The following is a 144179-nucleotide window of genomic DNA, read 5'->3' as shown; positions in this document are numbered from 1 at the left end:
GCTAATATTGTTTATTCTGAAGAAAGTTGATTGTGTGTTATATCTGCTTCCACTGCATTGTATACAATGTTTTTTTATTATTTACGTTTTCTTGATGTTGTTATTTGTTTTATTCTGAAGGAAATTTATTTTGTAATATCTATTTTGACTGTATTCTATTTCATTGTTGTTTATCCTAATTAACCCACTCTCTCTGTAATGCCTTTGGCTCTGAGGGTACAATAAATAAATAATTAAATAATGAAATCAAATCGGCTACCATGGTATTTTTTAATTTTTTCAGTATTGTTTTTATTCTTACAATTATCATTACCGTTTAACCACTCGTATATAAACATCAGTCGCCATCTCCTGCATGCGTTATGCATTTCCCGTTTCATTTCGTTGTACCTTTTTGTTTACTTCTTCCTTCCTTAGCATTCATTTTATTTTCGTCCAGGAAATAATTACCTGGAAAACTCTCTGTGCCCCCCCAATTCTTGGCCAATCTCCCTATGTGGGTATGTGCCATTTCATAAGGATAACAACAACAAGAACAGGTCTACTTTGGCTACGAAATCTGCCAGGTCTCTGCGGCGTAGCGGCTAAGTAACTGGCGGTGCTGCGCTAGCTTGCTCCATTTCTCCTTCTGCTTGTCTGTGCCTGCTCCTAGAGTGATTGCTCCTTAGGTTCTAGGGTGATTGGGTGCGGGACAAAGGTTTCCCCTTGTTTGGCCTCTCTTCCTCATTGCCAGCTTCCAATTATTCTCTTTTCCGCAGTGACGTTTCCAACATTCCAGTCGCTTTACTGCCTTGCGATGGAGGCGCTGTACGACTGAACAACCTGGAGGCAGCACATCCGGCTCTTGAATCGACATCGAAACACTTCATGCGCTTTACTGATGTCCGGCAGTTCGGCGGGGTGGTATTTTGTGCTGGTCACCGGATAAGGACTGGCTGAAGTGCACGTCCTTCGCCAACCACCCGGTGAGCGCATTCATTCCGCCTCATCTACTGTGTTCCAAGGGCTTAGTCAGAGGGTTCGACTCTCTTTTGAGCCCTATGGAAACGCTTGAGAACCTCTCGTCTGCAGGAGTGATTGCTGTCCCTTGATGCCGCAGAATGTTCGACGGAGTAAAATTCCTACAGAGTCCGTCATTGCGACATTTGCAGGAATATTCTGCCCGTCAGAGATTAAGGTGTGGCCATTGGTATTTCGAGTAGATGCCTTTAATTCTCGGCCCCTTCAGTGTGAAAACAACTGTAGATTTGGCCACGGCGGCAAAGCCTGCAAATTGTCTTACACTGCTGTGCGTGTGGGAAAGGTCATGGAAGAGAGGTATGTCCCGAACAGCAAGAAAAATGTTGTTTGTGTAGTAGTGATCATCCTGCTGATTCGCCTGACTGTCCTGCACGAGCACAAGAAGTTCAGGTGCACTAGCGTATGAAAAAACACAGATGCACGCGGAGAGAAGCTTTTGCCGCAGTCAAGGAGAGAACCTCTGGCGACTCTAGTGTGGCCGCCAAATGCCCACCCATAGTGGACGCCAGTTGGTCCCTGGCTATCAGAGCGACAGTTGATATAGCCGTGGCAAATACAAGGGATCGCATTATGAAAACCGTAACCACGTGCATTTCTCAGGTCATAGCTGTTCAATTTGCTGCAGGTGCCCACCACTCCGCTTTTGCCTTCTGTGGCTTCGGAAGCTGCTCCTCCTTCTGTGGTCATCAATTACGCTCCACAGGCCCAAAAACAATGTTATCAACAAAGGACTTGTGAGGTCTCTCTTCTGAACAGCGTTATGAACGCATCCTCTGTAGACTGTGTGGATACAGAGTCAGATATCCTTGCTCAGAAACGTAGTGGGTCTCCTTTGAATATTGCAGGTCCTTCTGGCCCCCACTCGAAGATAAAGAGAAATAAAGCTAGTAAAAATCCTAAGACCAGTAGTCCAGAAACGGCAGTCGCAACTGCGGCCCTCCCGCCAAGATAGGGTTCTTAAGTGTACTCCAGTGAAATTGCCATTCTATATTCAGTTGTTTCAATAATGATAATAATAATTTGTTTTGGGGGAAAGGAAATGGCGCAGTAACTGTTTCATACATCGGAGGACACCATGTTTGCCACAGGGCATATATTTCTTTCCAGTATACGGACAATGACTGTGAAATCCTCGCGGTTGACCTCAGTTTCCCAGGTCAACAGCCCTTTAAGGTAGCTAATGCATATTTCCCGTCAGGTGTCCATTAGACTCGGACCGTTGACTCACTCATGTCTAGTAACTGTTCTCAGGTTTTATTACTTGGTGACTTCAAGTCGCATCATGTGACGTGGGGATTTAAAACAAACAGCTTTGGTTCTAGATTATTTGATTGGGTTTCTGACAACAACTTAATCTGCAACAATTCCGGATTGCCTACGCTTGTTCGGAGTCGATGCCGCTCTGCCTTAGATTTAAATTTTTCCTCCCCAAGAGTCTCGGTTACGTCTTGGGCGCCTGTTGAACGTGCAACATACAGTGATCATCTGCCGATTAGTTTCTTGTTTGCGTGCCAATTTACTTTTTCTGAGAGTCATCAGCTCGCGTTAATAAATTACAGTTGCTTTAAAGACACGCTTAAGTCAGCTCTCAAAATCACTTCAGACAGATGAGCTGAGGCGAGTGCCGAATGCAAGGCTACACATCTATGTTCAGTACTGGAACATGCAATACAAAAGTCTGAATTTTTGGTCAAAGGAACCAAGGATGCAGTCGCAAACAATTGGTGGAATGCTGAGGGCATGCGCTGATATAGATAACGGAATTCAGCTTGGAAGAAACTTCTCATAAATCAATGCCAAAAAAAATTCTTTGGATTATAAGTATGTTGCTGCAACATTTAAGCGCACTGTTTCCCGCGCAAAGAAGGAGTACAATACAAATCTTTATAATTTCCTTTCGCAATCAGGAAATCAACGAGCTTAGTTTAATTTCATGAGGCACGAAAAGTGATTCCACCGGCTGACAACATTGAATCCCTCGTTCAGTCCCCTGCTGACATCGCCAAGGCCTTAGAGGACATTGCGTGTGGCCGAGAGCTTCGGCTTACATCTACTCTGCCTTCTCCAGCTGTAGTCACATGAATCTTAAGTGATTTCACTGAGGTGCCTATGCTTGAGCTGTCGCAAATTGTTCTGCGCTTATCCCCAGCGGCTCCTGGCCCTGATAAGGCCACTTCGTCTATGATCAAATTTTGTTCGATGAATCTCCTGAAGACCTATTGGCTCTAGTTAACCATTCCATTAAAGGTCTTTGGATACCCCATGAGTGGCGTCTTGGTGAAACAGTTCCATCGCTTAAACAGCAAAGGGAAGGTTTTATTTAACGCAACATACGCCCTATTTCATTAACATCGAACATACTGAAATTGGTGGAAAGTGTCCTCAGCCGTGTCGTGTCTTTCATTTCTGAAAATGTTCTTTTGAATCCGTGCCAAATTGGTTTCAGGCCGGGCTGTTCAATCTGGAATGTCATACTGACCTAGAGAGTCGTATTAAATTAGCACGCAACAAAAAACAGTTTGCTGCGCTTGCCACTTTGCATGTCAGTAATGCATACGACAGCGTTGAACACTCGACTCTGCTACTCAGATTATAGGAACTAAACTTCTCAAGCTATTTTGTAGCCTAGATTTCTGATTTCTTCGACAATAGAGAATTTTATTGGTGCCAAAATTGTGCTTCCTGTAGGAGATTTCACTAGACAAGAGGTTTACCGCAAGGATAAGTTCTCTCACCTGTTTTAACATTTTCTAAGCTCTATTTCATGCGTTCAAAATGTGAAAACTTGTGTGTACGCCGACAATATTGCATTTTTTGCATCAGCCGGGGATATTTACACTCTTTATGAAACCTTGCAAAATTATTTAAATTTTCTTGACAGCTGGCTAGAAAGAATTCATTTCTCTCTCAATGTGAAGAAATGCGCAGTGTATTCTGTCCCGGTAAATATCTGCCTGGTCTATAAAAATAACATAATTGCTCAAGTTAAGACGGTGAAGTATCTCGGAGTGACATACGACAATACTCTATCCTGGCGGCCACACATTGAGCAAGTTTCTGCAAATGGACTTCGGGCCATTGGCATCCTGCACAGGCTTCGCAGTGCTCAGTCAGGCATGAGAAGGCATACGCTTCTAATGATTCATAAACTGTGCGTCCGCCCAATTTTGGAGTTCGGCTGTCTTTTATTCCCAGGAGCTCCTGCATATAAACCTCGCCCTTTTCTGCTCTTGGAGTGTAAGGCGTTACGTCTTTGTCTGGGGCTTCCAAAATATGTCGCCAATGCTGTTCTGCACGTTGAGACGCGAATCCCATCTTTATCAGGTAAGTTACGTCTTTTAACAGTTCAAACATTTTTAAAATTGTGTGACTCTCCGCTGCACGCCTCCAGTATAATATTTCTTAGTCAACCTGCAGTCTTTTTTAGTGCCGCCTGGTCTCGTTTGCATATACCGAAGATATGTTTCGTGCAGTTCTTCCTTGATCCCTTAAGCATTCATTTCACAGATGTCCGCAATTATGTATAACAACTCATCTTAAGTCCAAATTGAATTCGATGACATTTTTCGATGGAATGCAAAGCTGCAGCCTTTTCCTCTTCTTCAGGGTTTGTTGCATGACCACCTAAAATCCTTCCGCTCTCATATTGTGATTGCTAGTGATTCCTGGCAGGATCACGAAAAGGCAACTGTGAGAATTTTTTCACCTTCACTGGGTTGGTCTTTTTCTCTCTGGCTTCCTGACTACACGCCAATTTATCTGGTAGAATTATTAGAAGTAATCTTAGCTTTCAGAAAATTAGAAACTACCGTTTCCCAGGTCGTGGTTATGAAGGACTCTCTGCCCATTTGTTCTTCACTATCCTCACCCACTGAGTCGAGGGCATTACGCCTCTTTAATTTCCTGATCGCGCTCCATCTAAATTCGGTAAGATTGCATTGGGCACCAGGTCATATGGGCTTTCACTTAAATGTGGTTGCATATTCCTTAGCAAGCGACTCTCCCTGCAGCCCAATTATTGCTGTCCTGCCAACCTGTGCATATAATGCTGCGGTGAGGTTTCGCAGCTACACAATATTTCAGGTGTTTGCTGCCTCAGCTCTTACATCATCCCCTGAATATCAGCATCTTCTTTATCATTGGAGTAGCAAAGACTGCCACTCCCGCAGGCTCGCAGTGTATTTCACGCGTTTTTGTTGCTTGGTTTTTTCCTTCTAAATTTCTGCCTTCACAGATCTGGCCTTGCGGTTTCCCCATTGCGCCATTTTTGTGACGAACCTGAGACAATAGATCACTTCCTGCTGTTCTGCAGCCGCTTCTCTATTTGAAGAAGCGTCCTTTGCAAATTCCGTTTCGTCAACTGGGTTTGCCCGTGTCCTCTGCGGGTGTTCATTCCATTGGCGCTTCTATGCTTGCACAAAGTGACAGGAGAGTGCGCTCTGCTGTGCAAAATTTTCTTAAAGAATCGCAACGACTCCCATTCTAATTTCTTTTTACGGCTCTCATTCAGTGCGAAAGTAAAACATTACAGGCATTATATACTTTTATACACATTAAGGCATTTTCTCGTCTTCGATCTCCTAGTTAACAGGACCCCTGTCTTTGCGTCTTCCTATCTATCAGCCCACATTCTATTACTCCTTTTTTCTGACAGAACGTTTCTGTATCCAGCAATTAACCGCCCGTGCCTTGGCCACTTCCCCGCAGTGGGTATGTGCCAGCATTGTTTGAGGCCAACAACAACAACAACACTTCTGTAAGCCATATCACAGACGCCATGTTGATCGATTTTGTGTCGTAGACACGATACCATCATGTGTGCGTCTTTCCAGGCAATGTGGACCGAGCTCAGGCATATCATGGCGCCATCGAGGTGACTGCTGATTCCAGCATTGATGGCGGAATGGTGTCGGGCGAACAGCCGGTTGCTGTCGTGAGGCTAGCTCGCGCACCGGCACGTTTGAGAGGCGCGCACAAGGGCTCCCACCAGTTTTCATTTTCCCCGTCAGGCACCTGGTCGTCTAGGCCCTGCGCTGCGACAGCACACCTGGAAGAGTGGGCGCTGTAGTCGGCTGCTGCCGTCACACACAAGGAGAGGGGCACACAAAGCCAGCAGGAGCTCCCACATGGACTTGTGCCCAGTTCTGCACAGCCGTCACACATCCTTGCAGCGACTCCTACGGTAACTTATTCTCGAATAGTTGCCTGTTGAATTCCTTCGTTGGCACTTTTAGGGATTCCTGAAAAATTATGTCGACGCGGTATTGAACTAAACTTAGTTGAAGAATACGCCTTACTGACGACGATTATCTGGACAGTCACTTACCGAATTATTACCTAGAGTTACATTCCAAGAGTAGTGGCTAAATCATGACAGCAGCCACAGGGCTAGAGCTTTAGTTTCAAGGTTTGAGCTCTCATTGTCCCTACAAGAATATGATCGCTTGCGAAAAGGCTTGCCAATGCACTGCGCAGTAGTTTTCGAGATACAACTTTGTCTGATTGACGAGGTAACAGCAATATTCACGGCGTATGAGGGGGACTTACAATGTTGTCTAGATGAGGCGACAGCTGAAACAAAATCAATTTCAAGTTAAACCAGGTCAAGTTTAAACCTCAAACACACTAAAAAAAATCTAGGCTTGTACTAAAACAAGCATTCGAAGTCGCAAGGAACACATAAATTATTTACCAAGAGAAATAACGTACCCAATATACGAGGAGCCTAAGGATCAGTTACGAGGCAAGAAGGCCAAAACATAGTATCCTGAACCGCAGCTTTGAACCACGTGATAAGAGGAAAGATAGAGCAGCAGTCATCTCTCGGGCTAAGAGGGTCGCTGGCTCGCGATAGACGCCTCCTGACGGGCGCTGTTCGCTGTGAAAAGTGTGATAAGTATATCATATCAATATCAGCATCGAAAGACACTGTTGACAGCGAGCCTAGAGATCAGAAAGGGGGAGCATGAAATACGAGTTCGGGTATCAGGTGTGAACAGGAAAATGCAAGAGGGCTCTCGTGCGAATTCCAGTACAACGTTAGACGTGCTTACCGGTCTATTGGTGTGGACATTATGATGTCTCATAAGTGAAGCGCTAGCGTCTTTGGGGGCCCCTATTGCTCAGAAATGGGTAATGTCCAGGGGTGGCCCGCTGCGGCATCGGCGGTTTTCAGCCGTGGTTACGAAGAGCTCAAAAGCGTGGCAACTATTTAATTCTAGGTAACGCAGTGTCTACTCTAAGTCCTTCCCACTAAAAGCACAAAATATGCTACTTTTTCTTAGTGTGGTCTATGCCTGCCCTTTTGGAGTGCGCCCTCTTTTGTAATGCATGGAATAGTAAGCCTCGCATCATTCAAGTGGATATCCAAGTATTTCATTATTGTTTATTATGATGTCTCAAAAGTAGGGCGCTTGCGTCATTGGGGGCCCCGATTTCTCAGAAAAGGGGAGTATTGTTATGAGACAGGTTGGCGGCATCAACCGCCGCCACCAGTTGTTGCGAGTCGGGTAGCGTGATGAGTTGTTTTTATGCAGGGTAGTGTTGTTTGGCCGGAAAAGGGATGAGGGGGTAGAGAAGCTGATGTTTGGGAACGATAAACATAAACAGGTTTACTGGCAATTAGGGAAACATATTTACATAATATATAAAAAGCAAACAGTCACACATTAAAATTTCATAGCGTCGAACGACTGAAAGACCCAGAGCGTTAGTTCCTACTCAGGATGCTTGTTAAATACACTGAGGCTCCGCCCTCTCCCCACACGAGGCACAGATCGGAAGAGTCACTGCACATAGCACGTGGAGCACCGTGGGAATGATGAGGAGGGTTTGGAGGTCCGCGGCTTTTTCGCCCCGAAACTGTACAGCCATCAAAACACACGCACTTGTCAGTCCCGGTTAATTTCCGGAAGGCGCCGTTTCCTTCTTTCCTTGTCGTCTGATCACCGTCGGTCGCGTCTTGCGAGGAAACAAAGACAATGTCATCTCGCCCCCTTCCGGAAGAGCGTGGGAAGGATTCCACAGGCAGGTTGCCAGCAAATCTTTTTTCGTGGGGTCTTGGTGGGGCCAAACGACCTGTAGAAATAGCCGCGACCGCGTGGTCATAGCGGTCGATGGAATCTTCCCTTTAATCGTCTTCGGATGGTGTGCATCCATACATAAGGGTACCCCCGCCGGCAGACTTTACGTCCGGAAGGTGACCTGAGCTGCTCCTACGCAGCTCGGCTTACTGGACGTGCGTGAATGGGCTCTCGTTTACCAGTCCTCCTGGCCACTTCACATCCTGGTGTCTGAACTGCAGCTCTGGGAATTTCTCTGCGATGCGAGGTGAAATGAACCACAAGCGCCAAGCCGCACACAACGAAAGCAAGCGCCGTCTGTAGCCAACTTGTCCCGCCAGACAATCACCGAATCAAAACTGATTATACTTCAGAGATCTCTCTAAAACTCTTCTGAAATTAAACCAAAGTTTTCTGGAGGAACACGAAGTGCAAGGTTCAGGTGTCCAGACCTCTACAAAGTGGAGTCTTCATGCGTGGCACTTCAAGACAAACGGAAAATTATAATTGGTCTGGAATTGGTCGGTAGGGTGGAAAGAACCTTGGACGTCACCCGGGCAGGGACGAATCCGCGGAGAGGTCAGACAGAAACCAATTTTTCCTCAACCTGTTCTCAATTTTTAACCCGCACAACTGCGATCTTCCTTTCCGTCCTGAATGACAGCAAACACAACGACACCTACCGAAAGTGCGCAAACTTACGCTACGACTGCTGCCGTAAATGCGCAAAACTTATACGTACTTAATCCAACTTAAAACTTACTGCAACTTAAAACATGCTGCACAATTTAATACAAGGTAACATTACCTTGAGAGCCAATTAAGCTGACTAAATTACCGCTCAAAAATGCACTGTTGCTTCAGAGCTCATACCCCTTTTCTGACCACACAAGACCTAGCTCAAACAAACCTCTGACTTCAAATAAACATTATTTCACAGTAAGAATAATATTAGGCATTGATTCCTGAAATCATTTTGAAATCCATGATGACTCAAGGAAAGTACTTTCAATTCGTCAGCGGCGCCCTGCTCGATCGCAGAGCGACAGTGGCTTTAGCAGCCGCAACACTTCAAAATTCAAATGTCTTAAGTGCGCGCTGATCCCTGGGAACTCCTGACGCCACGCGAAAACGATTCGTTCCGTATTTCGGCCGCGCCTCTCCAACGCTTGAGCAGCACTTGAAAAGTTGAATGCGGGGGGGACTAACGAGCATGAAAGGCACGCTTGAGTGTGCTCCTCTCTGGATGCAGGAATACTCTTGGTTTCCTTTTTTCCAGGCGTGCGTTCTGCTGCATTCTTTCGCGCGGTAGCAGCGCGTGCTTCTTTGGGGCCCACTGCGAGTTTCACTTGTGCAAAACCATCTGCTGTGACGACACAATGGGGCAGGTAGCTATTGCTTTGTTCGAATCCGTCTTGTCAGTCTGGCTTTCGTGCGGCGCCTAGCGCATCTGGAGTGCAGCGGTGACATTCTCGGATAATTACAATTTTGGCCTTACTTCGCCCTTAGATTATTTTGAGCCTATTCAGTGTCCTTTGTCTTCGGTCTCTCTTATGGCTTGGCTCTCTTTGCACGCGGCCGCTCTCCAGAAATTGCCCTAGCTGTTTTGTGTTGTGCACCTCTCATTCTTGCGGTGTGCTTACTCTTCACATCTGTTCTTTGACTCATCACCGAGCCGCATTTTCCAATTGATTTTAAAATCTCGCCTCGTGCTTTCGATGAGTTTCCGCTGTTCGTAGCCCCAAAATTGTTCCGACTGCACTTTAGTTTCCGCTGAGCCTAGCACCTTGCTCTCCCGAGGCCCGCTATCTAACCCTGCAACCCTAACCCTCTAGCCCCCAACTCTACCTGAACCGCTCTCTTTGGTTAACCTTCCGTTCTTCCCTTGGGTTCCAGCTGCGCACTCAGGTGACGCGCGGCCACTCTCATTACAGTAAAGCGCGTCCAACACTTGGCTGCTATTGCTCCGCCGAATCGAAGGAGGGTATTCCTTGATTCTTTCACTGGGCCTGACTGTGAGTTCACTGCTCTCCTCTTGAGAGAAAACATCTGCTTCCGAATCGATAAATGCTGTCCCTGAAGCTGCGAAACTGATGTTCCTTTCTGGGCCTTATCCTTACCTCTCGTTACTCCCCTGAGCAATGGCTGTGTGCCTAGCTGACCAAGCAGGGTTCCGAGGCTCGTCGCTGACACACAGATTGGAGCGCTTCCCGCTTCCATATCTTCGGACTTCAGAGTCCGCCTCTAAATCGACAAATGCTGCCGAACTGATGTTCCTATCTGGGCTTAATACTTCCCTGCCGTTAATCCCCTGACCAACGGCTGTGTCCCCAGCTGGCCAAGCAGGGTTCCTAGGCTGGTCGTTGACACACAGGTGGGAGCGCTTTCCGCTTCCATCACTTAATTCGGACTTTAGAGTCCGCCTCTAAATCTACAAATGCTGCCCCTGCAGCTGCCGAACTAGCGTTCTTTTCTGGGCGTAATTGTGCTCTGTCGTTACTCCCCTAAGCAACAGCTGCGTGCCTAGCAGACCAAGCGGGGTTCCTAGGCTGGTCGCTGAAACACTGATGAGAGCGCTGCCCACTTCCATCACTTCATACTTTGGAGTTCGACTTCCCACGAATGCCAAAATACTTGCACAGAGCGCTCTTCGCTGTCTCATACTTGTCGGCCTTTTCGTCGGACAGGCGCGCTAATACGCTGCCGACATCAAATGGGAGGATGGCCAACAACAACGTTGACCAGTAGACCTGGTCGATCTCCTCCTTAGCGCAAATACGCTCGTATTTTACGAGGAAATTTCTTACATTTTTTTCTCCCTGAAAATTTCTCAAATGGGCTCTCGCTCTTTGCCAATCCTGCAACTGAACTCTCTTTTCTCTCTCTCTCTCTCTCTCTGTCTCTCTGTAGTTATTTCTCCAGTTTCTCTAATTCAGCTTATCTTTCGCGGCGCTACGCCTCCAATTCTCTCTCGTGCAATTCCCCTGCTTCGCGAGGTTTCGCGTTTCCTGTTCCTTATCTTCGCGGTGCCTTGGCTCTAGAATCAATTCCCATGTGTTGTCTGCCTCCTCGGGTGTTACCACCTCCGCGTGCATATTGTCCAATATCGCTTCTCTTGTTTTAGTGGGGCTACTGGAATGCCCAAATCTTCAAGAATTTCGGGGATGTACTCTACCTTAAACTTATGAATCGCGGATCACACCTTGTTCCGCTAATCCCAACTAAATGACGAATTTTCATCACCCAGAAAACCAAAATCCCTCACCTAACATCGGGCTTTGCTAGTGCGATCTGGCGAAATAAGTGGCAAACATCGGGGACTCACCCTATCGAGTATGGCTGATGCGGTCAGTCCCGTAGCTTCCATCCAAGTGTTGTCGCCGGTGGCTTTATCGTCAAAGCACAGAGCGTTGGTTCCTACTCAGAACGCTCTTAAAATACACTAAGGCTCCGCCCTCTCACCACAAGAGGCACAGATCGAGAGAGTCACCGCACATAGCATGCGGAACCCCGTGGGAATGGTGAGGAGGGGTTGGAGGTCCGCTGCTGATCGCCCGAAGCTATACATCCATCCAAACACAGGCACTTGTCAGTCACGGTTAATCTTGGGAAGGTGCCATTTCCTTCTTCCCCTGTCGTCTGACCACCGTCGTTCGCGTCTTGCAAGGAAACAAAGGCAGGGTCATCTCGTCCCCCTGAAGAGCATAGGAATGATTCCGCAGGCAGGCTCCCGGCACATCTTTTTTCTTGGGGTCTTCGTGGGGTCAAACGGCCTCTTGAAATGGCCGCTACAGCGCGATCATCCCAGTCGATGGAATCTTCGATGTAATCAACTCCGGCTGGTGTGCATCCCATTCAAAACAGTATCCAGGGGTCCCCCGCTGCGAGTACCTGCGGTTTTTCGCCCTTGTTACGAAGAACACAAAAGGCGCGGCAACTATTTAACCCTGGTTGAAGCAAGTGACTCAGAGTGAGAACACAAAATATTCTATTTGTGCGTACTGCGGTGTATACCTGTTTTTTTCTTTGGAGTGCGCCTTTCTATAGTGATCCATGGGATAGTAAACCTAGCATCGTGCAAGTTTATATCCAAGTATTTCCAAGTATTTCGTTTATCAGCTCTCTTTCTATTTTATGCTGTTAGTCCCATCTATTATCAGTAGCTTTTAGTCCCAACTCTGTTTTAGTTTCACTTCTTTACCCAGTTTTCCTCCTTTCCTTCTGTACTCTACGCTGGCGTTTTCTAGCCAGCTGTCCATAAGTGGTTATTCAAAAACCAACACGGTATCACAACAAGCGCCATCGATGATACTATCAGCCGCAGAACTCAGACATAGCGGTTATTCCTTGCAGGTCCACCTGTTAGTACTCTAGGTCTTTTCAGACATCATGTCGACGGTGAATCCGGCGTTTAAAAAAAGGGGGGGAAAGATCAGCCTGTGTCACAAAGAGATGCCATGTGGCTATCGGGCCATCGGCTCGTCGGGGTGAGTGCGGGTCGTCTGAAAGTGAGTAAGCTGCTGCATCGAGCGTGGCGGCTGCACCGCATAGTTCTGTGAACGAGCGTCGGTCGCCGAATTCAAACACAAACGCGTGATAACTGGGTGGCTCCTCACGGCTGCGAGATCGAGGGACACCAGCGAAACGAAAATCCCCGGCCCCAACCGGGACACGATAAGCTTGATAATATCGTATAGCACACGATGGTTTCTATATCGAGCGCTTAGATCCCAGTCGTTAGATTTTTTTTTGCAAAACGCAATAACCCTACATTGAAAATATATATAACCATTACCAACTACAGTTTCGACTGCAGGTTATTTATTCCGCATGTGTAAGAATGTTGGCGTTGATAGAAAAAGCTTTCGTCTGGGTGAACGTAGCACGGTTGCTAAAAGGCTACAGGTTTTAGCTACAAACTTCGAGCTGCAAACTGCCGTTGCGGTAAGCTAGACGTGTCCAGTGTGCGCGGTATTTTTAAGTGGAAGCGCTGGGCATGCCAGGATAACGAAACGCGGAGAAATTTTCCGATTGCTGCCAAAGCAAAAGAGGCGAACTTGAGCGCAGCTGCTGGATTTTGCACGCAAAGTTTATCTGCAGCTGCAGCCACATTCAAGGCAGATGGACACAAGCACGGCTACAGCAGGGCAGCATTTTTACCCAGATTTCCTTCCGTCCTGAATAGCGCAATCGTCGTTGCCTTCTATTTGCATGTGACTTGTGTGGTTGCCTTGCCTGCATCATTTAGCGTCACCCTTTATTCATTCTACAGCTCCAGCCATGATGCCTGCTGAAAGCTCCAGGCCCAGCACCGAGTATGGTGAAGTAGCCGGCTCGGAGGCGCAGAATGGCGCGAGTCGGTTTTGGTGGAGAGTGAACTGGTGGCCAAACTTGAGGTCGCCAAAGAGAAACCAGCGAACCGCCGGAGCGCAAGAAAGATGTGCTCCGGAGGATAAGGATGGAGAGTCGGGAACTGCCGAGAAGCACCTTTATTATTCGCACCCCATTCTGTTCAGCAATCTCTTTTGAAATTTACACGTCACGCAATATTCAGCACCAAATAATCGCTACGGCCTAACTTATTTGTCCTCGTGTGTTTTCTTTGTCTGCGTTCATTATTCCGATGCATTTCCATTAAGTTTGACTGTCATCACGCTTAGTGAGACAGACGTTAAAGTGTTAAACGTGACAATATTCTACCAGCAGAAGCTTAAGCCAAGCTGCACCGACTGCTTTCATTCATTCGGAGTTTATTTCAACTGCTCAACGCACGGTTGCAATTAAAAAAGTTTAACACAAGTGATGGGCCTCTGGGGCCTGAGATGACAATGTGCGGTGCTGCGTTTGAAGAAAACGCAGATAACCAGAGTGCCAACTGTTTTCCCTATTTAACGGTTAGGGAGGCTTAGTAGACAGTTATCGTATTGGAAATATTTCTCTGCTCGTATAACTTATAGGCTTCGTCGCGTAGGCAAGCGTTCAAGAAATCCATGTGCACAGTAAAGAACGCTTTCCAATGCTGAGGCGCGTTAACGGCTCTACGACTCTGCAAATGCGGTGTGAGGAGCTGACATAGGGCGCTCCCTGGCTCTGTTGTTGATTGATGATGTCGGCCTAAAATGGGCCCAGATAATAAAGGGTTTAGATAGCTGCAAATTTCCTATACTTGTTCAGTTTATCAGAAATAAAAGTGTGGGAAAACTGTGTTCAGGATGAGAGATTTTTTATTTCTCAGTTGACAGGCTCAATGTGCACTCCCATGTTAGTAATCTCCATAGCGTTGATCTTTACGGCGCCTGACCACTGTTGATCTCCATTTAGCACAGGTCAGACATTCTACTGATCACTGATTTCATTAAGTCGATTACTAATGAGAAACTCCTTGTCTGCATTGACGATATTTCTATCTTTAAGGCGACTTTATCAGCCACTTCCTCTTGTCCTCTCTTTTTGATTGATAACCTGTCAAGGAACCGAACTGAGAGAAACGAGATAACAAATTTGGCGTTATTCACAGCAGCGGCTTTGCCGTATTGCGGCTCTTATTGGAGTTGAAACTGTCTCACTGTAAGATGAAGTCAGAAAGAGATTGAAAAGCGTATACAGTCCAGTATCCGACTGTTTGATAGACTGACACCCTTCAAAGATTGTGGCATGCGTGATGAAAGAGCTTCATGTGATGTGCGTATTGAGATTTGAACTAGCAAATCACATCAATGGGGAAAATGCACCATGTAATCGAAGATCTCGGGAGTTGGGTGGCTGAGGCCAATACGGAATTTCACGACCCGCTTCAGGAGACAAGATTTTGCTTAAAACAGCATTCAACTGTTCTTTAACACGAAGCAGAGGTTTTTGGCTAGCAGGTTGCTGCTGTGTCCTGTGCTTAGATTTTATCATTCCTTGACAGCGATACAACGTTTAAGAGAGCTAAAGAGAATTTAAAACTTTACCCGTTGTTCATCCGTAAGCCATTCGTCAAGTGGAAAAGCATGCTTGGTATACATCTGCTTGTCACTACCCCTAGTAAGTTCGTTTCTTGTGGAGCAAAGAGCGGGGCTTTGCTGCCTCTTCCTGACGGTCACTGCCAGATATTTGTCAACGCGTGATCTGCTTTTGTGGGCATGCGCAAATATATGGCGATACTTTTTAGAATGGATAAGGCAACTATTCGCTCAGGTGGTGTGATGCATTAGTACTGTGTTTTCGAGACTGTAGGAAAGCGGTTCGAATCCAGTTCTTTAACAATATCTCTTCTTATTTTTTACCAAGCGTTCACTGATCGGAAATTGTCGTATCAATCACACGTGTGGATAAGTTCCCTTTTAGGTAGCGTTCGTAAGTGCATTTGAACCGAACTCGCCATGTAAACTAATCTCTCGAAATATATTTGTCGCCCGTCTTTTTTTTTTCTGCCCCCAGCGTTATTTGCGCGAACCAATTAATCCTCTGCGGATGTGCGTACTCTTTAAGGATGCATTTTCAAATATTTTTAACATAGGTTTGCCTTTTATAGAGCTTTCACCCCAGCCAGAAGGCGAAGGCGCTAATTGCTGCACTATACCTTTGCGCAAGCCAGCGCAGAACGAGAAATCGCGCGTCGGCGAATGTCAGGTAGGGACGCCGGTATTATATCTCAGCTTTTCCACTTTTCTCTTGGAGCTGTTGACGGAGAGCGGCAAGCTATTCAGCACTTGCTCTGTAATGAAATGCTGCTTCAGATGCTCGTCGTATAGAATATCGGTCGACACTGTCTGCAATGAAGCCATTGAAAAGAATTATCTATGCCTGTTTTAGCCGATGGAGGCTATACGTGATGTCTAACTCGGGCGGGAAAGAGTAAAACCACCTAGATTGTTCTAAAATTAATTTATGCAAGACGGCGAGTTGAGGCTAATACTCGAAAGACCATGTGACAGGAAGGTGTTCGGGACTGCGGAAAGTGTACCGTGCGTCATGAGGTACTGTCATCCAAACAAGAAAGTATACGCCACTACGGAAACGCTGGACTTTCCGAAGAGCATCAACTTAGTGTTACTGCTGTCGGACAAAACCAGAAATTATGTGGCGCGCGCATGTCATGTCCGCCCTGTTTGCCTCGTTCAATTTTTAGTGTACCGCGTTATTTCTGTCCAAAATGACAATAAAACATCGACTTGTTCGCTTGCCGCCTTCGAAACATGCATCAAGCATGAATACGACAAAAACAACGCTTACTTTGCTCGGATTCAGCTTCAGCCGTGCCATAGATGCCGAGTTCCTCCTTAATGCTGCCGTCTGTTAGCGCCGCCGCCAAGAGCTTGAGCCGTCGTCGTTTCCCAGCGGCTGGCAAACATATCGAAGCATTCCCAAGAAATTATCGGATTCTATGAAAGTGGTATCAAAATTAATTGTTGCGTTCAACGTCACAAAGTAACGCATATGATATGAGATGGTTGAGAGAGAACTGACGCCAATAATATTTTTAACTTTACCCAATGTTTCGGAACGAACGTGGTCCCTTCTTCAGGTGTGACTAAAGTGCGCCAGCAGCAGCAGCGGGTTGCTTCCTTCGTTCTCCCTTTGTTAGCACGTGGCGCAGTCTACTAACGTACGCGGAGGGAAGCGTTCCTGGAGTCCTATTCATCGCCTCCTTTGTGAGCCGGATGTGCCTTGATTCCACAAGTCGCCTCTTGAACAGGTTTCGTTCCACGGCCAAGACGCTCACCTCCTCTAAGGCTATCCGGTGGTCGGAGCACTCGCAGTGTTCGGCAAGAGGGTTTGATTCTGAACTCATTAGTCGGATGTCATTTTTGTGTTCCCTTTTTCTTTTTAGGAGGTTTTTGTTTCGCCGACGTATGAAGCCGGGCACTCAGAGCATGGGATTTTTGTAGACGACAGCGGGTTGTTTTTTTCTGGGGACGCGGTCTTTGAGTCGTGGTAAGAAGCGGCTTATTGTCGAAACAGGTTTGTGAGCCACGTGAATTCCGTGTTTTCCAAGAGTGCTTGCGAGTGCCTCGCTGGGTGTCCTCAAATATGGGAGCACAACGCGTGCGCGTTTCGTTGTTTCATTGTTGGCTGGTCTCCCTGTCCTCCGAGCTTGACGGCGACCAACGCGTTGAATAAAGCCACGTGTGCAGCCATTCTTCTATAGGTCGGAGAGAAGGGTGGCTTCTGCTGCTTTCTTCTCCGCTTCGGAGGAGCAGATTGACTGCTCTTCTCAGGAGAGAGGTGACGACGGATTCCTTGTGGTTTGTCGGATGGTCGTGGCTAGTGAATTGCTCGCGATCGATTTCTCTTTGAAAGGCACAAAGCGGTGTACAACGTTTACGAAGTATTTTACATCGATACATGAGTGGAAAGAAGCTCTTAGCTGCGAACGGAGGGCTCACAATAGTGGACCAAAAATTGTGTCGGGGTTTCAGGTATGAACAGGAAACTGCTACAGGCCGCTAGAACAAATTCTATTAACACGTTAGACGTATAAACAGGCTCATTGGTGGTTTCATAAGATGAGACGACGACTTTTACGTACAGCATTAAGGTTACTACGAGGTTCCGAGTTGCTCAAAAAGGTGGAGTATCTAACCAGGGGGCGCTGTTCGGAACTGTGCATAACTTCCGCGGTTAACAAGTACAGAAAGGCACGGTTACTGGTTCACTGTGGGTGAAGCAGTAACCGCTCTTTCAGGTTGTTCTCAACACATTCCTTTTACTCAGTAAGCACACAACTATATTTTTCCTTAAGGCAGTTCGTATATAGCTGTCATTTTCAAGCGCTTCTGTCTGCCCTCGTGCGTGGAATAGCAAGTCTCGCATTACTCAAGTTTTGATTCGCGCCTTACATTTATCTGCTATTTCTGTTATATTATGACTACGTTTTGTAGCAGCACTGCTGCAACTTTTCCTTCTAAATCAATTTGTTTCACTTCTTTACACGGTTGCCTTTTTTCCTTTGTTTAATTAGGCTGTGCTTTTACTTTCAGCCATCATTGCGGGAATAACCTTTAAACAACGCGGTTTAGAAACACCTACCAACGAGGATAAGACGAACAACTCACGCGTAGCTGTCACTTCCTGCAGGTGCACTTGTTATCCCCCCAGGATCTTTCAGACATCCTGTCGACGGTAAAGCCGGCGTTGAAAAGAGGCCAGGAAGTTCAGCCTGTGTCAACGATGTACCATGAGGCTATCGGCCCAACATCTGACCACAGTGTGAGCGGCTCCCAAGTTTGCCGTCTGCGGTGCACTGTCGTCGGACAGTGAGCTAGCTACTTTATCGACAGCTGCGGCTGCAGGTTCTCGTTGTGTGGACTATCAGTCGCTAAAGACTACGAGTGCGTCCTTGTTTGAATATTAACTCATGGCAGTTTGCGTGCAGCACTTAGCAGTGGTGTCTTCTTCCGACGCTGACGGCGAGATCGAAGGATGCCTGCGGAACGAAGATCTGGGCCTGCACAAGAACATGCATAACTTCGCGATATCGTCTACTACCTGAAGGCTTCTATTCGGTGTACTTGGCCCACATTCGCGCGCTTATTTGCAGCGAAACGTGATAACCCTACAAATTTACGTAACCGGTAAGACGCAGTGTTTATGTTCTGCTGCTCCCCCATTAGGTGCAGATAGACATGAGCGCCCCTCCAGTTCAACAGCTCTTGGGGTCATATTCCGCTCCTTCATGCATAGCGCAATCCTCCCAAGCTTGCAACTCGTGTCGTGTCACGCCAGTTGTTTTTTAGCGTGCTCCCTTTATCCATTTCTTCGTTGCAGTCAGGATGCCCGCCTCACGACCCGGTCTCAGCACCTAGTGTTGTAAAGGACTGGCACGGAGGCGTAGAATGATGTAGAGCCGACGTTGGTGAACAGGGAAGTGGTGCCAAACTTTTAGGCCGCCAAGAAGAACCCAGCAGACCGTCAAAGCGCAAGAGCGCTTCGGTTGCTGCTTCATAGGACAATGATGCCGGCTCGTAAACTTCCGGGCAGCGCCTTTATTCATCATCATCATCATCATCATCATCAGCCTTACTACACCCACTGCAGGGCAAAGGCCTCTCCCATGTCACTCCAATTAACCCTATCCTTTGCCAGCTGCATCCACCCTTTGCCTGCAAACTTGTTAATCTCATCCGCCCACCTAACCTTCTGCCGCCCCCTGCTCCGCTTACTTTCTCTTGGAATCCACTCCATTACCCTTAAGCACAGATGTGAGAGCTTCTGTTCCTTCCACCACAAACCTACAACCGGAAAAAAGAAGAAAAAAAAAACAGGCGATGCCCGACTGGTTCAAGGAAGGCAGGCAAGCGCGGTGCCGATTTCCTTAGAAGCACTTATATGCATGTCCATCCTTGGATTAGCGCCCTCCCAGAAGACATATGCAGTGGCCTTTACAGGCCAAGTGGCGCTCTAAAACAGTGGTTTTAGTAAGCCTCGGGAAGTCTGGCCTTTGCTGTTGCGGCTTGAACAGATGTGTCATGATATGGACCTCGTAGTTACGATCGGGGACAAAATTCTCTAGACGTACCAAAGGCGATAGAGGCGCATACATGCTATATCTGCCAATGCCCGCCTTGCTTCGTTACCATATGCGTGAGCGCGGAAGTAACTTTCTGTCAGAAATGTGGTTTTGAAACACCGACCAACACTTTGATTGACTCTCCTGGGCCCAGGAAACGTTTATTTTTAGTACACAAAACTGACAGTACATACTGATTGTACATTACTGCAACAAAAGCCCAGATTCACTGCCTTCACTTTTCTACCAATATGCGACCACAACCTTGCACACCTCCAAACGAAAAAAAAACACAGAAGAGCCAACTGTAAGAATCCCTCGCCATAATTTTAAAATATGAGCGCTGCACTGTAGTCTATGATTTTAAAACGAGAGGTGGGAGAAAGCGGTAAGATGCGGTAAGTGCAGTATTTTTGTATCTAAATGCTACACCATCTGCGTTGCCCTGAGAGAAATAAAAAGAACCATTTAAATTGATTTCTTCAACACTCTCAAAACACTAAATTACATAAATGCAACATTTAATTTGTAACCTAACAGCTTATACAAGGACAGGTGCAGCAGAATATTAGTAATTACGGTTCTCAAGGGTCCCGCACGTCTGTATAACAGATAATGAGACAGCTGACGTATGTGTTACTTGCGCTTTCAGTACAAAGTCAGTGAAATAAACATTCCCCACAAAAGTTCTTCGATATTAGAGCCCAAGAGACTGAGAGGTAGATAGCAGTATATGTGAGATATTTCAAACAAATACTAACTGCACGAGGTAAAGTTAATCTTGGACATATTGGCACGTAGTGGTGATGGCAGTAGAAGCAGCGTTCATGACTGCCAAAATGTCTTATAAAAGATAACTGTTTATTGGACTGTCTTGCGCCCAGAATGGACTGAATCACTCGGTGGCGGCGAAGCGACAAGAGTGCTCGGCGGTCGTCGAACCGAATGCCCGCCGCTGTCGCCGTACTCAATTTAAATATGATAGCGAACTTTCCAGATAAAACGCGCAAAGTTACTAGAACATTCCGGAACAACGTAGAATCAGCTCTGCCTGGCTGTGATCAATCTAGATAAATCTATCGCGTCTTGCGTCGCAAACAAAGCGATAAAGTGTTGTGGCGACAGATCTGAAGAACGAACAAACGCTGCAAATATTCGCGGCAATATAGACGCCATGCGGACCCCAACAACGATTCATGCAAGATATCTTACGCATCTTCCAAAAAATTCCTCCTCACCAGGCAAGAATAATCCGCATCTGAAAGCTGTGGGGACCTAGACAAGGTAATTCAAGCTCTAATTTTTTTACAAAAACACAAAAGCCAAAGAAGAAAGTATTATCTAAGCTTCCACATAAAAATATTTGCGTTTCATTATTGCTAACCCCTAGGAGAGGTGGCGCTCTTTAGGCTTATGGGAGTTTTTAAGTCCAGCGGTGCACAGGTTCTAAATAAATTATAACATTTTCCAACTTCTTCAGATAAGTAAGAAATTGTATATTTACAGAATTAACCCAATGGCTTTTCCTTTTTAGTTTGGTCCCCAAAATACGGTAAAACAAACAGAAAAAATTCTTGTTAAACACAAGAAGATATATCCTCTTGCGCACTTATGTTCATATATACCTGGAAACTGGCTGGTAACAGCACGCCTACCTCGGCAACTTTTTCCTCCTTTCTCCTGCTTTCAGTAGAACTGTTGGCAACCAACTCACGAGAATATGACAAATCTAGCGTGCAGCTACCCTATGCCGGAGGAGTCCGAGTAAAAAACCACGACTGCTCCCATAAAGGATAGCGAAAACAAGGAACAATTATGTTCCTTGTAACTCAAACGGTTAAACGTCTGACATGTAAAAATGCGGATAGTTAACGTGATAGCGTACAAAAGCTCGTGTCACAGAAAAGCCGGTGTCAGCGTTGTTAGCGCTGTAACACTGAAACCTCTAAAAGGTTTCCTCTAAAAAGAGCTAATGGAGATACAGGTAACAGAACCCATGTCTTTGAGATTGCGAGGCGGGCACGCGCAGAACACGCAACGAAGCCTTTTTTTCTTCATTGCATGAAAATAGTTGCGGAAAGAAAAATCTCAACATGCTTACGCCCCTAAACCCCAGGCTGCCATAACCCTGCACGACCACCTCCCAAAACATCAAAAGTCTGGGAGGCACACACATGCATCCAGATGCGGGAGCCAGCTAGGCGGCTCTTCCCGGGGAGCATATACTGCCCACACCAAAGCGCATTGCTCACGAAACAAATATTTCGACGCTACGAAGCCTTGTTTGTTCGAACTGAATAAGACTGCTCCTAATGAACGTGTTGGGGTTTTTGGGGTGTCTGTGTTGGGGTGTTGGGGTGTCTGTGTTTACTGAAGCGTGCATGTGTAATAACCTGGCAGCGCTGCAACACGCTGTCGCATTCCACCCTTAAAGGCTAAGGTTAAGCGTCCTCCAGTTTTTTAACCTTGCGCTTGGCACATGACAGCATCGGATGCTTGTGCACGAAATGATATGAACAAAACCAACAACCAAACTCATTCTTTTATTCCTTGCCATTCGCACTTAACCGTTCACAATAGAAGGTTGCAAAGAAAGACGAGGAAACATGAAAAAGTCTGAGGCCGCAGCAACAACGACGACGACGTCTGAACAGGCCACACAGGTTTCCCAAGCTCAGGTGCATGGGTGAGCCATCAAGGATCAAGATCTGAAGCTCCTCACCATCACGTCGTCTAAGCGTCGTCAGTGAGAGAAGAGACATAACCGCCTGCCTCCTCGATGACACCGCGACGCTGAAGTCGAAAGCGTACCGCACCAGGCCGCCACCAGAGACCATGCAGCGGCAGCGGCAGCCTTTGCGTCCATGCAGGAGTCGCCATTAAAACTTGCCTAAAGTACGTATGGAGTAGGGCAGGAACAACCCTGGCTCCAGTCGTCAACTCACCTGCCCTCATAATGTCCTCGGAAGCCGCTGCAGTTATGCCAAAACAGGCATCGTCACTGACCCAAGGCAATCTTAGGTGCAACGATCGTCCTGACATAGCAGCTGCGCAAGAGAGAGGGCAGGTACCCGAAACCACCAATAACGTCGCATACCAGCATCCGGCTTCGGGTGCTCCTGCTGAATCAACCGCACCTCAGAATTCTTTTCATAACCATCCAGGCCCAGCTGACAATGCCATCATACAACCTCCGGCAATTGTGCGTAACATGCCCGCAGAAGAGATGGTAGATGCAGAAGACCTATCCCGCGCATCAGGTCCCTGGTGTCCCGAGGCTGCTGAGTCTGCGGTGGGAGCGCTTCTGGTTCTAGTCGTTGGATTGACAGCTATGTTGACTGTCATTGCGGCAATTTTGACCACTCCACTGCCGCTGGGCGCGGATGCCACCGAAAAGACCTTAGAACAAACGGACTTAATCGAGTTAAACCAGCCTGTGACGACTGAGTATGAAGACGCCGCTTACAATATCGCAATCGACCTCGCAGGAGGCCAACGCTAACTGCCGCATGCACTGAACCTTGGGGGAGAGGTTAGATTTGTGGTCGTGATTCATTTCTTCTCGTCGATCAGATAGCGCCTTCTGTCATTGTGCAGCATGCGGCACCCTCGTCGGGCATGCATTCCTGGACCTGGCTGTGTCACGAGGACATCACGCAAGCGCACCGTCTCAAATGGATCGGATGAAGCATTTACAGTGCTCATGAAGATCAAGAACAGCAGCCATAAGACGCCGGGTTTGGAAGCTATTTAGCGGCTGGCCATTAGAGTACAGTTTCTTCTGAGCACTTGCTAGTCAGTAGTGTGACCATGCACGACCAAGGAATGCAGTCAAAAGGCGCCTAGACTATCAGTTCCAATGCGAATTTGTGCCCTGAACTGGCGAGCGAGCAGGACTGTTCAGGTTTTCATTTGGCATTAAAAAAGCGGATATTTCCCGCGAAAAATTGCACTGTCGCTAAAATGTGGATTACAAAAACGTGTGCAGCGCACATTATCTGTTCATGCACATACTGTACTATATTCCGGCAGCGAGGCAAAGATTTTAAACGCTGTAGTATGATCATATATGCATATCACGCATGTGCTAACAAGTATTGCATGTTAAGTGATCGCGAAGTCGAACCTCTCCGCAAATTTACAACGCTTTTTATCAGCGTTTGTTTGCGGGACAGAAGCAAGAACTGCCACCTGTGTCTTTACACGAGTGTTTAATATGTTCATCTTTCCAGCTCTTTATCATGATGGAATGGCTGCTGAAATGATTGTAGCCTGCTCCATCTGGGACGATTACAACAGCGTTGAGAACTCTAACGGCGGACACGTTTCCTGTTCTCTGTGTCTGACGGTTAAGAAAGCGCTTTTTGAATTACGATTTTCTTCAGATGTCGTCTGCATCTTTTAAAATGCGCCTTTTTCCTCTACAACCTCTTTAAGTGCTCTCGAGCAGGATCTCCTGTTTATAGTTGAAAAAAAGACCTGCGCAAAGAACAGGGGTAGTGCACAGCTCCTCGCTTCGCTAGGTGCGCAGACTCATGGTGGTTTGCACGGCAGGGCAACAGCCCGGTGTAGAAATGAATTATGCCGTAGAAAAGGGCGCTGGATTTGCATTGACCGGTGTTCTTGCACTTTGCCACCATAAAACTGCAGCCGTGGACATGAATGCAGTTTTTTTTAAACATTCACAACAGCGATTAGGATTCTCGGTAATGCGAATCAACAGGCTCATAGTGTTGCGTTCAGTCACCGATTGCAACCACGACGTAGAGAGGCGGGACTGGAATAATCAAGCACCAGCGAATGTACAGCCGGCCAAATCTTTAGCTCGCGTGCGCGACGGCCGCTTTTTCCGCGCTCCTGCAGCTCATGGCAGAACAAACTTTCGAAACTATCAAATCTAAGCACAGGCGCACTAAGCCCGTGCCTAACATCGAGCCTTCCGCAAATTTGCTTCGTCACAAAGCGCAGGAGCGCAGAATAAGCGGCCGTCGCGCACGCCAGCTAAAGATTTGGCAGGCTGTACTTGCAGGTAGCGATGGAAAGGCACAGAAAAACGGCGAGTTTCGTCAAAAAAAAATTTCAAGTTTTTTTGTGAGGAACGGAAGGTTGAAAAAAAAATCAACCGAGCGCTGTTATACCGGCCACCATCGAGAGAGCGATGAGCGCCTGCATAAAAAAAATAATACAAGTTGTAACGCCGTTAAACCGATAATGACGTGCGAACGCAATTAGTTTCGAATTAGCTTGACTGTAGCCTAAACATCGCCTTGTCTTGCCCATCGAATTCGCTTAACTTTTGCTTTGACAATGTCTTACATTGTCCTCCAAGAGAATTTCTTTTAAACAATCGTGCCACGAGACCGTTCCCTAATTACACCGCATCTAAGTCATTCCATCTCAAAGGTCAAAGATCTAGGCTTCAGTGAACCATGGGCTTTTTTCAGGATTGCTAGTGAAGTAGTGCTTTCGTACTAAAAACGGGGAAAATTGCGCTTCATTTAGTATTACGGTTCAGATGCGAAATCATTACAGGTTTCACGGTGAAGGCCTGCTCACTTGTCAGTTCATAAGACAGGCTTAGGCTAATGAGGCCCGAAGTACTGGTCTGTTGTATACACGCATTGTCCCTTCGGCTTATCGCTCTAACCGAGCTGGAGACAAGACGATGTCAGAAACGTCTCAGTTCTGTTCTGCATCAGTACGTGGCTACACGTGGTGAAATTTCTAAAACAACCTTTTCGAATCAGCTAATATTGCTTCGCTGCCCCTCAACTATCTGCATTAAAAATCTGCTTCCACGAAAAGAAAAAAGAGGAATGTTGTACTCACATCTGGGGCCGGGAATATTACGGCCAATCTTCCTTAAATTGTTTAAAAGGGTACTTCGCGGACTGGAAAGCGCGCTATCAAAAAAGAAAAAAAAACGTTTTCATGATAAAATACATTCCTGCGCTGCAAATTAAGTGAGCATTCGAGATTGAGGCCGCCAGTGCCATTGATGAGTTAACGGCTGCGGCTTGTTTGGCTTCGTCGTTGCCGCAGAGGATGCGAATATCTGACTTCTTCTGATGGAAGCAGGCTAGTACCCAAAACAAAATCTATATAAAACACAACTGCCGACCGAAGGCCATTTCTGTGAGAAATTTGTCCTCGAAAAATTCACCACTTTGGTTGAGAGAAGCTTACCACTGCGTCCGTAAAACGGTGGAACACGCTGTATAGGACGGATGCACTCAAGCCACAGTGGTCGCAATTTTGGCGTCCATGCAGCACGGCAAAAGGACGGGGCGTGTGTATTTGGTTACGGGCCTTAGTCATGCCTTCTTCTGGCTTTTTGCCCGTGTTTCAAACATTCCTGTGATGTTGAATGAACATTGTATTATAGTCGCGAATTAACTGATCTATGCGGCACTTGGCGGCGCAGTCAAGAAACAAAGATTAGAGGTCTAATAACAGACGTCCCTTTCCCGCCTTAAGGAGGCACGTTAGCAAAACGCTCATGGAGCCGCAAAAATAAAAAAAAATCGACGTGAAATTCAAATCTGCACCGTTCTGCAGTCCGTGTCGTCGCAGGAACAACTGAAGCATTTGAACATTGTGCTTGACTTATTCCGCGAAGCAAAGCTTAAGGCGATGCCTGAGAAGTGCAGAGTTTCACAGGCGCAGATTAAGTACTTAGGTCGCGTAGTGGGAGCCGGTACCCACGAGCCGGACCCCGAGAAGCTAGCCGCTATTCAGAACTTGGAACCGCCTGCCGCAAAAATACAGCTACGGAGCCTTCTGATGCTAAGCGGATACTACCGCGAGTACGTCCATGCCTACGCTGAGGTCGCCGCCCCACTGAGGCCCTTAACTAATCGAAGGGTACCAAATGCGATACCTTGGACTGTGGAAGCGCAGCAGGCTTTTGATAAGCTTGACTAGTTCCTCTTAGAAGCCGCCACGCTGAACAACCTTGATATCCGCAAGCCATAGTGGCTCTTCCCGAACGCGTCCGAAGTCGTGGTCGGAGCTTGTTAGGCGCAAATGGGAGGTACGGGGCGAGAGGAGCCTATCACCTTTGCCAGCCACCGGTTCACGCCAGCCTAAGCCCATTGGTCAACGACCGAGCGCTAGGCATTTGCCGTAATTTGGTCTCTCAAAAATGTCAATATTAGTTGTTTGGGGCACAGAGTGACGTGGTCTACTGTCACAATCACGTGGCTTGTTTTAAGATGAGCATGCCTCATGGAGCGAAATTGGCAAGGCGGCCGTTGGCCTTGCAGCGCCACAACGTGGTAGTAACGCACAGGAGAGGCGCCTGCAACGGCAATGTCGATGCATTGTCTCGCGTCCCCAACATCAGCAGGGGAAAACATCAAAATGATGGTTGTGTCATGAGCCCTCAGGGATATGTGAATGTTCACGTTCACCCGCCGCAATTTGTGATGACAACCGTTACATGTGGACGCAACTCTTTGCAAGGACACCGGCATGCTGACGCTAGTACTGTGACGAACATCATTTATGACAAGTTTATAACCATGTGTTCTTCGTGTGTCAGTTATGCAAATAATCTTCGTCTCGCGAGAGCTGGTTATTTCTTCCTGCGCGTGCGGACCTTAATTTGTGTTTGAATTCGCTGCGGCCTTTGGTTGGTTTTGTTTAAATGATCGGACTCCGAACTCATTTAACCTCTCATCTGGCGGGGGGGGATGTGTAAGGCTACGCCTCATTAAGGTCTCGTTACCCTTTTCATTACTTTTCCTTGAGGACACTGCACGCCTCCAGTCTACGCGGAGAGTTCTCATGGCTGCCAATACGCGCGATCCTCGCAAACATACACAAAAGTGCGGCGCATACCTAAGTCATTGTCAGCCTAGCAGCGTTGCTACGACGGCCGAAGAAACCCAGCACTGTTAACCGCGGGCCCACCGCCGGCGCCAAGAAAGAAGGCATGACGTAGTCGTTAGGGAGTGCCGCTTCATTAGGACTTGCGTTTCCATGCCAGCAAATCCGTATACAGCGTGTTCATGTATTATACTTTACTGGTTTTCAAACAAAATGTGAAACACCGTGCGCTAATGCCGCTTTTGAACGTTGGTAACGCGGCCAGGCGGTAAGCAAATTGCGGTGATAATTGTCGTTGTAAACTGAGTATTATGCTAAAATTCAATATTAACTGTTTATTGGCTGAAGTTAGTGTGTATATTTATAATGAGAAGATGGAGGCAGTTGCTTTTGAGCGCTATTCCATTTTGTACAGTTATAGTAACGCGCCTGTGTCCTGAGATGTGCAAGTCTAAAATTTCGTCCCTGTTTGCCTAATTACGCATGCGAGGCGGCGGCTCTCAGCGTGAAGTACCTCCCTTTTGCGACGCAGCTGTTGCACATGACACTCCACCTTGCAAAAGTGTGCAGCGAGCGGCATCGCTTCTTTCTACCGGCTGTAGAAGCGATCTCTGAAAGACATAGATCTCCGTTATCGTAAAGGGTATTACACAAGAGATCATATTCACACCATCAATGAAATGACAGAAAAATGCGCAGAAAATAACCAACCCCAATATGTAGCCTTCACTGATTACGAGAAAGCATTTGACTCAGTGGAAACTTCCGCATTCATACAGACAATGCGTAATCAGGGTGCAGAGGAAGCTGATGTCGATACTGGAAGATATATATAGAAAATGCACAGCTACCATAGTCCTCCATAAAGGCAGCAATAAAATTCCAATAAGGAAGAGACTCAGGCAGGGAGGCACGATCTCGCCAATTCTACTCACTTCCTGTTTACAGGACGGGTTTCGAGGGAGCAGTTGAGGATAAGAATTAATGGGGCCAGAAAACCTAAGTTATTTGCGATTCGCTGATAACATTTCCTTGCTAAGTCACTCAGGAGATGAGCTTCAAAGCATATTAAATGAGTTACACATGCAGAGAAGAACAATTGGCAGCGAGGTGCTGGATGTTGTAAACGAATACGTCTGGTTAGGGCAGATAGTGACAGCTGATCCGGATCATGAGAGGGAAATAACAGGAAAGATAAGAATGGGGTGGAGCGCATATGGCAAATTCTCGCAGATCATGAGTGTCAGTTCACCAATTTCCCTCAAGAGGAAAGTGTACAACAGCGTAATCTTACCGGTAGTCACTTACGGGGCAGAAACGTGGAGACTAACGAAAAGGGTTTACCTCAAGTTAGGGACAACAAAGCGAGCTATGGAAAGAAAAGCGATAGCTGTAACGTTAAGAGACCGGAAGCGGGCAAAGTAAGTGAGGGAACAAACGCGGGTTAATGGCATCCTCGTCGAAATCAAGAGGAAGAAATGGACTTGGGCAGGGAATGTAGTGCGAGGACAACATAACGGCTGGTCTTTAAGGGTATCGGAGTTGATTCTAAGAGCAGGCAAGCGTAGCAGGGAGCGGCAGAAGGTTAGGTGGGTGGATGAGATTATAAAGTTTGCAGGCATAGGATGGACGCAGCTAGCAAAACAGAGGGTTGATTGGAGAGGCATGAGAGAGACCCTTGCGCTGCGGTGGGCGTACTCAGGCTGATGATGATGATCATGCCGAACCATCCTACCACCTGCTTCTACCGTGCATTCCGCAATGATAGCTGTGAGATTATCGTTCATTGCTTCAACATTAAGGTCGTTGTCCTCAGTTAGAGCTGAATATTTGGGCCCGTATTCCGAGTTTGTGTCATAATAAAAAACGCCATAATATGCCGAAGCAGCTACACCTGATTGGTCGAAACGCCGGAAGGGGATGTTGTGGTTCGGATGCAGCGACAAGGGTCGAAGAAATCGGACGGTGACGTCAGGGGCCTAGCATACGCTCCTCTAGCAGTAGATGCTCAAAGACAGCCAACATGGCGGCACGCTCCGAAGCGGAGCCTCTCGCTTCGAAGTCAACTCATCAGTGTTCTCCGTTTTTCAGCACGTGAACTGGCTATAAACAGGGTACGGAATTTTCGCTTCGTCTTATCTTGCCTATAAAAAATCGAATGGATGATAAATTTGCCCTGTTTTTAATTTCGCGGGACGATTGAATAGATCTTAGGTTGTAGACATTGTTCCCTCCATTCCAACGGGACGGCGCCACTATCACCGGAGTTATCTTGTCTCCGTATGTTAAATGGTGTAACATAAAGCATAATCACCTGTAAAATGCTTGCGTTTACTGCGCGCAAACGTGCGTTTCCTCTTCTAGTACTCTCTACTATAGCTGTTGAAGCGTCGTGCATCATGATCGTGTAAGGTCTGCCAGCGTGAAACTGCTCATGTGCACAGATGGTCAGTCGCCAGCGACGCGCTGCTACACCGACGCGTTTGACATGCCAGAGGTGGTTTATCGGCGTCCCTTACGGTTCTCGATAGCCGCGGTGGTGTGGCTCTGTATTGAGCTCGCGAATTAGCTTGCAAGTTAGTTTTCAGGCGTCAGTGTGGGCATAAATACCATAAGTGCTAGCAAAATGCCATAAATGCTAGCAAAAAAACAAGAACTACATACCGAACTACAAACAAAACAAGAACTACATATATAACTACAATTGGGAACAATTGATTCCCTCTTTAGGGGAGAAAAGGGATAAAAAAGCAAGGCTGAAAGGCCATAAATGCTATCAAAAAACAACATATATAAATCAAATGAATTAAAATGTTTTCTTGCAATATTACATTCTAAAGGAACTTTTGGGGATTTGGCTCGCTGAAATCAAATAGTTTTTCAGTGCGATTTAGTAGAGACGGTATTTCGAACTGTACGTGTTGCCTACCGCAGACTCTCCTGTCTATAGAGATTTTTCTCCAATGTGTGCGGAAGCAGTACTCTGCAACGGGGATTGCTGTGCTGTAAACTTTCTGGTTCTGAACATGTTGCAAGAGCCTAAAACAGTATAATTGGTTAGCCTTTATCAGGAAATACTTTCTCAATAATGAATCTGTCGGTAAATATTGTGGTTGCCCGTGGTAGTTTTCAAACATGCACAGGACTCGTTTCTCTAGAGTAATCTGCTTATGAAAATTGCCATGAGTGGTTGGTCCCCAAATTATCGAGCAATAAGACATGCTGGAGTAGAAAAGCGTATAATATAGCGAGGTTCTAAGCCATTGTTGTACCAATAGCCCTAGATTATAAAGACTACCTACTGCCTTACTGAACTCGGCCTCCAGTTTCGATACGTGAAAATTCCATGACAAGGTGTCCTGAAACCACACACCCACAAAGTTTTGTACCTTAACCCGCTCTAGACTGACACCATGAAAATTAAATTCAATATTAGTGGTGATTGGTTTATTTATCGGTGCGAATATCATATACTTTGTCTTGATTGTATTCAGTTGTGAGAAGCACAGCAAGATTTTTTTACCTCAAATCTTTTATTTATTGGCGGCAGAAAAATTAAAAAAAACCTATCAGGCATCTCGGGGCTCTTGCAGTGCCTGCATAAAAGGAATGAAAAACGTAAATTGACCTCTGCACAACCGTCCGATAATAGCCCAACTTACGTTCAACGATGCTGCAGACGGCAATTCGTCACGGCGTGTTGGTTTCACCACGGCACGGAGCGGCATTGTGCAGCGAGTGTGTGCATGGCACAAATTTTGCTCTCCGTTCCCATTAACCCTCATAATAAGTGTAAAGCACCGTGTTATGCGAACAAAGTAGCTGCCTTTTATTTACCACTGGCGATCGAAGGCTGTAGCGGCCGCCTTCTGTCACTGAAAAGGCATGGGCATTGCGTACAACATTTTCTCCTTTAAGCACACCTGAGGCATTTAGTGCACAGAAAAGAGTGCCTGAACTCTTGCTTCTATTTGTCGAAGTCCATCGGGCAAATAAAGAAGCTTTCAAATCACCCCTTTAGAGTGGAATCCGATGACCGACTAAACTTGTGGCTGAATGTTTCTTCTCTGGAATTGGTCTGGTTTCATTTGGCGGCAAAGAGCAAAGACGCCTCTAGACGTTTCCCTGCGGCAACCACGTAGTGATATAATGCCGCTGCTCAGAGTCGCAACTGATGCGACATCCGCTTCCGGCGTTTTGACCAATCGGGAACATCCGCTGCGGCAGATTATGACGCTTTTTATTGTGAAACAAACTCGGAATACGGCCCTGTTCTGCAACAATATCTTGCAAATTCCTCTAATTTCCCTACAACCGCTATCTAATTAATTTCACTCCGCTTCAACAGTTTCTTCCTTTCCCTCTTCTTGTCTAAGATAATTCGAGAACTTACCGTACTGTGGTCGCTACAACGCCTCTTTTTGTTTGCGTCACGTTACCTTAAGACGTCATCACAAACCGTCCACTGGCCGGTGAGCAAACTGCCCAGCATGAAAATTGGTAGTTCTGTTATTAAGTGTGAGGTTGTTGGATTTTACAAGCCCGCCAGCGGCAGCGCCTGACATCGCAAGCCACTGGCGCATCGCATAATCGCAGCACCACTGTGCCACCAACAGTATGACGACTCTCATCGAACTATGAATGTATAGAAAATAGTTTAGCTCTACGCTTAAGGAGAAGCTTAATTGTGTTCTCCCGTTTTAGTGCGTTAGCAGGAACGCCAATACGCACATAAACTTGTGCGAAAGAACTTTACTGCATGTACAAACAATATATGCGTAAACAGTGCACCCATGGACAATAATGTTTTCGTATTCCAAATCGTAAGCCGTCTTACGACTGTGCGCTGAATTTTTTTGTAACATTAGCTGTTCAGTGAAGTAATACCGGTGTTGGAGGCCAGCAGAAAACAGCCGAATCATGAAAAATACCAGCCTGGTTAGCCAAATTCTGTCAGTTTACTTTTTAATCATTGCAGATAGGGACCTCGCAACAATTAGAGATTTGTAGCTGTCCATTTCTAACAGTCATAGCTTTTAAATCTTCAAAAACGCGATTACCCTTCGAAAAAGGGTCATGTTTTAGGCAAGGTGTAGGCAAGTGATAGTTAGTCAAGTTGTAGGCAGCAACTATTAGCCCTGGAGACCGTCCAGTTTTCTGGTGAATAAAGAAATGAATTGAGTTGAAAAAGCAACCCCGTAGTCGGCGTAACATGCCACTTGACAGGTGGTGTGCGTAGGTGTGTGACAGATGGAGTGTTTGCAGATAGCAGAAGGAGCCGCCAACTGCACGGCGAGAGCGGAGGAATCGACATTTGGAAATGGCTGCGAAGGGAACATCCGGGAGGGTGCTTAGCAGAGCAACACGCCACTTTCCAGCCCGTGGTAGGTAGTAGCGGCTACGGTTGCCACGGCTGAACAAATGCGCTCAAATTTTGCATTACCGACTATCGGCAGCGTCTATATATATATATTGCATTCCTGCCGCAATTAAAAAATCGCGCACTGGCCGTTCACGCAGCGGCGTCCATCAAATCGCGTCAACCGGGGGCGCAAGTCGCACGTGACTCCCACGATAACTTTGTGCTGTGCCTTCCTAACCATTGATTAGTGTAAATGGGCTGGCACTCTTGTTATCTGCGTTTTTGTCAGACGTAGCACCACGCATTGTCCTCTCAGACTCCAGAGGCACATCACTCATGCTAATCTCTTCTACTTGCTCCCGTGCATTGGGCATTGTAAAGTAACTACAAATGAAGGTAAGCAATCGGTGCAGCTTGGGGCAAGCTTCTTGCTGGTAGAATAGCGTCATGTTTAACACTTTAACGGCCACCACAACAAAGTGATGCCAATCAAACTTAATGAAAATGCATCGCACTAGTGAACGAAGACGAATAAAACAGAGCAGTACAGAGACGTTCGGGTCTAAAGATTACTTAGCAAGTCTATCTTACGTGATATGTGTACATCTTAAAGAAATTTCTGTGAATAATAGGGTGGGAATAATAAAGGATAAGATATGGATAATATGGATAAGATAGTTAACGTAGCCGAAGAGTTCTACACAGACCTGTACTGTAGCCAATATAATCAGAGCGTTAATGAGAAAGACAGCAGTGCACAGCAATGCGTCATCCCGCCAGTAACGAAAGATGAAGTAAAGAAAGCCTTAGAAGCAATGAAAAGGGGAAAAGCAGCTGGGGAGGATCAGGTAACAGCAGATCTGTTGAGGGATGGAGGGGACATCGTGCTAGAAAAACTAGCCACCCTGTATACGCAATGCCTTATGACCTCGACTGTACCAGAAGCTTGGAAGAATGCAAACATTATCTTAATTCTTAAGAAGGGAGACGCCAAGGACTTGAAAAATTACAGGCCGATCAGCTTACTATCCGTTGCCTACAAAGTATTTACTAAGGTAATCGCTAATAGAGTGAGGGCAACGTTAGACTTTAACCAACCAAATGATCAGGCAGGCTTTCGAAAAAGGATATTCCACAATAGTTCATATTCACGCTATCAATCAGGTGATAGAGAAATGCGCAGAATATAATCAACCTCTATATATAGCTTTCATTGATTACGAGAAAGCATTCGACTCAGTGGAAACCTCAGCAGTCATACAGGCATTGCGTAATCAGGGGGTAGAAGAGCCTTATGTCAAAATACTGGAAGATATATATAGCAACTGCACAGCTACTATAGTCCTCCATAAAGTCAGCAATAAAATTCCAATAAAGAAGGGCGTCAGGCAAGGAGACACGATCTCGCCAATGCTGTTCACTGCATGTTTACAGGAGGTATTTTGGGGCCTGAATTGGGAACAGTTGGGAATAAGAATAAATGGAGAATACCTAAATAATCTGCGATTTGCTGATGGCATTGCCTTGCTGAGTCACTCAGGAGGTGAACTGCAAATCATGATCAATGAGTTAGACAGGCAGAGCAGATCGATGGGTCTAAAATTAACATGCAGAAAACCAAGGTAATGTTCAACAGCCTAGCAAGGGAACAACAGTTCACAATCGGCAGCGAGAGCCTAGAAATTGTGACGGAATACGTTTACTTAAGGCAGGTAGTGACAGCTGATCCGGATCATGAGAGGGAGATAACTAGAAGGATAAGAATGGGGTGGAGCGCATATGGCAAATTCTCGCAGATCATGAGTGGCAGTTTACCAATTTCCCTCAAGAGGAAAGTGTACAACAGCATAATCTTACCGGTACTCACCTACGGGGCAGAAACGTGGAGGCTAACGAAATGAGTTCAGCTCAAGTTGAGGACAACGCAGCGAGCCATGGAAAGAAAAATGATAGGTGTAACGTCAAGAGATCGGAAGCGGGCAGAGTGGGTGAGGGAACAAACACGGGTTAATGACATCCTAGTCGAAATCAAGAGAAAGAAATGGGCTTGGGCAGGGCATGTAATGCGAAGGCAAGATATCCGCTGGTCCTTAAATTGCTACGATGCTAGTCTGCTAGTTTCTCGGCTGCAGAAACTTAATATAATCATGAGACAGATACATGAAATGAACCTCATGACTGCTAGATAGTGGTAGCAGTAATCAACGAAGGCGCGGATGGGACGAGGCATTACGAAATGCGTAAGGATAAAATTGTAAAATTTCCTAACAGTGGTCCTCTGCGCCGTCCGCTATGCCCCGAGTTGCTCCTACAAAGATTGGCATCCATACGGTACTGAGCTTTTAAAATGGTACCTTCATTTCGCTATCATTGCATGGACTTAATACCCCTTCACCTCTTTGGAAACACCTCTCCTCTAATGCCTCCCCGTCAACGAACCGCTTTGAATTTCGGTCAAGACCTCGCGACGCATGCGCCATCTCCTTTTAACGCGATAGCGTTAAAGGCCCCGTTCATCAGAAAATCTTGTGTGGGCGTTCTGAGAGCAAAATCATGGCCATGGCTCTGGCAGGTGGCCCCAAAAGAGCAACCAAGGAGGCAGGTGGATCACGTAGGTCACGTGACCTCGCGGTGTCATCACAACCTGCCCACCGGGTAGGGAACAAACTGCCCATCGTGACAACTGGCTGTTAAATTAATGATTGGTCGCCCGGTATGATCAACCTGGGCCGCACAAGCCCGGGCACATGCCATCGCAGGGCAGTTGCGCAGCGAACGCGGAGTTGTTCAGAAATTTTCTTCCGGCGGTGCCGCTTAGGTACTCAAAGTTCAAATGTGCTTGCAGCGAATGGCATCTTTTCGCTAGCTGGACGTTGTACATCTTTACTAACTTTAAAACTTTCCCGCATTCCTCTTTGATGAGCCTGCATTCCTCTTTCATGATCATTCATTCCAATTCAATCATCGCGTATTTTTATTCTTTTAATTCTTTATACATTACTATATCCAGCAGCATTCTCATTCCTAATTTCTGCCTCTAAGCACCTCCCCAACGAAGAGTACCCGTCAGCGCTGTTACAACGCCGGCTAAATTCTGTGTATTTTAATAAAGACCTTGCCTCTATCTCTATCTCTCATTGTCCTCGGCGAGCGGCGGAGAGCGTGGAAGAAGTGCTCACTGCGTAATGTGTACATGAACGGTGGTACTACATTTCGACCTTAGTACAAAATACATTTCAGGCACGCTTATTTCTCTCCGTATTTAGTGGCTCTTTATAGTATGCTGTGCACAGAAATCACCACGATAAAACGTTCAGTAGAATAATTCGTAAGCTCCTATCGTTAGTTGCGAAGCACAGAGGATCGAACTTTCTCGAACCTCGAGTCCTCAGTTCCCTTCTCCATGAACCCGCAAGATCACGAAGTTGTTTCACAGTAACGTGTACATTACAGTCACCTACATTGCACAGCGAGCGCATGCTCGCTGTGTAACGAATGTGCTCGCATGTACGAAGTAAAAGCAAATTTAAAATAAAATTACACAAGCACCTCCATCATCCTGCGCACAAAAAATTTCGTCTCAGCCGTCAAATATGCATGAAAGGCGCCTTTTAACTCCCGAACATTCCGACGAAAGGAGGCCTGTGTAAAGGTATTTTCTGGCAACTATGCAGTGTTTTCAAAATTCGGCAATATTCCTTTGTGTTCTTTTATCATTTTTGCTGTTTCCTCTGTTTCCTAACTATTTTGAAACGCATTCTAAAAAAATCTGCAAATGGTCATAGGATTTGAGGAGACAAACCTGCGTGAGCAGAGTAGTTTGTGCTGTAGATTTCTCCTTTACATTGATTTTTTTCAAGTGTGTTTTTGAATCTGGTTTCGCCGTCGCTTTTTCTTTCTCGCATAACTTAATACACGGCGTAGAACATTGAGACAGTAAGAGTGTTAGAAAGTCTTACAAGTAAACATGCAGTCCCGTTTCATGTAAGTAAAGACACACTACTAGTGAAGGAGTTGCCCACCCACACAAGCGGAATTATAGGTCATTGTCCCCCTGTCTCCCGTAGAACCTGAGCGTCCACCGGGGATATTGCAGATCAAGTGCAGAGTATGTAGCGCACATTGGAAGCAGAGCCAAGTGCATCACTGAGTGGGCACTTGTAAGGAGTTGGTAATGTTTGGCTACGCCACTGGTACACAAGAGCTGGGGTAAAGGCCGCCTAGACTCGAAGTCGCCTCAGACAGACCTCATTCACACCAATTAGAGAGGATGAACGGGGATATTTTTTTGGCTTTTCCATTCCGCAGATGCATGGGCTGCTGAAGGATGGAGGCTTCTCCACTAAAGAAAAAAAAACGATAGCACTATCCAGCAGAGTGCATGCGTGTGCGTGCGTTTTACCTTGTACATAGCTGTATATATTCTCTTCCTTATCCTTCCTCGCTATCCCCTCTACACATGTTTCGCCTCCCTTTCTTCTCCGCTCTCTCTTTTATTTCCGCCGGCCACAGCTCGGGCGCTAAAGATAGTAGCCAGCAGCTGCCGCGCCGACACCGATCTTTTCGTTCCGTTTTTGTTCATAATTAAAAAAAAAAACAATTCCGCGACCTGGCAGTTGAACTACGACCCGCTAAAAAAAGTCTCCAGGACTCTTGAGCGGCACACCCGAATCCGATAGCTCTATTCTTCGCCGGTGGCTCCAGACAAAACGTTTGGAGATTAAAATGAGACTTATGCCCTGTAGTCTGTTGCAGTCAAAGGAGGTGGCCGTTGGGAGACCTGGCACCTACATGCGCAGGTTAATTTTCGCTTGTCCTGGCCCGTTTTTTTTCTTGTTCTTCCTTTCTTCATTTTTCTTCCGGCAAGCTTGAGCACTAATGCGATGTCAACGGTTCCGCGTATTTCGCAATGGGCGCTCAATTACTTGAAGCAGGCGGTGATCCGCGGGAACTGTCGCCGGCATTTGTTTTCCAGGATAAACCTGCCTGTCGCTTTTAATGCATTCTTCACTTCCTGTCTGTATTAACGAATTACTCCGAACTTAAGGTTTTTTGCGAGTTTTATATTGTTCCTTCCGGACAGTCTCAATTCCCTGTATGTACTTTTAGGAGATTAACAAAGTTTACCCGTATGTGATCACACCACTTGAATTTAAATGAAGTCCTTTTCCCTCCCAGTTTCAGCATTAGTTCTTTACTCGATCTCATGATTAACGATGAAGTTTGTTTGAAGGTATAGAATTCCTTTTCTTCTCAGCGTTTTGCGGAACATTTTGCACACTCAAGCCTCATAGGAGGTACGAACACAAAGGAACATTCACTAATGGCTGTTCCAGAAACTATGGCGCGCGATTTGCGTAACCAGCCTTGCTGTAGTGTGATTGCATGACCTTTGAAATATTGTAAGCCAAGAGGGAACCTTCTTTCCACTGCACTGCAGCCACCTCGTTCTCGTGCTACCAAGACTGTGGCCGTCGGCTTCTTCCAAGTGCACAATCTGCATTGTTATACAGGGAACACTTTCAGCCACGAGATTATAGCGACACGCTCACGAGAATTACAGTCATGATAACAGAATTGTTACCCGCTTTACATTGCATCAAATTTACATTAAATTCCTCATCCCATCCTTCGTTTTAATTTTTAGGTGGTTTGCGTAGCACCAAGATATATAAATGACACATGCCATTAAATTGCATTCTTGCGAGTAAAACTTTATAACACCCTCAAACCTGTGCACAACCACAACCGTTCAGTTTTTTTCTCGAACCAAATTGCCAGCTCACAGATATGCCGCAGGCGTGCTATAAGATCATGCAGTGTAGAAGCTATATCTCCGAGTGAAACAACGCACATTTCGGATACGCGCACTTCTTTCTGGATCCCTAGGTGACGAAATGATCTGGAGTTTTGCTATTTTGTTTATGTATCTGATTTGTATATTAGCTGTGTCTTACCGGTATACTCTCCTATGCGATAGAAACGTGGAGGCTAACGAAAAGTGTTCCACTTCAGTTAAGGACAACGCAGCGAGCTATGGAAAGGAAAATGATAAGTGTGACGTTAAGACACAGGAAGATGGGGTCATGGAACAAAGATAGGTTAATGGCATCCCTAGCCGAAATCAAGATGAAGAAATGAGCTTGGCCAGGGCATGCGATGGAATGGGAAGGCAAGATAACCGATGTCGTTAAGAGTAGGACTTGATTCCAAGAGAGGGCAAGCGTAACAGGGGGGATGAGATAAAGAAGTTCCGCAGCTGGGGGCACAGGACAGGGGTTAATGGAGAGATATGGCAGAGGCATTTTCCCTGCAGTGGGAGTTTTAAGGCTGATGATGATGATGGCTATTATTAATTTTAGAGGGATGAACTCCGAAAACAACTCAGGCTATGAGAGACGCCGTAGTGGAGGGCTCCGGATAATTTGACCACCTGAGTTTCTTCAACGTGGACTGACATAGCACAGTACATGGTCCTTTAGCATTTCGGGTCCATCGATAGGCGACCGCCGCGGTCTGAATAGAGCCCGTGTCTTTCGGGTCAGCAGCCGAGCACCACAACCACTGAAGTATACCACGCCGGCAGATGATGGTTATGATGCCATCTCATGTTAATAGTACTAACATTTTACCTGAAGTCTTGAATCGTTAATTAAACTTCAGCAATGTGCACATGACTAACGACGAATGCATACAACTTTTCATATATGGAACCTATTTGAATAAGACATGTCTGAAACGCAAGCTGCGGCAAGGTGAGAGAACCACAGAAAGCGCCGATCACATTTATTTATATCTTATTATTCATGGTGGGTGCGCGCCCTGTCAACTGGCCGCCCAGTAGCGCAAGAAGCTACAAGAGCGCCGAAGCGATGCGCGTGCTTCCCCTAACTTCATCTAACTTGACATTATCCGTACGGTGGCAGGGGATGCTTGTGAACTGAGTAACCTGAGAAAAAATGAACAAAAGCAATGCTTAGTAGATATACATGTTCAGCAAAACAGAAGTAAGCAGTTTCCGGCTCAGACGAAGCATGGGAGCTCACTTTTCCATAAATATACTCCACCCCTCCCCCACATTGACCATGCTTTTCTCGTCGTTAGAAGCAGTAACTAAAGTTGTGCTTATGCCAATACTGCCCCTCAAAATGTCAGCCGCTGGCAGTCGTCAATACCTAGCAGGCGTTTCGTTACACATATTAGCGTCAAATCTTTGCATTCGTGTCTTACCCGGAGCGCTACAAGAAAAAAAAATGAAAATGATGGAAGAATGAGCCCTCAGCAGCATTGGTTGCGGCCGTTTGCCGGCCCAAGCATGGCGGAATATATTTATTTCATTCACCGAGTGCCGCACAACCCTATCTTTGTAAAGAGACAACTTTCCGTGATTGAACAGGAAGGTCATGCTAAAACCATGCGACCAACCCGCCTTTCATGGGCTCGACAAACCAAACCTGCGGTACTTGTTTGACACTAGGAACGTCAGAGAAATTTTGAAGCTCGATTACGGGTTAACAATGGCTTCCTAAAGAAACCAGAGGCTTGCTAAGAAATCTTTAATGCAGCAGTTTCGCAGCCAGAAAAAATTACCACTTAAGATAAATTCAGAAAATTGCTCGTTCACTGTCTTCAGGGACTTCGGCAGCAAACTATCGTTTTGACAACGTACGTGGCCGGCGAACGAAAACAAAACATTCACAAGCCAACTTTACGCACAAAAACGCACGACGAGTTTTCTAACCTGACCGTTGCGTTTTTTGTCCCTACTAGGTGCGTATGACACCAGTATCCCCATGAAAGGGATCACTGCGGGTATATTAATAAGCTGGCTCGGTAGTAAGCAGTGCTGGAGAAGCTATAGTACTTGAAGGGCCGGTCAAGTCAAAGGCAATAGTGGGGCACGTTGAGCACCTCACAATGAGGTTGCCAAGCTCATTAGTGTGTGCAGCCATCAGAGGTTTCTTGAAGAAGCATATGAACTCCTTTAGCACACCCAGTCAGTGCGTCTCCCGAACTCAAAGGGTGACCGACGCTCCCAGGCAAGCAAGAAGTTCGAATTACCTATGTACCAGGAGCACACGCAGTTGAAGCCATCGCACGCTCCTGCAACTTGCTTCTCGTAACCGTACTTTTTGTTGCATTCTTCATCGCAGTAGTCTTCTTCGCATCCTGGAAAGAGCAATTGGTGCATGAATGCCCCGCAAAGTTTCGCGAAAGCAAGAACTCTCGGTAGTGATTTGGAATGAATGTGACGATGTGGAAAATTTATTTCTCTCTCTCTCGATTTAAATGCACAGTAAGGAGGAGAGGGGATACTGGCCAAAAAGCTGCTAACAGCAGTTGAGGAAGCACCCAGCGACGACGGCAGAAAGAGCAACAGTGGTGCCCTTATGTTACTTTAACCGATCGCAACATATCTCAAGCAACTTTCAGTTAGTTCACTGTTTACTTCGGAACAACATGCTTAGTGTACGACAAGAAATAATGTTGCTTATTTACAGTACCCCTGAAATGCTTAAATGGCTTCTAAAATAAAGCAGGTGGATGAAGCTCGAAAGAAACATCACGGCGGGATGTTTCGTCAGTGCTTATGTTGTGCTGTGGTTTTGCGGTTGTTATTTCATAGTTTACAGAGTGCGGATAGTATTGCTCTACATTATAACACAATGATTCTTTGAAGTATGGCATAGAGCAAAGAGGTAGGATCATTGAGAATTCCTAATCCGGCGAGAATTAACGGAGGCGGATGCACAGTGCGCGATGAGACGTGTCGTTTGAACCTTAATATAAATAGAAAGCACCCAATTTGCATTATTGTTTAGGGGGGTTTAATATCACAAAGCGACTCCAGCTATGAGGGACGCCCAATTCGCATTAAAAGTCTATTGCCCTTTTATGCGCTGAGTCTTCATTCCGGTTTGTTTTCAGCTGGTGGCTATATTTTTACCGTTTTGTGAGTGGCCGTTGGGCCTCATTCAGTGTCCTCCGTGCTACGAGTTTGCGGACGTGACGTCACGGCTGCTCTCAGCAGCGCCCCACACAGGCTGGATGTGACTGCACAGTTGGCGTTTTGCCGTCTCGTGCCGTGCTTGGGAGTCTTGTTGCGAGCGCTCGCCAGAAATATGGTGCTTACACTGAGCCTAGCATGAACGCGCGATAACATCGTAATATGGACCAGTACATTAGGCAGGGTGTCATAAGGTCAAAGTGTGACATCAACGCGGCTTCTGCAGCTCAGACGATACGTCTCAACCGCACTCCTGCCAAGAGCGAACCACGGCTGCTCTCAAGAGGAAGTGCGCGCGGGCGCCCCTAGAGATTAGCTGTGAACGAGTCAGCGCTGTTTCTCTGGCGGACGCGAGATTACGATGATGCTGTTTCTACGAAAGCCTTGCTTTTATGGTTCCTCGTCAGTACACACGGTGGGGACTACGGAATGACCTACCATAAGAAGACAGATCTCGGTGGCTCCGCTCCCAAAACATATGCATCCAGAAATCCACAAAGGCAGACGGGAGGCTAGGGTCACTCATCTACACCGGCGTCTAGAGTCAGATCGCAAAGCAGTCTATGTAGACGTGGCGGCGTACACTGAACCGAGCATATTTGTTGCAGACGCCCTTGACCACAATTTTCAACTACTGACGAGTGCTTCACTCCGGGCTGAGGATCCTACCGTGGCGGAAGCCTCCACCATCGCGCTTGCCATAAGGCACTGTGATCTGGCGGACAAATCAGCTCACATAATAACTGACTCGAAGCGAGCCTGTCAATACTACTTCACAGGGAGAGTCCCAAAAATGACAGCGGCTCTACTCATACCGTCGGGCTTCTCACGTACACTTCACCGCCCCATAACATTACTTGGACCCCAGGCCATTCAGGTCTTGAAGGCAACGAGGCGGCAAACGATCTAGCTCGTGAGATAACAAACCGAGCGTATCCTTGCCCGTACCTCAAACCTCTACCATCAAACTATAGGGAACGGCTGGAGATGCTTAGATTAGATCATAGAATATATCCCCCTCTCCATATTAAACTCACCAAAGAAGACGCCACATTTTGGAGGCGAATACAAACGAATACCTTCCCTAACCTGCACTTGTACAGCTTCATTCACCCTTCCAAATACCGCCCCTTCTGTCCATGGCGCGGCGAAAAGCCTACGCTGTTTCACGTTTCCTGGAATTGTCCCAAAAACCACCTCATCTAAAAACATTACAGACATCATACGAGCAGTGGGAGGCAGCCCTGCCCTGACCAGCAATGGTCTGGAGGACCAGTGTCGCATCATCAGACTGGTCCAAGCATCCGCCCAAGCCACCGGAGTCCTGAACTGAGGAGTCCGCCTACTTGACTCGTAGAACACTTCAATGAAATAATAAATGTTTTATCTCTCTCTCTCTCTCACTGCGGAATGAAATCGAAACACCATGAAGCAGTATTCTTGGCGACGAGACGTACGATGTCGACGGCAGGCCCGCCGCCGCCGCCGCTGATACACCGGCATGAAGCGAAGAGACTTGTCGATACCAACGTTTTTAGAAACGGACAGTTGGAAAACTTGGTCTGGGGATGCGGCCCCAGTTCCGGAACTGCTTTAATCTCAAAGATACGCGAGCACCAATTCTAGGGTTGTGGCAGTACCACGTGCATTGCATCACGCCTGTTGGCTGCGTTTGGACACGTGGTCAGTTTGCTGCATAACTGGCCTACTCTGGCTGGCACCTAGCATTGTCTGTGCCGGGTACGGCGGCTTCTAGCTGTGCGTCGCTATAGATGTTCACTGCTTCGATTTCATCTATGTATTGATAAGCTTACGTGCGCTCTACACCTGCGGTACGAGAAGGCAAGGTGGTCGGGGTGGACCTTTTAGTCCGTGTAGATCTTGGCCGAAGCTGAAAGCTATTCTTTCCTTGGTTCCACGTAGTGAATTCGAAGAAACACGCGCCGCTTCCCCGCCGTAGTTTGGCCAGACAAAATTCTTGACGTGGGCAATATATATGCGGCTGTGAAATGTAGTCTGCAGGTGCGCTTCGTCGTGGGTGAAGTCGCAGTAACAGCACGAAATTCCGCGAATTGCAGGCCCCTTAGTGCTCACCTTGAAGCACCGACTGCAGCAGAAAAGCAACTTGCTAACAGATTTTCTCTTGGCTTCTTTGATCAGCTGTGTTATGAAATGAAAAATTTAGTTACTGACATTACCAAAAATAACTGAAATAACTACTGAATTCCGCTGCCACGGCCTACGTGGAAACTCCATTTCCTTCGTAAAATCACCTCGTTAAATACGAAATCTGACGTTTAGAAGCCACCAAAAGCGAATTTTGGGTGGCTAACGAAACTGTCCTGCCCCGGACAGCATGCAGATACGGTTAAAGAATCCTGAACAAGGAGCTTCTTAGCTCCCAAGACGGAGCACGGCACTTCCTCACTATATCGGCTCTTTGAAAGGTTGCACAGCTAGGAAGTCACAACGATACGAGCAGACGTTTGCCAACGCGTTTTTAGCGTGCCCGGCTAATGTTATGGTTTTAAATTCTACTAAATCGTCTTGTTGAATTAATACAAAAAATCAAGGCGAAACTAGGTTTGTATTCCTTAAATACGTTTTTGTACGCAAGCGAGCCACCGCTTGCTGGGGTCCTCAAATTAACAGACGGCGCGCCCATCCTAAAGCGACCGCAGCGCCATCGGCTACGTCGATCGCGTGGGTGCCGCGAGTCCGCGCCGCTCCCTGGCGCGCCGCGGCTGTCTTCAAACTGTCCTTACCTGAAAACGTGGCGCGCGCCGAGAAAATACGTTGAGAATTACTTACCTCGACAAACCGACATGGCGAGCGATAGCTCGCGTTCCTTTCTAGTTTGGACTTGAAGCTGCCGCTTGCAAGAAATCAAAATTGGGAAAAGCTGAGAAAACGCGGGTTTGTAGCATTTGTAAAGGCAGGACAACAAATAAATCTAATATCTGGTGGGATAGTTGTTCACGTGTTTATTTTCTCATTTATTAACTTTCTGAAAGCGCATCGAAGTGTTCTCACAGGTTAGTGTCAGCCGTCCTGCTTAGTCCCCGCAGCTCTTGAGGTTCAGTATCGGGGCATAACCGCTGCGCGTGTCCTGTACACGAGAAACGCGCGGATTGGATTCCAACTAAGTTTTTAATGTATAGTTGTTACCGAAAAGCGCGAAGTGGCGTCCTGTCTAATAAGAAACTGGACTTTCAGGAAAAGCGTGAAGATTCTGGTCATAGATGCAATATATCGAAAGGTAGCAGCTTAAGAGCACATCAGATAACTCGACGCCACCGTTGCAACTTGGGAGCCTCAAAGCCAAGTTCCCGATGTTATTCTCACCGGCATTTATGAGACTTGAATCTTCTTGAGACTTCAGAATTTCTTTCAGGTGGCGGCTTTCAGGCTGAACTCGAAAAGCGCGCGAGCTGTCGCACGCCATGTTGCTTTGCCGAGATAAGCGCCGCAAAGTGCTTTTTGTGCGTAGTATTAGTAGTAGTAAACATTTAATATGCACAGAAAGAAAGGTTCAGAGGTCTTGAGAGCTAATTGGAGTCATTAGGGACCCTGCAGTTGTCGCTGCCGCCCGGGCCTGAACCAGCTGGCGTTGGTCTTATAGGCCGAAGATGGACAAAGAGGCCTCCCACTGTTCCTTTGTTCTATGTGTTTGTAGGTGAGGTGGATTGTGCGCGATGCACCCCCATGTCACATGGTAGACTCTGGGCTCACCGGTCAACGATGGGCAGGTGGGGCGTTATCGTTCAGGGAGTATAATGTTGTATTTGTGTAGATTAGGGAAGGTGTTGGTCTGGACCTGCCTGCAGTGCCTAGCTTCCTGCGCTGTCAGTTGTTTGTGAGGTAGTGGTAGGAATCGACACATGAGGCGTTGGTATGGGAGCCTAGTGCTGTAGGCTGTGGGAATGGGTTGGATTAGCGAATGCTTGGGGGAGTTCGGGCTAAGGCCCACTCGGTTTGTGTAACTTCGAGCTAAAGCCACCCGCGAACTCATTGCCTTCCAAGCCTCAGTTTGCGGCGGCCAAAGTTATCTGATGTGAGACCGCAGCCACGAGCGAAAGGTGACGAAACGGGCCTGTCAAGTCAGCGCACTCTCCCCGCCAGTCAGACACAAGCGAAAGACAAGTAAATCGAGCTGCGCTCCGCCATTGTCATTCGCCGCAAAGATACCGAGACATTCTATCGGCAACAGCGGCCAAAACTTCGAGGCGTTCATGTCAGTCCAAGCAACACTGCTGAGCGTGTTAGGCGTGCTGACGCTGGTATTGCATTTCTAAGGGATACAGCACAGAGGCCCCAAACTACATTATGCGCTGCTGAGATTTGCGGAAAGTGGCATTTCTCTCCTACTCTTCTTTATTATAATTAAAAGCATATACGCCACAACTGCCCCTTTGTTTTATTATTTAAATAACTAGATCGGAAGTTGCGTACCCCTAGAGCCATCTGTTATTGCCTAGTCTCACGAGCCGCATCCAGGCGATGAGCAAAAGTTTCTAAAACCGAGAAGCTGAAAAACCCGATCAGCGACAGTGGTTCTCTCGTCCTCAGCTCATCGCGCTATGCTGTAGCGCGGTTTGTCGCCGCAAGTTATGACCACACGGGGTAGCGCTCAGTTCTGTCCGAATCACGGAAGTACCCCGCGCGAACGTATTATGAAGCAAAAGTGATCGCCTCTGCGCGACTTATGTGTGTGAACAAGGAAGCGGTTAAAGTGCGACAATTTTTTTTCGTCCGACAACGCCATTTAATGCAGTAGATCCTCGGCATTCTGCACAGTTGCACCAACTTCTGCACACATCACAGTACACAATTCCGCGATTCAGGCCTAGCATCTGCAAGCGTGACATGAAGAAGCCGATCAAAATGGACTGTACAAGAAGCAAAGGCCCATCAAACGCGCCCTCTCGTGCGGTCCTACCAGGGTGAAGGGTTGGGGGGAGCTAGGACGACGTCACATACAGTATTGATGGAGCTTGCATAGGCGGCCCCTAGGTGGGCTAGATTGGGAAATATTCATTCAATGAAATAAATACTTTCCGCTCATTTCTGTTTAAAAGCTGTTGTTTTCGTCAATCCCACTGCCGTAGCTATCACTTGGGCCAGAAATCTGGGGGAAAATGTTTTGTCCACTATCTCTTTAAATATATGTATCCACTACGATCACTTGATAAAGACACCAGCATAAGTGACACAGACGTATTTCCTAGATTTCATGCTGCCCGTGCGTGCAAACCGCTTGGTTAACGAACCTCGTTCAGCCAATCAAACTGCGCCCAGTGAATGCGTCGTTATGCTTTACGGCTTCTAGAAAAAGCCGTTGAAAAATAAACGTGCAAATGCTAACGCGCCTCAAGTAAAACAAAGTTATAGGAGTGCACCTAGTTAAGTTCTGTGTATGTTCGTCACACCTTTGCTTGCCTCCTGATAGGTTTACATGCTTATGTGGCATAAAACCTACACAACATACCTTTACGTTACAGTTTGGCATATAGGACAACCCCAGCCTTGATAGGATGGCACTAGGCACATAGGACGACACTACCTGACACCAGTTTCAACAGCGATCTCTGTGGGCATTAAACTTTTCACAGAGGCTGCAGGTAAAGTACCTGTGCCTCCTGAAAAATGAGGCCGTGAATGGTTCTCGCAAGCAAAACTGAAGGCACGGTGCAAGTGTAGCGCCCACGATGCGTCGCCAACGGAACTCAACGTAAATCTGTGCATAAACTTTTAGGAAGCCTTCTAACTTTATCAGTCTATAAGAGTGCGACACTTCGTATATGATGCAGCTGGCAGTTCACAAATGGGCTATATGCGCCACCGCAGGTACGCTGATGTCACAGGTACCATATGAAGACGTTCCTGCCCTTATCATCTATCGGGCCGAATCGAAACACCAACACGCATTTAACACGTAACTTGCTACTGAGCACCGAAAATTTTTCGCAGTAGGTCTACGAAAAATTGGAGGACGCTTAAGCTTTGCCTTTAAGAGTGAAACGCGACAGCGTAATGCAGCGCTGCCAGGGAGTCTACGGAATGCCATCTGCACAGCAGAGGCTTTACTCTACATTTCCAGTGGATGCCCTCTCACATAGGAGTCAACGGTAATGAGGTGGCAGACAGTCTCGCCCATAATGCTCTCTCAAGGATTCCATCCAAAAAAGTACCTCAAGATGGGAAAAGTCTCTGAAGGAAAACGGTGCTCGATCACTTAAGTACCCTGTGGAGTGCGTCCCACAAGCCATTTGTGACCAAGGGACTGAGAAGATCTCAGGCGACCCTTCTACATCGAATTCGCACGGCCTCTGCTCGCACTCCTGCATGGATGCATAAGACCGGCATAGCATCGTCTCCCCTCTGCTCTTTATGTGGTGTGTGCGGGGATATCGAACATTATATTATGTACTGCCCAGAGTACAACGCGGAAAGGCATGCGATGTTCGCTTCCTTCAAGAAGACAGGAACCCGTCACAGCACAGTGCAGGACATTGTCTACCCGAGTGGAAACCAGACATGCAGAAGGGAGGCTGCACGCCTTCTTTTAAGATTTCTGCAGAGCACGGAACTTGTTATTAAATGGTGACAGCAGGAACGGACTGTGGCCTACTGTGATTGAATGTGTGCGTAGATGGTGTCTTCCGGAGTGGACTACTTTATACTGTGAGTGAATGTGTGTATGGAGTGTGGCACTACAATGGCCTATGTTCTACTGTGACTGAATATGTGCATAGATGGTGACTTCTGGAGTGGACTGTGATGTGAACTGTGTGGATTGATTGTGTGCATAGATGGTGACTGCGGGAGAGAATGTGTGCTATTATAAGAGACTGCGCGCTTTGCGGGGTAGATGCGGCATTGTTAATATCGAAGGGACGCTGCGGTGGAGCAATTGCCGGCAGAGAAAGCAAGGCTAACCCCACCTGTAGCATTCAGCACCTCAACTCAACTCAACTGTCATCGCCTTGCCCGTTGGATAAATCACTGGGAGTCTCTAGGAGGCCTCTGCAAACCACACAGACGCTGCTCCCCGCTAACACTCGTAGACAGCTGCGGTTCCATCACAGCTGTTCAGGAACGAAGGACACTACTCCGAGCAGAAAGATCGCCTATGCGAGCGAGCGCCATCTGCCAGGCCAGCGCCGTGCATGGCGAAGTGGGGTTCAGTGGGTGAAATGCGGTGGCGCTACGACTGCACAGCAAGTACGGAGGAATTTTACCCGAAACGCATAGTACTCACTTAATTCTGACATCTGTAATTTACATGCTCATAAATACTCATGCAGGCCTCAGTACAGATTTCGAAGATTCGTTTCTAAGAAACCCGTGCATTCACCAGACGCGCCTTTATTATTGTTCAAACGTCGAACTGTCATGGCGGAGTGGAAGCGTCCCCGTCTCGAACGCCGAATGTCCTGGGTCGGTTCACGGTCAAGACCCTGGTTTTTTAATGCATTGAGTGTGCGTGGATTTTTAAGCAGCCCCCGAATATTTCCGACGCGCGGTGCGCACTACAACAACTGCGACGCCGGCGGCTTTTCGACCGGACGAGGTTTATATGCTGTCGTTTAATATATCGCTTGTTTTACACCGGAAAGTTTTTTTATGGAGCTCACCCACGCCGGATGTTCGGTCCCGTCGCAAGCGCGCCGAACTGCCACGTGCGAAAGAAAGAGGACGGACGGCGCAGTAACCGTCGACACATGGTTTCACTATAAATTAGGCTGTCACAGCATCGGCCAGGCCGGCGTGTCTCCACATCTGCGATTCGAGCGCATGCCTCAACCCCCCCCCCCCCCCCAACCCCTTCGTTTCGAAGAACTCCCACTTGGTCCCCCGCCCAGCAGCCCCGAGCTAAGTTTGAGTTCTTCACGAAAAAGGCAGCCTCGGCAGGCTGAAGAACACATCGCGCGTCGCTCTGCGGCTGCTGCTGACTCATTGGCGGCCGACACGCCGACGCCGCTGCCGGTCGGCTTCAAAGAGGACTTTCCTAGAACCTGCTGCACTGGAGGATGTGGGATGAGACCGAAGAGCGGTTGGCTACGGTAAGTGCGCCATTCAACTTGCGCACGCAAACAGCTCGCTTACCATGCCAACGCGGTGCTAGACCTAGCGATAGTGTAGTATTGTTGCAGCAGCTCTCCGTCGATGTAATAAAGACTCGACATCGTCGTTTAAACCAAACACACAAATTGGAAAACTATTAACGCGTTTAGTTAATTAGCTAACTTATAAACTCATTCTATTTCTATCTTGGCAGTCTCCGCAGGCCCAAAAATAGCCGTAGAGCTAGAACAATTCTAAAAGAAGTTACTTTTCTTCTAAATTTCAGATCCTCTAAAAAATTACATCTGCTAAGCTGTTGCTGAAAGTTGAATAACCCCCTCGTTTACTTGAGGCCGATGCTAACGGCTCGAGTCTTGTCGCGCCAGATATCGGGCTCAGTACACAAACCCGAAGTGACGGCGTTTATTTCAGCCAGTTTCAGTGGGACCCAGATCGCCGATAAACCAAGCATCGAGCAAGGAAACCACGTGCAGACGCTAGATGAGGAGGAGCATGTACGCCTAACGAAGAGTTTTCGGTTCCCAGCGCAGCACCAGTTCGAGAAGAGAGAAGGCGCTGGCACGACGCGGAAGCATGTACACCCTCCTTCCAAACGGGTCGGTGCAAGTTATCATATCCACCGCAGTCGGGCTGACCCAACCCGATTCGACAATCGTTAAGCCAGACAAACGGTTTTAAGCACGACGGGCGTCCTCGACCTGACATTGTCGGGCTCTTATAAACGACCAGACCTTGTCCTATCGTGTGAAGAAGGCAGTGGGTCCCCGCCGGATTTTGCAAGCCGCGGTCGTTATGCAGCGGTCGAAGAGCAGTGCGAACGCCACCTCGGGCACAGCTTTGCGTTGAAGTGTTCGTGTTTAGCCATAGCTTATCTGATGTAATTCTTTTTTACTGGGGGTCTCTAGTTTTGAAAAAAAAATAACTTTCTTTTGATTTCTTTTAGCTCTGAGGTTAAAACGGGGCTTACGGAGGACAACAAGACAGAGGAAGAATCATTTAATTAGTATATAATCATCTAAATGCCTTCATTAACATTTAATTGTTTCATTTTATAGGGCATGCTGACCATTTATTCTTCTTCTTTTTCTCCCCTCACCCCTTTCCCGCCACCCGTGCAGGGTAGCAAAGCGGCAATTCCTCTGGTTAACCTCCCTGCCTTTCCTCCTCCTCTTCCTCCTCCTCCTGAAGACACAATGAAGACACAATGCTGGTTTTGAGCCTTTATAGAACTTGCGTTGTTGGGACCGCGCACGGCTTCGTCTGGACATCCCGGTAGCTTTTCTTATGCGCAAGTAACCTCCTTCCCGGTGGCTGAGGTGCGCCGAGAACACGCTCTCCTCGACAGAACGCACATCTGCCAGAGCTCTCTGCGGCTAGCGTTGCATTGAACACAACCAGCATTCCGTTGAAAGCATTGAAGTGCACCGGCGTTATATGCATGCAGCGCAGACTTTCATGCTCTATGCATGCGATGCCGGTAGACGCTTTCCCTCTCCACTCGGTAAAGGTGTGTGACGTCACGGAGGGAGCACGCAGCGCACCTGGGATGCCTTCTTTCCTACTCTCCGCAAAGCGCCGACGGCCACGGAGATCACATTTTACACCTGCGCACTCCGCGGCGGCGCGCGCGCAGCGCTGCAACTACCCTCCTCCTCTCCGCGAAGGCACACGTATATGCTTGGATCGTCGCGCTCGGTGTTGGTGACTACCCTCCGCATTCCTCCTCTCCACAGCAGCCGGTACGTGCGACGCAAGCGATTAGAAATACGTGAGGCTCTTAGCAGTCAAATTGTGGAGCCAGAGTTCATAAGCTGAAACTCGCTGGAGGAGGATCGTGATAAAAGTAGAGCTATCGGTACAATAAAAAATTGCAGTCTTCGGGCGCCACACGCCAAAAACGTCGTCCTGGAAGGCGACATCACACCTTAACGCAGCGGCTACGACAGCCTCTGACGTAGATAGCTCCAAGCTGAGCTTCGCATCGCACCGCTGATGGCACCTGAGGCCTTGAATGGTGGCACCACGGTATCGCTGCTGGTTTCGCAGTGTTCCGAGGCGTCGAGGTTGGCCGCCTTGTCGCAAACAAATGCGAGCTGCCATTGAGCTTGCGATGAGGCCTCTAAAAGACTGTGTGGCGGCTGTAGAAAGTGGAAGTGGTAAAAAGAAAGGCTCACGCCATTTTCCGCGGCTAAGTGTGTGACGTGAACACAGTGCATTGGTTCGTCAAACCTTTTTACCACTTCAATGAGCACAAGCACATTTGATGCACTGTTGTCTGTCGGGACAAGTTAGAAAAATGTGTGTGAAGCCCTTCGGTGACTTTAGTTATCGAAAACCACGAGGTTAATATCCGGTTTGGCCACAGCTCCTCCGGATTACAGGTTTAATTTCTGTTAAGAGCAGGCATTCTGGTCTGTGCAAAATAAATACGCAAGCTATTCATAATCGAGCTGTCCCACGAAGACAACGGACTAGATGGAGATCAGGGTGGCCCTTTCGGAGGCTCATGAATAACTTGATGACAGCGCATCTAACTTTCAGTGGCTGATACATTGCGCTACTAGATCACGCTTTGGTAATCGCTTGGTAGAGTAAACTTGTCTATTTCAAAAACGTACTTAGCGCAAGTTTTCCTGAAGCGAAAGCCCCTATCATACTTGATTCGTAGCATTATTGTGCCATTCATTTTCCGCTATCTCAAATTAAGGATTATAATTGAGAATTAATAGAACATAATGAACAAAAAGTCGCTTGTTTACCTAAAGTTTTAACTAGAGTTTTTGTTCAGAAGCAGAACTGCAATTCAAAGAGGCTCAAACAACCTTGGAAGAGGTAATTTCGACAGAAAAAGTTTCCGGGATGTGTTCTACTTCTATACTACTTTTATAAATCTCAGCTCGCAACATAAAATTATTTGCGGAAACACATTTGGTACCCTTTGCACAATCACTCACTGATCTGATCATGCGTCATTTCTTAGTATAGAACTTGAGAAACATCTAAACTAGCGCAGTCATATCATATTTATTTCGCGAAAAAGGGCATATGGCTCTAGAGCACTAATTAAAGTTTGTCCATTTTTTAAGGTTCCCAAGCACGTTTCTCTTTATTACACGATTATTCATAGCCATATTCAACACTGCATTTCAGCTTCAGAAAATTCATACCCTTCCCATTTATCTTGCCAGCAAACCAATCAAAATCAAGCTCAACGCATTATAACCCATAGGTCATATTCAGAATATGCCCTACCTCTGCTCCGATCACACAACGTTTTATCACTTGCCAACTTAATTCTGTGCGCTATTTATTTCAATATATATAGGCTAAATCAGTTAAAAATGGTTTGGTTTATGTGGGTTTAACGTCCCAAAGCGACTTGAAGTTAAAGAATTTGTTCTATTTTCCCTTACTGCAAGAAACAAAATACCTTAGACCAAAGGCGCTCGCTTTGCTTACAATAAAAACTTCTTATTGCCTAAATCTTACTGCCTTCCAACCTTTGAAGAGTGCTGCTGACTTCATTTGTCTCCATCTCGTGTTTCAGATATTATGTTAGAAAATCTTATAAAATTACAGAGAAATTTTCTAAGCGGTAGTGAAGAAATGTTCCGACCACCACTGACAAAAAGAATAAAAAATGATTGCCCGCTCCGGATTCATGCAGTTTCTACAATGTTGCACAGGGGGTCTCAGATCCGTTGTAAATACTGGCGTAGAGTCTGAGATCCCCCGAGACCCCCTTCTGACCTTTCTCTTCATTTTTTCATTTACGCATACGTCAGTGTTTTAAAATAATTAAAACCCAACCGCGTGCTGTACCGCTACTCGATGATGTTGGCCGGAGTCCCTTCCAGCAGTCGCGGTCAATAACGAAATTCCTTTGAAGCATCGTGAGCCGTACTATGGTAGAGAGATGTTGGCCAGATAGTTCTTGCTAATTACAGAGTGAACAAAGGCAGGAAAAGTCTCTGGGTGCTTGCCAACATTCCAACAAGAGGACTTGTCTTCGTCTGCCCAGAAGAAGACACGTTTCTTGTTGAAATGTTGGAAAGCAGCCTGAAGTTTTCCCCGCCCTTGTTCACTTTGTGATGGCCCACACTATCTTATTCAGAAAACCTGTCATGCGAACTACGTTATCCAGGAGTTCGGGTCGCCCCGTACCTGCGTCGTCCACGGCTCTAACTTAGGCACTTGAATTCGGAACTCCTCGGCAGCTCATCTTTGAGACCTAAATCTCCAGCAGCAACTAATCTGTGCCTCAGATTTCGAACTCACTAAATACCAAGTCGATAAATTGCTTCTCGGCGTCAAAATTTGCACGAGCATACCAAGTTGTCCTTCTAAAAAAGGTAGGCTGCACGCTGTGGTTCTGCGTATTGTATTGCCGCCTGAACAATGCGACTCGGAAGGATGTTAATCCCGCCCCTAGAAATCGAGGATGCTACAGACCGACTTTTAGCGAGTAGTTTTTCTCGTCGACTTTAAAACCACCTATAAGTAAATAGAAATTGCTGAGAAAAACGCGCTTTGATCAGGCTTGATGTGATGGCTATGCCTTTCGATTTTGTTCTGCACCAGCGCATTTGGAAGAAGTTACGGGCCCTAAGCTGGCGGACCTGAAGTAGCAGGGTTGCGTCGTCAACCCCGACCTGAACGTTGCTTTTATTTATTTGTTCATTTGTATTTTACACTTGAGTTCATTCACAATAAATGGAAGGGACGACGCTAAAAGCAGCAATAAGGAAACTTGAGAAGCCCCTAGCCCCCTTCGCAATTTGGTGGCGTGGTGTCACAAGCAAGCGTTAGACGAGTTTAACACAGGACGTAAGCAAACTCAGAACAGTACATCTAACGGCTGTACATAGTACTAGATACACAGTCCGTGTTGACACTGGAAAGCTGAAACTCTGTCAACCCAGTCCCGCAGAAGACTGATGTCATCCTAAGCTTATGAGCAACCCATTGCCAATTACGCTGTCACAGAATATGTGTGTTTTGTGCCTCTTCTGGAGGCGCTTTGTGAATGAGTTCCCGAGAACCACCCAACCGTGACGAACCTGAAAAATGTCAAAGCACGATGCTAGTACAAAACAGCACAGGATTGGCTAAAAAGGTTATTGCCTGTCTCTCAAACACAGAAGCCAACTACTAGTCAGCAAAGAAAGAGTGCTTAGCAATCAGCCAAGCTATATTCATATCGAAGTTTCGCTCTTACATCTGTGACTTGCCGTCCAAGGTAGTTAAGGACTAGCAATTTTTTTTTAACTGGTAAATTTAGAGGCCGATTGGATAACATTGAAAAACTGGACCGTGAGAATACACAAATTCGACATCGCAGCCGTTTCCCTCTTCTTTGGTCGCCTACAACACAACGGTGCAGGAAAGAATATGATGTCATTAAAATCGTCTGTATGGCGCTGTATTTTTCATGGCGCTGTATTTGTAACCTTTCTTTTTATTTTCTCTCTTCTCGATCTTTTGCGCTCTTAATCGCCATCAGCAGTCGTCTGTGAAAATGAGAACTGTAAGCCGGCGAGCAATTCCGCTTGTTTGCCATCAGAGGAGAATGAAACGAGATGAAGAATAACGCTTAGAAAGCACGGTCTCTTGGATGCCGTGCATGTACTATACCTAAAGCGCGATTATACTCTTCTGTATGCCCATAAAATATCAACAGCGGATCGAGGCAAAAAGTTACTCTCTGCAGCTAATCAACACGGAATACCAGCCCGCTGAAAGAGTGTCGATGTGGACCCTTTTTTTTGCGGCTAAGGACCAAGTAATATCGCTTATGCTATTATTTTGACCCCAACATGATCTTTCGATCTCTTGACGAAGTGGAGCGTGAAGCTAGCATGCGAGAGCGACATACATACGCAGCGAGACTTGCTCGCTTGTAAGCGGATTATGTGGTCAGACCGAAGTCTTATAGTACGCTCTTTTTCAGACGTTAAAGTTTGCTTCGTTTTTGTTTTCATGCTGATGCTTTGCACTTGACCTTAAGGGTTGGGTGGAAATTTATTTCGGGGGGAGGGGGGGAAGTAGTGCCATAAATTTGGGCGTTCCTTCCTTCTTCATCCAGTGTCATTTCTTCATCGTCGCCATGGTACTGCCTTATTATTTTTCTCGTTTTCGCGAATGGGTATACTTGTACACACTAGCTCGATACCAACAGATTGATCTCAAATGGTAGTACTCACGCACACTGAGTCTAAGGAGGTCATCACGCTTCCCGTTCAGAATCTGGTAGCGCAAGCTGCTCATGATGCCCATAGGGTAGCATGCAGAACTAAGCTTTCAAGCTTGCTTCTCAATACTTTCGAAGATGCGGTGATTGCACTACCTCTCGAAGGCATTCCTGAAGGCACTTACACCTACTCCACGTTTTGCGACTTTGGAGATCGCAAACCAAAAGGGCAAAAAACGCTTCCGCAAACGTGGGGCATGTAACCTGAAGAGGAGTGACTCCTCGAAGAGCCTTGTGTGTAGAAACTGTAGTCCGTCAGGCACTTTCCTCATGACTTCAAACTCTCCCAACGTGCCTGAAAACAGGGAGTATACGGCCTTGATGTCCTGCAAGAAGCCAGCGCTTGACACCCTGAAAACTCTCAGTCATCAACATAGCGATAAACCTGCACTACATTGCTGGCTTGATGTGCCATTTCCAGTCTTCTGTAAGCTCTTGCTAGTATAAGGTCACTCAGCACGGGCGAAATGCAGGAGCCTATACAAACACTTTTTCACTGAACGTACACCTCTCCCTGAAATTAAATGAAGGTGGAGCGCAAGTAAAATCACAAGAACTCCAGAAAGCTCTCTGTGTTGACGTCGCATGCATTCTGAATACGAATGTCTCCTTGTTCTTCAATGCATTCCCTGACGACGTCACAGACGGTGGCGTGCGGAAAGGAACAATACATGTACTTAAGATCTATTGAAAAGCCGCTTCCTCCTTTTAGAGCATTGCTTTAGAGAAAATCTGCGACCTCACATGCACTACAAACTAGAAAAGGATAATCCACCTTAAGTTCGCCTAATGATCGCTGCAAAACTAGGCCGATAGAGTGGTGCAAAGTGCCGCTCTCGGAAACTATTACCCTGAAGGGGAAATTTGTTTTGTGTGCCTTAGCGGAGAAGAAAACCGCCAGGTTTAGCATGTCACAGTTCTTAACAGATACAACCAGCATGCATAACTGGAGTGCGTCACATCACTTCCTTGCGCCACACTTAATATTTTTATCGTCCACATCTTTCAAAACACGAGATTTTCCCGCAATAGCATCACGTGCTTTTTAATTGTAGTTGTCAGAGTCCTTCACAGCAAAACCGCTTTCTTTGTCCGACAAAACTAGCCTGGGATCCGCTCCTCCGAGGCAAGCAATCGTCTTACCAATGTTGACTTGAGGTTTCTTTTGCTCGGCCGCCTTCCAGACATCAACGCCTTCGCTGACGCATCGCCCAAGTCCCTCTACATCAACCTTAGCCATGCTGTCTATCATAAGTGACAGACGTTCAACTCTGTCTTGTTTGGGATGAAGGCTGAACTTGAATCCTAGGCCAAGGGCTTTCTGAGCCTTTTCCAGAACATGCGGGCTCCCCACAAAGGGGATGGATAGCGTGGCTCGGAGGCGCCGAGGTTTTCTGGGCAGTGTGGTCACCATCTTGCGCTACGGAAGGTCAGCGACTTGGGTAGAAGTCTGAGTGGCTTCACGTAAGCGTTTTCCACCTCACCCTGGAGGAGCTTCTCTAAAACAGGCCACATTTAGACAGCCCTTGAAATAGGTCACTTGATTACAGGCTTCACAGCGGAGAACCCTGCAGAGCCGGATGGCGTGCTTGCGGGGGGGGGGGAGGGAGGGGAGGGGGGAGTGTCTATCAGCCAGCTGAGCACCCTCGGATCAAACTCATTCTGTATCGAGCGGGCAAACAAGCGTGCCCGAAAGGTGGTCCAAATGAGGAGTGCGATGTAAGTGGACGAAAGTTGCATGACACACAGCGGAAAAGAAGCGCCCGATGTAACAGAAATTAAGTGCAAAAGGGACGACTGCTCGGCTAGTTGGTTCATGATACTGGAACCAAACAGCGCGAAAACACGGGACTACAGAAAGAAAGAACACAGACACAGTGCTGTGTGTCTTCTTTTTTCCTGTAGTCCCGTGTTTTCTTGCTGTTTCGTGAACAAACTAGCCCAACAATCGTCCCTTTTGCTCGTCACATGTGAATTACCGTTTTTGTATGGCTTTGAAAGCCTCAGTGAGAGCTTCTGTCTTTGAAGGTTCTGTTTGATACAACAAACATTTACTGGATATTGGAGGTAGTCAGTGAAATATCTCGCCAATGATCACTGTTAAAATGCGATTTGAAGCGAGCTTCAACGCGGATTCGAGAGCGGGCGCCTTCTGGATTCTGGATGCCGTTGTCTCAAACGTTCTCCTTCAGAAACTCAGTAGTGTTCAGAGTCATCTTCGGCCAACCTCCCGCAACTTGCCGCAGCGGCTTCCCGAATGCGCAGCTTCAGATCGTGACGCCGCTGTTCACGGCGACGTTCTCGTTCTTTTTGTGAACGCAGAAACTTTAATCGGGACAACCCTCCGGATGTCGCACTGACTAAGGCATCGGCATGAATGCGTTTTAGAATGAAAGGTAGCCCACATTGCCTCCGTGTGGTAGCTATAAAATAAAGATGTAAAAGACGCTGTATTATATGTGGAAAATAACAGTGCGCGGTACGCTTTCTAGCGGCACCGCTGAAAACTTCTGCGCTTCACTGTCTTCGAGCAGCTGATGCGTAAAGTTATTTTTGCCCAAAAATAATGCATGTCCAACCCTCCCTTTCATAATACCAAACCCTGTCATACGTTTAAAGCAATGAACGGTGCTCTTCGGTCTGACTGAGGAGACAGCAGATGGTCAGCATCGTGATGACTGTTGCACTACGATGCGGTTTATTGAAATCAGTAGAATCTCGAATTCAATTTTATATTGAGCACCGCTTAAAATCGAGATTGTAGTGCCGCTGTTTTCCTGCGTTGTGTTCTCTACGGCCCATTCATTCTATATTCTACTCGAACCACCCGGACCCGGAGTATACTCAATATTCTCCAGCCTTTTACCAGCTGAACAGCGGATGTACGATTAGCCACACCGTTTCTCAGCGAACAAACACGTCTACGTAAAAGGCGTGCGTGCAGTTTTCCCCACTATCGTCTCTTGAAATACGCAGTCTAGGCTCTCTAGCAGCACAGGTAATTGGCCCAATGTTGGAACCGTATTGGCAAAGGCCGGCCCTACAAAGGTCCAAGTTGGAACCATCCTGTTACAATATTGGGCCGATTGCCTGTGCTGCTTGGGATAGCTAGAGCTGAGGCAAAGTGCGCTTCTTAGCCGATAAGTTGTGGAAACTTTCGGTAGGGGTTAACGTGTTTCGCGCTATGTACTCTCATATTAAACAGATGTGCAAACTGGGGATCAAAACTCTTCGAGACACGGCGCTCTTTTTATGTAGCCAAATGATGGCAGTAGCGATGAAACGGTCATCAACGAAAGCGATATCTGAAGGAGCTAGGCCGGGCTTAAAGAAAAAATGCTCTTTCAGCATCGTACTCATCCGCTCTCCATCACTTGAGACATTTCGCTGAACACGATGGCTACGTTTCTGTACGACTGGATCTGAAAGGAGCAGAATTGATTTTCTGTACACGTGACGGCATTTATATACCATGAATGAGAAGAAGCTTTTAAAGTTTGATTAAATCTCGCTCCTTTGCAAGTTGGGTGGCATGACGTTTGTACTGGGCTAAGTATTGCGCTTGACCCTTGAAAGATAGGAAATAAAATTTATGAGGCAGTCTAGAGAAGAAATCGAATGCCTTGCCTCGGCAACGCGCATAGTTATTTTCAAAATTTTTCCGAGCATATTGTTACCGAGCTACTTTAAACTTGGCGAGGGATACAGGCTCGAACTGTTTTAGAAATTAAAGAAAAATTCAAGAAAAACGAGGGCGTTCAGTAGATTTTCTGTTCTCAGGTGCATAAACAAACAAGAATTTAGCCTGCGGTTAACTGCCGCGTGGCTCTCACTAGTTCATCATCGTCGTAGTCGGTCGAGTTATCTACCTTCGTGACAGAGGCCCGATGGCCATTACCATGAAATATTCCTGCTTTGCTGCTAACCTTCCATGTTAGTCGAGCTGCACTCTGCATCTGACTCTTAGTCAGACCCGGCTGCGTCTTCCCTTCATTTCTGCCCACCAAATCTCAATCTTGTGTTATTGCTGCCTTGCCTATGTTCGTTCGTTTGTTTAATTTAAGTTGAATTTCCTCAGTTTGGGTTTTCTTGTTAGTCCACGCTGCTTCCTTTTGGCAACCTAAAGCCAGAGCCTTTATAATTCTTCTCAGCTTGATTTATAGCTTTCTTATTAGCATCGGTGTTTTGACCCCCTCAGGAGTAACAGGTACTGGCGTTCCGAGTCACTGATTACTTTGAATAAATAGGGCTGTTTCGAGACATAATATACATCACACCCCGAAACTGTTGCAAAGTCAAAAGCGCTAAGCCCAACTCAAAGCTGTGCTTCCGGGGCTCACAGCTCGGCCCAGCAGTGTTTATTCGTTTCTCTGCGATCAGCCGTGCAAAAAAACAAAACGCGAACATCCGTCAAACATGGTGCATCGGACGACTGTTTCGCACGCCTTTATTGGTCTGGCACTGATCTACGCAACCTGGGTATGCAGTGCTCCTTATTGCCTAATATGATGGACTAGCGGCCAAACTTCGCGAGGACCAAATTTCACAAAGGCACGTTTTAAGAGCGTGAGCTCTTACTCCACACTTTTCGAGATTTCGTGGGGTCTGCTACGACCTTTGATCACAGCGCCATTTGCGACAGCCACTACTCATCACGTTTCGAGATTTCGTGAAGTCCCCTACCGATCGATGGATGGATGGATACGGCTGAACCCTTTAAATCGGGCGGTGGCTCAAGCCACCTAGCCATGACATGAAATTTTACTCTTCTCTTTATTTTAGCCACCAACCAGATAACCTTCGCTTGGTTATTTCTACCCGCTTAAAATCTACCTTCCTTTCACTATCCTTAAACCCCAATGCCTTGGATAAATCAGCCCAGCTGCTTTCCACTGTAGGGAGAAGCCCTTTACAGAAAAGTATCAAGTGTTCAGCCGTTTCCTCCTCCTCTCCGCACGCAACGTACAACGTGTCTATCTCGTGGTACCGGACTCTATATGTCCTCACCACCCTCAGATCAAAGCGCCTCCTGTGGCTGCAAGCACAAAACAGCGCATCTCGCATTGAGACTTGTAGCGCCATCTACAATAGCATTCTAGAAACAACCGCCTGCCGCATGCCAATGATGCCATCACGGTACGACATGATTGATAGAGGTAGAACTATGTTAGTATGACGTCAGGGGACAAAATGGCGGCATATTTTCGGTTTCTCGAATCCAAGGTTGCGGCCAATAAAATTGGTTGTGCCCACTCGTTCCTTCCCCCCCCCCCCCCCTCCCTCACCAAAAATATCCTGAAACAGGCAAGAAAACTGTCGCGTTACGGGGCCGCTATATATGTACACTGCTGCTGCTGCTAATAGGAAGAAAGAAAAGGGAAGTGCATGGGCCTGCCTACTGACTAAAGCCGAGCCACGCTCGCTGCCGCGTGCTGGAAGTAGGAGAGTTAAAGGATAGTACAGCAAAATTAGAAAGAAAAGGCGCGCGCTAATATGCAACAGTCCAATCCCGGAGGCAGTGCAATACTGGGCCGACCAGTGCCAGAGTGCTTCATGCGACCACTCCTCCATATTCAAGAAAGAAGTTTAATATCTTGGGTCCAAGGACCCGCAGCAGATATAAAATCAGGTATCCTGGACACCTGCGTACACATTCGTTCAGCTATATATACTCCGACAACAACGGGCGCCCATCCGTGGACATTTGCATACCGAATTTGGTAGGCAAATAAAACCCTAGGGGTTGCGGTATAGAAATAAAACCACAATTAAATAACAGGTTAACCTGGTATACATACAATTACTAATTGAAGGGTTACCATATCGCACCGCAAGCCGAATTCTAAGTCAACCTTGACCCCCCCCCGTCGAAGCAAATTCCGCTTGGGACGCATCGTGAGGGCGTACAACTTGACTATGGGTACACGTGCATCGTAATTTCTCTAATATATCGCGCTAGGCGGAGATCTTTCCGCTTGGCGGCGTTCGTCATGCGTTGCCGAGCATGGTGGCAATCCACCCCGTTTCAAATGGCATTTATTACATTCCGTTTCTCGCGACGAGCGGCGCGTTCTTCTTCGCTTTCATCTAGTAAACTAACGAGCTAACGCTCGTTACTTCAACGTCTTCGAGATGCTGGCGGCCTTTTTTGCTCAAAACCAGATCTTAACCGATTTTCGCACCCATAACAACGTTGAAAGGAATCAGTTAAACACTACTTCTACCCGAAAAGGCGCCTTCTAAGAGGACGGGCTTCCAATGAAAGCCTCTGAACGAAGCTCAAGTTTTGAACCTATGCACGGTGTTATGCACCTATGCACGGTGTTATGCGCTATCCTTGATAGCTTTAATATCCACGTTTGTAAATTAACAGAATGGCTTACCTTCAGATCAGTTTGAAAAGTACCTCTTTGTTGTCCGCCGTCGGAACGTATGTGCCTAACTGGCGTGTTACTGCCGTAATTTCGACAAACTCAGTGCACTCGAATTACGCCTTTGGTGCTGAATGTTTTCGCATCGGATTTGAAATTAAAACAAGGCGATAGCAGAGGCACGCAAATATTGCGCATAGGGATGGGAATGTGTGCGACAAAAGAGTTGTAGTAAACCGCGATAACAGCTTATGATTCCATAAATAGTTTATTGTAGCAACATGACACTTATTTACTGTTTCTGAAGGAAATATAGACGGCATCTAGCTTGAAAAAAATTCAACAAGCGAGAAATTCAAGCTTGCATATATTACTCAAAATGACAGTGATAATTTTTTTGAAGAACATCTTAGCCATGTATCTTGCTCGGGAAATAATTCCAAATGTTACCGCCGTGATGTAGAAAAAGTTAAACCCGAAAACGAAGTGCCTTAAATATCGGTTGTATGAAGTACAAGAAACCAATAATTTAAAAAAAGATGGTGTGCACTAGGCAACTGAAACCAACTGAGTGCTGTCGAGAGTAGAATGGCAAAGTCGCCAACTCTTTTCCTTTGCCCTGGGAACTTCACTAATTGCTGAAGACTGAATAGATAGTTTTTAATTATATCAGTTATAAAGCCTCAACGGGAAGTTGCAGATCGACTTGAAAACAACCGGCTAAAATTTCTGCTGAAAGATGCCATTTAGGCAGATTTTTTCACCGATATTAAAAGAAATCCCGCAAAATATAAAAGCTTCTATGCCACGGCTATGCTGATTCAGAGTGCCAAGAACTCTCAGAGAACAGAATCCACAATATTGCGAAACGCTGTACAAAACGAAGTTTTTCGTGTGCACTGTGGGAGAGATAATGCCAGCGTCTCTAACGTGGTAGTTTTCGTATTTAAAGTGCTTTCTTTTAAGGCCTCTAAATAAAAAGGCGTAATTTGTGCCTTGGTGGAAAAATATTTCTACCAGCTGTTCTTCAAAGCGATCCGAAAATTCTCAAATTATAATTCCGTGAAGTAAATGTTCCGAAAGTTGGCTAAACAATCTTCATTAGATATTTTGGTTTGCAGAAAGAAAAAGATACTACAAACTGTGCGACGGTGGGGGGGGGGGGGATTTTAACCAGCGTTTATTTGGTTTCCGACGGCTATAACACTGCGTCTTTTTAGCAACTTGGCAGTTTTAGCCGGGACACTCGGGCTATGCCGAGGTTTAGGATTTTCTTAGACATATTTGGGCTTGCTTAGCACTGTTCGTAGTTCTTCAGACTGCGTGAATAAAACTATGCCTTTTGTCCATTACTTATGCCTATGCTCATTGGAATTATGATGATGGTGATTATAGATTTTTATGGCGCAAGGGCCTCTATGGCCAAAGAGAGCCATGAGACAAGGCATTTTGGACTTCTCAAGTTGGGGTCAAAGGCCCATTTCCCCAGCATTTCAAGACAAATAAGCCGAACACCAGACCTGGGGAAAGCTTGTACCCATTGTATCACCGGTGTGTACCCGGTGACACTGTGGATCGAACCCCGCACTTCCCGCATTCGAGGTGGATGCTCACCCACTCGGCCACCGCAGCGGTATCATTCCAATTATCATCGAAGCATGAACACTCTAAGATGATGTCTCAAGAATGAAATCTTGGGATCTCTAAGGGGATGTCTTTTTTCTAAGAACAAATCTCTCTAGTCTTTGTTAGCACCCGCAAAAGTGCACACAGGTTGAGAAAGACGAAGCGCTCGAAAAAGAGACTGAAGTAATACAGCGTTGTTTTCAAGTATCATCAGGCTGCGGTGTTTTCCAGTTATAAATATTCTATTATGCTACGGTAAAACACAATTTAAAAAAGGGCTTCATTTGTCGCTAGTTATCGCGCAGCATTCAGACGGGACTGCTGACGCTAATGATTAAAATGAAATATATCTCGCTCTTGGGTAAAATAATGCTGACGATCACTCTTAAAATTCAGGAAGACTAACAGCGGAATGGCATAACTTTTTGTAGCCAGCCGTAAAATTTCCACTTATCGGATACGTAGACAGACGTAGCTGACGCCAGAACTTACTTCAGATGTCACCGGCAAAACTGCAAAGCGGACTCTAAGCTCAAAGTTGAAATTTAAGCTTCTGTTCTGTTCTCGCTCTAACAAGAAATAACAGATACCCAAGGTGCAGCCTACAGAAGCCAAATCTTTTTTTCTTAACATGTGCGACATGTTTACATTTTACGAGTTCCTCCCACCTGAGCTTGGAATTTGTGACTTTGGTTTCACTTGGCCATGCAAAAAAAACTTTTTAAAGTACTGAGCAACAATAACGTAAGGACAGGAATAACATTAACCGGCATAAATGAAGAAAGCCAACCATCATCGAAGCCAAGGAGCATAGAGGATGTTTCTGTGTATTTTAGTTCGTGGTGTTAATGAACGGTAGACTAAATGTGTAATTATTTTATCGCTTAAAGATAAATAACATTAAAGCAGAAGAATAAGCAACCACGTGCTGCCGGTGCGATTCGAGGCCACCGCTCGGTTCGGTAAGGTTCGCGATCAGATCCCAACGGCGGCATTTTGCTGTGTTTTCTCCTTGTTTCTAATCGATTATCTTTAAGCGATAAAGTAATTACACTATTAATCTCCCATTGATTAACACTACGAACTAAAATACAAAGAAAACATCCCTCCATCCTTGATGCTCTTTTGTTTGGGTGATTGCTTAAACAACAACAACAACAACAACAACAACAACAACAACAACAACAACAACAACAACAACAACAACAACAACAACAACAACAACAACAACAACAACAACAACAACAACAACAACAACAACAACAACAACAACAACAACAACAACAACAACAATAATAATAATAATCAGCCTGACTACACCTTTGGCTCATTAAGCGGTATAAGGCTCACGAATTTTTCTTTGGTTTTTCCTGGTAATGCAGGTCACTCCGTTATTCATAGCCAAAGCAGGAAAGGAATAAAAATACATTACGAAGTCTGGACGTATATCGTGGCTGGTGGCTATGATATGCTCTCCTGAAAAACCGCGTCACTGCGACTGCAGCTTTTCTTCCTCGCCAAACATCATAATCTGGGCAGCCCATTGATAACTGCGGCCGCAGAAAATGTCACGCTGCAAATGTTGGTTAGGCTGTCTTTACGTCGCCTAACCTACGACCGCTGTTAAGAGGCCATCTGCTGCAGTAGACTTTCTGACGGAAAGCCTGCGATTTTCTCTCCCGGTATTCTTTAATAGCAGTTATATGTGGTTATGTTGGATGTCCTAAAGAGTTCTTTGAAATCGTTCGGAACTTTATTCGACATATTGGTTCAGTACCCATCGAGAACGACTCCAAGCGCTAGGCTGGCGCATTCTAGCAGCTTTGTCTTTTCTTGAGACTACTTTTGTTGGTTTTAGCTCTCGCATATACACCGGGAAAAGGGTTTGGGTTTGGTATTATGCGGTTTAACGTCCCAAAGCGACTGAGGCTATCAGGGACGCCGTAGTGAAGGGTTCTGGAAATTTCGACCACCTGGAGTTATTTAATGTGCACTCACATCGCATAGTACATGGCCCACTAACATTTAGCCGCCATCAAAATGCGACCGCCGCGGCAGGGATTGAGCCAACGTCTTTCGCCTCAGCAGTGGAGCACCTTAACCAGTGAACCAGTGCAGCGGCAACTCGAAAAGGGGAATTGGTGTTACTTTTGATGTGTCGCCCAGCTGTCTAGCATATTTACGCAGGAAGCTTTGGCAACACTGCTGTATTGCGCTGTTTATAATTTCATGTCCAGAGTTTCTTTTATATTGATCAGTTTTTCTCTTCCGCTCAAGCGTTTCAGAAACGTAACGAAGGAAATTCTAAATGTGTCCGGGCATTGTTCAGAGATCATAATAGGAGACAATAGAACGTACCACTAGATTTTATGGCATCCAATAACTCTTGCGAGACAAAAACCGCACTGGCCACTCGCATTCCCCTCATTCTGGAAAGGCTCCTTCAGTATAGCTATCTAAAGACTCTAAAACTGTAACCAAAGGTGCTGCCATGCTCTGCTTCAACAATACCAATTGTTGGCGCAGCACTCGCCTATTGGAATTCAGCTTTCCACAGCATGTCACGCAACTCACAAACGACGGTTTTCTTCGTTCGATCCTTTTGGCAGTGCGCAAGTGGCTCCTCAAGAAAGTCAATATGGAGCTGGGTGAGTTAGGAGCATAGCGTTTTCATAAAAAAAACGACTAGTCAGGTTCTTCTCACTATCTGCATGCCACCTTGCATAACCTGGAAAATTGTAGCTTGCTAGCATGATCTTCCCGTCATGATTTCTTTTCTCAGTAATCTCACGATACTGTTGACGTGTACACTAAACGGAAGGCATTGCAAGGTTCTGGCCTAAACAGCTCACCACACGAAGTTTTCCGACGCAACACAGTGCTCATTAGCACCATTACATTCACATCTGTCTGCATTTTATTTTGCGCAGACTAACAAGTGGCATGCTGTTTTACTGCGAGAGGCGCAGCTCTCTTTAACACCAAATCAGCGAGGTCATTTAACGGAGCACTGTAAACAATGTTCATGCTCACTGCTCTCGGAAATGTCACTGTCATCGTCCGTGCCAGATGAGGGACAGGAAAAAATATTTGTCTTTTGACGGAAAGCTGAGCTAGTTGAGTAACATTCATTTTGAAAGGAAAACATAGCGTGAAAGGGGAGAATGGAGGAAGAGCGAGCGCTTGTGTTGTATACTTCCCGTTCTTCGCCCACCGTCTCGTTTGCGATGCATTTTTCCTTCAAAATGACCTTCCTTTACAATTCTTTTGGTCCTGACTCGCATGCTTTGTTCATTGCCGCCGTAAATTCTAGTGCTTAGATGAAGACAGCGCCACTAACGCCACTAATAAACCTTTCTTGCTCTCCTCGTATCCATGCGGAACCGGGAGCATCGAGTGAACTCACGCTCAAACTAAGTCAAAAGGCGTCGTGTCTATTTCTTCCGTCTACGTTCATTGACTGGCGACATTCATTCGCATCAAGTACAATCCCTGAAAACTCATTACGGCAGTGTGATACGCCCGATTTTTCAAGAGCTGATGACACTTATTGCACACGTGTGAATTCGCTTTTAAAAGATTTGGCACATCACGCTAAGCGCAAGATACCTGAAGTAAGTATGGCATTGACCCTGAGACCATTGGCTTCTGTAATAATGTTCCGCAGTAGCCCCGTGTCAATGAAATCACGTGTTGCTGCTGAAGTCAGCCCGCCAACAGAGTCTTTGCTTCGGCGTGCCAGCCTGAGATATCTCAGATGTCACCGCACAAGCTAACTGATCAGGACGCGCACGGCACCGGCGTGTTCTTGCCCAAGCACTGGCAGCAAACATACGCGAGTAGTGTTCTTCACCATCACATGCTTTCAGTGACGTAATCCCATCGCAGCTCTGCCGGCGCGGGTGATTTAGAGATGAGGACTATTTAGAGGTGCGATGGCGAGTTGGAAATTTGCGTCACAAAGCAAGAGCATCTTTTGTCTCCGCGAGAAAAAATGCTATTAAATCAGGCGTAAACTTGTCCTCCACGCCTACTGTTTGAACTTGCGTCTAGATTCGTACACGTGAATTGAAGTTGCCTAGTTTTTGAAAGCAGTTCACGTTACTGAAAATTGACATAAACCATTTCATCCCGCTATGTCAACGCGTACTGAATGGCTTCAAATTAAGATTCTTGACTTTATTGTCGTTGACAGTTCTCATGCTCTATTGATTTCATGCGTTAGAGACCACGTTGACCCTAGTGAGGTGCGATTCCGAACTCAGTCGCAACGTCCCCCAAAATTCGTTCAGCGCAAGTTCTGCTCGTGGGCTTTTGCATTGCGACGATTCCTAAATAAAAAACGGCCGACTTTAGCACCACACCCCAGGCACGTGATACCACACTGTTAAATGCCGTTCAACTGTCACTGAAGCTGAGGCTGCGGTGTTGGTTTGGTCTCATCACACAGGCGGAATTGCCAAAAGAATTTGAAATCGAAGCCAAGACAAGACATTTTCGTGTTTAGATATGGTACTTCGTGGCCGGAGATAAGTTACTCCTAACACTGCCACGTGGCGCTAGACTGACGCTCGCGGCTGCAGTCATAACGTCCTGTTCGTTGCAGGCGACCTGTGCCTTCTTAAATAAAACAGCGTGATTGAAGACTGAGCTTATTAATCTTATATATTAGGAAAATGTGGCATAATTTGAATAAATTGAAGCAATGAGCGTATACTATATGCATGTTTAAAATACAACAAGCAAATTAGTGCGTGTGCGTGTGTGTGTGTGTTATGGCGGCAACATCAAGGCGGAGTTCGCACCTCTCTAGCTACATGCTTTGACGGCGACAGTGGGTCCAGGTGGAGACGAGCAGGATATGACAACGGAGGGAAGCCAGAGTGGTAAGGAAAGGGCAAGGTAGCGTGACTGCGGCGCTTTCAAAGATGGCGCACAAAGAATGCGGCAACTAACTTTTTCAACGCGCCGCCGTGGGCTGTGCATGTGGCGTCTCGGGTTCACGGTGTCGTAAAGTTCTTACAGTGCTCTAGCACGGCAAGCCTCTTGGTGCTGGCGGTCGCACCCTGTGCGCCATCTTAAAGCGCAAAGGGTGCGCCCGCTTCGATGGGAAGGCACAACTGGCATTGTTTCTACTATCTGACGGTCGTCCTCTTCTTATGATTAAGAAAAATTAGCAGTGGCTTAGCTTGTCTATGCCAGGATATACGTAGCGTGAGCTACGCTGAACCGCTGAGCATCAATTGCCGCTGAGCTGCAATTTCGCTCTCCTTCTGCATGGCTATACCGCACTGGCAAACGCCCCGCTATATGTATGCCCCCATTGATACCTTGGCGCATGCGCACAAAATGAGAGGCGCTATCAAGCGGCTCCGGCGCAGCGTCAGACTTGGTTACTGCGCAACGAAGGCGCAGAGCTGTGCACGCACCGGCGCCAGTGCATCTACCGCGGCTATGGTGTCACTCCTCTGGAATGCGGAGACCGGCGAGGCGCGCGTGGTGGCGGGCGGCGGCTGAGGCGCGCCAGCTGTGCGCCGTGTGTCGCCACTGCTCCTCGTGCTTGCGCAGCACGGCTCTCCAGGAGCCACGCGAAAGTACTCAACTTCGGCCAGTGTAGTTCACGCTACAAAAAGGCGGTTTCAATGATCCACTGAGTACTTCGCCTATGCAACTGAGCATCGCTGCAGTCGTGGAAGCTGGAGGTTGGTTTGTCAATGTTACCCCACGTAACGTCAGCCAAGGATACAAGCTGCAGAAGTTACACAGAAGAGACTGTTTTAGGTTCAGTTGATTCTGCATTGAGCAGAAAGTGCGCAAGAAATAATGCTAATATATCGATCACTTGCTGAGATTAGCCGCTGCGAATAGATATTAAAGTGTTTTCTCCTACCGCCAAGGTTGTGCATTATTTAGAAAGAGTTAACAGTCTTTTGAGCCGCTAGGAACGCAATTGCTAACTGAAACGTTGCACGCGCCTTCAGTAGCGTAAAAGGAAATTCATAAATTCTAGAAACTAGCTTTACCAGAAATACAATACCCTTTGTCCTCTGAACGACTGCCTGTATTGACCCTTGGCTTACGCTCTGCTACCACGCAGAAGTACATTCTGAACCATTTATTCACGTCGCGTTGTCCAATTGATATCAGTGTCGGGTGCTCCCAAAGTACGCTTGAATGCCGCACTATGCCACAGCAGCTCAAAAAGCAAACTCAACTTTTAGGTACTGCTGCGTATCGATGGGTGACGCAAGGCATCTGTGTCATGTAGTAACGCTCATTTACCACAGAAGGCGGCTACCCTTCTTGCAGAAGTTGACTCCACGTGTTCCCATTTTCTGGCTGTTCAAGTTTTGCGGTAAATTGCACTCGTGCACTAAATGGCACCACCTTGAACCCAACCGTGCGACTACACATTCCTCTAAATTAGGGAGCCAACTTGAAGTTCAATTGGAGCCGTGTAGCTGTGAGTGATTCCCTGCATTATTTGGTTTCTTAGAGCCTTCACAGGTAATTATAAAGATATAGCAGATGAGCCAAAGAAAAACAGTTCGCTCACGCTCTTGCCAGCCGCATTTGCACAAGTACTTCTCGCACTCTGCCGTCAGGTTTTCCTTGCTGCCGTGGTACATGGAACAGGATGCTGCACACATATCCGGTGAGCAATCTGCGTACAGGCGTGGTCACTCTAAGTGCAGCGGCAGAATAATGCCAGCGGGGGTGCACTAGGATGCAACAAGCCGGAAAGCGAATAGATAATATTTTGGAAAATCATTATGCACCCTGTATTTCATTCAAAGAGAATATGGATATTTCAAATACCTCGCAAAGTACTAGCGAAATGCACACGCCTGTCGAGAAAGTGTGCTAAATCTCTGGAGCCACAGTAACGGCTGTACAATTTAACTTGTGGCTTGCAAACGAATTCTCTAGAGGCTGGATATTTGGCTTAGAGTGCTATTAACAAAAATATATCACGTACTGCAAGTTCTCGAATGTGATAGACGCTATATGAAAAGCTTTTAGCGTTCGAAAAAGAGCGATTAAGGGCACAGGACACAAGGGTATATGTTTTTACAGAATGTGGCTAGGCTCACGTAGGTGCATCACTCGTTCCTTAATACAGAAATCTGGTGAAATGGCGCGCGATGCTTCGCTGCGCTCACTGTAAGTTGTAACGGGCAGGAGGTAACTGTGCTGAGAATAAAGCTCCACAGCTGGATAACACAGTGCAAGACCAAGCGCCAAACATGTGAGGAGACGGCCGGGAACCCAATCCATTAGGTAGGCAGCGAAGTGTTCTGGCTGTCAGCACCTCCAGATTTGCTATGTGTTGAAAAGTGAGCGCACGTGATTTTTTGACTGTTGCAGCGAATATTGAGCGTCTGCCGCTCTGAAACGTCGGTACACGCTAAGGTGTAAGCCTTAAGAAATCACTACGCATTGTAATGGCGATTATAGTAACAGCGCTGGTGCACTCTGTCACAGCGCAATCTACCACCTAAAGCTGCGTCAACAATATCTTTTATTCCTCTTCGTCAATACCCTCTCTGATAACTGCTCGCTGTTTGAAAGAACAGGATGAAAGAAAATCAACACTTTGTGACATTGCTTGCAGAGGCGCGAAAAAGACGCCTCTGGAAGGCTCGCACTTGAAGGAAAAAGGACAAGCAAAGAACGCTCTGCTATGTAGCGTCCCTCAGTGTACATATGTAGCGTGATTTCTATCATTCATTTGTCAGTGACGAACCAAGAAGTCTACTGGCGCGTTGTTCCACGCCTTCTGACAAGCAGAGAACGAAAAAATGACATCAAAAAACGCTTGTGCACTTGAAATGGTTTAGTGAGGCGTACCACGCCGAAAACTACTATCTGAAAATCGGAAGCCGATAATAACAAGTAGCCAGTAGCAACAGGCATTTGCGTAAAAATATATAGACCCATTATCAGGATGTGCGAATATTTTCAATAGAATTAGTCAGAAGACGTCCCATTTACAGAATGTTGATGGCATGAACTTCGTTTCGCATTTAGCACAAATTTTCATGCATCATACATTGCTTCAAGCGCATAATGTGTGGGATACACAGGTATCCCCTCCTCGTCCCCCGCGTCAGCGGCGACCGTGACTTACACGGGCGCGCTGGCCGACAGGAATGTGGAGAGAAGGCTCCCCCGCGGCTCTGCTCATTACCGCCCCAGCACTGACTTGACGTCACGGCAGCGCGCTGCCTTCTGCGGAGAGGGTAGCACGTCTAAGCTTGACGGCAACGATTTGATTCCAGGGAGGCAATGCCCGAAGGGATAAAAGGGGGGAACGCGCGGCGGGAAGGGACTCTCGCTGCCGGACCTTACCTAAGTGCCCCACGGACCCCTTTCGCTGCACGCCGGCCCCCGAACACCAACTCCGGTCGACGTCAACGACTTGGTGAGTTACTGAACATCTATTTTACGGATAGAAGATTCTTCCGCAGTGTGCTTCACCTCGCGTTAGGATAATAAACTATTTCCTAGCGTGCCCTGCCGTTGCCTATTTTTTCCCGACCTGCCGTGGCTGCGACTCTGCGCCACGGGTTGTGGAAACGTGTTGCGTACTCGAATAACGCCTGCGTGTATCCTGCACGGAAGCTCGCCTTCCCGGCCAGCTGGACGCAGAGTGACCCCATATCTTGGCGCCCGAACGTGGGGCGAACTAAGCAATCGAGCAGTGACCTTTGTTGGACCGAACGACTACCGTCGCACTAGCAAAGGATGGCAGCTGACAGGAGTGACCTGTAGCCTTTGTTTATGCTGTCAGAGCCAGCGGCACATAACCAGGGCTCCCTACTTGACGCTCCGTTGGAAGGGTTTGAATTTTCGAATCTTGGGCGTACCACGCGGAATAGCCGAGGAACATCCCCTGACGCGTTGGTAGGACTTAGGCCTGGCATGGGGGGCTCCACATCGGGCGCCTCGCCGCTCTGCGGCGCGAACAATGAGGCACCTAGGCCTCATCATTCGACGCCATCAGCGGCTGCGCCCAACTCCGGGGGCGTTAGTCCGCCAACATCCGAGGTGCTCTTGCAGAACGCAATGCAGGTTATGCAGAGTCTAGCGGGTATTTTGCAAAACAATTTGCAAGCCCCGGCCCAGTCACCACGTGTTAGGATAGACTTGCCTACCTACACGGGGTACCACGACACTACGGGAGCAAACGAGTACCTCGACCGTCTGCTGCATTATCAGCAAGTGACAGGAATCGCAGACGCCGAAATGCTCGCGCGTGTTGTGCCTGTCTTTGACGGAGCAAGCGGCCCGCTGGTACCGACTAGCCGGCAACCGAGCGAGGACAATGGAGGAGTTTTGCGCAAGCTTCCGCAACGAATTCCTTCCCGCAAACTATGAGTGGCCTTTCAGGAGAGAGCTGGAGCTGCGAAGTCAGCACCCCGACGAGTCTCTGTTAGAGCACGTCTGAGCCATGGACGAACTTTATCGCCTCGCTGACCCTCGCGCCACGAACACGGAGAAAGTTGAGCGTGTCAGGAGACAAGCGCACCCGATTTTCACGGCTTACCTGAGAGGAGTCAGGTTCAGAGATTTGGATGAGCTGGCAGCTGAGGCGAAGCGCATTCAGGGAGACATCCTCTCTGCGCGAGCGTATCGGCCGCCCCCACCCGCATCGCTGTCACTTGAGCCGCGCTGCGCGTGGAATGGCAGCTCAGCGCGCAGTCCATCTAGAGCTGAAGCGTCAGCACAGTTTGCTGACGAGCGTGCCCCAAGGGGTTGGGAGTTGTCCGACCGCGCTTTGGACCCATTCAGCTACGCGTTGCGAACAGCACACGCTGCCGCAGAGCGGAACGAACCGAAGCGAGATCGCGAGGCCGACACGCGGCCCCCACCATCCGCGCCGCGAGTTCGAGATGACCGACCTGAACGGGGCGACCAGCGCCTAGCCCGCCGGGGCCCGGGCAACCGTTGCTACCGGTGCGAGCAGCCGGGGCACTTCGCCCGCGAGTGTGGCCGCCCTCTCTCCCGTGACCAAACACGGTCGGGAAACGGCCAAAGCCGCCGGCGATCGACCTTCGATCCCGCGCGGCGTACACAGAAAACCCTGGTTTGCTAGCGCCTTTAGCATGTCGCGTAGGAAGTTCTGTTGACCTGTCAGCGCCGTTCTTTGAGCTAACGATAGCTCGAAAGAAATTCACCGCGTTACTAGATACAGGAGCAAGCGCTCCTTTGTTCGGTGAAGAGGTGTTAAACCATCTCCGCGAGAACAAAATCTGGCTGAGAGAGTGCGATACCACTTTTCTCCTCGCGAGCGGCACAGCACAATAAAGCGGTGCAGCTAGGATAGTGGTTCGCTCGGAAAGACGCGTGCGGCGACAATGCCTCGTTCATCTGCCCTGTTTATCCGTTCCTGTAATTCTTGTACGAGACTTCCTAGCCAAGACAGGTATTGTGATAGACATCAGCAGCGGAGGCTACAGGGAGCGCACGTCAGGCGCCTTGAAGCCTTTCGCGAAAGCGCCCGCGGCGTCGCAGACCATTCAGACTCCGAAAGGTGTATCCAGACGACGGACCACGGACCTGTTCTGGCCTGCGGACTAGCGGTCACGTGGGGTTTCGCTTCCGGTCTGCGAGGTCCGCGCATGGTCCGCGGGCCGGATCGCGCGAGAAATGCGAGAGCATTTTTTCTGGCGGTGGACCACGGACTTTTTAGCCTATTCGCACACATCGAGTCTGGCAACTACACCACACTGGTCTCTCCCGGCTCGGTGCTCCCGGCAGTCGAGGCGACACCAGCGAAAGTAGTTTTGTTTCCACTGTTAACATGTCAATGTGGTCGGACGAGGCTCCGTTTTACTTTTTAGCCTTAGTACATCTTTACGGCTCGTTCATGATCGGGCATTCGGAGGCGAGAGCGAGCGAAAATAGTAGCAACGTCGGCGCTCGCGACGTACACAGATATGGTTAGAAAAGAACAATTGACGCTGTCGACGTGCCATAAGCGTATGCACTGTCATGTACGCTAAACGCAGGTATTTTTGGCACGCTACAGCACCTCTCACATTTCCCACTTTTAGTTCAGCGTATGCAAACACACACGGAAGGATACGCTCAGCCTTGTGGCGCCGTCTAGTTTTAGGACGGGTAACTATTTCTGTCAACAAACATACGCTCCGCTTAAGCCTAGAAGGGGCACAATCGTCACTCTAAATAAAAAATAAAGCAAATATTTCACTCATACGTCTTCATATAGGCGAGGTGAGACCAAGCGAGAAATGGGTGCGCCATTTATTGCCAGTGAACGCAACAAAAAAGGCAGTAACAACGAGGAATCCAGTCCGAAGCGAGTGGTCCAGCTTGGAAGCGCGCCGCCTTATTTGCCTCCGTGGGAATGCTACCTCCTCCTCACCGCGGCATAAATATGTCCCGTACCGATCGAGCTTTCCGCTGGGTATTTAGGCCGAATCACTGCCGCGGCCACGGATTCCGCTTGTTCTCGCCGCCGAATGTCGAAGCGTGAGACGAGCGACCACAGACGCTTGGCCCGCCTTGTATGCTCTTTTGGTCCGTCGTGTGGATGCTGTCGCCGGCCAGACCCGGCCGGGCCACGCACGGTCGACCCCACGTGACCGGTCCGCAGGCCAGTCCGTGGCCCGCCGTCTGGATACACCTTAACGCGGCGCGAGCGGGGGGAGACGGTGACAAATCTACCCCGCCAGCCCGAGATCCAGGAGGCGAGCGGACCATCGCCGCTGAGGGAGAGGGCAGGGAGAAGGTTGCCTCGGTAGGAAGCTGCTCTGCCGCGCAGGGAGGGTCAGCTCACTCCTTGTTGTCGGAAGTGAACAGCGTGACGGAGAGGGAGAAGGCACTGTTGTCATCGCTTCTCTACGAGTACAACGCGACATTCACTGACTGCCCGGGCCTCACAACCCTAGTCAGGAATCGAATAGATACGGGTGACGCACTGCCTTGGAAGTGCAATCCTAGACCAATTAGCTTGGCCAAGACAAAAGCACTGGACAGCGCCTTAGACGAACTTATCGACACTGGCGTTGTTGAGAGGTCCAAAAGCCCTTGGGGCTTCCCGGAAGTCCTGGTTCCAAAGAAAGACGATACATATCGACTTTGCGTGGACTACCGCAAGCTGAATGAGGTTACGAGGAAAGACGCGTACCCTCTACCAAACATTTCTTCCCTAGTGTCCAACCTAGGTGGGGCGAAGTACTTCACAACGCTGGATGCTAGCCGCGGATCCTTTCAGGTTGAAATGAATGAGCGGGACAAAGAGAAAACTGCGTTCACTTGTCACAGAGGCCTTTTGCAGTTCAAGAGAATGTCTTTTTGCTTGGCAGGAGCACCCGCTACCTATCAGCGCCTAATGTACCGTGTTCTGGGAGATGCGAAGTGGCAACATGCGCTCGCGTACCTAGACGGCATCGTGGTGTACTCGAAAACGTTCAAGGAACACCTGCGCCACTTGAGGGACGTCCTAGAGAGGCTGAGCTCCGCGGGAATCACTTTGAACCCGAAGAAGGCACAGATCGCCGCGACCCGAATAACACTGTTGGGGTTCACGATCGACAGAGGGCGCATTCTGCCGTGCGACGATAAGCTTGAGGCTTTGCTTAAGTTTCCATCGCCCACAGATATAGCCGGTCTCAGACTCTTCCTGGGAATGGCGAACTTTTATCGCCAGTTCATCCCAGATTGCGCAGCGCTGCAGGCGCCTTTGACAAAGCTTTTGAAGAAAGGCGAGCGCTGTAGTTGGGGTCACGAGCAAGAGGATGCACTGCGCAACCTCACCAAAGTGCTCGCTGACACGGCTGAGTTGCAGCTACCCGACCTAAACAGGGAGTTTGTGATTCAATCCGACGCAAGCGACCTGGGCTTAGGAGCAGTGTTGCTTCAGGAGCATGAAGGCGTTCTCCGTCAGGTAGCTTTCGCGAGCCGTTCGTTGACGCCGGCAGAGAAGAACTACTCGGTGACAGAGAAGGAATGTCTCGCGATAGTTTTTGCTCTGCGTAAGTTCGACTACTACATCGATGGGGTGGCCTTTGAGCTCGAGACGGATCACATGGCGCTCACCTGGCTGAGACGACTCAGCGAGCCGAGCGGCCGCCTAGCGCGTTGGTCCCTGTTGCTGCAGCGTTACGACTTCACCGTGCGCTACCGCAAAGGGAAAAAACAACGCTGTGGCTGACGCACTCTCGCGAGCGCCTGTCCAGTGCGAGGAAGGTCACGCGACCGACCGCCCGACAGCCTGAGAGAGTGAGGGACAGACCCGAGCCGTAGCCCATGTAAGGAACGCATACCAACCGTTGATCCAGGGCGAGAGCGTGAACCACGTGGACTACGCGAGTTCCGTGGGGATCGCGTTGAGCAGAATGGAGCTGCTCGAAGCTCAGCAGAAGGATCCGTTTTGTAGAAAGGTGTTCGACGGGCTCCGGGAGCCGGGCGGCAGGGCCGCCACGCACACGTAGACAGCTGGTTTTGCTGTCGGTGAGGAGCGCTCGGAAACCGCTAGTAGTGCTGTGAGCGCGATGGATTCGTATCTGCTGGATTCCGACGGCGTCCTGCTGAGGTATATCCCCTCCGAGAACGACACAAACGAGGCGTTCAAGGTGGTGATACCACGAGTATTGAGAGCAGCACATTTACGCTACTTTCACGACTCGTGCATCGCTGTGCATGCAAGCGGCCCCAAGACTTACACTAAGTTGTGTCGCTTTGCTACCTGGCTTGGTATGAAAAGGGACGTAATACGCTACGGCCGCTCGTGCCATGTGTCCCAAAATGTGAAGCCCCGAGTCAGACGACCACCCGGCCTCATGCACCCGATTAACAGCCAGACTCCCTGGCAAATCGCGGCGTGTGATATCATTGGACCGCATCCTATGACACCGAGTAGGAACAAGTTCTTGCTGGTGGCCACGGATCACTTCAGCAAGTGGGTTGAACTTTTCCCCCTTAGAAAGCTGACGGCACGAGTGATCATGGAGAAGCTGATGGACGTATTCACCAGGTTCGGTTTCCCAGAGCCGCTGATAACGGACAACACGTCCCACTTCACTGCGAAGGTGTTCGTTGATTCGTGCGCTGCACTCGGCATTAAGCACAAGAAAACGACCACCTATCTTGCTCAGTCGAACCCCACGGAACGAGTCAATCGCAACGTTAAGCACTTGCTTGTCGCGTACTCTGAGAGGCACAAAGATTGGGACTCCTATCTGCCGGAAATCGCGTTTGCTTTGCGTTCGACCGTTAACCGCTCGACTGGGTATGCGCCGCCTTCTCTCAATCTGGGTAGAGAGCTTCTAAATCCGATGGACCGGATTCTATCGGACAGCAGGAAGACGCCAGTCGCTTCGTCAGCACGAGCTGAGTACGCGACGCAGCTGCGCGCTAAGATGACGGAGGCCTTACGCAAGGCTCGCCGCAACCTGAGCACCGCTAGGGCGCAGCAGAAAGCACAGTACGACCGCTCGCACCGGGATGTTCACTACGATGTGGGCGATCTGGTGCTTCGACGCCAGCATGTTCTCAGCAACGCTAGCAAACAGTTTGAGGCCTCGTTGGCGCCGAAATGAATCGGGCCGTTCCGCGTGCGAGATAAACTTTCCTCGCTCGTTTATAGGCTCGAGAACTTGCGGTCGAAACCGACAGGCGGACCGGTGCACGTATGCGACCTGAAACGCTACGTTCAGCGAGATGAGCGGGTAGAGGACACAGCCCGACCCGCGCCGCAGTCGGATAACGAGCGCTGCGATCAGCCGGCGAACCCCGCGTCCCGCTATAACTTGCGCCCTAGACAGAAATAAAATCTGCCTGCGCAGCCTAGAGCGAGGGCGCGAGCCGGCAGGCAGTCTCGTTAGATGCATGAACGTACGGGCCGCTCATGCCGATCAGTGTCACGCAAGACTGACTTGCGTTAACCCGCATGATATCGTGAGGGTCGAACAGCCACGCAGCATGCGCTGCGGGAGCTGGCTGCATCTGTGTTGACCTTTTTCAGCGCAGATGGAAAAGAAGCAGGGCACATCAGAACGACACCGTTCCACTACCAACTACCAGCCACCATCCAGCTTCGGCAACGCGCTCCGCCCAAGGCTCGACGCTACACCCCGCCCGCGACCTGCACTCGCCACCCTGGCCACCCCTGCCGCCTGTCACATCGCATCGGAGCTGCCCACCCGCCGACTGTGCGCCACCGCCTGCGGGACCCCATTACTACCGCAACCCTGGGTCCTCGCCTGCTGACCAGGTATGCCAGGGCAGCCCAACCGCGGCCTCAACCATAAAGCGCCGCAGCCCTGGCCCCTGAAGCCACCTGACCCAGTACCTCGGGGGCGCAGCCATGGACCTGGCCTTCAAGCCATCGCAGCCGACGCCAGGGAGGCGGTCGACCGAATTCACCGGAACGGCACAGCCGCGTGCGCTCGGAAGGCCGTGACAGGGAGCAAGATGCCAAGCGTCATCGTGCGGGAGGCCAAGCCCTCGGAGCGAAGCAGCTGATCGGCGGGGGCGTGGCGCGGCCGTCAACCGATGCACCTGCGGGAGCTGAAGAACTTCGATCCCAAGATGGCGGAGAAGATCAAGTAATGTTGCCCCTGTTTCTGTGTTCGGGAGGCTTCTTAAGGAGGGGAGGATGTGGGATACACAGGTATCCCCTCCTCGTCCCCCGCGCCAGCGGCGACCGTGACTTACACGGGTGCGTTGGCCACCAGGAATGTGGAGAGAAGGCACCCCCGCGACTCTGCTCATTTCCGCCCCAGCACTGACGTGACGTCACGGCAGCGCGCTGCCTTCTGCGGAGAGGGTAGCACGCCTAAGCTTGACGGCAACGATTTGATGCCAGGGAGGCAATGCCCGAAGGGACAAAAGAGGGGACCGCGCGGCGGGAAGCGACTCTCGCTGCCGGACCTTACCTAAGTGCCCCACGGACCCCTTTCGCTGCCCGCCGGCCGCCGAACACCAACGCCGGTCGACGTCAACGACCTGGTGAGCTGCTGAACATCTATTTTACGGATAGAACATTCTTCCGCAGTGTGCTTTACCTCGCGTGAGGATAATAAACTATTTCCTAGCGTGCCCTGCCGTTGCCTATTTCGTCCGGTTCTGCCGTGGCTGCGACTCTGCGCCACGGGTTGGGGAAACGTGTTGCGTACTTGAATAACGCCTGCGTGTAGCTTGCACGGAAGCTCGCCTTCCCGGCCAGCTGGTCGCAGAGTGACCCCATAAATGTTAGCAGCCAGGATGTCTGGAGACACTGACACAGCGTGTGGTATAGTGTGGGGACGAAAGTTCGTTTTTTCTTTTCAATCTCGCTATTAAGCAATCCCGTTAGTACTAGTTTGTTTCGACAATAAAAAAATACATAAGGCTTTCACATCGAATCCGGTACTAGCCCATATCGATGACAACGCCACAACGATTCCACACTGGACCTCCAGTGGACACGACATTGGTGTTTTTCTTTTGCAGCGCCAGCACTCTACGAGTGAGCGCATGAGTACCTACGGATGTCGTGCCCTAACTGCAGCGGAAGAGAACTGCAAGATCAATGAACAACAGTGCCTCGACGTTGTCTGGACCATTAAGAAATTTTCCGCCTATATATACGGCCGCTAGTTCACCGTCGTCAGTGACCACCATGCCCTATGATGGTTGTCCTAGAAGAATTTGTCCGAGCCCCTCTGACGCTGCATTCTCCGCCTCCAGGAGAGTGATTTCTCAGTCAACTAAAAATCTGCAAAAAACACAAACACACCGATGCGCTATCTCGTTGCCTCCACTTCGATGCTACCTCCATGCGCGACTCCTTCTACTTCAACCCTCTAATCGACTAATTCAATGGCTACCCAAGAAATTGATTTGACGCCCGCTCCCAGTCTCAGCGATCTAGCATCAGCACAGCTGGCCGGCTCATGTCGTAGGACTCTCATCGATCGCCCCAGTGGCGCTACGCTGCCTCCAGATGCCCGCCTCCGTCGCCAACTTAACTGCTTCAAGCTGCTTGTCGCCTCCTCGGTCACTGTTGGGTAGCTGTCATTCCATTCCCCATTATCTTCGCCGCGAAGTTTTGCGGGCGTTTAACGACGGTCCCATGGCCGGCCATTTAAGCTTCCAGACAACTTATGACTGTAACAAGTCCTCTTTATTTTGGACTGGCCTCTCAACCTCTGTTGCAAAATATATTATATATTGCATCTCCGTACCCACTAGCACCCAGCACGTCCACCTGTAGTTAAACTGAGGAATAAGCGAACTTTATTGCCACTCTCAAGTATGGCGGCCACTTCTCCGAAGACGTAGATGAACAATGATGATGAATGTTTATAGATGAAGACGAAGGTCGCGCACTGTGCTTACAATATATAAAGCTTAATCACATGATACGTGATGACTCGCTCTGTTTTGTTCTTTTAGATGAGCACGGCACCGAGGCCCAAGCTGCTTGCGTCTGTGTGGATCTCGGTTCCGGCTCCTTTGTTTAAGTGGGTGATTACTGGAGGAGTTTGCAAACGGCATTGCGGTTCCTTGAAAGCTTCGACTTGTGGCGTTTTTTATCAGAACGGACTGTCTGCTTTTTCCAGGTTTGTCAGGGGCTTGGCAATGTGCGAAAAGTCTGGCGCTATGTCCCAGAAAGCTTCTGATGACTTTCTTATCGGCTGGCTGCCAGAAAAGTGCGACAGCGGCTGTTTTCTGCAGGTCTGGGCGCACTACACCCTTACTATCAACATGACCGAGAACCGTGAGCTCTTCTTAGACGAAGCGGCACTTCTCTGGCTTCGAAGTAAGTTGAGAACGCTTATATTATCGAATACGCACCGCAGCTTCTTTAGGGGGTCGTCAAACCGTGATGCAAATATCACGACGTCGTCTAAGTAAACGAGGCAGGTTTGCACTTGACACCTGCTAATACCGTTTCCATGACCAGATGAAAAGTTGTAGGAGCAGAGCAAAGTTCAAAAAGCGTCAGCCTGAAGTCAAAGAGTTCGTGTGGGGTGATGAAGGCGGTCTTCTCTTGATCTTTTTCGTAGACTTTCATCTGCCGGTAGCGGCTCTTGAAATCCATTGACGAGAAGTGCTTCGTTTTGCAGACTCCGTCCTGGGTGTCGTCGATGCATGGGAGGGGGCACACACCTTTCTTAGTTACCTTCCTCAGCTGACAGTACCCGATGGGGAAGGTAAGTGTACCATGTTTCTTCTTCATCAGAACAGCCTCTTTGACGGCTGGATGACGTCGTTCCGCAGCATATATTCGACTTGATTTTTGATAACTTCGCGTACTCGGGCTGACAGTAGCTAGGAACTTTGAAGGACATGGCGTGTTTTAATTGGTTACGATGCGGTGCTTCGGGGATGAGGTCCGTAGGAGCATAGACGAGGACGGAAACCAGTTTTTATAATGCTACGGGAGGCCCTTCAGCTCATCCTACCTGTGCCTGGAAAACGCTGGGTTCATATCGAAGGTAAGCTCTGGTGCTTAGGCTACTCGAGTGGCCAATGATGAGTCTGACGGAACAAACGCACTCCTCACCTCGGCAGTTTTCAGCCATAAAACAGCAGGTGTGCCTTCTTTGATGTGTCGATATTATTCGCTCAAGATGATAATCAGCACCACAGCTCTTGCATTATGGAAACTAGCGACGCCTCTTGCGACGCCGGGTTCGTGGTCTAGGAGCAGCTGCTTCTTTCCCTCAATGACGTCTCCGGCCTTCTTGGCATTATCGACTCCTACGACGACCATGATGCTTGACCCGGGGTGGGATGCTCGCTTGTTCCTCAAAGATCATCAGTCCAACGTTATTCTCTAGTGCTGCCTTCGAGCGTAGCGCTTCTTCCATTGAGCGCGTGATGAGCTTTGATCGAAGGCCGATGATTGCTTGGTGTTCAGTCAGCAAGTTCATGCTCAAGATTACGTCGTGGGAACACTGCGGCAGGACTACGACGATGACTGTAGTACGTATGTACGTTGTAGCAGGTGCGGGCCATCGTGCATCTGGCGCCAATTTGTGAACCATCCCATGAGGTCCTCACTTTATTCACCTTAGCGGCGAACTGTACACTGATCACGTCCTGCATGCTCGGTCAAAACTTTTTGAAAATTGGAAAAGTGTAAGACAATGTTATATAAATATTGAAGGTAATTTCTCATTCTTCTGATATTTACCAAAATATTTTTTCAAAGCGCTTCCATCGATCACATCGAAAAGCTGAGACTGCCATAATAAACCAATAGGGAACACTTCTGACGATACAAAGACCTGAATAGGACAAAATACAAGGAGGGTATGTTGATTGCTACAGCGAAATCTTGCGTTATATGAAAAAATTGTTTCATAAACGATTTGCCACTCAAAAATGCCTTTGTCCAGAATTGCTGGGCATGGACGATGTATTCTGCACCTGTATCAATCAAGGCAATAACTGTACAGCCATCGATAATGAGTTCAATGTCGGTGTTTCGTGTCCGTCAATAACAACTTGGTCTTGGAGTCGGGCCACCACTTCATCGGATACTGTGACGGCGGCTGGGGCTGGTCGCTGTCATTTCGTTGAGAGGCGTGGTGATCTCAACGTTGCATTGCTTCGTCGTAGAAATGGCCGTCGTGGACGCGGCATGGTCGAAGGTCTTCGTCACTGCAGAATCTTCATCGTTACATCGTAAAGCTGCCTAACCTGGAAAGGTTGCTCTTTTCAGTTTCGCATACGAATGCCTGGGAACCACCTCCACACGGCCGCTGCGTCGCTGCAAAGCGGCGATGCAACCGTGCAGATGACACTGACAGGGACCTCCATGAGCAGCTTGGCGTGTATTCTGGGACAATGCTGGTACTCGTCGACCTCGCGAGGTCACTGGACTGGATGTGGTAGCGGTGCATGGTAAGAGAAGCCTTCAGATGTCCATTCTTCGGTATCGCAGTGAAAACGCAGCGGACGGTTTTGTGGGTTGACCGGGAGTCGCACTTGTGGGGCTGGAGCATCATTCGTAAGTTGAAAGGTTGTGAGCTGGGGGTGGCATTCTAGTGCAGTAGGGCGGCGTCAGGGAGTGCTTGGGGTTTCTCGCTGGGGTTCAGGGCTGCGTAGTGCAGCGGCGTGCGGTGTGGCCGGTGCTGTAGCCAAGAGATCGTTGTTGCCGAGGTTCCTAATGTTGGAAGGGCTGCTCCTTGAGGCTCGTGATGAGATGGTAGCTGGCGACGGAGCTCGTCTCATAATATTGTTACGAATAACATTCCACAGGCTGTCTCCGTTTGCACGCGCGTCGTCTGAGTGGCTTGCCGACAATTTAAGCGGTCGATTATACCGACGGGTCCGGGCTTGAAGCATCTTCTCGACGGTGGGAGCTTTTTCCACAAATTTGACAACGGTTTTTGGAAAACTGTTCTGGATCTGCGAAGAGTTTCTCCTTTACGCCATACATCGGAAATGTGATCTTCTTTTGATCAGTCATTTCAACGTTGGCGCGCCGGAAAAGTTTTTCTATTTTCTCGGCGTATGCAAAGACGCTTTCATTTTGATTTTGGATGCATATCTGTAGAATCAATTCGAATCTTTCCTTGTCGAGTATATTCGCAAATATCCTCGAGTATACTTTCCGGAACTCTTCCCATGTTGGCATAGAATTCTCATTATTCTCAAACCACGTCCTTGCGGCACCACCAAGAGCTAAGAAGACGTGCCGCAGTTTGGACTGGTCATATTATCTTTTGAACGTTGCCACCCAATCAAACTGATCAAACCATTCTTCTACACCTTCATGAGATAAGCCGTGGAAACTTGGCGGCTCCCGGGCAGTTGGAATACGAGAGACGAGCACTGGGGGGGGGGGGGGGGGGGAGGGCGGACTCTATCTTTGTAAACATTGTGGGCTGACGATGCAGCACTTCCACCCGGTGTCACGTAGTTGTGATGGCAGTCCAGCAGTTGAGACGATAGAGAAGGCTTCTGAAAAGAAACTGTTTATTGGGTTGACCTGCGCTTAGAAAGAACTCAAGCACCTTAGCGGCGGCGATAGCAGTCAACGGGCTCGGCGGTCGTCGAACAACTCAGCGGCGGCGATAGCAGTCAACGAGCTCGGCGGTCGTCGAAGATCTTATTCTCTGCCTCACTCAATTCAAAGCCGACGAACTTTCAAGACAAGGCGCAGTAATATCATGCAACCATCTCGAACAGCATATAATGAATTGCACGTGGCTATAGCCATTCCCCACAAACCTGATAGCACCTTGCCACGAAGAAATTGATAAAGCAGCGTGACGATGGCTTTGCATCTAATTAAATAAACATTACAAAGCTATGTAACAGTATAAGCGTACTATTGTAGTTTCGTCACTGAACAAAATTCGGTATTATGACAGACAATAGGATAGTTTTGATGTCTCATTTTTTATTTCATTCTATTTTTTCCATGACTTAAAGATAACCACTTCTATAAGTTGCACTCAAGGTTACGTTGTTAAATTTTCTTTTTCGGGTTTGGCAATACAAACAAAACGCTGTATGGGCAGAGCTATGTTTTCTAAAGCGGCTGGATGTTCATAAAACTGCAGCTAATAGTGTGAATGTAAACGTCCTAAAAATTTTCCTCCTTTATGTAAAAGGTTAATAAGTCGAACTTCCTGTATTCCGTTTCATGAGCAGTGTGGGTAATATTTTTTTCAATTATAAACTCATATATGCAAACATAAACTCATTATTTTAGATTCAGGTGAAATCTTCTCATGAGCGGAATTCGTGAGCAAAGTTTGATGGGCATAGTGTGTTTTGTTACTGTAGTAAGGTACATTTAATTCGATAACTTGGCCTTAAATTTGACAGTAAACTACTAAATAAGGCAAAAAAATTCTGTTGGGAAAAACTAAAGTTCACAAGCATTATAAATCAACACTTATAAATCCGCATTCAAATATGCATTAGTTCTTTTACATAAAGCAGAATCCAAGATAACCTATTTAGCCTTCCATTCCCCATGGAACACTGCAAACCCGGTAGCTACAAGGCACACTGCATATATCGTACCTTGAGTTGGGCTTTTGTATCTACAGACTCGTGACGGAATTTCGGCATCAAAAGCGCAATTCATCGCACTACGATTACTTACGCTGCAATGCTACCTTAGCTAGGGACCCCGTACGCACATGTGCGTACCTAAATACATACATACTGAAAGTGGAATACTTACACGCCACACGCTTGCAGCTGCAGTATGCTTCACCTTTATCGTCCATCAGGCACTCGCTGGTCAGGTTAACCTGAGGATCTGAGAACATTTCCTCGCAATGCGCTCTGCAGCTGTCTTCTTGGCAAGGCGATGGTGCACTGCCAGATACCACAGAATAAATCTGATGATACAGACGGCGCCAAGGTACAGTCGTGCCTCGTTATTATGACCTCCGTTAATACGGAGAACTCGAATTACGGACATCCCTTCTAGGGAACGAACAATATCAATCCATTTTCTTCCAGTTAATATGAAAGCACACTGTTCAGACAAAGGGCCGGGTGAATATACGCACAAGCCATGAGGACCCAAAAGAGAGAAAGTGATTTAATGAAAGGAAAGGCGGAGAGGTGGGCCGGGAGTAAGGTTACACTGGCCTGCGTTCCACACTTGGGAAGGGGGAAAGGGACCTGAGGGTGCAAATGAATGGCAATGATGTCAAAATACTGTAAATTGCTTGTAGTGGTCTGGGTTAGAGGAAACTACGCACGCATTGGGTGGCACTCATCTCGGGAGACGAAATGCAGCATATGGTGCATGTCTTCTTCATGCATAAGTCCACACACACACACACTCTCTCACACACACACACACACACACACACACACACACACACACACACACACACACACACACACACACACACACACACACACACACACACACACACACACACACACACACACACACACACACACACACACACACACACGCACGCACGCACGCGCGCACGCACGCGCGCACACACGCACGCGCGCACACACACACACACACGCACGCACGCGCACACACACACACACACGCACACACACACACACACACACGCACGCACGCACGCACGCACACACACACACGCACACACACGTGCGCGCGCGGTTGCAGAGAAGGGTTCTGCACACTCTCGCATCCCGTCACAAACGGCTGTGCACTCATCACTTTCACATCGCGCACTGCTGCTAAAAAAGCTGAAAGTGCGCAGGCACATGTGCCGGCACAAACGCGTATGCACATGTGTGGTCTGCACTGTACAGTGTGTAGGTGCGCGCAGCGCACGCAAATGTCACAGACAGGAATATTAGCCTATTTCAACAAAAACCTGAAAACAGCCTTCACAGCAAACCAGCCGTCAGTTATGTTCGCCCTGGCGCATAGGATAGTTTCCTCAGAGGGAGGGCGTCCGTCAAACTGTCTGAGAGTATCTTAAGTACTTCCTCACATCAATGTAGTGAGGGCACTTGCTTATTAATGATGGATAGGCTGTGGATGGCTGCAGTTCAAGCAACTCGGGCTAGATTCAACCTCGAACTTGGGTAGGTAGCTTTTGATGTATCTTACACCAAGCTGCAACTCATGGAGCATTGTTCTTTGACGTCGCGTAGAATTTGTTGGTAGGTGATGTCGCGAACCAGCATCAAGCCGAGGGGTGCGGTCCTGCTGGTGGTTCACATCGTTACAGTGCAGTTGCATGGCAGCCTGCACTGAATTAGCCAGAAGGGCTGCTGCGTCACTTATGTAGAACGAGACTTCGATGGAAGCCCGATCAGCATGAGCCAGCTTAGCTTCCACATCAGCGCTCTTATTTACCGCTACACCAGAATGGTTGGATATCCACTGAAGCCTGATGTGGCCACGCTTGAACGGCTCAGCTCGAAAGAGTACTATTTGTTCTATCAGCTACTCGCTTGTGCTTTCTATCATGTACATTATTATGATCTGCAATGCGGGTCTTGAGTGGCAGAATATAGTCTAGCGGTTTGCGGTCTGCTGACCAATGTAGCGAATGGTATCTTGTATGCCTGGCAATTCGGTTGCCATGGATGATGTTTTATGCATTAGCCTGAAGTGGTGGCTGAAGGCGCTGCCAGACACAGTAACAGCTACAGCTTAAGAGGTGTTCGTCAATGATTCGTCGACAGAAACATGCTCTTAGTGACCATACGTGAGGAGATATATGACAACGGCCATTGCTTCGGTGCCACTATAGCGATGCGCGAATTTTTGGTATTCTTGGGATAATTACACGCAAACTGGGATTCGGAATTATCCATATTGGCACCTACGCAAGCTAGTGGGGCATGTAGTTTGTAGGCATCAAATTGCGCTGCGTCCTGATGGCTTTAGAATGGGCTGCGTCTCGACACGCACTACTAATATTAACCAGGTGGTGGTGGTAATGCCTGGTCAGTTGTCGCAAATGCGCACATAATGGCTCCTGTTTTAAATACATATGGGCTGGGATGGCGCGGGCCTTATAAAATGTGCCCCATGTCGAAGCCTTGCATACCCTTAAAGCACGAGCTTTTGCGCCTTCCAGTGTTCGCAGAGCAGTCAGTCTTATCCCCGAAAGTACAGGCCCACTGTAGCTCAGATAACTGACCACCCGCGCCTGGTTCAGGTGAAATAAAGATCGATCATACAGACCCCATGATTTTCGAGCTGTTCTATACCCATGTATTGTTGTTGATGCGTAAATATGGACAGTAATCACATCAAACGCTCGATTACTACAACCATGTGTTTCATTTCCTTTCGCTTGAGTTCCTCATGCCCGCGGAAGGCAGTGCGAAAGTTCAAATGCCTTAGTGACAGCGTTTTAATGCAATAAAAGTGTTAAGGCTGCCGTGCTGCAGAAAATTCGGTGTCGTCGTACTCGTCAACGTTGTGAGGGAAAGATACCCGGTGAAGCAACCTGGGGGAAGAGGGCAATTAGGTCACGTGAACTTCTGGCGTCATCACAACCTCTGAGCACCGGGGAAGGTAGCAGTTACATTAATAATTGGTCGCGAGAGGTTGCTCGTGAAGAGCAACCCGTGTTGCAGAAGCCCCACCGGTGGCAGGACCTGCCATTTCAGGGCAGTGGCGCAGCGCTTAACCGCTGCACTACTGAACCAAGATTGGTATGAGGCCTCCCAGAGAGAGAGAGAGAGGGTTTATTGACTGGTAAGCCAGAGAGGTTGGCCTGAAAAATAAATATCTGTCCTGCTACTCGGCACTGGCGAACGGGAAGAGGAGAAAAAATAGGGTCAGGATGGGGGATGATGATGATGGGAGGAGGCAGGTGAAAAAAATACATACAAAGGCTCACTTTCTAACTTCCAAATCGAGGCAAGGTCCGTGTCGCTTAAAATGCGTGAGAGCGCTCGCGTTGCCTGTACAATATTCAAACTATCTGGCCAAGCACCGAGGATCAAATCCTCCGAGAGGGGCCTTGTGTAAATAGACTTCAAAGCAGATGCGAGCATGAATCTTTCACGTGCATATGCTGGACACACCACAAAAACGTGTTCTAAAGTCTCTTGCACGCCACATGTGGTACAGTCTGGGGAGCCCGATTGTCCTATTAAGAGCAAGTATTTGATCGTGAAGGCGACGTTTAAACGTAATCTATGGATTGCGCATACAATAGGGGGTGGTATTCCGTGAGGAACAAAAAAGGTCATCGCCGGATCTAGCCGTTTAAGGCGTATGTGTCGAGTGTCTGGTAGGGCCCAGTACCTAGCCGTCGCACTCCTCATTGATTCCGAAAGGAGACAAGTGGTATCCGGTCTAGAGAACGGCGCAGCTGTACGCAGGCCACTGCTTAAGGCGCTCCTGCTTCAGCGTAGGCGGTCTCATTTCAATCGAGCCCGCAGTGTCCAGATATTCACTGGAACACTATACGGTGGCCTTTTTCTTGAGCAAATGACAGGAGACTAATGATATCAGGACCAAGAGCTTGATAGGCGTTGTGGCGTAGGAAGCATGCCAAAATTTTTAGCGCAGGTTTACAGTCAGTGAAAATTCATCACTCCTGAGGCGGTTCTCTGCAGATGTGGTGAATTGCTTCCCGAAGGCCCCCAAGCTCTGAAGCAGTTGAAGTAGTCTTGTGTCCTAAAATTAGTCTGTGGGTCGTCTGCTAAGCGGGGATTACGAAAGCTGCTGTTGATGTCTTTGGTAACACAGATCTATCCGCGTATACGTGTACACAGTTTTGGTAGTCTGACCAGATGTAGGAAACAGCAAGTTGTTTCAGTCCGCTAACCAGCATCACATATTTCTGGATTATGCCAGGGACATACAGGTATACTGAAGGCTGAACCATCACCCATGGTGGCTGCAAGGAATGATGCGGCAGGGCATTGCCTGATGGCAATTCGGATCGATAGAAGCGTAGTGCACTTGCAAAACTGCTGTCCGGTCGCTCATCAAAAATCTTCGTCAGCGGGTGAAAGCGGTGCCTTGCAAACGCGCGTAAATATACACGAAGTGGTTCGTGTGACAGGTACACGCACGAGATTCCTCAGCCGTGCCTCTGTTTGAGGCGAAACGTGGTAATCCGAGGCATATCTTGAGCGCCGGTGCTTGGACACTCTCTAATGTCCGCACGCAGGAAACACTCATGGTAGAGAGTACGGGAAGGCTATAACATATGTAGCCTATAAAGAGAGTATAGTAAATTCTTAGCAATGAGCGCTCCATTGGGTCCCCTTTAATGCCTGCTACGAAGCAAAGGACATGGCAAAAAAGAGCGAGTTCTTTCTTTAGCATATTTATATGCCTAGACCATGACAGATCGCGGTCAATGAAAATGCCCAAAAATCTCTGGCGGGAGGCGTATGGTATTGCAACCCTTTGAAGTGTTACCGGGTAGCGGCAGACAGACTTGCGCGTGAATGCGGCCACAGCACATTTTTCAGCTAAGTGCAAACCCTGACGTCGTAGGTGTCTTGAAGTAGATCACACGGCATGTTGCAATCTCGCGCGCATTTGCGGACGTGTCATACCCGAAGCCCAGATGCAGATACCATCAGCGTAGACACTGATGTCAATGTGAGTGGGAAGTTCACTCACCAGTTCATTCAATGCCACGTTAAATAAGGTTGGGCAGAGAACTCCTCACTGAGGAACTCCATGGCAAACTTAATGGCGAGTAGTCTCTCCAGCAGACGTAGACATGTAAACGGACTGGCAGTTGAGGTAGCTCACGATCCACGAGTACATCCGGCCGCCAACGCCTATGTCGTCAAGGGCATCAAGGATGGTATCATGAAATACATCATTGTAGGCCCCTTTGATGTCCAAGAAGACAGCAGCGACGAGTCGGCGACTACTGTTTTTCATGTTCAACTATCGATATTTGGTCGATTACGCTGTCGGTTGAAAAACATCCCCGCCGGAACCCGGTCATCATGTCCGGATAGAGAGCAGTCTGCTCTAAAAACTATTCGAGCCGTGCCAGCACCATTCGCTCCAGCACCTTAACGACGCAGCTTGCTGGTGCAGCTGGCCGGTATGAGGTAAGGTTGTAAGGAGGCTTTCCCGGCTTCAAAAGAACAACCAGGCGGCTGATCTTCCAGTGTTCTGGAACGCTTCCAGAAGCCCATGTAACATTGTAGTAACTGAGCAGCACAGTTCGGCCTTCCATGCCAAGGTGAGAGAGAGACGCGTACGAAATCCCGTCAGGACCAGGTGTAGATGCACGCCTACATGAGGAAAGAGCAGCTTCTACTTCAAGCATCGTGAATAGCATGTCGTAGTGGTCGTCTGGTGAAGGTGCCACAAAAGCCTCCAAACTGTTTGATGTTACCGGAGTTGTACGCACAACCATTTTGAAGAATTCTGGTACCTCTATATTATTACGGTGTTGGTAAATGAACAGGGCATCGAAATGACACCGTTCTTGTGGGTTGAACGCAAGCTACAGGCTACATGCCAAACACGCGACAGCGGTTTTCGAGGGTCCAACGATGAACAGAACTGCCTTCAAAGTTGTCTTCCTAATCTCGCGACGTGGCGCTTTATTTGTCGTTGAGCTCGGGGACAAAGGGCGAGATCATACGTGGATTTGGTTCTTCTGTATTTACTTTCGGCGCGCCGACGGACCGCGTGTAGTGTTTCGAGTTCCACATCAATAGTAGATACTGGCCTAGCCGCACATATATACCGCGTGGTCTCAGCGAGAGAGGACGTAATTAGGTCTTCTTTTTTAGACGGTGTTGCGGGGTCTACGCAAAAAGTCTCCATGGACGTCCTAAAGGCAGGCCAGTCTGTATATCGCATGTTAGACGAATGAGTAGGTGTGTACCACTTGACGCATACATACTTTGTAATGTGGTCACTCCCATGTGTTTCCTCGTCACTGCACCAGCTGTCGTAAGGCTGGAGACTTGCTGAAACAAACGCTAAACGCTAGATCCAAGCAGCTGCTGTACGACGTGCCACGCAGAAACGTAGGTGAACCATTGTTGATATTGACGAAATTGTGGGAGTGCATAAAGTCAAACGGGTTCCTGCCTCGGTTATTCATAACAGCACCGTCCTACTGAGGGTGATGAGCATTAAAATCGCCCACTATTATATGAGGAGCTCTGCAACTCTGGATAGCTTAATATAGGTACGAAGTATAAATGGCATCTCTAGGTGGAATGCAGGCATCGATTATCGAAAAGACTCTTCCTTTTAGCATGGCTGTCAAACAGATGTAATGGTTTGTGTTGTGTGGCTGTAGGACTCGGCGAATATGCGCAATGTCTTGGCATATGCAAACTAACACTTCGCGAGGCCACAGCAGCATGTACCCAAAAAGGCGAAAGGAGACGGCATGTTGGGCTCACATACAACAAGCACAGGGAAGCGGTACTTGTGGACGGGTGGCCGGAAGTCACTTAGAGGACCGCGTTGGCCTCGGGCATTCCATTGCACCACTACACTACGGTGCACGCGTGTTGTCACAGAGGAGGTGGGTTTTGGTTGTGCCATAATGAATTACTGCAATGCCGCCAAGAGCGGGTCAAGTGCATCCAAAAACTGCACAACCATCTTTGCTAATGCGGTGTTAATGCCTGAAAGCAGCACACGCATTGAACACACAAGCTTTTTTAGCATAATGCCCGCATCCTGACCTTCGGGCTTGCCAGCAGTGCTCAGATGGGGTGGCAACCACTCTTAGTCTTGCCGTGGCGATGTCCTTGGATGGCAGAGCAGGCCATTCAGCATCAGAGGAAGTTGATAACACAAACGCATCAGATTGAGCCACTGCGGTAACATGGAACACTGCCGCAGGAGTCTTATTATCGTTTTTAGGCCCATGCTGCTGTGTCGGTGAGCTGATACTTCACGCGACTTTGGTGCAGCTGGACTAGTATTGAGTAGGTCCGGACGACGCAACCAAGAACGATTTTTGCGGCGACGAATGCGCGTAGCCGCTTCTTGGTGGGTCGAATTGTCCTTCAGCATCTTTTTATTTGAGGCCTCCCAGATCTATGAATGTTAAGTAGAGAGTGGCCAGTTCCACATGTATAAGAATTAACTCAATAACTCTACCGCGTCATGCCCTAAGAGCGGAGCTTAAGTGTATTGACCCTTTAAGGTACACAAAACACATATGTCCCCGGATTTCAAAATGGTGTAACTAAAGCACTGCCGGGTGCATAACCATAAAGATTGTTCATATGACTCTTCTAAGCTGACTTTAATTAAAAATTAGGTCTCAGTCGGTAAAACTCGCGCCAGCCCTCCTTAAAACGAGGCAGTTTTGCCTTCGGAGAGCAGTGGCTTTCGCCCGATAATGCAAGTGTATTTTTGTTGCATTTCTTGTGTGTTATTAATTAAATGGTTGCATAAATAGGTTTGTTAGGGTTTTTAAGTAGCGAGAAAAAAAAAGCAGTAGTTGCCCCGGAGCATACTGGAATTTATTAGCAGAAATAGTGGCTTGGGACATATGTGTCCATATGTACCCTAAGGGGAGTTCGGTTCTGCTTTAAATTCGTGTACATGAGGGAAGCTGGCGCCCTTTCACCTTCTCAAATGTGATATAATAGAAATTATTGGTATTTTTTGCTTAGTGTCTGTCTGTGAGCTGTGCAATTACTCCATTTTCTAACTGCTGCTTTCTGTCTCACAGGAGGATGGCAGGCGCAAATTTTTTGTGAATGAGAGAAACTAGTCATTTTCGCCGACGACAGTGGTCATAAGGCCGCGTTAAAAATTCACGGTTAGGATTTGGATTTTTTGGAGGAAGATGTGGACAAGGTTGAATGACAGGTTATCATTGAACACCTAGAAAAGCAGGAGCCTTTGTATCACAAGAGTGAACTGCATCGAGTGAACTGGATTGACAGCTGCCAGCTGTACTGACATTCCCAGGATGAAAGCCGCAATGAAAATTATATGAAAAATGTCTCACAGAGCAAGGAAATTTAGAAATAAAGCAGAAGTGAAGCGCGGGCAAGTGAATTGCGTACTAGGCCAAAAAAAAGATGGCGTCACAAAACACTATTTTTCTTGGAAATGACGAATTTCGATGCGCTAGCTTCTGACGCACTCATAAAAGAACGTATCCAATATACACACCTAAACGGAATTCTTTTCGCTAAAACAAACGGACAGATGAAAACGTTGTAGGAGTAAACTTCTTTTTTTTTCCTCGACATGGGAATGAACAACACCCAGATTTGCTACCATAAGCTGCAAGCTAAAAATGCTAATGCACCTGCTTCCACCTCAATTGAATTTCAGCACGTCATGGTGCCTTCTGTTATCCCTAGTCTTCATAGATGGCAAAGAGGCACAAGTCTTGTGGAGACGTTGTGACTCGTCGCGGCGTTCACGCAGACCGTACGACAGCACGCCAAATGTACGATGGTTACTCTGGCAAGCGCTGCGCGAATTGCGTGAAGTGGTTGATTTATAACTTTCAGTTCAATTATTGCACAGTTTCTTGAGTGCACTTGGGCTTTGTGACACAAGAAACTGTTTCCCAGAGTTTCAAAGCGCGAAAAAGTAATGGCTATGGCCGGAGGAAGTTTGGCCCAGAATAACGGCCTGAGGGGCGAGCTGGTGCATGACGAAATGAAAGGAGGCGCAAACAAGGACACAAACAAGAAAGAAGGAGACACCACATGCGCACACTACCAACTGTTTATCGCGCGGAAAGGTAGCATATTAAAATATTAGGCTCAAGAATGTGACATCGCATTATCGCTCCGAACCCAACACGCGGAAAAAAAGCATCACCAGGAAAACGAACAAGAAAATTTAACCCCTGCATAAAAAAGTAACCGATTGTGATAAATTAATTAAAAACTAAAAGGAGGGGGCCATCTCTTAGCAAAAGTAGTGTCACGCAATCATAGCAATAGCAGAGTCAGACATGAGAAGCAAAAGCAGTCAGACAGTAAAAAACCAATAACAAATAACAAGTTTAGTCCCTTGAGGTACATAGAGACACATGTGTCCTAACCCATATCTTTTTTCATTTAATATCAGCTGGCTTATTCTCTGGTTTCTTGTTGGTTTGTAGGCAATAATAAACAAAAAATATTATTGTATTGATTTTCCCATTGCTTATTTTCTTGCGTACCTGAGAGGGTTATGGTGACGCGAATGCCTTAGTGACAGCATTTTTTTGTTCTGGGATTGCAAGAAGTGCTGGGTCGATGCTGGCTTTGATCTGCTCTGAAGAAGGGTATCTCAGCAGCTTCCGCGATGTTGAAAGACGCATTCAATTGCTCTCAGCCAACTCGGTACAGATCAGTAGTACCTGTTCGCGGGATGTGAGCAGTTGTAGTTGGTTTGTTTATTGAGTTTAACGCCCCAAAGCGACTAAGGCTATGAGGGGCGCCGTAGTGAAGGGCTCCGGAATAATTTCGACCACCTGGTGTTCATAAACGTTCACTGACATCGCACAGTACACGGGCCTCTGGAATTTCGCCTCCATCGAGATTCGACTGCTGCGGGTGGGATCGAACCCGCGTCTTTCGGGTCAGCAGCCGGGCGCCCTAACCACTGAGCCACCGCGGCGGCTTAGTTCTAGTTGGAGAGACGTCACCACGGTCATACTCACGACCTCATGCACATTTAGGCGCTTCTACCTGCGCTGCATTATCAAAAGACATTTTTTGCCAGATACCACACTCAGTGATTGTTATTAATATTTTTGTTTGTTTTCTTTCATGATTCTTTACTAGAGGCCGCTCGCTTTATGAAAAGATCCATGCAATAGCTTTAGAGTTCGCTTTCTCGAAAAGAGCTGGCGTCTATCCGTACATGTCACCAGGTAGCGTCATTGGCCAAGAAGGCCATTACGTAGACGTAAGCGCATTCGCCGAAAATAAAGAAGTGGATGAGAAGAAATTGAGCCGCTGCCCATTGGGTCGCGATCCACGTGCGCTACACCCACACCACTCAGGAGCACTCATTCAGTGCGTTAGTTTAGATATCTTGTGCGACCAACTCACACCACAGAGTAGAAAAGAAACAGTTCATTTGTTTCAGCAATTAGCGTCACCAAATAAACATAGCCTATGCGCACTGAACAACAGCAAGCGACATTAGTGACGTGTAATGCTATCGGATTGAACGCTTAAGCCGTCGTCCAAGTTTCGCTCGACAATCAAAGTGTACAACGAGGCACGACTGTACATCAAAAGAAAACAGTGCAAGGCAAAGAAAAGCAAAAAAGACGCCTGCCGTTACACTCACTATATTATTGTTATAGATTTCAAGTAACGCATTTATTGTACTTCATGTTATAAAGCTACCATATGCAAGCATATATTTGCCGAGCAAGCGTACAATTTCCGCGTACAAGGTTCATCCCTCAAGGGCGTCTACGGGTGAGATTATTTTGAACTGATGCATGTGCTCTACCTGTCAGATACGACTGCTTTGTTCTCTTCTAGCGCAGCGCAGATCGCGTCTTTAGTTGATATGAAGCGGATAATGTTCCTGCTAAGATAGAAGTGGGCAGCACACTTACAACATGAGTTATCTAAATGTTTTATCAGGACCAACAACGACTTCACGAAGGCTGACGTATCAAGTGCTGCGTGAAAAGAGCAGCACATCAGCATTTTTTCCGGTTTTCCCCACGTAGCATTTTTTTCCACGGGTCTCGCAGCACACGGCCACTTAGAGCTCGACTTACCCAGGAACACGGGGCAGACATTCCTGCGACCACTCATGTGGGCGCGCGGCCGCGCGCGTGTGCGTGCGTGCTTGCGTTCGTGTGTGTGTGCGTGCGTGCGTGCGTGTGTGTGTGTGGGTGTGTGTGTGTTTGATACTTCAACGTTTTCCTGGTTGGTGTGGCCTGTTTGGCGCATAACTGGGCTAGCATTTTCACCACCATACTAGCGGTGAAGGGTGATTCTGCCTTTCTGCGTTCGGCTACTGTAGTTTGGAGGTGGCAGGTGCAAATTCTCCACCAATTTCTTCAAAAACTCTAGAAGGGCCCTCTGGCGAGGACACTGTATCGGGGAGAGAAATCCAGGTAAGACAGCCACATTTGCACCACGTGCAGCAGCTGGCGTTAAGGCTACTGAAGAGTGGGCGTTTTCGCGCGAGGATTCATTTCTGAGGCTGGCGGCCATTCCACGGCTCACGGTATGAGCCGTGGACTCATACCGAGGAGCCTCTGGACTCCCCGTGAGCTGTCATTCTTCCAACGTTTGAGTCACTCAACCTAAATCTAAATATGTTACACTTTGGAGTGGACCATGCAAAGTGGGCACGTTGCTTCCCTTGTATTTTTTCCCTCAATGGTTCCTCGGCAGCGCCAAAAGCAGCATGGTCATGCCATCATCATCATCATCATCATCATCAGCCTTACTACACCCACTGCAGGGCAAAGGCCTCTCCCATGTCTCTCCAATTAACCCTATCCTTTGTCAGCTGCATCCACCCTTTGCCTGCAAACTTCTTAATCTCATCCGCCCACCTAACCTTCTGCCGCCCCCTGCTACGCTTACTTTCTCTTGAAACCCACTCCGTTACCCTTAAAGACCAGCGGTTATCCTGCCTCCGCATTACATGCCCTGCCCAAGCCCATTTCTTTCTCTTGATTTCGACTAGGATGTCATTAACCCGTGTTTGTTCCCTCACCCACTCTGCCCGCTTCCGATCTCTTAACGTTACACCTATCATTTTTCTTTCCATGGCTCGCTGCGTTGTCCTTAACTTAAGCTGAACTCTTTTCGTTAGCCTCATGCCATACTCTCCTGCAACTGCTTACAAGGGTTTTCACTTTCACATGCCAGAGATTCGACCACACCGCCTTGAAAGTCTCCCTGCTTACAGAGAGGCACTACATCGATCACGCCTTTTAACTTATTGGTAAATGAGAACCTTGGCACGCCGTTGATAAAAGGCGTGCTTACTTCTGCACCGAATTGCTGGTTTCACGCGGCAAAAACATAATTAACATTCCAAGAGTGAACGGAAAATGTTACTTACGTTTCTTTTTCCGCGTCCTCACTTCCGTCCTCGTCCTGATTTCCATGATTGTCCTTATTTCCGTCCTCATTTACACCCTCGTTCTTATTTCTGTCCTCATTTCCGCCCTCGCCGTTATTTCCACCCTCATTCCCGCCCTCGTTCTTGTTGTCCTCCCCTTCTCCGTATTCGTTGTCCAAGCACGCTGGACCCAAGAGGACAGAGACTAACATGACCAACGCAAAAATCATTTTTTTCCACCCTGAAAGCTCTTCTGTTCGCAATGGGCAACCTAGGCCAGTCGCAAGCTGGAGAACCGAGAGGACGGGAGGCGCAAAATTTTTGACACAATTCTCAAAGAAACTATTCGGAAGAGCTCTTGAAATCGCGTCTTCTTTTCAGTGCTTGTCCCTGAGTGAATAGCTAGGAATAAACTCTAACTCAAAAATTAATTTCCTGCAAGGGCACATTTAAACGTCCACTAAAATTATGCCTCACATTTCAGAGCTCTACTTGAAGTTCCAGAAAAAAACAATTTAAAAATCGACCAAGCTATGTTCTCTGCTTGCAGCTGGCAGCATTTCTGGTTAATTGCTTTTGGACTTTAAGGCTAGCTTCCTGCTGCATCCATGCAATTCCGGCGCAACGAGGTTATCTATCAAAGAACACAATCAGGACGTTCTTAATTTCGCGCCCGGGAAGGCAAAAATATAAACGGCGCTGCCACGGTTCATTGTTGTGTCCGCTGCCCGAGTATTTCTATACTGGAGAAAACGCCGCGCAAGCTGCTTTGGTTTCATGAAATAAATTTATGACTTCCGCAAAGGCCCTAAGCAAATGTGGCGCCAAGAAAAGAACTGAAAGACACAACATATGCGGACCCAGTGGTCTTTCTTCCGGATTATCATTGTTGCTTGTCGAGGCTAAAACCGCTCTTGATCAGGGCTTTTATTAACGATACATAAGGCGCAGAACGAAGCCAGATCACCGGAAGAAAAAAAAAGTGCCTGTCCGCCAAAGAGGATGCCTTAGGGCAATTTTTGGGATAGCAGAAATTTTCAAGACCCCGACAACGGTAGTCGCTCGGCCGCGAGAGGGCCAATTTCAATCAGCGAGGAGGGACCCGTACAAAGTTTTCGTAGAGAGATGACTGGCTGGTTGGGACATATAAACTACATAATTCTACATTAATTGAAATGTACGAAAAATTAAGGAATATCACTTTTGTATGATGGTGTTGACTGGGGAAGAAATAACTGTGGCAACTGTATAATTCAGGAGATAGGCTTACAGAAAGTACAAAAAAATAGAACCACAAGCTGCCGTGGAGATCCCAACCTAAGACCTCCGAATGCCGCTTACGATGCTCTACTAACGGAGCTACGGTGGCGGCTACATAGCCTTCTACTTTCGAAGGTATTCATGGTGCCTGTATCCTAGCCTTGAGAGCGTTAGGCCGCGCCACACCTGCCGTACAAATGAGCGTTGTAGTCCAACTTGTAATACAAGAAGTATCAAATGCAGTTATATACGCGGGTTCCCGGGAAAAAAGTTTTTCATGGTCGGACAAAGCATATCAATGAAAGCCAATCAATAAAACATGAGTGGACACGTGTGCTCCATCCGCAGGAACGAACAGCAGCTCACTGGATAGTAGGATAACTCCCAAATAAATGCTTTCTCGAGCAGATCAACATGCCGTAAACGTTTGTTCTTGACCGTACAACTTTCAGGCAGTCTTGGTGCCATAGATAGCGTGAAATTTGCCGCACAATGGGAGTTTGCTGCGTCTCTATTTGCGCCGATGATGCCCAATGTGATTATTTTCGCTCCTGAAATTTTGACAGACGAGAGAATGGGTGATTTACAGCCACTATTGAGCATTCTCTGGGGTGAAGTGGTCAGTGACAACACATCATTTATTGGATCTCACGCTCAGTTCAAATGCTTGTAATCACAGCAAATCGCAGGAACAATATGATTTTTCAGGGTTTTCCTAAAGAGCCACAGAAAAAATGTAAAGACACAGAAAGGAGATAAAAAAATCTGAATAAAAACTTTTGTCATCCCGACATAGGAAACTGAACGAGCCCACAGGCTAGGACGACATAAACCTCACTGTATTGTCTGAGAGCTGAAAAATTTTTAAACTTGAACGATTGCACACATAAAGACAATGAGATACAACTGGTCTGGATTGAAGAGGATTTTTTCCCAGAATTAAATTCATGAAAAAATCTCCGAGATTTAGTGCGTGAAGAACAAAAAGCGAATCAAAGTATAAACTTCTATTTGACAAAAGATATAGAAAGCGAATGGAAAGGCAGGGAGGTTAACTAGACCACGCTCAGTATGCTACCTACTATGTATGCATGTACTGGTATGTGGTAGGGGTCAGGATCGGGTAATCCTATTTTGAAATGATTGAGACATCTTCCAGCTCCTAATGTGGTACTGCTCTTCCAGGAGTGGCAGCCCCAATAAAACAAAGTTCTGGTCATTCTCTAATTGTTGACTGCCCGCCGCACCAGTGATCTCTCGGTTGATGCAGCAGTCAACAGCGTACAATCTTACTTGGCAGGCGGCACGGACAGCAATGGCAACCCACACAAAATTCTCGCTATTGATGGTATGCATTACCCTCTAAATATTTTACTTGCAATCAGTGCTATGAATATACGTTGATCTTTCAGAAACTGCGTTTCATATCACCATCACCGACATCTGTTGATAAGTGTCGTTGACTGCCTTAAATAACCAAACGATTGTGGTCTGCCGGGGTGCTATGTTCTAAAAAGTGAAGAAAGGAGACGAAATGCAGCATTCAAGTTTCAATTAGCAGCCTGAAGAGAAAGTAAGAAAAAGGCAGATCCGCTGATGTATTTTGTCTCATTCGATAACTCGGTACGCGAGAAGAACGCGTGCACTGAGCATAATGAGCCATGTAGGGCATAAGTGGGCGTAGCCGTCACCGGTATTACCCTCCCCCAGTATTGGTGGTTCTCACTGTCGAGAACGTTAGCCGTCCTTTTGCTTATAGGCCACTGTAGTACGCTGTTGCATCTACGTAATACCCCTGTCACAGGGCACTTTCAAATGACTATTTAGTAGAAAGCCTTCCAGATTCTGAATCGCGATCGAGCTTGCATGAGTTGTGTCGTTGCTACACAGCAAATTCGATAACCGTCTATAGATTCCATTATCTCAAGGCAAGATATTGGGCATCACCGCCAAAATTTTTCCAGGCGTGTAAGTATTAAGCACACAAGTAGAACCTGAGAATTTGAAAAGGTAAATTTTATTCGTCACAGTAAAATCAGTCATTCTTGAAAAAATTTCGCTGCTTTGGAGAAGCTGTAGTATCAGCCACGACATTTTGAAGAAGACGATGTTGGTTGTTTCTGTATCACTGGCAACGATGCTGTTATGCTGCCTGGAGTGCCCTGTGGCCCTTTTTGTCTTCTTGCTTGCAAATTTTGTCGCTTAAAACCGTTTCAGCGATTATACTGCTTGCTCTATTTTTATTCCTCAGCTGGTTGCTAAGAGCGCTTCACGAGAGTGCATGCGGACGTCGCACGAAAGCCTTTGAAATGTCTTTAAAGTTCCGTACTGCTCCGCTGACACGATGGCCATTGGAGATGCACGCGTGGCAGCGTTCAATCGGCTATTGAATCGTTAGTCTATCGTTAAAAGGACTTTTTTTTTTATTCGAGAAGTGTGCCATGAGGCATAAGTTGAAAAAAGAAAGGGGGAAGGAATGCACGGGATTGAAAGTTAAAAGAAGGAGTGAAGAACCGTTGCGCTGAGGTAGTCGCAGAGGTTGTTAATGAAACGGTTGTCCATTGTCCACTTCACGAAGTCACTTTCGCGGTTCCACCGCAGGCCCACCTCGCTGAGGAGCCGTTTTCTGATAGCAGCCGTCGCTGGGCACGTCCACAACAAGTGCCGCACATCACATATGTCCGGTTCAGCGCCACAGTGAGGGCACCTGTCAGGTAGTGGCAGATCTTTGGCATGCCACCGATGACGGACAGATGGTGTCAGAGCCGCCCCTGCCCGAATCCGGCGCACGGATACCTCCTCCTGCCGAGTAAGACTACGGGGGAGAGGGTGCGAACACGGAGGAATTAGAGCGCGTGTTCGCTGGCGCAGAACTTCGGAATCGGAAACGTGGGACAGGAACGGATCTGGGGGAAGAGGGGAAGGTGGCGGATCGTCTAATGTATGAAGATGAGTCATAGCATCCGCTTGAATGTTATGTGGATCCTGGGCATGGCCGCGAATGCAGTGTATGCGCACAGGACATGGATACTTTGCGCAGAGCACATGAATAGATTGTGAAATCTGGAACGTTCGTCGAACAGCCTTAAGCTGTTTAAGGGCGGCGCGGGAGTCGGTGTAAATGTGAACGGTATTGAATGTTGGAACGAGCGGAAGGGAAGCAATGGCATTGTAAATGGCTTGAAGTTCCAATGCCAGGGGAGTGCACGTATCCGCAGTATACGTTGCGCGTGAGTTGAGATGCGGGTGAGATGGACTATACACAGCACTAACTCCCCTCTCTGCAGAATGAGATGCATCCGTGTATAATATGCACCCTTCAGGCAGATACGCTGCTGATACCGACGGGGAAACAGTGGGGCGACTGTAAGTGAGCTGGCAATAGGACCACGGTGGAAGTGTCTTTAAACGATGAAGTTTGAGAGACTGTTTTCGAGCTCTATTTGCCACCCGTTGGTCGATGATTTCACTGAGTGTATTAAGTTGGGCGAACTCCTGTAGCACAGGTATGGGTGTTAAGCGAGGCAGATATGTTATGACGCGCATAGCCTCACAATTGATAGCTTCAAGGGAGTCCTACTGTCTGCGGGTGAGACGTTGAAATTGAGCCTGATATACTATCCGTGGCTGAAGGATAGAGCGCACAAGCTGGCGGGCCGTGTGAGCACGTGCGCCACCCGAGCGCATAGCTATGCGACGAATCAGACCTAGAGTAGCGTGAGCCGATTTACGGGTGGCTGTCAGCCACGGGGTGCCAGTCCCAGATGTATGGAGGAGAAGACCAAGAATACGAACAGTTTCTACCTGAGGAATCAGAGAATTATGTACCGTAAAATTTAAAGGGGGAGCTTTCCGTAAGGCGGCTCTATTTCCAATTCGAATGAAACATGATTTAGTAGGAGAGCGTGTTAGACCCAAAGGTGGGAGGTGAGATGTCAATACATCCAGCGCCTGTTGAAGGACCGACTGATGAATGAATAGACGCATCTGGATGACAGCACCACAAGGTGATATCATCGGCATATGCAAGCACGCGGATAGAAGGGATGGTCTCTAGGGCTCGAACAAGAGGAATTAAAGCCACATTAAATAATGTGGGGGCGAGAACGGAGCCCTGCGGCACTCCTCTATTGGAAGTGAAATTACTAAAGGGCTTTCCGTGGACACGCACGCTGAAGGTTCGATTTGCTAAAAAGGCGTGAATGGAGAGGAGGATCCGGTGAGGGAGACCAAGAGTTTGAAGGGAGGCAAGAATGGCAGAGTGAAGGATGTTATCATATGCCTTTGTTATGTCTGTAGCGATTACGGTTCGTACAAGGTGACTGTGGAGAGTGGTCAAGCACGTCAGCAGCCAAAGTAGCAAGGCCGTCCTCCGTTCCAATTTATGGGCGGAAACCAATTTGGGAATCTGGGTAACAATCATGGGATTCCAGCCACCATGATAAGCGTGCGGCTAGAATGTTTTCATAAAGCTTGCAGATGGTAGGGGTAAGGGAAATTGGACGAAGGGCCGAGAGAGATACGGGAGGCTGACCTGACTTGGGTATTGGAACCACAATAGAATGCTTCCAGTCTCCCGGCATGACGCCAGAAAGCCACACTTCGTTAAAAGTATCAAGTAGGGTTTCCAAAGCCCTCCCTTCCAAGTTACGGAATAAAGAGTTAGGTATGCCGTCGTGCCCGGGAGTAGTAGTAGTTTTTAAACGGTCAATGGAGGCCAGCAGCTCTGCCATGGTGAGGTCAGAAGTAATCCCATCGGGAGCTCTGTTACCGATAAGTCAGGTGGAGACGTAGCGGTGCAGTCATGGTTTGGAAAAAATTGACGGGCCGCTTGTTGTGCAAATGTGTCCTCATCCACATTTAGCGCGAGGCGAATGCTCTCTGTGTAATCTGCAACCTGAGAAGGGCGCTCCATGGCGTGAAACACTCTCCAAAGATGTCGATTGCCCTGCGTAGAGGACAGGCGGGCACACCATGCAGCCCAGCGTTGCCTGCCTAGCCGCTTTGCATAGCGCCGCGCCCGTGCGGTAGCGCCGTGAAGAGTAGGAAGAGCCGAAGGGTCACCGGGGTGACGAGTAGCGTAAAGATCCGCCTGGCGACGAAGAGCCCACAGATTCAAGAGATGTATGTCCGGGTTTGGGTCGTCTTCATTTACAGTAGTGGTAATAGTGTGAGTAGCGAGAACAGCAGATAGAGTAGACAATGCTGAAGAGGGGTTGAATGTAGATAAATGATTGACTGCGCGTACAGAATCCCATGATGTTATTCGTACAGTGCGGCGTATTTTCCGTAGACTCGTAGGCGTGAGGGAGATAAAAATAGGGCTGTGATCGCTACCCCAAGTATCAGAATCAACAGCCCAACGAGGGTTACCGGGGCCTAACCACCAAGTCAAATCAGGTGAATACGGGCCACCTCGTGGGCGGGTAGAAGTATTCGGGTGGTTTAAAAGTTGAAAGGAATGATCTGAAAAGCTCCCTTGGATGCGTGAACCCCTTGAGGAATCCGATGGGTAACCCCACGCAGTGTGTGCGCCGTTGAAGTCACCACCAACTAGAATAGGGATACCCGAGTTGGTAGAACGTAGAAAACGAACCCATCCCAGATTAGGAGATGCGGAGCCAGGACGACTATAAAAAGAAACTAGAATAAGGGGTGTGCGTGCAGGTTTTACGAGAAGGGCTACAACCTCTTGACGTGTGTTGCACCACCGTGAAAGGTCGAGCGGTGTGTGCGGAACTGAACTGTGAATATAAATTGCAGATTTACGTGGGCTGAGGGAGGAGGCGGTGCAGCGGCGATCAGGGATAGATGGTGAATGGTATGCGCAGAAACCTGAAAGGCGTGGGAGTGCATTATGCTCTTGCAGTAGGAACGCCCATGCTCTCAGCTTTCCGTCGCGAAGGCGGATGTTCACTTCAGAGGCCTTATTAGCGAAACCTCGACAGTTCCACTGCACCACCACCGATGATGATGCGCTATCCATGACGAGGCCGAAGAGCTTCCACGATGAGGGATGTCACCTGCTTCATCAGCGCTAATATCTTGTCCACTGTCGGGGTAGTCACGGCTAACAGGTGGTCAGCACCTGATTGTGGGCCAGTGCTTACCCTAGGTGATTCCTCTGATGATTGCGCCCGAGTTATGAGAATTCTTCGAGAGGATTGAGAACGACGCTGTTCCCGGCGCTGGGTGAGTTCGTCTAGTCGGCGGCGAGCCTCCGCGATTGCATTGTCTAAAGCTGTGTCTTCATCTGTGGTATCCACATGTGATGGATGCACTGGACGTTTGGGCGTACCATTTGATCCGGGAAGGTGAGCCGCTTGTGCATATGTACGCTGGCGAGGAGACGTATGGTGAGCAGCAGGCTCAGATAAAGGAAGTTCAGGGAAGTCGTTGTCGTCACATGCGAGAGCTGCAAAGCGATTACTTGTAGGAACATCCATTTTTGCAGGCGACTTGTGAAACTTCTTCGCTTGCTTCTTCTTTGGACAAGCGGGGGAGCGAATGTCATGGTCCGGCGATTTGCACAGGGCACAATGAGCTGTTGGTTCATTCATGTCGGCCACAACTGCTGGATTAGGGCATGTATTTTGCATATGTCCTTCTTTGTGGCAGTGAAAGCAAAAAATGCGACGAGGTCGGAAGGGCTGTGGTTTGACGATCGCACCGTAGTAGGTAAGGTACTTCGGGAGAGTCAACGGGCCTTGCAGGATGAGCAGGTATGAGCCCCGGCGACCCATAGGCTGTACTTGCAGTACAACATGAGTTGAGCAGCGAATATTTGCGCGCACCTCCTCGGGAGGGCTCGTGCTTTCGACATGATAAACCATGCAGCGGAGTGTGTCAGGACCAGATGTAAAATATATTTGCACCGGGACATGCTTGCTGTCGTCCAGGGGGATCCGCGTAACTGCGCAGTTTCTGGGTGTCCATCAAGGATGACAAGTTTACCGTGATGGTGTTCGATGGGCGATGGACGACAAACCCGCAGTAGTTCGAAGAGCCAAGGGCATGGTCAATTGTGGCTTGAACATTCCGGGCAGGGATTGCAGTCATATCAAAGCGCAATGTAGGCTTGATGGTAACGCGGAACGAGTTCGCAGCAGGTGGAAGAGAGCCTTGACTCACGGGAGGCATCTGTGGAGGAGGCTCAGACGCTGGTGACGGCCCTTGGTGGGAATACTGAACTGGCGCGACGGGCACAGTTTCTTGAGGGAGTGCCACGGGCACGGAGGCGGTAGAGCAGTCCATGTCACAGGCCAAAGTCGTAGCATCGGAAGACGGCGCAGGCTGGAGGCCCAGAGGCGCTGACGATTGCGTGGACGTGGAGGCTGCGTCAGGTGGCAACACAGCGGGCATCCGCGTAGCCGTCGTCGACAACGCAGAATCCATGCAGACGCGTAGCGCGGCCTCGCTCGGCAGCGCCGAGCTAAGCCTAGCTTGCCCCTGAGGGTTCCGGTTGGGTTTTCTCACTTGAGAATGCGCCCGCCGTGCCGGGAATTTCTCCGCAGGGGCGTCGTTAGCATTCGGTCTCACGGAGGGCACAGTCCGACCCACGGCACACACGAGAAGACAGCGAAAATCGAAAACACAGACCTAGAAGCAGACACGTATCCACCCACTGAAAAGGACTTTAAAATGGCTGTGTGGCAGAGGTATAAGGTAGAAATAAGTGAGAGCACAAGGCTGTAGTAACCACTCTTGCAGCAGTGGCCTGAGAAGCCTAAAAAAATTATGCACGATAACTGAAGGGCTGACGTTTTCGAAAACTGAAACCAAAATAGGCATGCGAGCGATTTACTGTTGATATTAGCTGTTTGCATGGAGAAGAGTGCCACTGACATTAGTCTGCCATGAACGTTTGTGGTTACTGCAGCTGTAGTATTAACGAATTACGCACGGAAAAGACAAGCCTTTATCCTCCTGTGATCACCAGTTCTTTCGTGAAGCTTGCAATCGAGAACCCCACAGCAGTGTGCAAGCACTTCATTGGTGTTCTGACGTCAGGCTCCTTGTTCGCACTCTTAGCACAGCGATTATCCGAAGTGGCGTCGACATTACTTCAGCATTTTGTTTTTACCGCTACTTTTCGCAGCAATTTTCAGATGACACAACAGGAAGGAGCGCATGGACTCAACTTGCGCTAGTATCTCAGGGAAGAAATCAATTAGGTAATTGAGCGGAAGACATGCTGTATCACAGTCTGCATATTACATGAACCCATGTAGAATCAAAGGCGTCCGTCACCGAGGTTCATGCGTGTTTCGCGGTAAAGAAGTGCTTTTTTCTTTTGCCCAATCCTAGATTCCGGAGCAAGCACTGTGCCCCGCTTTCCCATGGCGCCAAAGTACAGCCATAGAAAACATTTTGCTGGATCCGAATTTCTGAGTAATCAGCGAAAATATGCTTATGAAAAGAACCGGTGCATGAGAGCACATGCGTGTTCCATCCGCCAGAACAACTACCAGGTATTGGCGAGGCAATGTACAAAATATTTTTCTCCCACCGGATCCACATCCCGCTAACTTTTCTTGATGACGTAACAGGTACAAGCAGTATAGAAGGGAACACACAAGCGGCTTGCGCTGCAAGCGAGCCGCAAGCTTGCGGCTGCTCTCAATGATGCCCTATAGCAGTGGGCGCTCAACATGCACTTCGGTGGGTAGAGCTACCTTGGCATGGGCGGGCAAATTTTTGGTTTTTCAGCCTCAACACGCAGTAAGTTCGAATCATGTGGATTAGAATAAACATGAAAATCACCCAGAAAATTCTAGTTAACACGTAATGGAGACGTTCACACGTAAGGAAGGAAGGAAGGAACGAAGGAAGGAAGGAACGAAGGAAAGAAGGAAGGAAGGAAAGATGGATGGATGAATGGATGGAAGGAAGGAAGGAAGGAAGGAAGGAAGGAAGGAAGGAAGGATGGACGGACGGATGGATGGATGGATGGATCGATGGGTGGATGGAAGTTAGCTATACCTCGCGACTGCTGCCCCCTAACGACGACGGTAGCAGCTGTCTACATCAACACTAAGTTCATATCAGTGCGCTGGTGAATGGTGACTCATCAGGAAAATAAATTTCCATTTCCACCTGCACGGACGTACGTGTACACACTTCACCTCTGTTTTCAAATTAAGGTCCTATGCTCTTCCCAAATTTTTTGAAGAGTGCTTTCCTGTTTTATGTTGAATTGTATTGCTATAAAATTATTCCAAAATAACACATCATCATCGCCGCTCAGAAACAAGAAAAAAGAATGCCCCTGTTGTTCTACAACCACCTACCATGGACGGCGTAGCGGAGACCCTGCTATGGATTCATTACGACCACCTGTGATTTGGAACATGCACCAAAATGTCAATGCATGCGGATTCTTGCGCAACGAGCGTGCAGCCCTCGCCGCCGGCAGACATACCCGCCACATTGTCTTCATGAGCAGGACATACACCGCAGTTGCTAGGTTATAGTGTCGCCCATTCTCGCATAAGCGTTATTATCCAGGAAAGTGTTAAATGGCAGTCGACACACTTAAAACCCAGACACGTTACCGTGCCAAGTTTTGCGAAAAGCAAAGCTGGACCTAATATTGATGAGTATCGTACCATATCGCATTAGCCCGAGTTCAGTCATTGTAGTTCAAGAACACCCAAAATGACCGGAAGGGTGTTTTGACCCGGTCGAAGGAACATGTACTTAAGGGAAAGGTATATTGGACATGAATTTTTTATAGCTGTTTGCGAGTATTTGTTTTATGCCAATCGCTACAATTTTCCCTCATCAGCCGTACTTCCATTGAACGGTGGATGACAACGATGCTGTGCGTGGTTATGTCAAACTCATATTCTTGTCCACTGGAATTCTTTTTAGCGTTGAAGCGTATCTCAAATAGAAATTTCGAATTTTTGGGTGCAATGAAAAAGTGATTACGTGGGTAGTGTTTACCCTAGATCAAAAGTAACAACTGCAGGATCCCAGTGTTGTGTCACTTGGGCTCAAGCACTCATTCCGATGAGCTGCAGGTTCTTCCCTTAGAAAACTTTCTTTAGAGAGTCTATAGTCTGTCCATTTGACTCCTGTCTATAAAGTCAATAGACTCTCTACACACAAACCCTAGAGAACAGACTATAGGCAGTACAAATTCAGCAGGCAGTCTATAGACAATCTGTACACTTATGGCCACACACTTTTGGTAAATGTTTGTGTATTGAAAGTCTATAGACTATAAATAGACAAAAAGAAATATATATGGGGAGGCAAATGAGTCTATTAGATGTCTATAGACTGTATATTGACCATTTTTAAGGGTTCGCGAGCAGCGCAGTGTTCGCTGTAGGTATAATTGGCAACACATTGTAAAGTAAGCAGGAATTAAAAAAATAATGGGACAGGAAATGTCATTGTTGAATTATTTTGATTAAAACTGAAGGTACAGAATGCCATGGAGTTTGAACAAATGTTTCTCGTTACGGCTTGCCTCCAGTTAAAAGCTTCAAGCAATTGTAGTAAATATTCTTCCACATTCACACTTGCAAACGCATACGAATATGCGAATGAAAAATACTGCCTTATATGTTTTGTATTTCGAAGTCTGTACAAAGTTTATTTTCATGAAACATTTTGCGCTTCAAAAATAGAGAACTAAGAAAACGACTTCTGCGTTGTACGACCGAAAACAATCTGGGGCCAAATCCGCAAAGCCATTTGCACGTAAAAACGATCGGCTTTGCTTATCGTTTCTTTGGCTGTATCAATTCCACCTTTCTCGAGCAAAAATGTAAAAAAATAACAATTGTAAGATATTTTCATGAAAATATTCAAAGTAGTGGTCTGTTATTCTGATATGTCTCAAAAATCTTTCTTTTAAAGTGTTTCCAGCGAACGCATCGAAGAGTTAAGACTCCCATAGAAAACCAATGGGGAACGCTTTTGACTACAGCAGAAAAGCGAATAGAAAAAATACAAGACTGTCATCGGGTGATCTGCAGATATATTTATTGTTATAGTAAAATCTTGCGTCAAGTGAAAAAATTGGGTTCAGAACCGGTTTCCCGCTCAGAAATGCTTTTGTCCAGAATTACTGGGTATGAGGCGTTGGGTCAACAAAGTACGCCTTACGTTCAAGCAACTTTTAATATAATTCAGTCCACGATCGTTGCTTTTATTTACAAGCATGTGCACGGACTTACACTCTTTCTACAGGAAGGCCAGGTGAAGTTCTGTTCGAAAAGTTTGTAGATGAGGTACTGAGCTGGCCCTGAATGAGGTGGCGCCACCGACGGGGCCGTCTGCAGTGCAGAACGCCGCCCTGGACTGCCAGGCCGGCGAGTATACAGTATACGATGAAGCTAACGCACGAGCGCAGCTTCTATCGCGGTGTTACCATCCGACTGGCGCACAGCGCTTCATTAATGGCGTATGTTGAGCCCAGACATCAGGCCTCAGAGCCCAGACCTCAGACGTCAATGCTCCGACTGAAGACAACTTGAAGGTACTGGAGGCGATGATCGAGCAGAATAATACGGTCCAGCAAACCTGCAAAGAGTTGATGCAAATAGACATGATCTTGACCACAACTGCCTAAAGATGGTCAATTTGAGTAATTTCGAAGGGTGGAACGAAACCACCTCCAGAACGCTATATAGGACATGTCACGGGAACAGTGGGCGTACGTTCTGGAACTCCATTTCAACCGCCCTCCGGCGCTCAGTCTTACGTGGACTCGCTCGAGCTCTTCAAGAAAATCCTGGAGCAGTCAACTGCTGCTGGCGCAAAGAAAGCTCGGACGCAGGTTTTGTTGTACATGACTGAAATCCCGGCAATGAAGATATAAAATCCCTGGATCATGAAATAGTTCCCAACCTACATGAGCGCGCAAAAGTATCAGTGCCGCTACTACTTCGCAGTCATAAAGCTGACTGCCATTTACGCGTTTCTAGCAACGTACGTTACGAAAAAGTGTACAGCGAAAACGCGAGTATATATAAAAAACTACGGTGTACAGTTCGCGATGTCTATGGCGTCATCTCGGCCGACATCGACCGCGAACTGAATGGAAAAGGTTGCCATCCTATAGCGTAGACACCCGCATTTTCGATCAGCTATGTCTGTTCGACGGGCTATCTGTAAAGCGGAACTACGTGAACTATGAGGTGATGACCTCAGATCTACTGATCAATCGGAAGCGACTCATGCTGAGCGGGGCAAGCTCCTTCTGGACTCACGTAACAATGGGGACAGGCGGCGTCCTTCCGACGAACATCTTTTTTTACGAAATCCACAGCTCGTCCTACGACTTCGGCCTGCGGCTCGACGTTGCCGTGGTACCCCCTACGGTAGTGGCACGCCTGAACTACTGAAACTCGCATGCCTGGTCTTCGTCACGGTGTCTGTCTAGGCCGAGATATTGCACACAGCGCAAGCAAGCGCGAGCGTGTGGAACGAAACAGCCACCAGCCTTCGAGACCGGGAGAACAGCGCAAACGCCGCGGAGGTGGAGCCGATCATTTTGCTGTAGCGCCTAGTCGCATTAGCGGCAATAGTTTCTGCATCTGGTGCAAAGAATGGCAGCACTTTGCATCTCCCTGGACTGTCCCAGTTTTCCGGCATGCAACTGCAGTATGTCGCCTGGTGCTGACGTGCAGCAGTACGGCGAGATCGAGGGCTGGCGGCGGCTTTGCAAGAAGCGCCTCTTAGGGAGTTGATTTTGTTCGCGGACGCTTTCGGATGCGATGCGTCAGCAGCGATGAGAAAAATGGGGCCCTTCACGGCGTCAGGGTTTAGCCCCGCAAGCACAAGAAAGTTTACTATAACTTCTTTGGCGTGTCATGTATTTTCCTCACGCAAAGACTCCGCGGCTACTCTTTCACTCCAGATGGCTGTTTTAGCACCCGTGTAAATAGCCAAGCGAAGAACATCTTCTTTTCGTTGCAGTCTTTTTGTTTGATTGTTTGTTTGCTTTAATCAAAACGTTGCGAGGGTGTACAGTGTGATCTAGCATAAGGTGAAAGTTTTGTGTAAATTGTGAAATATTGCTTTCACCTTTTTTTATTCCCTTTGCGTTTCACGCAGTGTGAATAGCCCGAAAAGGATTTGCGCTGCACCGCACAACCAAATATATATTTGTTTATTTAGCAAATACTGCCGGCCTGTGTTAAAGGCCTTAGGCAGGAATGGGGTACAGACATAATGATAAAAACGAGAACTACCTTGTAACAGAAGCAGCAAGCCAACAGAATCAAAACCAGAACGTACAGCACAAAATCGATTACAAAAACAGACAACGGGTAAGGACATCGAACTTGGAAATGAACGAAGGCATCGAATTTCGCCAAAAACAGGGATACATATGAGCCCGATGCTTCTTTCAGAGCCTGTAAACATAAATTTAACGATTCGCAATTGAAAACGACAGCGGGAAAGCAGTTCTACCAGCGATGGTATGGAGAAAGAACGAGTATTTAATAAGATTAGTTTTACTTGAAAACGCGGCAACTTCTTTAGAATGGTAGAAGCGTGTAGGCAGGCGAGACTAGTGCTCAACTAAAATTCCTTCCTATACTTTCATTTTATTGTGATAATATAAGTAGAATAACTTAAATTTTTTTAATGACGCCGCCCAGCTGCTCAAGTCCTGCGGTTTGCAGTAGGGCTGCTGGGGAAATATTCCTACTGTGACAGTTAAAGATAAACCCGGCTGCTTTGCGTTAGCCGACATTTTCTAATTTATGTTTGTTAGTTTCGGTCCACGCATCCCACACTGCCGCAGCATATTCCAATATTGACCGAACAAATGTTTTGTAAGAGAAAAGTTTTATTTTTTTTGTGATTGTGGCGGCGTTCTCAAATAGTGCAGTTGTCTTAGGGCTTACTTTTTCTACATACAATATGTGCTCGTTCCATTCAAGGTCAGAGGTTCATTGGCCCCCACCTCCAATGAAAAAAATGAAAACTCAGTCGTCAATCTTTACGATCTTTGTGTCAAGAATAGTTTCAATACTCCGCCCACGAAGTTGTAAAGTGTCAGCACTGTAACCCATGAACAGAGCACCATATGCGCCCTCCAAAAGAAAGGCACACACACCCGACAGGGTGTATGGAAATAGTGGAAATAAAGCACTGTTCACTGCTCTGCATGCATGGGTTGCGGCATAACTGAGCGGCGATCCACCGTAGGGCTCGGCTGCTGCTTAAGTAGAGCTCAGTGTGACAGGAAAACTATTCAAAAGAAAGGCACGTCCATATATTTATGCTAAATGCACTGAAGCGTGTGTGCATACGCACCAAGGTCTTTTAAATACCCAAACTAAGCCATTATTCGGCAAACTTACACTGAAAGAAACGCGCGCTTTCGAGTCTTTGTATCAACCCTAGGAAGCTACTTTCGGAAACTTTTGCCATCTCCATTTAACGGACGCTTTGATATATATAAAGAAAGCGAGTAGAAAAGAGGGCGGACGCTCTCGAATACTGGCCGCATACGCGATGGACGACAAAATGCTCAAGCCCGTGACAACAAATCCCTCTCTCAATGAAAGACTTGTAACCCTCCCAAAGCAGAAACAATAATCATACATTCCCACGTGGCAGCAGCATTCAAAACAAATGCAGTAATTGCAAAAGCATGATGTGGACAAGCTAACGCTGATAGTCTTCATTACAATGGGTGCCATGGCCGTTTTCTGCTCCCTCTCTCTCTTTTTCGTTAAACATTCTTCACGCTCACCCCAAAAATAAATTCAATTTGCTGCGACATCTTAAAGGAATGCTAACAACAAGCACCGTGTGATGGAAGAACAGCGTAAATCGCATTCAGGGTCACCAGAGTTGTAGTTTAATAATTAATTGAAATTAATTAAATTTTTGTGTAATGTTGTAATCAATTGATTACTTTTCTCAAACGGTAACGCTTCGGGTAATTCAGTTATTTTTTAAAGTAATCGATTACCGGCAATAAATTCTTTGCAAGAAAGGCTGCCGGGGCGAAGCGTCCGTGACGATGTATGTGACTGCGTAAAATTGTTCGGCGGAGGAAGAAGGTGCGCATGGCTGCTTCATGTGTTGCGCTTTCCGCGGTATCCGGTCCTAGTGTAATTGGCGCCATCTATGGATGCTCCTTGCAATACCTCGTGCCCAGCTAACTCGTTGGAATAAAAAAAACTGCATTCTTTTTGACCTATTAGACCCAGAGCAAAGATTTCGTGGACATGGGAAGGAATACTTAAAAGAACGGAGCTGACTACCAACTGAATCATTTAGCTTCAAAGGGATATTTTTTACAAGTACAACCATCGCCAAAACACATATAAAACACGAGAAAGCGGTAGACTATATTTCTCTGCGCAGTAATTGGTTATTAACAGCACACGCCACAGTTCAACGCAGCAAAAAATCAAGAAAATTGATATAAAAGTGGCTCATGACTTGAAATAAACTGCAAATAACCCTGTGTTTTTCAGCACAGAATCATACATCTCTTAGCCATGCTGCTTCAAAAAAGAAAGAGGAAAAAGGCGAAAGCAACGAAGTATTGTAGGCAGTTAAAATGTTAAAAACCAATCGTAGCAAAGGAGCGTCGAAAATGAAAAAAAAAACGATCCCAGTCAAACAGTGTTTCAGGCATATGAAAATCCCAGAAAAGACTTCAGGATCACCTTCCACATAAAAGAAGCAGCCTACACGTGTCTGTTTAGATATTGGAGCTATTTATCAAGAAGGGAAACCGAGGAGATGCTGACACAGTTATCTCCCGGTTTAGAAATGAGAAAAGTTTATATAATCTCTCGCTCCAGTTTGACTGTGGCGTGTCCAAAAAACTTGGTCTTGTTGAACAGCCGTTTGAAACCACAGCTGTTACAATGGTAAGCCAAGAAATTGAAGGATTTACTTATACGTTCATGTTGTGTTCTTAGGCTGTATCTTTACAGCGTAATTCCGTTAGTCCATTTTAAACCCAACTGAGGGTGAGGGGGATCTTATATTTATGTTTGCTCTTGCGTTTTGTGTACTCGGGGAAGTTCTTCTGCGAGCACGACTCGTGCTTTCGATCACCAAGCATTGCACAGACGTTGCGAAGCTTGCGCAGGGCAGACAGAACCGCGTCGATTTGATACCTATTTGCCATCTTCGTTATATTCGCGACAGCCCAAGGAAATACAGAATAACCTGGATGTTCGCTTCCTGCTTAGCTTTCTATCTCTGTTTGCTGTTTTGTATAGCAGGCTTTAACAAATGCTGGAAATAAATGCACTTGGATAACCAGCACTAATAGATCGAGCCGCTTCGTCATCGAAACTATGACTCAAAAGGTGCGGGCAAGATTCATTGAGCGCTGCCGGAAGATCAGTGCTAGCTAAAGCCGTTTCACGAAGTTGGAATGAACGCTATCGAAATGTAGTGCACTTTTCTTAGACCTGGTGCGGAACATCTAGCACACATGTGATGCAGACAGCTTGACGAAGACGTCTAAAAACTGCATCTCGTTTTCAGCGGCACACTCACAGGTGATCTTGAGTCTAGCTGGCTATGTGCTGCACATGCGTAGTATTTCAGTAGTGGTAGTAAGCATGCAGTCAGGTTGCACCCCCTGTAAGAAGTCAAAGTAGGTAAACACCTATGCGGTGATATACCTTTCTCACATCAAGGCCAATAAGGTTTTCTTGAATTCTACGGTCGATCGCTCACAGGTATATCTTGCACAGCACTGGAGCAACTGAGAGACTTATGCCTATTCCGGACTTTTGTACATAAAATTGATAACGGCAGCTGATCGCTATGGATTGTAGATAGATTTAAATTATAGCCATAAACTCACCGAAACACAGAGTGGCGGTTCATGAAGGCCATAGAAACTGGCACCGAAGCATTGCGCAACTACTAGTTGGTGGGCAAGGCCTTTTTACAATGCAACACCGCAATACCCGCAGCGCATACATCGAAAGCGCCTAGTGTAGTCATGGCTGTCTTCACGAAGAAACATTGCCAAATCAGCGACGACAATTTTGAAAACAACTCCTGCTGAAATTTAACATCGTGTCAAAAAATATCAAGCAAGCCGCACTAGTTTATTGAAGTCTGAGTGAGTTTATGTTATGGCAACGAAGTTCAAAGAAAAGTAACACAACAGTAATCGATTACTGTTCTGTAATTATTCAGTTACTTTTCTGGGACTGTAGCTGACCACTGGAATCAGTTACATTTCAGATGAAGTCATTGTAATTGGTTACTTATTTTCTGTAATGTGTACAAGACTGAGTGTCATGTGCAGCGTGAAGTGAAAGGTGACGTTATCAAAGAAACAATTTCAAAGCGATTACCAGCCACAGGGTTGTTATCGAAATTAAAAAGATATGATTGCGTCGGCCGGGAACCGAACCCGGGTCACGAATTGGTAGGTGAGTATTCTAGCACTGAACCACCGACGCCCGCGCTCTCCAAGGCAACGGGGAGCCGACTGGCTGACTGCAGCTTGAAAAACTCGCTCATCCGGTTAACCGCTGACATCCTGTGAATCCAAGTGCCTTCTATATAAATACGCGAAGCCGTGCCGCCCGCCGATTGCTTCTCTTGGAGGAGTGACAGGGGCTGCGGATTTTTCGACCCCGTTGATACTGGAGGAAAAACCATACATTCAAGCACAAGAAAAGAGTGTCTGCTGTCCTCGATAGCTGACACAGAGTAATTGAATGGGTATTTTAGGTAGAACACCCTTGAATTCTTCGAGTTATCGGAGCGTGTGTAGCTATCAAGTTTGGTTTTGTTTCAGTGCGGGCAATGCACTCATTGTGCAATGGAGCCCGAAAATACACCGGGAATAGGGATGAGACGAGGCCATAACTGTTGGCCGACGAATGCGGTTCTCCATAATGTGAAAGCCAAGTGGAGGGGCACCATACAGCACGCTCAAGGTTAAGCGCTCTCCGTGGCAAATCGGGGGTTCTTCCTACAAGCTTCTGGATCCTTCTGCGGGACGTGGGCGAGATTCCTTTCGCGTCGCCAAACATGGGCAGTATAATGTATCTTCTATACTATCTTTCGCTGCATTTTTTGTATCGGTGTAGCCAAAAACGAAAGTATCAGAGTATCGGTATCGAAAATACATTTTTAGCGTATCGTGTATTTTAATGATAGTCGGTACTAAAAAATGTGCTGCAGAGGCTGAGGCTGCTGTGCCGGCAGGGATCGCTCAGGCGCTAGTGTGTCGTACAAAGGGGAATGGAGTACAATATGAAAGAGACGATGCCATTGCCGTTGGCGGCGTAAGTCCTCATTCTGTTTGCATTTATTGTTTGGCAGACAGGTGACGCGTAGCTTTCGCTTCTGCACGCTCGGTGAGAGAAAGAATGAGCAGACAGGCTTAGAGTTGTGGTAGAAACAATATCCCTTCAGACTTATTTCAAACTGCAGCCGTAGCCAGCGGTAGTAGATGACTTTCTTCTTTATTGCCTGCAGACAATTTGTTGTTTTCTTTTTCAGCCCAATAAAGGTCGCGGACTCTTCCACACACGGGTCAGTGGGGTCATTAGCAACTATCGCGTCAAATACATCAGCTAACGCATGCCTTTGTTTTGCAGACAAGCGCTATAACAAGCCATAGTTCTCAAGAGGTGATCGTGAGAATTGAGTATCTTAACTATAACGACAGGATGCTCGAGTTTACATGTCCATTATCCTCCCCTTTTATCCATTGATAAAAAGAACATTCATAAAGTACAACACGGCGTCTGCTCCAGCAGATATTTTTTTCATTTCCTTCTCTTATAGCATGGCCGCATCGCGAAGGTCGCTCGGACCAACGGTTTGAGCAAATGCTGTTTCTTAGTACTGTTAACACTGACATCTGGTAAAGAAGATATGCCCTGCTCAGTTTAAACTTTCAGCCTTCTTTTTGCTTTCCTTCTAGCAAGTTAACTCGGAATGTTCTGCCTTAAACGTCTGCTAAACGCTGCTCCGGGAGAAAAAAGTCATTCGGTTTTCCCAAGCGCACGGAGCTTGCGACTTTTCGAGCAGAGCAAAGACAGAAACAACCCATTAAATACTGCAGTAATAATGAAAAGCATCACAAAAAGTTTCAAGATTTTTTTTATTTACATGAACAGTAAAGGAGAGGTTGGTGCCGCTTAGTGGCTCCGACTAATCTTTTTCACCAATTCGTAGCAACCACTTGGTCCGACGATGTACAGTGCAACACAACATAAAAAAACACAAAAAGTACACAACATATAAAACAAATTGCAAGCGTCAGTAAAAGTAACAATAATGAGACAACGAAGACACCTTGAATATTAAGACAACAGTACGCAATACAATGTACATAAGAGATATGAACAAACAAGGACAGAAGAACAAAAAATAAGCTGATTTCCAGTACACACAGCAAAATAGATAACAACGCTATTAAAGCACTCACTCACCAAAAACAGAAAAAAACAATAATAAGTTTGCTTGCAGACAACACAACAAAAGCAAATAACAAAGATCTTGCAACTCGCACACAGGGAGGTAAGAGCTCTAGCATTGACTCCAATTCTACAAACGTAGTACTTCCCTAGGATTCCGCTGCCCTGAAAGAATGCTATCAATGCCAAAAGTTCTCGCTTTTGCAGTTCACATGTCGGCCAGAGGCCTAAAAGCTTTCTCAGACTTAAGGGTCGTTTGTCAAGAGCGCTCAAGTCTCTCTTCAATCGTGACCTTAGGCTGTAGTGCATTCGGCAATCCAATAATAGGTGAGCGCCATCCTCGTTTTCTTATCCACACGCACAACGTGGGCTGTCTTCGCGGCCAATTGTAGAAAAATAGTGCTTCGTGTAAGCCGTTCCTAGACGCTAGCGGTGAACTAGCATTCCTAAACTCTCCGCTGATAGATAATGGAATATTAAACAGCAGCAATAGATCGATGAAATCAAGATTATCACCTGTATGAATTGGCACAAACCACATTTTTTTCGTTCATTTCATTGCGCATGGCTTTCAAGAAACGGCGCAATGCGTCTCTCGATAACGGAAGTCCAGAAGTGAGGGCATTGCAGTGTGCTTGCCTAACCACTGCAACCGCCTCAGTGTTTTCAGGATAAAGCAATGTCCGGGTATCCAGTGGAAATCTATAATATGTCGCTTTTTGGAAGCCTTGGAAAATTCTGAGAACTTCGTATACCAGTCTAGCTTTCCATGGTAAGGAACCAGCGCTGTCAAGTGATTTCAGTGCGGATTGGGGATCACTAAATATTACCCACATACGCGGGTCTCGCACCGAGGAGATGAACTGTAAAGCAAAATAAATAGCATAAATCACAGGAGCCGTTGATTCTGTCGCGTGAGCCAGTTTGCATGCCCATCGCTCATTCAGGTGCGGAATCACAAATGCTGACTTTTGAAGACCGAACCGTCAGTATACACATGAATGTAACCGGGATACCGCATGTGTATTTGGTAAAGTGCTATCTGCTGAGCAGCGATTGTCATCAGGCCACGTTTCCTAATTAGCCCTTCGACAGACAACTGTATTGTAGGCGTAACGAAAAGCCATAGGGCATTTTTGGTGTCTCCTTTCCAAAATTCATTACTTGGAAGAAGCTGGCGGTGGTGTTGAAAAATTTGATGTATATGACTATTGTCACGTTCATAAAGTGCGGAAGCTAACTGGTGCCTTTTCATGCTTGGCTATCAGGCGGAAAATGTGCCGGCCGATCAGTGTTGTTCGTAACACTTCAAACGGAGAATTATGAGAGCGCTGGAAGACGCTGGAGGAACTTCCAAACACGCGGAGACCCCTAGCTAACAGTCTTTGCAGAAGCTCCTCGGAGGTTCGCGACAGGCCGTGAAGGATCGGTGAGGAGTGCGCAATTTTTTTATGAATGAGCGCATTGTAAACTGTGAGCAGAGATGACGAAGAACAGCCCCCAGACGTACATGCAAATCTGCGTAGCACGTTTACAACAGAGTTCACCTGGTCTTCGATAGCTTTCATAAAATGAGTCCAAGAGAGTAGTCTATCAAGAACTACACCAAGAAAACGGTGCTGCTTAACACACGCTAAAGACTGACCATTAAGACATAGAGAGAAATCCTCCATATTCTTAAAATTAAAAGGAAGAACGGCTGTTTTTGCATGAGAGAACATCATCCCTCTCTCTATATAACAGTCAATGGCATTTTGGCCTTCTTGCAAGAGAGATTGAATGAGGCCTGCAGTTTTGCCAAAAACCCAAATGCAGACATCATCGACGTATAACGAACAGCGTAATCCAGATGTCGGTTCTCGTGGCAAATCCACGACCACGCAGTTAAAAAGAAAAAGGCTTAGCACACCACCCTGCGGGACTCCTTGCGTCAGGCTATGTTCCGCGCTTTTTCCTTCACTTGACTCCATGAGTATTTTCCTGCCATCTAAAAAGCGGGGAACTCAACGTACTGCTCTTCCACTCAAACTGAGGTCTAGCAAACTTGACAGGACATGAATATGACTTACAGTATCGAATGCACGCGTGATATCTAAAAATACTGCGACGGTGATATTGACTGCTACGCTGATGTTCTACGCATGATACTAGGTTCATAACTGCATCCATAGCGCATCTATGTCTACGAAATCCAGTCATAAAATGAGAAAAGACTCCTATTTCATCACATCACTGAAGCCCGGCGCCTATCAGCTTCTCCATCACTTTGCAAAAGCAGCTTCTCGGGCTCACTGGGCGAAAACAGTCTAGAGGTAAAGGCGGCTTATAGGACTTTAAAACAGGAATGACATGCGCAATATTTCATGACTGGGGAACAAATTCATTGACCTACACATTGTTAAATATCCCCAAAAGTACTGCAGTGCATTTCGGCTAAAGATGTTGAAGCATTCCATAAGAATTGGCATCAGGGCCAGCAGCAGTCATTGGATGGCACAACGTAAGAGCACTTTTAAGTTCACCGATTGTGAATACAGAATCCAAATACGTATGTTGAGCATTGAAGCAAGCACTAAATTTTTGCTCCGCATATGTAGCTCAGATTTTGAATTCTTCGCAGTCCAATGAAACACTAACCAGGACGAGAAAAATGTCGACAAATCTCAACAGCCAGGTCCCTTTGCACAGTTTCCCGTGTCATTGCAAGTACTCTGAAAGGGTTATTCTGAGAAAGGGGCCTGCTTAAGGAGCGGACCACCATCCATATACTAGGTATATCCATATCGGCGGTAAGCCCTTTTCACTTTTCTTCGTAGTGCCCTCAGTCGCTCATACCCTCCATCAATACCTGTGAACCTGTCATGTACAGAGACTTCCTTGGAACAACGAGCCAGGCTATCTTGCACCCGCGAATTGAAGCCGCCAGTACTAATGTCCGTGGAATCTTTTTGAGTTATGTTGTGACGAAAAGCTTTCCAATTGGTGAGTTTGAATTTAAGTTGGGTTAACCTAAGATCATAAAGTAGGATGATTTAACAGTATCGAATAGTGACCACTTCCGCGTGTCTCAATGTCTGTGGTCCATCCCATGTCAGACACCAGATTTTGTATGCATAGAGTGAGATCTAAACAGCTCGAATAACGAAAACCGCGAAGAAAGTTCGGATAACCTTTGTTTCAGAAAACATAAGTTACGTTTCTCTGCGGCGCACTCAACGACTCTTCCACGGGTGTCCCAGTGGTCACTACGCCAAGCAGTAATATGAGCTTTGAAATCACCGCAAATCAGTAAACGATAGCCCAATAGAGTATCAATGTAGACGCGACAAGATGTTTTCAAGTAAATACTAATAACAGTAACGCAGACCATACCAACAGACACTTTGCAAGCCACGAACTCCGGAACGTCAAAATCACTAGACTGGATCATGTAGGAGAGTAGGTTCTTCCTCACACACCGCATCGCTCTACTAAAACCAGATGAACGTGATGATTTGTATCACACATAGGTCGATAGAGGAAATCGTCACCCACACCGACTTCCTGTATGCACAACACAGGCAAATTGTTTTTGCTCAAGAAGTCGGCGAACGTCCGCACTTTTTGCTCTTAAGCTGCTTGCATTCCACTGAAAAACGGCGACATTTTGACAGTGGTTATTCATATAAACTTTGCCCAATGAAGCACTTAGGAAGCTGAGCCAGTAGAGGCTCCACCGGCAGCAAAGCCTTCACTTCCGAGATGTTATCTTGCGGAATAACTGTCAAAATAGCTATAACTGCAGTAAACAGTGTAGGTAGAATGAGCTGCATCACTGATACTGAAGAGTTGACTCCGGGAACGGAGGCTGGTTGAGGTGCCACTTGTGCTGGTGGAGCAGGAGAATTTTGAATTAAGGCACTTGAGGGACCCAGAATAGGACCTTGCACTTGACTGTCAGAACGCTCCCGAGTAGTCCTCTTCATTAGGGAAACGCTCAGCACAACTGAAGAGGTGGAAGCAGAATTCTGCACTTGATGGCTCTAATTTTGTCGAGAAGACTCCTTCAGCACGGAGCATACGATGCAGATATCGAACCTTGGTGTTTGTCATGCTGCACTGGATTCTGGCACACTAGATTCACCGCGTCCAGATTTCGAGGAGGTGCGTTTTTGCGAGGTGACCTGACATGAAGTATTTCGTGACGCGAGAGGTTTGAGGAAGCTACATTTTGAGGATGACCCTAGAAATGAGCGGCATGATTACCACCACAGTTTGTGCACTTTGGATGCAGAAGCGATTCTCATCGGGTGTGTTCGCGGCTCTCCGAACAAGTCTTGCATCGGCGCGAAGCGCGGCAGTGCTTTGCCATGTGGCCGAATCGATGACAGTGGAAGCAGCGGGGTGCTGGTTTGAGGTACTATAGCACAAGGTGACTAGTGAAGCCCAAAACACCCTCGCTGGCATTGGGCGGTCTTCTCTGAATGAGAGAATCACTGAGTATAGGGGACGAGATTCCACCGCTCCACCCTCATGACGCCGATACATAGTCTCTCGGCGTGCTGAGATCACTCCGGCATGCCGAAGAAAATCTATAAGTTGTTCATGGCGGTGCTGGAAGGAACGTGGCAGATTTTACCAAAGTTTCATGTGTAGGACTCGTAAATGGAAGGATTGTCACGTAATTCAGCCACTTCTGATAGGAGCAAGAGACGCTTAGCTGATGGAAAGGAATTAACACATACATAAAAGCCACCATCCCTCTTTACCCTTAATGACACAGGCTTCTCCTCTGCGGCAGAAACAATTTCTGACGAAAGTGTGGGTTCATTTGCCAAAAGCTTCAGCCCTCTTGAGTAGAACGGAACACTACATGAATCTCTTCTGGTCGCTTTTTCTTGTAGGAGACCAGCGTAAACGGGGCTTTATCAAACTCTATATCCTCCGGCACGCTCTGCACATCCTCTCAATATAATTCGAAATTTCCTGCAGGCGAGGGTTTTGTTCTTCAATCCCTCTCCTTCATCCTCTGCTGCAGGGTGCGTTGCCATAGCTCCCGCTCCGTCAATCATCAGGAATGGTGGCTTGAGGATGTTATTAATCACATGATGCCCAGCCGGCACCTGACTGCACCTAGGAGGGACATTCATTATGCCAAGGAGAGCTCTCCAAACATTAGGCTGGGGAGAATGGGGGGTTGGGGGTTGGTCTCCAACCACCGCGGTGGCTGAGGAAACGCGAAATCAAAAAGAGCGCACTCCGTACATTGCACTCGACGTACCAGATTCCCGCTGGAAGTCTTGCTGACCACACGAGGACCAGTGGGCTCACGAAACGGTGGTCAGGCAGAAAAAGCAAACACTAGACGGAGCGCATCAGAACAGTGACCGAACAGGGGCACCTCTTCTTACACTGGGTGCCCCCACCCCCTGCAAAAATTTCTTCGGACTCCCTTGCGGCAGGTTTCAAGTTTATTCGTATGTACGCAAACTATCGAAAAGGAGTTCGCAGGAGAACGATACGTTAAAATACGAGTTTGCTGGGCTGCTTATGGAAGTGATCGTTTCAGCATAACCGCTGCTTTTATAAAATGCTTTAAGTTCTAAACAAACCTGATGCGCTGACAGTGGAGCTTAAAGAAATCCGTGCAGTCAGATGAGTTAAACCCTTTCAAAAACAGTGCGCTCTAATGAATAAGATAAAAACCCGAATATTACAGAGGAGGAGGAGGAAACCACTTTGTTTAGTCGCCTGCAGAACGACACCATGACTAATTGGCGCCGCGACGCGGGCCCTGATGTCTTCTCAGCGGGTGGTCTCTACTCAACTCCAGCGCGTGTTACTCCCGCGGTCGGTCGCCCTGAGGGGCAACGTTCTGTTGGTTTCGCTCGGCCTTTGCCTTTCAATAGCCGCCGAGACCTGTTGAACGGCCCAGGTTTAGATTTCATGGTCATTGCATTCCGCCGCAGCCGCGAGTCGCGGCGGAATCGTTGTACTTGTCGAAGCTTCGTCGAGGAACTTGGTGCAATCCCATATGATGTGCGTCAGGGTGGCCCTGTCGCGCTGGCACATGCGGCACACATCCCATGAAATCACGGAGAAATTCCTTAATTTAGAAAATCATGTTCACTAATAAAGGCGATTTCAGGGATGTTTCGAAATATCGACGATAAAGTTTCGAGTATCTGTATCTGAAATCAACTTCGAATCTCTAGATAGAGTAGGTATCAGAAATACAATTTTTGGGGATATGGGGTACATGTAGCGAAAATACTTTTTTGAAGTAAAGTGCCTAGCTCCGCGCTACGCCTTCTTTCCAAATGTTTGCCGATTTTTGTGACAGTAAGGTAACGCGTAGTATTTTACAAACCCTACAATGTGTGCTTCGTCAAACGGAGTGTTTGCGAGGGTATACCTGCCTGCAACCGCATCTACCGCAGTCACGTATGCCCAGGTGGCTGCGGTGCGCGTTCTAAGCACGACGACTATTGTTAAACATGGTTAGAAAGTCATTACCTCTTATCCGGCGCTAACTAAGCGGGACCTCTATCACCTGCCCCCTTCATACCCTCCTGATGCACTTTCCGTCTTAAGATTCCCCCTTTCACTCTTCTATCGCTGCCCCCTCATCCGCCTTCTCATTCTCGCCCTCCCTTCGTTATCGCCAACTTCTATTATTCGCCGCAAGGGCGTCCGGAGAACTTTTTACAGGGGGGTGGGGGTGGTGGGCTGGAGCACACGGTGGCCGGGGATGTAGGAGGCGAGACCTAAGCGTGCTAATCAAGCTGTGTTGTTGTTTTGTGCTAGCGCATAAAATTATCCAAATTTCTAGGGGGAGGGCAGCCGCTCTCCTTACCTCCCTTCCGGACGCCCATGATTCGCCATGCTCTTCGCTGTGTTAGTTCTGCCGGTTACGCCGTCAAGATGACGAAGCGCAAGCCAGTAACAGGCGCCTAAACGCTGAGCTCTAAAGAAATGCAGTCTATTTCGTAGTCAAGTGTAGATGTAAGCATGCGATGTATTTCAGAAAACGCGTAGCGCATGCTGGGACCATATAGTTTCTAAATACTACCTAGAGCCAAAGCTTGCGTCACCGTCTATGCGAGTTTCTTAAAAGGGCACTTTATCCTCCGTGGAATAGACGGGAAGACCGCGGTATAATACTCGGCTTGGATAATGTTAGCCCTAAGACGAAACAGACTGCAAAAATGCATATTGTCGAAAACATATTGCAAGAAAACGTTGTATTACAACCACTGTCGTCATCATCAGCCTAAATACACCCACTGCAGGCCAAAGACCTCTCCTATGTCTCTCCAATTAACGCTGTTATTTCAGCTGATCCAACCCTATGACTGCTAACTTCCTAATCTCATCCGCCCACCTATCCTTCTGCTGCCCCCGCTGCTCTTGCCTTTTCTTGGAATCAACTGCGTTGCCCTTAAGCACCAGCGGTTATCTTGCCTTCGATTGCATGCCCTGCCCAAGCCCATTTCTTCTCTTGATTCCGACTAGGATGTCATTAACACGCCTTTGTTCCCTCACCCACTCTGCGCGCTTCCGGTCTCTTAACGCTACACCTATCATTTTTTTTTCCATGGCTCGCTCCGTTGTCCTTAACTTATGCTGAACCCTTTTAGTTATCCTCCACGTTTCTGCCCCGTATGTGAGTACCGGCAAGATTATAGCTGTTGTACATATTTCTCTTCAGGGATATTCGTAAACTGCCATTAATGATCTAAGAGAACCTGCCATATGCGCTCCACCCCATTTTTATCTTTCTAGTTAATTTCCTCTCAAGACAAGGATCAGCTGTCACTACCGGTCCTAAGTAAACGTTTTCCGTTATCATTTCCACACCTCGCTGCCAATTGTGAACTGATCTTCTCTTGCTAGACTGTTGAACATAATTTGGTTTTCTGAATGTTAATTTTTATACCCACCATCCTGCTCAGCTTGTCTATATCAGTTATCAAGATTTGCAGATCATCTCCTGAATAACTCAGCAAGAGAATGTGATTAGCGAATCTAAGATAATTTAGCTTTTCTGCATTACCTGTCATCCCCAGCTGTTCCCACTTCAGGCCTCAAAATATTTCCTGTACACAGGCGAGGAATAGCATTGGCGATATCGTGTCTCCTTGCCTGACGCCCTCTCTTATTGGAATTTTATTGCTGACTATATGGAGGACTATGGTAGCCGTGCAGTTCCTATATATACCTTCCAGTATTTAGACATAAGGCTCTTCTAGACCCTGATTCCGCAATGCCGGTATGACTGTCAATATTTCCACTGAGTCTAATGCTTTCTCGTAATCAATGAAGACTATATGTTGTGTTTGGTTATATTCTGTGCATTTCCGAATCACCTGATTCAGAGTGTGCATATGATGAACTGTGAAACATCCTTTACGAAATCCTACCTGATAATTTGGTTGATTAAAGTCTAATCGTAGCACTGACTGTATTAGCGATTACCTTAGTAAATACCTTGCAGGCAATGGACAGTCAGCTGAGCGGTCTGTAATTTTTCAAGTCATTGGCGTCTCCTATCTTATGCATTAAGATTATGTTGGCGTTCTTCCAAGCTTCTGGTACGGTCAAGGTCATAAGGCATTGCGTATACAGGCTGGCTAATTTTTCTAGCACAATCCCTCAGCCGTCTTTCAACAGATCTGCTGTTACCTCATCATCACCAGCTGTTTTCCCCCTTTGCATTGCTTTTAGGTCTTTAATGTCTTCCTCTTTCGTTACTGTGAGATGACGCATTGCATTGCGCTATTGTCTTTATAATAAACGTTCTGATTATATTGCCTACTGTATAGTTTTGTGAACTCTTCGGCTACTTTTTTATCTTATCCATATTGCCAATGGCATATTCCTCCTTGTCTCTTAACGCATACATGTAGTTTTTACCTATGCCTAGTTTTATCTTCAACGTTTTAAGGCTACCTTTGTTCTTTAGAGCATGCTCGATTATCTGCTTATTAACCTTCGTTATGTTGGCTATTTTGCGCTTTCTTCTGAACGCCGAAGCGCTTGCAGACGATGGACGAAGGAAGGACGAGAGAAACAGTGCGCTAGACGAGGAGAAAGGGCTCATTGTACTGGAAATAAACTTGGGCAGGATGTGTTGCTGGGCGAATAGGTTTGATATTCTGAACACTGAAGCGCTTGCAGACGACGGACGAAGGAAGGACGAGATACACAGTGCGCTAGACGAGGAGAAAGGGCTCATTGTGCTGGAAATAAACTTGGACAGGGTGTGTTTCTGGGCGAGTAGGTTTGGTATTCTGAACACCTTGGTGCTTGCAGACGACGGAAGAAGAAAGGACGAGAGACACTGTGCGCTAGACGAGGAGAAAGGGCTCATTGTACTGGAAATAAACTTGGGCAGGATGTGTTGCTGGGCGAATAGGTTTGATATTCTGAACACTGAAGCGCTTGCAGACGACGGACGAAGGAAGGACGAGATACACAGTGCGCTAGACGAGGAGAAAGGGCTCATTGTGCTGGAAATAAACTTAGGCAGGGTGTGTTGCAGGGCGAGTAGGTTTGATATTCTGAACACTGAAGCGCTTGCAGACGGCGACGAAGGGAGGACGAGACACAGTGGGCTAGACGAGGAGAAAGGGCCCATTGTACTGGAAATAAACTTGAGCAGGGTGTGTTTCTGGCGAGTAGGTTCGATATTCTGAACACTGAAGCGCCTGCAGACGACGGGCGAAGGGAGGACGAGAGACACAGTGCGCTAGACGAGGCGAAAGGGCTCATTGTACTGGAAATAAACTTGGGCAGGGTGTGTTTCTAGGCGAGTAGGTTTGATATTCTGCACACTGAAGCGCTTGCAGACGACGGACGAAGGGAGGACGAGAGACACAGTGAGCTAGACGAGGAGAAAGGGCTCATTGTACTGGAAATAAACTTGGACAGGGTGTGTTTCTAGGCGAGTAGGTTTGATATTCTGCACACTGAAGCGCTTGCAGACGACGGACGAAGGGAGGACGAGAGACACAGTGCGCTAGACGAGGAGAAAGGGCTCATTGTACTGGAAATAAAGTTTGGCAGGGTGTGTTGCTGGGCGAGTAGGTTTGATATTCTCAACATTGAAGCGCTTGCAGACGACGGAAGAAGGGAGGACGAGTGAAAGGGTGCGCTAGACGAGGAGAAAGGACTCATTGTACTGGAAATAATCTTGGGCAGGGTGTTTTCGTGGGCGAGTAATTTTGATATTCTGAACACTGAAGCGCTTGCAGACGACGGAAGAAGGGAGGACGAGAGAAAGGGTGCGCTAGACGAGGAGAAAGGACTCATTGTACTGGAAATAAACTTGAGCACGGTGTGTTTCTGGGCGAGTAGGTTTGATATTCTGAACACTGAAGCGCTTGCAGACGACGGGCGAAGGGAGGACGAGAGACACAGTGCGCTAAGGGAAGAGAAAGGCCTCATTGTACCGGAAATAAACTTGGGCAGGGTGTGTTTCTGGGCAAGTAGGTTTGATATTCTGAACACTGCAGCGCTTGCAGACGACGGACGAAGGGAGGACATGAGACACAGTGCGCTAGACGAGGAGAAAGGGGTCATTGTACTGGAAACAAACTTTGGCAGGGTGTGTTGCTGGGCTAGTAGGTTTGATATTCTGAATACTGAAGCGCTTGCAGACGATGGACGAAGGGAGGACGAGAGACACAGTGCGCTAGACGAGGAGAAAGTGCTCACTGTACTGGAAATAAACTTGAGGAGGGTGTGTTTCTGGGCGAGTAGGTTTGATATTCTGAACACTGAAGCGCTTGCAGACGACAGACGAAGAAAGGCGAGAGACAGTGCGCTAGACGAAGAGCAAGGGCTCATTGTACTGGAAATACACTTGGGCAGGTTGTGTTGCTGGGCGAGTAGGTTTGATATTCTGAACACTAAAGCGCTTGCAGACGACGGACGAAGGGAGGACGAGAGACACAGTGCGCTTGGGGAGGAGAAAGGGCTCATCGTACCGGAAATAAACTTAGGCAGGGTGTGCTGCGGGGCTAGTAGGTCTGATATTCTGAATACAGAAGCGCTTGCAGACGATGGACGAAGGGAGTACGAGAGACAGTGCGCTAGACGAGGAGAAAGGGATCATTGTACTGGAAATAAACTTGAGCAGGGTGTGTTTCTGGGCGAGTAGGTTTGATATTCTGAACACTGAAGCGCTTGCAGACAACGAACGAAGGGAGGACGAGAGACACAGTGCGCTAGACGGGGAGAAAGTGCTCATAGTACTGGAAATAAACTTGGGCAGGGTGTGTTTCTGGGCGAGTAGGTTTGATATTGTTACGCGGCGGCCAGCCGAAGAAAGAGACACGATGATCGATGGAGATGAGATGATTTAATGGCTGCCGGCCTAGCGCGAGCGCTCCTGCCCGCGCCACTGCGCAGTTGGTCGTCTTCTTCGTCACACTACTCAGGGCCACAGAGCGATCGTCCCGATCGCGAACGAGAAGATCGGCACTGAAGATGAAATGCTGCAGATGACGATGGGCTTGTAAAATGGTTGGATACAGAAGAAGGAGGTGAAGGGCTTGCCGCCACGGTGAATGAGACGATCGGCGAATGAGTCCCGGTGCACGAAGCATCCGGGCCGCAGGTTGCCAGGAGCCGACGGCCGAGGTCCCTGGACGCACCGAACGGCAGAGGCAGGGGGGCGGTGTCCTCACGTGTGGGCAGCGTCTCGGGTCGGTCGGGTCATTCCGGTCGCGGCAACGTGGTCAGCTCGTCGTGTCTTGTGGTCGGGGCGGTGGACGGGGCTGGGGTAAGCGGCGAGGTCGGTTCAGGTCTGGCGGGCTGGGCACAGCCGGGCGGTGCGGACCAGGCACACACGGCCGACGACCACGGCAGGCACAGGACGCCGAAGCTCCGGGACCAGGATGGCGATGAAGGGACCCCAGCACCTCACACCAAATGTTACGCGGCGGCCAGCCGAAGAAAGAGACACGATGATCGATGGAGATGAGATGATTTAATGGCTGCCGGATTAGCGCGAGCGCTCCTGCCCGCGCCACTGCGCAGTTCGTCGTCTTCTTCGCCACAACATTCTGAACACCTTGGTGCTTGCAGACGACGGACGAAGAGAGGACGAGAAACACAGTGCGCTAGACGAGGAGAAAGGGCTCATTGTACTGGAAATAAACTTGGACAGAGTGTGTTGCTGGGCGAGTAGGTTTGAGATTCTGAACACTCAAGCGCTAGTGGACGATGGACGAAGTGACGCGGAGAGACAGCGTGCTAGACGAGGAGAAAGGGCTCATTGTACTGGAAATAAACTTGAGCAGGGTGTGTTGCAGGGCGAGTAGGATTGATATTCTGGACACTGAAGCGCTTGCAGACGGCGGACGAAGGAAGGACGAGAGACACAGTGCGCTAGGTGAGGAGAAAGGGATCATTGTACTGGAAATAAACTTGGGCAGGGTGTGTTTCTGGGCGAGTAGGTTTGATATTCTGAACACTGCAGTGCTTGCAGACGACAGACGAAGGGAGGTCGAGAGACTCAGTGCACTAGATGAGGAGAAAGGGGTCATTGTATTGGAAAATATACTTGAGCAGGTTGTGTGCTGGGCGAGTAGGTTCGATATTCTGAACACTGAAGCGCTTGCAGACGACGGACGAAGGGAGGACAAGAGACACAGTGCGCTAGACGAAGAGAAAGGGCTCATTGTGCTGGAAATACACTTGGGCAGTGTGTGTTGCTGGGCGAGTAGGTTTGATATTCTGAACACTGAAGCGCATGGAGACGACGTACGAAGAGAGAACGAGAGACACTGTGCGCTAGACGAGGAGAAATGGCTCATTGTACTGGAAATAAATTTGGGCAGGGTGTTTTGCAGGACGAGTAGGTTCGATATTCTGAACACTGAAGCGCTTGCAGACGACGGGCGAAGGGAGGACGAGAGACACAGTGCGCTAGACAAGGCGAAAGGGCTCATTGTACTGGAAATAAACTTGAGCAGGGTGTGTTTCTAGGCGAGTAGGTTTGGTATTCTGAACGCCTTGGTGCTTGGATACGACGGACGAAGAGAGGGTGAGAGTCACAGTGCGCTAGACGAGGAGAAAGGGCTCATTGTACTGGAAATAAACTTGGGCAGTGTGTTGCTGGGCGAGTAGGTTTGATATTCTGAAGACTGAAGCGCTTGCAGACGACGGACGAAGAGAGGCCGAGAGACTCAGTGCGCTAGATGAGGAGAAAAGACTCATTGTTCTAGAAATAAACTTGGACAGGGTGTGTTGCTGGGCGAGTAGGTTTGATATTCTGCGCACTGAAGCGCTTGCTGGCGACGGACGAAGGGAGGACGAGAGACACAGTGCGCTAGACGAGGAGAAAGGGCTCATTGTACTGGAAATAAACTGTGGCAGGGAGTTTTTATGGGCGAGTAGGTTTGATATTCTGAAAACTGAAGCGCTTGCAGAAGACTGACGAAGGGAGGACGAGAGACCCAGTGCGCTATATGAGCAGAAAGGGCTCATTGTACTGGAAATAAACTTGAGCAGGGTCTGTATCTGGGCGAGTAGGTTTAATATTCTGAGCACTGAAGCGCTTGCAGACGATGGATGAAGGGAGGATGAGAGACACAGTGCGCTAGACGATGACAAAGGGCTCATTGTACTGGAAATAAACTTGAGAACGGTGTGTTGCTGGCGAGTAGGTTTTATATTCTGAACACTGAAGCGCTTGCAGACGACTGACGAAGGGAGGACGAGAGACACCGTGCTCAAGACGAGGAGAAAGGGCTCATTGTACTGGAAATAAACTGGAGCGGGGTGTGCTTCTGGGCGAGTAGGATTGATATTCTGAACACAAGCGCTTGCAGACGACGAACAAAGGGAGGAGGAGAGACACAGTGCGCTAGATGAGGAGAAAGGACTCATTGTACTGAAAATAAACTTGGGCAGGGTGTGTTGGTGGGCGAGTAGGTTTTATATTCTGAAAACTGAAGCGCTTGCAGACGAAGGAAGAAGGGAGGACGAGAGAAAGAGAGCGCTAAACGAGGAGAAAGGGCTCATTGTACTGGAAATAAACTTGAGCAGGGTGTGTTTCTGAGCGAGTAGGTTTGATATTCTGAACACTGCAGCGCTTGCTGACGACGGACGAAGGGAGGACGAGAGACACAGTGCACTAGATGAGGAGAAAGGGGTCATTGTACTGGAAAATATACTTGGGCAGGTTGTGTTGCTGGGCGAGTAGGTCCGATTTTTTGAACATTGAAGCGCTTGCAGACGACGGAAGAAGGGAGGACGAGAGAAAGGGTGCGCTAGACGAGGAGAAAGGACTCATTGTACTGGAAATAAACTTGAGCAGGGTGTGTTTCTGGGCGAGTAGGTTTGCTATTCTGAACACTGAAGCGCTTGCAGACGACGGGCGAAGGGAGGACGAGAGACACAGTGCGCTAGACGAGGCGAAAGGGCTCATTGTACTGGAAATAAACTTGGGCAGGGTGTGTTTCAGGCGAGTAGGTTTGATATTCTGAACACTGAAGCGCATGGAGACGACGGACGAAGAGAGAACGAGAGACACTGTGCGCTAGACGAAGAGAAATGGGTCATTGTACTGGAAATAAATTTGGGCAGGGTGTGTTGCAGGACGAGTAGGTTTGATATTTTGAACACTGAAGCGCTTGCAGACAACGGACGAAGAGATGACGAGAGACACAGTTCGCTAGACGAGGAGAAAGGGCTCATTTTACTGGAAATAAACATGAGCAGGGTGTGTTTCAGAGCTAGTAGGTTTGATATTATGAAGACTGAAGCGCTTGCAGACGACGGACGAAGAGAGGCCGAGAGACTCAGTGCGCTAGATGAGGAGAAAAGACTCATTTTACTGGAAATAAACATGAGCAGGGTGTGTTGCAGAGCTAGTAGGTTTGATATTATGAAGACTGAAGCGCTTGCAGACGACGGACGAAGAGAGGCCGAGAGACTCAGTGCGCTAGATGAGGAGAAAAGACTCATTGTTCTAGAAATAAACTTGGACAGGGTGTGTTTCAGGCGAGTAGGTTTGATATTCACAACACTGAAGCGCATGGAGACGACGGACGAAGAGAGAACGAGAGACACTGTGCGCTAGACGAGGAGAAATGGCTCATTGTGCTGGAAATAAATTTGGGCAGGGTGTGTTGCAGGACGAGTAGGTTTGATATTTTGAACACTGAAGCGCTTGCAGACAACGGACGAAGAGATGACGAGAGACACAGTTCGCTAGACGAGGAGAAAGGGCTCATTGTACTGGAAATAAACTTGGGCAGGGTGTGTTTCTGGGCGAGTAGGTTTGGTATTCTGAACGCCTTGGTGCTTGGAGACGACGGACGAAGAGAGGGTGAGAGTCACAGTGCGCTAGACGAGGAGAAAGGGCTCATTGTACTGGAAATAAACTTGGGCAGTGTGTTGCTGGGCGAGTAGGTTTGATATTCTGAACACTCAAGCGCTTGCAGACGATGGACGAAGTGACGACGAGAGACACAGCGCGCTAGACGAGGAGAAAGGGCTCATTTTACTGGAAATAAACATGAGCAGGGTGTGTTGCAGAGCTAGTAGGTTTGATATCCTGAAGACTGAAGCGCTTGCAGACGACGGACGAAGAGAGGCCGAGAGACTCAGTGCGCTAGATGAGGAGAAAAGACTCATTGTTCTAGAAATAAACTTGGACAGGGTGTGTTGCTGGGCGAGTAGGTTTGATATTCTGCGCACTGAAGCGCTTGCTGGCGACGGACGAAGGGAGGACGAGAGACAATGTGCGCTAGACGAGGAGAAAGGGCTCATTGTACTGGAAATAATCTTGGGCAGGGTGCGTTGCTGGGCGAGTAGGTTTGATATTCTGAACATTGAAGCGCTTGCAGACAACGGACGAAGAGAGAACGAGAGACACAGTGCGCTAGACGAGGAGAAATGGCTCATTGTACTGAAACTAAATTTGGGCAGGGTGTGTTGCAGGGCAATTAGGTTTGATATTCTGAACACTGAAGCGCTGCAGACGACGGACGAAGAGACGACGAGAGACACAGTGCGCTAGACGAGGAGAAGGGGCTCATTGTACTGGAAATAATCTGTGGCAGGGAGTTTTTATGGGCGAGTAGGTTTGATATTCTGAAAACTGAAGCGCTTGCAGACGACTGACGAAGGGAGGACGAGAGACCCAGTGCGCTATATGAGCAGAAAGGGCTCATTGTACTGGAAATAAACTTGAGCAGGGTCTGTATCTGGGCGAGTAGGTTTAATATTCTGAGCACTGAAGCGCTTGCAGACGATGGATGAAGGGAGGATGAGAGACACAGTGCGCTAGACGATGACAAAGGGCTCATTGTACTGGAAATAAACTTGAGAACGGTGTGTTGCTGGGCGAGTAGGTTTTATATTCTGAACACTGAAGCGCTTGCAGACGACTGACGAAGGGAGGACGAGAGACACCGTGCTCAAGACGAGGAGAAAGGGCTCATTGTACTGGAAATAAACTGGAGCGGGGTGTGCTTCTGGGCGAGTAGGATTGATATTCTGAACACAAGCGCTTGCAGACGACGAACAAAGGGAGGAGGAGAGACACAGTGCGCTAGATGAGGAGAAAGGACTCAATGTACTGAAAATAAACTTGGGCAGGGTGTGTTGGTGGGCGAGTAGGTTTTATATTCTGAACACTGAAGCGCTTGCAGACGAAGGAAGAAGGGAGGACGAGAGAAAGAGTGCGCTAAACGAGGAGAAAGGACTCATTGTACTGGAAATAAACTTGAGCAGGGTGTGTTTCTGGGCGAGTAAGTTTGCTATTCTGAACACTGAAGCGCTTGCAGACGACGGGCGAAGGGAGGACGAGAGACACAGTGCGCTAGACGAGGCGAAAGGGCTCATTGTACTGGAAATAAACTTGGGCAGGGTGTGTTTCAGGCGAGTAGGTTTGATATTCTGAACACTGAAGCGCATGGAGACGACGGAAGAAGAGAGAACGAGAGACACTGTGCGCTAGACGAAAAGAAATGGGTCATTGTACTGGAAATAAATTTGGGCAGGGTGTGTTGCAGGACGAGTAGGTTTGATGTTTTGAACACTGAAGCGCTTGCAGACAACGGACGAAGAGATGACGAGAGACACAGTTCGCTAGACGAGGAGAAAGGGCTCATTGTACTGGAAATAAACTTGGGCAGGGTGTGTTTCTGGGCGAGTAGGTTTGGTATACTGAACGCCTTGGTGCTTGGAGACGACGGACGAAGAGAGGGTGAGAGTCACAGTGCGCTAGACGAGGAGAAAGGGCTCATTGTACTGGAAATAAACTTGGGCAGTGTGTTGCTGGGCGAGTAGGTTTGATATTCTGAACACTCAAGCGCTTGCAGACGATGGACGAAGTGACGACGAGAGACACAGCGCGCTAGACGAGGAGAAAGGGCTCATTTTACTGGAAATAAACATGAGCAGGGTGTGTTGCAGAGCTAGTAGGTTTGATATTATGAAGACTGAAGCGCTTGCAGACGACGGACGAAGAGAGGCCGAGAGACTCAGTGCGCTAGATGAGGAGAAAAGACTCATTGTTCTAGAAATAAACTTGGACAGGGTGTGTTTCAGGCGAGTAGGTTTGATATTCTGAACACTGAAGCGCATGGAGACGACGGACGAAGAGAGAACGAGAGACACTGTGCGCTAGACGAGGAGAAATGGCTCATTGTGCTGGAAATAAATTTGGGCAGGGTGTGTTGCAGGACGAGTAGGTTTGATATTTTGAACACTGAAGCGCTTGCAGACAACGGACGAAGAGATGACGAGAGACACAGTTCGCTAGACGAGGAGAAAGGGCTCATTGTACTGGAAATAAACTTGGGCAGGGTGTGTTTCTGGGCGAGTAGGTTTGGTATTCTGAACGCCTTGGTGCTTGGAGACGACGGACGAAGAGAGGGTGAGAGTCACAGTGCGCTAGACGACGAGAAAGGGCTCATTGTACTGGAAATAAACTTGGGCAGTGTGTTGCTGGGCGAGTAGGTTTGATATTCTGAACACTCAAGCGCTTGCAGACGATGGACGAAGTGACGACGAGAGACACAGCGCGCTAGACGAGGAGAAAGGGCTCATTTTACTGGAAATAAACATGAGCAGGGTGTGTTGCAGAGCTATTAGGTTTGATATTATGAATACAGAAGCGCTTGCAGACGACGGACGAAGAGAGGCCGAGAGACTCAGTGCGCTAGATGAGGAGAAAAGACTCATTGTTCTAGAAATAAACTTGGACAGGGTGTGTTTCAGGCGAGTAGGTTTGATATTCTGAACACTGAAGCGCATGGAGACGACGGACGAAGAGAGAACGAGAGACACTGTGCGCTAGACGAGGAGAAATGGCTCATTGTGCTGGAAATAAATTTGGGCAGGGTGTGTTGCAGGACGAGTAGGTTTGATATTTTGAACACTGAAGCGCTTGCAGACAACGGACGAAGAGATGACGAGAGACACAGTTCGCTAGACGAGGAGAAAGGGCTCATTGTACTGGAAATAAACTTGGGCAGGGTGTGTTTCTGGGCGAGTAGGTTTGGTATTCTGAACGCCTTGGTGCTTGGAGACGACGGACGAAGAGAGGGTGAGAGTCACAGTGCGCTAGACGACGAGAAAGGGCTCATTGTACTGGAAATAAACTTGGGCAGTGTGTTGCTGGGCGAGTAGGTTTGATATTCTGAACACTCAAGCGCTTGCAGACGATGGACGAAGTGACGACGAGAGACACAGCGCGCTAGACGAGGAGAAAGGGCTCATTTTACTGGAAATAAACATGAGCAGGGTGTGTTGCAGAGCTATTAGGTTTGATATTATGAATACAGAAGCGCTTGCAGACGACGGACGAAGAGAGGCCGAGAGACTCAGTGCGCTAGATGAGGAGAAAAGACTCATTGTTCTAGAAATAAACTTGGACAGGGTGTGTTTCAGGCGAGTAGGTTTGATATTCTGAACACTGAAGCGCATGGAGACGACGGACGAAGAGAGAACGAGAGACACTGTGCGCTAGACGAGGAGAAATGGCTCATTGTGCTGGAAATAAATTTGGGCAGGGTGTGTTGCAGGACGAGTAGGTTTGATATTTTGAACACTGAAGCGCTTGCAGACAACGGACGAAGAGATGACGAGAGACACAGTTCGCTAGACGAGGAGAAAGGGCTCATTGTACTGGAAATAAACTTGGGCAGGGTGTGTTTCTGGGCGAGTAGGTTTGGTATTCTGAACACCTTGGTGCTTGGAGACGACGGACGAAGAGAGGGTGAGAGTCACAGTGCGCTAGACGAGGAGAAAGGGCTCATTGTACTGGAAATAAACTTGGGCAGTGTGTTGCTGGGCGAGTAGGTTTGATATTCTGAATACTCAAGCGCTTGCAGACGATGGACGAAGTGACGACGAGAGACACAGCGCGCTAGACGAGGAGAAAGGGCTCATTTTACTGGAAATAAACATGAGCAGGGTGTGTTGCAGAGCTAGTAGGTTTGATATTCTGAAGACTGAAGCGCTTGCAGACGACGGACGAAGAGAGGCCGAGAGACACAGTGCGCTAGACGAGGAGAAAGGGCTCATTGTACTGGAAATAATCTTGGGCAGGGTGCGTTGCTGGGCGAGTAGGTTTGATATTCTGAACATTGAAGCGCTTGCAGACAACGGACGAAGAGAGAACGAGAGACACAGTGCGCTAGACGAGGAGAAATGGCTCATTGTACTGGAACTAAATTTGGGCAGGGTGTGTTGCAGGGCAAGTAGGTTTGATATTCTGAACACTGAAGCGCTGCAGACGACGGACGAAGAGACGACGAGAGACACAGTGCGCTAGACGAGGAGAAAGGGCTCATTGTACTGGAAATAATCTGTGGCAGGGAGTTTTTATGGGCGAGTAGGTTTGATATTCTGAAAACTGAAGCGCTTGCAGACGACTGACGAAGGGAGGACGAGAGACCCAGTGCGCTATATGAGCAGAAAGGGCTCATTGTACTGGAAATAAACTTGAGCAGGGTCTGTATCTGGGCGAGTAGGTTTAATATTCTGAGCACTGAAGCGCTTGCAGACGATGGATGAAGGGAGGATGAGAGACACAGTGCGCTAGACGATCACAAAGGGCTCATTGTACTGGAAATAAACTTGAGAACGGTGTGTTGCTGGGCGAGTAGGTTTTATATTCTGAACACTGAAGCGCTTGCGGACGTCTGACGAAGGGAGGACGAGAGACACCGTGCTCAAGACGAGGAGAAAGGGCTCATTGTACTGGAAATAAACTTGAGCGGGGTGTGCTTCTGGGCGAGTAGGATTGATATTCTGAACACAAGCGCTTGCAGACGACGAACAAAGAGAGGAGGCGAGACACATTGCGCTAGATGAGGAGAAAGGACTCATTGTACCGAAAATAAACTTGGGCAGGGTGTGTTGTTGGGCGAGTAGGTTTTATATTCTGAACACTGAAGCGCTTGCAGGCGAAGGACGAAGAGAGGACGAGAGAAAGAGTGCGCTAAACGAGGAGAAAGGGCTCATTGTACTGGAAATAAACTTGAGAAGGGTGTGTTTCTGAGCGAGTAGGTTTGATATTCTGAACACTGCAGCGCTTGCAGACGACGGACGAAGGGAGGACGAGAGACACAGTGCACTAGATGAGGAGAAAGGGGTCATTGTACTGGAAAATATACTTGGGCAGGTTGTGTTGCTGGGCGAGTAGGTCGGATATTTTGAACACTGAAGCGCTTGCAGACTACGGACAAAGGGAGGAGGAGAGACACAGTGCTCTAGACGAGGAAAAAGGGCTCATTGTACTGGAAATAAACTATGGCAGGGTGTGTTTCTGGGCGAGTAGGTTTGATATTCTGAACACTGATGTGCTTGCAGACGACGACGGACGAAGGGAGGACGAGAGACACAGTGCGCTAGACGAGGAGAAAGGGATCATTGTAGTGGAAAAAAACTTGGGCAGGGTGTGTTGCTGGGCGAGTAGTTTTGAAATTCGGAACACTGAAACCCTTGCAGACGACGGACGAAGAGACGGCGAGCGACACACTGCGCTAGACGAGGAGAAAGGGCTCATTGTACTGGAAATAAACTTGGGCAGAGTGTGTTGCTGGGCGAGTTGGTTTGACATTCTGAACACTGAAGCGCTTGCAGACGGCGGACGAAGGGAGGACGAGAGACACAGTGCGCTAGACGAGGAGAGAGGGCTCATTGTACTGGAAATAAACTTGAGCAGTGTGTATTTCTGTGCGAGTAGGTTTGATATTCTGAACACTGAAGTGCTTACAGACGACGGGCGAAGGGAGGACGAGAGACTCAGTGCGCTAGATGAGGAGAAAGGGCTCATTGTACTGGAAATAAACTTGGGCAGGGTGTGTTTCTGGGCGAGTAGGTTTGGTATTCTGAACACCTTGGTGCTTGCAGACGACGGACGAAGAGAGGACGAGAGACACAGTGCGCTAGACGAGGAGAAAGGGCTCATTGTACTGGAAATAAACTTGGGCAGAGTGTGTTTCTGGACGAGTAGGTTTGATATTCTGAACATTGAAGCGCTTGCAGACGACGGAAGAAGGGAGGACGAGAGAAAGGGTGCACTAGACGAGGAGAAATGACTCATTGTACTGGAAATAAACTTGAGCAGGGTGTGTTTCTGGGCGAGTAGGTTTGATATTCTGAACACTGAAGCGCTCGCAGACGACGGACGAAGGGAGGACGAGAGACACAGTGTGCTAGACGAGGCGAAAGGGCTCATTGTGCTGGAAATAAACTGGAGCGGGGTGTGCTTCTGGGCGAGTAGGATTGATATTCTGAACACAAGCGCTTGCAGACGACGAACAAAGGGAGGAGGAGAGACACAGTGCGCTAGATGAGGAGAAAGGACTCATTGTACTGAAAATAAACTTGGGCAGGGTGTGTTGGTGGGCGAGTAGGTTTTATATTCTGAACACTGAAGCGCTTGCAGACGAAGGACGAAGGGAGGACGAGAGAAAGAGTGCGCTAAACGAGGAGAAAGGGCTCATTGTACTGGAAATAAACTTGAGCAGGGTGTGTTTCTGAGCGAGTAGGTTTGATATTCTGAACACTGCAGCGCTTGCAGACGACGGACGAAGGGAGGACGAGAGACACAGTGCACTAGACGAGGAGAAAGGGGTGATTGTACTGGAAAATATGCTTGGGCAGGTTGTGTTGCTGGGCGAGTAGGTCCGATATTTTGAACATTGAAGCGCTTGGAGACGACAGAAGAAGGGAGGACGAGAGAAAGGGTGCGCTAGACGAGGAGAAAGGACTCATTGTACTGGAAATAAACTTGAGCAGGGTGTGTTACTGGGCGAGTAGGTTTGATATTCTGAGCACTAAATTTCTTGCAGACGACGGACGTAGTTAGGACGAGAGCCACAGTGCGCTAGATTAGGAGAAAGGACTCATTGTACTGGAAATAAACTTGAGCAGTGTGTGTTTCTGTGCGAGTAGGTTTGATATTCTGAACACTGAAGCGCTTGCAGACGACGGACGAAGGGAGGACGAGAGACGCAGTGCGCTAGATGAGGAGAAAGGGCTCATTGTACTGGAAATAAACTTGGGCAGGGTGTGTTTCTTGGCGAGTAGGTTTGGTATTCTGAACACCTTGGTGCTTGCAGACGACGGACAAAGAGAGGACGAGAGACACAGTGCGCTAGACGAGGAGAAAGGGCTCATTGTACTGGAAATAAACTTGGGCAGAGTGTGTTTCTGGACGAGTAGGTTTGATATTCTGAACACTGAAGCGCTTGCAGACGATGGACGAAGAGAGAACGAGAGACACAGTGGGCTAGACGAGGAGAAAGGGCCCATTGTACTGGAAATAAACTTGAGCAGGGTGTGTTTCTGGGCGAGTCGGTTTGATATTCTGAACACTGAAGCGCTTGCAGACGACGGAAGAAGGGAGGACGAGAGAAAGGGTGCGCTAGACGAGGAGAAAAGACTCATTGTACTGGAAATAAACTTGGGCAGTGTGTTGCTGGGCGAGTAGGTTTGATATTCTGAACACTCAAGCGCTTGCAGACGATGGACAAAGTGACGACGAGAGACACAGCGCGCTAGACGAGGAGAAAGGGCTCATTGTACTGGAAATAAACATGAGCAGGGTGTGTTGTAGAGCTAGAAGGTTTGATATTCTGAACACTGAAGCGCTTGCAGACGGCGGAAGAAGGGAGGACGAGAGACAGTGCGCTAGACGAGGAGAAAGGGCTCATTGTACTGGAAATAAACTTGAGCAGGGTGTGTTTCTGTGCGAGTAGGTTTGATATTCTGAACACTGAAGCGCTTGCAGACGACGGACGAAGGGAGGACGAGAGACTCAGTGCGCTAGATGAGGAGAAAGGACTCATTATTCTAGAAATAAACTTGAACAGGATGTGTTGCTGGGCGAGTAGGTTTGATATTCTGCGCACTGAAGCGCTTGCAGACGACGGACGAAGAGATGACGAGAGACACAGTGCGCTAGACGAGGAGAAAGGGCTCATTGTACTGGAAATAAACTGGGGCAGGGAGTTTTTATGGGCGAGTAGGTTTGATATTCTGAAAACTGAAGCGCTTGCAGACGACTGACGAAGGGAGGACGAGAGACACAGTGCGCTATATGAGCAGAAAGGGCTCATTGTACTGGAAATAAGCTTGAGCAGGGTCTGTATCTGGGCGAGTAGGTTTAATATTCTGAGCACTGAAGCGCTTGCAGACAATGGATGAAGGGAGGATGAGAGACACAGTGCGCTAGACGATGACAAAGGGCTCATTGTACTGGAAATAAACTTGAGCGGGGTGTGCTTCTGGGCGAGTAGGGTTGATATTCTGAACACAAGCGCTTGCAGATGACGAACAAAGGGAGGAGGAGAGACACAGTGCGCTAGATGAGGAGAAAGGACTCATTGTACTGAAAATAAAAATGGGCAGGGTGTGTTGTTGGGCGAGTAGGTTTTATATTCTGAACACTGAAGCGCTTGCAGGCGAAGGACGAAGGGAGGACGAGAGAAAGAGTGCGCTAAACTAGGAGAAAGGGCTCATTGTACTGGAAATAAATTTGAGCAGGGTGTGCTTCTGTGCGAGTAGGTTTGATATTCTGAACACTGCAGCGCTTGCAGACGACGGACGAAGGGAGGACGAGAGACACAGTGCACTAGATGAGGAGAAAGGGGTCATTGTACTGGAAAATATACTTGGGCAGGTTGTGTTGCTGGGCGAGTAGGTCGGATATTTTGAACACTGAAGCGCTTGCAGACTACAGGACGAAGGGAGGAGGAGAGACACAGTGCTCTAGACGAGGAAAAAGGGCTCATTGTACTGGAAATAAACTTGGGCAGAGTGTGTTGCTGGGCGAGTTGGTTTGATATTCTGAACACTGAAGCGCTTGCAGACGGCGGACGAATGGAGGACGAGAGACACAGTGCGCTAGACGAGGAGAAAGGGCTCATTGTACTGGAAATAAACTTGAGCAGTGTGTGTTTCTGTGCGAGTAGGTTTGATATTCTGAACACTGAAGTGCTTGCAGACGACGGACGAAGGGAGGACGAGAGACTCAGTGCGCTAGATGAGGAGAAAGGGCTCATTGTACTGGAAATAAACTTGGGCAGGGTGTGTTTCTGGGCGAGTAGGTTTGGTATTCTGAACACCTTGGTGCTTGCAGACGACGGACGAAGAGAGGACGAGAGACACAGTGCGCTAGACGAGAAGAAAGGGCTCATTGTACCGGAAATAAACTTGGGCAGAGTGTGTTTCTGGACGAGTAGGTTTGATATTCTGAACACTGAAGCGCTTGCAGACGACGGACGAAGGGAGGACGAGAGACACAGTGCGCTAGACGAGGCGAAAGGGCTCATTGTACTGGAAATAAACTTGGGCAGGGTGTGTTTCAGGCGAGTAGGTTTGATATTCTGCACACTGAAGCGCTTGCACACGACGGACGAAGCGAGGACGAGAGACACAGTGCGCTAGATGAGGAGAAAGGGCTCATTGTACTGGAAATAAACATGAGCAGGGTGTGTTGCAGAGCTAGTAGGTTCGATATTCTGAACACTGAAG

General features: G+C 47.7%; 1 protein-coding gene across 4 annotated transcripts; it reads right to left on the bottom strand.

Annotated features, from left to right (window-relative positions):
* Positions 1 to 39546: 39546 nt before the first annotated feature.
* On the bottom strand, positions 39547 to 99098 carry LOC144102110 (uncharacterized). 4 transcript variants are annotated; one of them, XM_077635408.1, is made up of 6 exons: positions 98527 to 99098; positions 86278 to 86414; positions 70666 to 70749; positions 59469 to 59534; positions 40829 to 40936; positions 39547 to 39716 (listed from the first exon to the last, which is right to left on the bottom strand). In XM_077635408.1, exons 1-6 carry the CDS (start codon positions 98754 to 98756, stop codon positions 39676 to 39678), a joined length of 666 nt encoding a protein of 221 aa, XP_077491534.1. In that variant the 5' UTR covers positions 98757 to 99098; the 3' UTR covers positions 39547 to 39675. The 4 variants fall into 4 exon arrangements, with proteins under 4 accessions (XP_077491534.1, XP_077491527.1, XP_077491549.1 ...); XM_077635401.1 differs by having other exon boundaries at positions 70666 to 70773; positions 98527 to 99094; XM_077635423.1 differs by lacking the exon at positions 70666 to 70749 and having other exon boundaries at positions 98527 to 99093.
* Positions 99099 to 144179: the final 45081 nt, after the last annotated feature.

The sequence above is a fragment of the Amblyomma americanum genome, chromosome 1 (assembly GCF_052857255.1).
Source record: "Amblyomma americanum isolate KBUSLIRL-KWMA chromosome 1, ASM5285725v1, whole genome shotgun sequence".
NCBI classification, from domain to species: Eukaryota; Metazoa; Arthropoda; class Arachnida; order Ixodida; family Ixodidae; genus Amblyomma; species Amblyomma americanum.
The sequence above is the reverse complement of the archived record's forward strand: the minus strand, read 5'-3'. Positions and strand labels throughout refer to the sequence as shown.

Bases quoted from the DNA above. Each gene is read 5' to 3' on its own strand.
- LOC144102110 (XM_077635401.1), bottom strand. From the start codon at position 98,756: ATGATTTTTGCGTTGGTCATGTTAGTCTCTGTCCTCTTGGGTCCAGCG. The intron at 70,774-86,277 runs GTAAGTATTCCA...GCCTGTACGCAG, and splicing joins CAGCTGCAAGCGTGTGGCGT to ATTGCTCACCGGATATGTGT. The intron at 40,937-59,468 runs GTACGATGCTGA...TGCTCTTTCCAG, and splicing joins AAGTGATGGAGAGCGGATGA to GATGCGAAGAAGACTACTGC.